Raw genomic sequence first — 118535 nt, 5'->3', positions numbered from 1 at the left:
TGGGTTTCCTTCATGCAATATCCTCATATTCTCGTGCACTGAATAATATATATGTCTATATACACACATATAGCATATATAGATATAGTGTCACACACATATATATAACATATGTATATGGTGTCTCACACACATACATGTATATGTAACATATATAGTGTGTGTATATATATATGTTTGTATATATATATAAAAATGCTATGTATGTGTGTATATATATATATATATAAATGCTAGGAAATAAATATCAGCGCTATAAACCTGTACCATACGTGAGCCCGCAAGGCAAATGCAAAATACTGAAAAGCAGCACTGAGTATCCATCTTGCTGAAATTGCAGGAGCAGGGTGTGCCCAAGCGCGTTGGCTGGCCCGGCTCTCTGCAGTCGAGGAATACGGTGAGCCCTGTTCCCCATGTTAGTCAGCAGAAAAAAAAAAAAAAAAAAAAACATGCTGCAGACAGGGTTAGTGGGCCAGTGGCATGGTTACCTGCTACGATGGAGAGCGACGAAGTTTCCTGTGGGAGGATGCCCGCTCCAGAGGTTTTTATAGGGGCACGCACCTGGAAGGGATTGCCCTGTGCAGGCGGGGGGAGATGGTGGGCTATTTACAGCAACATTACCAGACACCTACTGCCTCACGCTAAACTCTTTTCCAGTTGCAGCATGAAATGTGAATGCTCCCGGACTTTGCTCTCTGAAGCTTTCCAGCCTCAGGAACGAAACCTCAGCCTGCTGCTCTTGTTGGTGTTACGATCTGCAGTCCTGACCCAAGTGAGCTGCTGAACGTGGGCAAAGTAGCGCAGCAGTAGCAGTGGCTGCTTGGCAGTAGCCCAAGCGCGGAGAAAAGTTCACGGGGCCATAAGGCTGCTCCTGCCAAGGGCTCTGTGTTCCCGTGTGGTCTGCGTAAGCCAAATGTGTATTCCTTTATATGCTTCAAGAATGGGAGGGTTATGTGCATTTACCACTCCGCTGCACTTCTGCCCTCCCCTCTTCTTGGAATAGATTTATTAGGAAGAAATGGAATTGGAGTAAAAAAGTTTGAGAGGAGCTGTGGAACTCGCAAGGCTGGAAGACAGCCCCTGGATGAACGACTGAGGGTGGGCAGCAGGAATAAGAGAGGTGGGTGGCAAAGCAAATTGAGCTCAGTATGCAAGGATTTGCATCTTCGTGTGAACAGCTGGTAAATTTGGGTAAAGTTCTCCTCGGGAATGACCCAGAATGAGCCTTTCCCTCCATGGGGCTGTGCGTTTCCCACCTCAGCCACTGGATGTCTCCAGCAGTCACACCAAGTGTGTGAAACACTTCGATGCTCACTCCAATGCTCTCTGGTTCTTTTTCTCTGAAATCTAATATTTGAAACATTTTTGTTTTGATCCCTAAGACTGAGCATTAACTGTATTAGACTGTAACTCTGTAAGGTATTGAGTCTATCTAACTGCTGTGTCTGTTCATCGAGCATCTCATGCAGTCCCCTGACTTGACAAGCCGTGGAAACAAGTAGTCCTGAGCTAGGAACTGGAAGGAAAAACACAGGTACATCGCTGTCCGAGTGACCAATACACCTTCTGTGGTGCTACAAGTACAACATAATGCATAGGGACAGGCTCAAACTTGGTGTCACTGAGAAAAGAGATCTTAGTGTCACTGGAGACTGCTATATAAAAATACCCTTCCAAAGTATATCAGTAATCAAAAAGGTAAAGGGACTGCTGGAATTTTATAAGGATGGAAAAAAAAAAAAAATATATATATATATATATATATATATATATATATATATATATATATATATATATATATATATATTTATGCCCCTGTAGGAATTCAGGGTCTCCCTCACTTTGAGGATTTGCTGGAGGGCCTTGGAGGCCACCTGAATGACTGAAGAACAAAGGGCCCCCAGCTCTAGGGCAGATTCTCCTCACCTTTGTTGCTGTAGGCATCTGCTGAGCTTTTCTGGATGTGGATGGCATGTTTGCATTCTCCAAATGGCAGGGGCTTCTTAGCTGCTGTCAGCAGCTAGCTAACTGTCTGCGGCGTGGTGCTGACAGGGCCGGTGCTGTTTGCTGAAGGGCAGCCGTCTGGAAGGTGGTGTTGGTTCCAGGTTAGCATCTCTGGTGGGCTGCTGCTCCCACTCCTGAAGCCGAGGGACAAAGCCCCAGCCCGAAGTCACCAGCACCCAGAGGTAGCAGTGGCCTTCCCGACCCACAGCAGCCAGCAGAGCAGAGCAGTGCAGGAAGGGGTCCTCAAACCAAATGCAGCCTTTCCTTTATTTTTAAAGGAAAGACATCTTCTAAGCTTGGCACAGGCTGCCTTTTACTCACCTATCTGAGGTGGATGGCTTCCTCCATGGAGAGAGGTGGATGTGGGGTCTCCAGAGGCTCTCCATGTTTTGATTCTTGAGCACAGCAGAGGTCTGAAGAGTGTGATCTCAGATGTTTGCCTGAATGCTTCACCTGGGTATAAACTGTTACAAACCCTGCCACCTTTTGCCTCACATGATGTGCTGTATATCTAAATAAAGCACTCAAGAATAAACTGCTTTGGGAACTTGCTCCTCTGTGGTTCGGCTAGTTTTTCCCATGGTAGTGGTCATAAATGATCATACGGTCTACATACTGCATAATAAAAGTGCTGATTTTATTGGGAGGGCAGAACTGGTCGCAGATGTAAAGCAGGATACACAGGGGGGGGGAAAAAATGTTTGTATATGAGGTGTATTTGTGGTTTGTTTGTTTGCTTCATAGGATGACCAAACACAGGCTGATGGATCTATGATCCAGAGAAAATACCTGCTCATATTTATAGTTTTAAAAATCCCTCCTATTGTCTGTGTGGATATAAAATATGGAATGCTGTCCAAAACAACAGGACAGGAAGTTGTTGTCTTTTCTTCTTCTGTATCTGATTTAATGCTGCACACTAATTTCATCAGGGTTAATCTTATTTCCACATAAAATATAACGAGAGGCTTCAAGCAGCAAGCTAGGCCAAGCCTTGCCAGACAATTACTTAAAATTGCGCTCCCACTCAGGGGATCATTGTGCTGTGGTACCAGAAGTACCAAAGTTTGATTTTCCTCTAATTTCCTCATCCTGGAGGTTTTCATCCAGCTTCTGTAAGTCTCTCCTGTTGTGGCATAGGCCCATTAAGTGAGCTGCTACAGGTCATGCAGGTACAGTGCAGTTGCGCTCGGGGGTTGGTTAGTGAGGTTTGGTGTAAAATCAGCCACTTGTTTCTGCTCCTCTCAGCAGAGTCACTTTTCAGCTTTTCAAAACCCAGAGCTGTTTGCCTGCAGGTGATCATTTCAATTTGCTTCTCCTTGTTGATCTCAGTCCCTCAGTGTCTGGCTGCTCTGCTCTCAGCACAGGTCTGCCATGGTGCCTCTCTTCCTCGTTGCTTGTTGGCCCCACCTGTTTGAAGATCCCCACTCCCTGGGGATGGAGTTGTTGAAGCTGAACTGTCAGTTCAGGTCTGAACTCCCTCAAAGCTTGGGAAGAATTTTAACCCTTCACCAAGGAGCTCTTAGCACTGCTGTGGGGTTTTCTCTTACCTCCCCAGCCCCCTCTGCTATTTCTCAGCTGGTTGCTCAGAAGAGGATTCGGTACCATCTGCTATTTTTTTCCCTATGGCAAGGAAAGAGATCCTGAACTAATTCCATGGAGCTTTTTATAGAGCAAGGATTGTGATGGTCTTAATTTACCGAATGGGAAGTTTTACAGCAGGGCTGCCTTTATGCGATCTTTTTGGGGCTGGTTACTATATACGCAGAGGAGGAACTGACTTAATGTTGTAACATTAAAATTAAATTAATTGGGGGTTAAATTTGGCAAGTCCTTGTTCTTCATGTAAAGCTGCTGAAGTCAGGGAGAGTTTAGTTGTGGTAAAAGATGATTGAACGGCTGAGTAACAGGACCCAGCTGAAGAGTCTCCTTGCTTCCCTTCCACTTGTGAAAAGTGTGGTGCTTCCTTAGAAGAAAGACAAAAATGGATTTAAAGTAGTTTCAGGAAAACAACTAATGAGTAGCTCAAGCAAAATTGCGATTAAGCAATTAGTTTTGCAGCAGGAGTTAAGTACTTAGAAATTACGCTTTCCGCAGACCATTAGCGGGAGTAACTTGACCTTATTAAAAAGAATCAGAAGAGTCCCTGTTGACTTGGCAGCCACCTGAATGCAATGTTTTTTAATAAACCTAGCTACGATGAGCTCAACTGTACAGATTTAAAGGTCAATAGAAAGTCTGATTCACTAACTATTGTGCATGCAAATCAAAAATCAAATGCAAGTCAAAGCAGGGCTATACCCTAGTTAGTCCTCCAACCTGGTGATGATACTGAAACTGAAGTGAAAACGTCAGAATGTGACCATAAGGTAAATTTCTGTCATTGAAGTCAGTGGGATTTTTGCCTTGAACCATGATGTCGTGGTTCCGCTCGAGTGGGCAGCCGAGCTCCACCACAGCCGCTCTCTCACTCCCCCTCCTCAAAGAGGAATGGGGAGAAAATATGTGAAAAGGGCTCAAGGATTGAGATAAGGACGAGAAAATCACGCAATAATTATTGTAACGGGCAAAACAGACTCGGCATAAGGAGATAGTAAGATTTATTGCCTACAACTAACAAGCGAGAGAAGTGAGAAAACAAAGGAAAAAAAAAAACCAAAAGCACCTTCCCCCCCCATCCACCCTTTTCCACCTCCTCCCCCCGAGCGGCGCAGGGGAACGGGGAATGGGGGTTATGGTCAGTCTACAGCACTTCTTCTCTGCCGCTCCTTCTCGGTCACTCTCGTCCCCTGTGCTGTGGGGTCCCACCCACGGGATGCAGTCCTTGATGAACTGATCCAGCGTGGGCTTCCCACAGGCAGCAGCTCTTCCAGAACTGCTCCAGATATGGGTCCGTACCACGGGGTCCATCCCTCAGGAGAAAACTGCTCCAACCTGGCTCCCCTACGGGCAGCAGCTCCTGCCAGATCACCTGCTCCTGCGTGGTCTCCTCTCCACGGGCTACAGGTCCGGCCCGGAATCTGCTCCGGCAGGGGTCTTCCACAGGCGGCAGCCTCCGTCGGTGCAGGGCCACCTGCTCCACCGTGGTCTCCTCCACGGGCTGCAGCGTGGAACCCTGCTCCACTGTGGTACTCCATGGGCTGCAGGGGGACATCCTGCTTCACCATGGTCCTCACCACAGGCCGCAGGGGACTTCTGCTCCGGCGCCTGGAGCACCTCTCCCCCTCCTTCTACACTGACCTTGGTGCAAGGCTGTTCTCCCACTCCCTTGACTCTCCCGGCTGCTGTGTGGCGCAGCGTTTTTTCCCTGTCTTAAATATGCTCTCACAGAGGCGCAAAACAACATCGCTTATTGGCTCGGATCTGGAAAACAATGGGGCCCTTCCCAAACATGGGGCAGCTTCTAGATCTTTCTCACAGAAACCACCCCTATGGCTCCCTGCTACCAAAACCTTGCCACGTAAACCCACTACACATGACAAATTAGAAGACTTCATTTCCTTGGGCATAGCTGTAAGACGTTTTTTGTGTATTTGGTATGATGTTTTGTGGTTTGTTTGTTTGTTTTTTCCATTTATATAATGAATTTTGGTAAAAAAAAAAAAAAAAAGAGGTAGCTTGAAGCCTTCAGCTTCACTTGGACTTGATAGACATCTGTGCACTGCAGTATGCAATATGTTTTAAAGCTCAGCAGCCTTGTCCAAGAACTGCAGGATGTAATCCTGAGTGACTGTTAATATTTATTTTTTTCAAACCCATTAAGCTCCCACGTCTGTCATTGCATCTTTGTAATCACTGTCCATAGATGTAAATGGGCTCTGCATTCAGTGCTGGCTGGCCTACTACGTGCACCTGCTTCATGGGAAAACCCATGCTGATTGTCTCCTAAGGAGAAATAAGGTGTTGACTTTGCACTATAAAAGTCTAAAAGGATGAAAACGTGGATATTTAGCCATCAGCTTTCTTCCTAAAACAATCAGAATTCAAAGCTAAGCCCTTCCTACCTCGCTAAAGGGGGAGCTCCTGGCACCAGGGCTCTTGTGATTTCTTCAGGACTTCCAAAACAGTCTTCAGAAAATAGGTGTCATTCTACAGGAGCACAATGTGGGCTTTGTTGCCTTTTGTGGACATAAAGCAAAGTCTGGCTGTTTGAAGGGAAGGGAGAGTTTGGGCATGGTTTTTTGTGTTGATTTTTTTTTTTTTTTAATCAGAGGGACCCTTGAATCTGGACACATTTCCTCAGCTTGTCCCATCACATTGGTGTGTGCAGAGGAGGTGCGAGGCGAGACGTCCCAGCAGCACAGCTTTGGGGCTTGGCAAACCTTTTGTTGTCTGCTGCTCCTGCAGTAATGCTGCATGTGCATAACGTGATAGGAATGGCCTGGAGAAAGCCAAATTACGTTATCTGGAAAGTACCAGTAATACTTAAAGCTATGAAATATTTGCCTGGCAGCTTCTGCAAGGTTATTCAGAAAAGATATTTTGGGATGACTATTGCTGCAAGTCTAAAACTGCTCCTCACCAGCAGCGCCAAAAAGAGCCTTCTAGCCCAAACCACTCCATGACTCTATTTCACTTAAAACCAAAATAGATCAGGATCTCTTAGTATTTGAGCCTACCTGGGGGGAAAACAGACATTTTTAAAAGCTGTTTGTGGAGCATGATGGCAGTGTTTCAGTGCAGAGGCCTGAGGAGGGATGGTCATGTTGTGTAAGGAGCTGCCAGGTGCCACACACGTTGTTAGCAGCTGTTACCTGGCTACAGCATTGCTCAAAATCTGTGCAGAGGAAAAGGATCCAGGGGTGTTGGTCGATGCTCGCCTGAACATGAGCTGGCAGTGTGCCCAGGTGGCCAAGGAGGCCAGCAGCATCCTGGCTTGTATCAGGAATAGCATAGCCAGCAGGGCCAGTGAGGTGATCGTCCCCCTGTACTCAGCTTTGGTGAGACCGCACCTCAAGTACTGTGTTCAGTTTAGGGCCTCTCACTACAAGAAGGACATCAAGAGGTGTCCAGAGAAGAGCTACAAAGCTGGCGAAGGGCCTGGAGCACAAGTCCTGTGAGGAGCGGCTGAGGGAGCTGGGGGTGTTTGGTCCAGAGAAGAGGAGGCTCAGGGGAGACCTTACTGCTCTCCGTAGGTACCTGAAAGGAAGGTGTGGGGAGCTGGGGGCCGGCCTCTCCTCACAGATAATAGGACTCAAGGGAATGGCCTCAAGTTGTGCTGGGGAGGTTTAGGTTAGAAATTAGAAGAAACTCCTTCTCAGAAAGAGCAGTCAGGCATTGAAACGTGTTGCCCAGGGAGGTGGTGGAGTCACCATCCCTGGGGGTGTTCAAGGAAAGGTTGGACGTGGTGTTTAGGGACATAGTTTAGTGGGTGACATTGGTGGTAGGGGGGTGGTTGGACCAGATGGTCTTGGAGGTCTTTTCCAACCTTAATGATTCTATGAATAGAGCATGGGCTTATCCAGGGCTACAGCAACAGCGATGAGAGGAGGTGCCACCCAGTGCTGCAAACCAACGTGCTCCTATGTCCCATCCTCACACTGCCCCTGCCCCAGAGCTTGCCCCTGCATGTGAGCTGCCTGCCTTTGTGCCCTGGCACAGCCAAAAAGTTCCCCTGCAGTAATCCACACACAAGTTATGAAGTTTGATTGGAAGACTGATAGTTTTGTGTCGGTTTTAATTGCCGCCTATTCTGTAGTTAATCTCTTCTGAAGACTGAGTAGCAGTTGCACCATCTCAGCTGAGTTTTTCCCTGCAACAATTGCCAACTACAAGGACTTTAAAAGCAGACAAATGAACTGAGCTTTGTGTTGCTGGACTTGTCTATAATGATGTGTCTCCTTCAACCCACGCCCAGGATCGAACATTTCAGCCACTCCAGGCAGTTGTCGCCCTTCAGCAGCTCCACCTTCAGCAAAGCCTGGCCAAAACATGATGTTGCCCACATGGAAAAAAAAGGAGCAGCAACAATGAATAAGCAGCTTTTTTTCTGAGTAAAGGAAGTGCTTACAGCAGTAATTAATATGGCCCAGCTTTGGGAAGCACTCCCACCCTAGGCGAGCCATGTGTAAACCCTTCAGTCTTCTTTCTATGACTTGAAGGGGGAGGGATCCTTTAAAAAAATCCCACTATAGCTGCAAAAAATTTCTGAGACACCCAATTAAGGAATTTTTGTCTAAAGGAGTTGCTACTTGTTCATTCCCTGTGCCAGTGATAACTTGTGGTTTGGTTTAACTGAACCAAGTACAAGGGAAAAACAACCTGCTGTAAACAGAAACCATATATATGTGCAGGGTGGTTTTGTGGTTGTAGCCTCCTGGTTTGCACTAAAACTGCTTTTTTTTTTTTTTTTTCTTTTTTTTTTTAATGATGCTTCTGAATTTTGATGTCACAGAGCCCCTTGCTTAAATATGGTGTGTTGCGATTGAAAGGTGGTGGAATTTATTCCTTTAACTTAAATTATTATTTTTCATGATACAAAAGCTAGGTTCACTTTTATCTGCAAGCAGGAAAATACTTGTCGTGTCTGCTGCCTGTCACGGTGTGAACTGTTAATTGAAAGCTTCCATTTTTGAAACAGCTGGGATGGGGCTCAGGGGTCTCAAATAACAGGTTTGCCCAAACCAGTCTGACTTTAGTTGTTGTCTTTACAACCCTGTATTGCTCACATGGTTGTGCTTGGAACTGACAACGGAAAGTTTTCATCATCTCAGCACTGAGATCAGCTTTTATCCCCTCTACTCCTTGCCTGACATGAAATGGCAGCGCGGCATTAAGGGGTTGCTGGAAGTGAGTTTGTCATCCTCACACCTGCTCGGTGAGACAAAATAAGAGATCAGAGCTATGTGAGTTAGTCTCTCACAATGGAAAGACAAACTCACAAGCAAGAGTATATGAGAGCACTTGCATGCAAAGATAACTGTGTATTTGCCAAGTAAATCTCATCATTAAGTTGGCTAAGATGCCATAAGGAGAAATTACCTATGGCAAGACATTCATGCTCTCCCCCCTCTCCTAGGGGGATCTTCATTATGTTGGTTAGTATCACCCCAGTACAGGGCAGGATCCTTCTCATTGCCTGCTCTCCCTGCCCTGTTACTGCTGTGCACAGGAGCCAAAGTTTGCTCTCACACAAAAAGCCCAACAGAAAGAGACGAGTTCTTGAATGACAAATTGTATTGGAGTTACTCAGTTATCGGGGCATGTGGTGCTGCTCTGTAAAGTCTATGCTGGTATCAAAACAGAATCTCAAAACACTGAATATATCACAAAGTAAAAGACACAAATCTCTCCTGTTTGACCTGTTTGACTGAAAAGGAGACCTGAGATATCTCTCTCCAGCTAAATATGAATGTTAAATCCTGGGTTCCTGTTGTTGCAGTTGATAACACTACCTTATCAGGATTACTAGGACAAGGAACCGTACCATGGAAAATGGAAATTTCAGCATCAATATGCTTTTTAAGGCAGAAAGTGGTATTTACAGCACAAAATCATCGTGGAGAGACAGGTGTCACAAAATACTTCTGCACAAAATCAGTACTTCAGTACAGGACAAGAGTCCCTCTTCCCATCCCAGAGACATTTGGGCTGCCCTGACACAAAGTATGCTGACCCACAGCCTCCTGCAGCAGTGGCTGGCACCCAGGTGGGGCACCCAGCAGCCTTACACCAGGTACCATATTTAGGCCACTCAGTTCTTCCAGGGACAAGATTCAATTTCAGCTGAGAACACTTAAGTCTGGAGGGGTTTAGCTTCGCTCTAGTCTTCATGGACTCATGAAGATACATTCTGCATAACCAATTCAGCTAGGAACCATTCCTAAAACCATGATTCAGTTGCCTAAAAGCAGATGTCTGATGCTATTTTTAGGTGTCGTGGAGTTACCCTGGTTGGCATCCTGTTGCTGCACCAAACAGAACATGGGCTTCCTTGCCCTTGCATCATATCTGCCACCCAGTGCAGATGTCTCATCAGCCCTGGAGTATCAAATAGCACCAAGGAGCCAATGTTAGGAGAACTGACGACCATCCGCGCTGGTAGGGCATCTGAGTCATCCTCCAGGCTCCCTTGACTGTGTCAACCAATGTCCACTAATCATAAAAACAGCTATGATTTAAGAGAGATTTAAGGTAATTTTTAGGGAAGGTAGCCTAACCACCTGCAGTAGACGTCACAGACAAGATCATGAGAGCTGTGGCACTGAAAACTCCTTTTTACCCACAGCTAGAAGATTTATGGGTGCAGCTGCCTCTGTACCATCTTTCCGTATCTCCCAAAAGAGTGGTCCAGCTTTCATGTTGATTATTTTTATTTTTCATGTTGGTTATTTTTAAGTCAGCTTTTCACACTCTGTCCTGTAGTAACTGAACCCCCTTGGTATGAAGAGGCTTGAGCATCCCCTGTGAGCTGCCTTCAACCAGGCGGCAGCAGCAATGACATGAAGAGGGTTAGATTTAAACTTAGGTCTTCGAGCATGAAATAGAAAAGAAAAAAAAAATAAAGCATTTTTTTTAGGAAAACCGCTGGGCCATGTTTTTGGACAGAAGCATTTGTATTTGATTAATTGTAACTATGGGCAGCAACTGATGAGACAGAGACATGTTTACACATGGAAAGTGAGTTACAGGGTAGATTTTGCAGGAGTCAAGTGGTGGTTTGAAGTACAATTTACAGGTTGTATGGTTTGGATTTAGCTGCCCAAGTGGGACTTAAATGGCTACTTGTGATTTAGACATTTCTTCTGTCTCCCTTGGGGGAAATAACAGGTAAAATTGGGTGGAAAGCATGTTCTCTCAATCATTAAGTTAAAAAGGATTTTCTTTCTAGCATGAAAGCATGCTCTTGCCTCCAGTGTTCTCTTTGTGAAGATACCTGGGTAAACTTTGGAAGAGCTACAGAAAAAGCTGCATAATAAGTGTCATTGTTTTTAATTATGACTACTAGCTAGTAGCTGTATTTATCATTCATGTAACAGTCTAACCATTACATGGCAAAATTTCCTAGAAGCCACAGAAAATTGGGCTGCAACTGCCTGTAGAAGGACACTCTTCCAGCCCAAGGCAGAAGCAACCATACCTAAACCATTCCTGGCAGAGGTTTGTCTAACCTGCCCTTCAGGACCACCAATGGGATTCATTCCTCATTTTACTGGGGTCCACAATAAAAAGTGGATTACAGGTGTAGGACCTGGGTCCAAGGGTCAGATCAGATTTGCAAGGTGTCATACACCCTCTGGATGAAGCTCTACATCAGAAGATCACTCAAGTGTAGCACCATAATTAAGGGTATTCCAAATCTCATTAAATGCAATAGGATTAAATTGGAAAATATATGCAAACACCCTGCTGAATGACAGCAACTGCAGATGTGTTTGATCACGAGCTGGGATAACTCACCACCTTACCACATCACTGGGTGCCTTGCCGGACCCAAACTTACAGGGCAAGTCATTCCAACACTTTATAAGCCAACAAATTTCACAGTGGACAGTAAGTGTTGAGTGTCCTCTGCACTAAACTGTGCTTCTTAGCAATATTACATGTAAAATGTTCATTTAAATGGGACAAATAATATTGGTAAACAGATATGCTACTCTTGTTTCATCTCCCTCTGTGTTTCAAAACTGTAACCTATTTCTAAACTAAGAAGTGTTTATGTCACCCACTGTTGCAGACATTCATGCTGACCAAGGACAACATGGAGGGAAACTTTGCTTTGGCATGTAGTGTTTTTTTCCAAACTGCAGCACTCTGAAGACCGGAAAAGAATGTGCTCACTCCTCAACTTGGAATGAGCCCCTGCAAACAGTACTATATCCAGAAAAGTTTTATAGACTCAGAATTATCTCCAGCATCTGTGCAGGGAACATGAGAAAGGACATTCTCCGTGGTTTAAGAAGTTAGTTAGGTTATAGAAGTTAATAAGGGTTAGGTTGCCTCTACTCCCTCTCATCAATTCCCCTAGGCACATTCAAGTTATTCCATCATTTCAAGCCCTCCCCTTCAACGCCAAACTGCAAAGTGCCCTTTTCTAAAGGCTACCATGTAACAGGTTGGATCTGTTGTAGTACACTTGTAAAAGAAAAAAATGGCTCCTCTAAGAGCATTCTCTGGCCACTGAGACCCCTTCTCCATATCTCTGGTTTATGTCATCTGCCCAGAAAAATGTTTCCCTGCTGCTCTACTGACAGGAGAATTTGGAACCAGATAGTCACTGCCTTAGTTCTTGGTGATAAAATGCAATGAAAAGCAATGCTGGCACAACTGTTTTGAGCATTGTAGCACAGCTCTCTTCAGCCATCTGCTACCTGCAACCAGGATGGCAATCAGTAAGGCTACCAGAGTCAACTGGAAGTAGCAAAAGCAGCACAAAGCCCTTTTCGAAATACACCACTTTCAATTTTTTCTTTAATGATTGATGAAATAAAAATAAAAATAAAACTGACCCCTCTGTTGAAGGGGTCAGTTTCTGCAAACATACTTCTTAAGTCACAGAGTTTTAAAGGTTTACTTCCGCACTTCTAATTTAACATCTGCCTGTACTGCTCTGAATAAAGAAAATTTGCTTCAATGCTCAGAAACTTCCTTGAACCAGGTTCTTTGATTTGTTGGTCTTAAATTACAGCTAACAGAACATTAAAATTCTCATTTGCTATGAAGCAATAGTTAATAAACAGCAGAGGAAAAACATGCATACAGCTAAGTTGGTAGCTTGTAATATCTTTTTATTTAAAATTACCAGTAGTGACATATTACTTAGGAGGATGCCTTGCCAGTGTTTCCTAATCACTCTTCCTAACAGTAACAGATATCCTGGATGGCCCAACAAATTGTAAGTCAATCTTCAAGTTCAGTGCAAGGCAATATCCTGAAAGAAAAATGACTTGGGCACTTTGTGATCAGCAACTTGAATTACAGCCTTAATACTCTGAGCATCACACTGTTTCATTTAAGAAGCATGACCACATGTTTGTGAAGTGAGGACTGGTTTTTGATTTCATTTGCAGAAGCCAAGTTAGAAATCGTAAAGATAGCATGAGAGCAACAGTCTGCCTCAGCCAGAAGGGGAAAAATCAGAAACTACCTGATAAATGTAAGAGGGAAATAACAATATTTTTATCATAAAACATAATAGTGATATATAATACTTATTTATATGATATATTGTTATATATATTATGAGGTATTTTATGCTATCTGTAATGCTGATTATAACATTTGGCCGATGGGCCATTTAAGAAGAAAGTTTCTGTGCTTGTTCCATTTCTCCAGTCTCTGAATACCAATGCAGTATTCAATTTTTTCATTACGAGTACCAATTATTACCAATTTATTGGAAGCATTTAAATGTCTGGTGTCACCTGTCTCCAGAAAGGTCACTTCATTGCAACTTGGGCTCAGCAGAACTGATCAAAGGCAGCACAGAAGTGGGCCGGGAACTGCCCAGGTTTATGTGCCCACTAGTGACAGAAGGGATGACATGAGGACCCTCACGTGCCCCAGCCTTGCTTCCAGAGCTGAACTTGGCTTATCACATGGGGTTAAACCAAAGGGTGCCCAGCATGTGCCAGGAGAACCTGCTCTGGTTATTACCCTGAAAAAACAGTGACAGGAGTCCAGGCCTTTCGGCAAAGCAAAAATCCTTTCTCTGACATCCCTCCGCAGACAAGTTGGGGTCGGACAGGGAGATACCTGGGTGGGTTTTGAGTAGCCTAGCACAAATTTAGCAGCCATTGAGCAGCTGCCAAAGCACAGAAGCAGGATAAGCAAGTTTTCCTGACCCTGGTCTCAGAGCCCATCACCCAAGCCAGACAAGATCTTTCTGGCCTGCAGTTTTCAAGGCCTAATTAGCTCAGGCCTAGTCCTAACTGAACCCTGAGACCCTCCCATGTCCAACAGTGCAGCTTCAACCACATCTCCCCTACCATTTCCCACAACCATTTACCGCCCTGTGCCAGCACGCAGGCTCCAGCCCTGCCAAGAGTCCTGCAGCTGACTCATTTAAATCAAATCAGTGGGATATTCGTGCACTGGGAATGAAGCCTGGGTTTTGAGGGCCTCATTTGTCTTCTGCAGGAGTGCTGAAGCACCCCTTCTCCGAGCAGGTTTAGGAGTACCTGGATCCAGGTTATTCATATTAGGGAGCAATAGAGATATAGAGATTTGTTCTCCTTCACCCATTTTCCTCATCCTCCCCGTTAGCCTGCTGTATTTCCAGAATATCCCCCCTCACTTGTTGGCTACAAAAGTCCACTGGTGTATTTCTGCTCCAGAAAATACTTCATTCAAATAAATAGATTTTCTAATCTTGTCCTCTCCCTGCTTTAAAGACCTGAATTTAGACCTCAGACCAAGTGCCTTGTTAGTTATTATGGTTATTACTGCATTTTTAGTTCAACAGGGCAGTAAATAATTCAAGTTGCCTTTCCTGCCAGACTGCTGGACCAAGGCTTCTCATACAACCCATGGAGAGATGCAGTCACAACACCTAACCCAAGCACCTATGTCGGGCAGTTTGAGAGTGCAGCCACCGTGATCAGTTCCCTACACTGAGCAGGAAGTTGGTATGGAAAGTCACAACCAAAAATCAGCCAAAATTTAACTTAAACATGTAAGAGATGCCCGAGTGCACTACTTGCTGCTTGTACAATGCAGCATGGCCTTAGCAGATGAGAGACTGGCCCTTCCAAGCCTGATGAATTGATACCTAAGCAATTGCTTTATTTATTTTTATCTTTCTACTCAGTTACTTTCTCTTATTGACTTAAGTATACTGTTGACTCAGTCATATCCATTTGCCTGTAAAGCACTTAGTATAGTGATCTTTCCATGGTTTGTAGTATCAGTAACAAGTGGTACTCTGAATACCCTCCACTTGGCTCTGGTTTTATTTTTTTTCCATTTCTGTCCCCACAAGTACTTTCAGAAGGCACTGTGTACAGCAGTCTGGATGTGAAACAAGGGCTGGAGACCACCAACATATTAGGTGCTGAAACCACTCCAACAAAACTTGATCAAACTACTCACAGTGCATCATCTTTGAACAAAAAGCAGATAACAGACCAATATGCTATTGTTCTTAGGCACTGGACAGTAAAAATATATATATATATATATATATGTATGTATATATATCAATTATGCTATTATACCATAATAGCAATCCCAACAATAATTCACACCTGCAGCTGCTACCTCAAGGAAGCTTTACAGGCTCCCTTGGGCTCCACCTGCACAGGAGCTTGTGGTGGTGCAGCACAGGGTATCTACCTACCCCCAGTTCTGGGCAGCTGTTTAGGTAAAAATCAGGTACTCCACCTCACCCCCTTAGATAGGGTAAAAGCTCCAGTTTCACTTCTGATACCTGGTAGCCAAAAATGAACATATAGAAACTGTACTGAGCACATTCATTGAGTTGTTGCTGTGTTTTTCCCCTGCTCCAGAAAACATTAGGACAAGTGTCACTGTGATGAGAGGGTTCTTTGTGCCAGGAAGGCAGGCAGGGTGTCTTTTCGTCCCATGCAGTTGCAGATGTCCCATCAGGATGGGGATTTCATCGCCCCCTTCAGAAAGAGGGAAGGAGAATAGAGAGGTGATAAATCCATTGAACGCCAGAATTTACTGTACAGGCGGCATACTCTTTCTGATTCAAAGCAGGCCAGTGTAATAGGACCCAATCATGTCAGAATGGAAACACAGTCCTGCTAGAAAGAAAAAAAAAAAAGTTACTATAAAAACTGGGTCTACTGAGTCAATGGTTTTATTTCACTAGTGCAGCACCACAAATTTTAATTTAGTAAAGTTCATGGTGTCATAGATGTGGCTTATCACTTGAGCATGTGTAGCTGTAAGCATCAAATAACACATGGCATGCTGAAGTGATGGAAGTGCTTAAGAGCTTATTTTTGACCTTGATCTCCAGAAGCAAACTCCTTGAGATCTGATGTGGATGTGATCTAGTTGTAAGAAATACTTTATTCAGGTCAGTATAACCTGGAAAGCAGCTGTTTACTAGCTGCAGGTGTTGTTAGGGGACAGGTGTTGTTAGGGGGCACTCCACATATATGATTACTTCTAATTTTAAAAGAACATGGGAATGTTTATTTCTGTCAGAGGTTGAAACACTTTACAAGCTTACATCTACCATTATTACTGCCTTCCTGAGCAGCTTTTTGTAAAATCTTTTGACTTTACTGTACAGAAGGATCCTGAAACACTGGAGTTAATCTTCATTGTGCTAATGCACTTAAGGTGTATCACCCTCCTGGAATAGCCCCAATATCCCAGTCAAACTTTCTCTCTATACATATGTCTAAGAGAAGTTAAGTTTAGGTTGAAATATGTATACTCATAAGTGTGTACATGGACTCTACATACATATGTACATGCAGACACACATTTCTTTAAAACAAACCAACAAACACAAACTTTGAAAAGCAATTGTCATACATCCAAAACATGCAGTGATTTTCAAATGCAGGTGAATATTCAAGCTCACTTCAGGATGCCCCAAACTGATGTAGATCTCTAAGTCTGTAGCTGGATCCCCACGGCACCGGGAAATATGCAAAAGGCCATCTGATTCAGCCTGAGACCATCAGGCCAACACTCCTCTAATTCTTCTCTCCACACCTCAGAGGAAAGAGGAAATACTCTGGCATGGTCCTTCCTTGGGAAACTGAAACCTGAAGTTAGGAGCACAAGTTACAGCACTGCTGTAGCCTGCACTGTGGATCAGTTGGGACGGTGCCAGGACATCGTCTGTGATATCTGTCATAGTGTCAGAGGTGCTAACATCCAATTACAGGAAAAAATGAGCTTTGCAACCAAGGGAAAAGCAAATGCTACCCTCCTGTTATCCTGACAGACTTTTGTTCCTGGGAGAGGGGTTCTTTTTGTCAACTATGATATAAATGAAATTACTGTGAGATGTGTTTCCATTAAACTGGAAAATAGGTGTTCTTTTAATGTGCAGATATTCTTCCAAAGTACAAGGGGCATTATGCACAGAAAGATTTTGCTAATGGATGAGAATGGGGAAATTAAAGTGCCTAGCACTATCGAAAGCTAAAACTGTCTTGTTCAACATTTGTGAATCACTAAGTTTTGGCACCAGAATTTATTGTCATGTGAGAGGTCAGACTGCTCCCACTGCTCCCATGACCCCACAGCAAGCAGATGCAGAAAACAAAGGGGGCATAAAACTTGACCTACAGAGACAAAAATATATATACACTTTTCTCTAGCTTTTTGTCCATTCAGTTCCCTGAATTCAGCAAGACTTTGTACAGGAATGTCTTAAAGCAAAACAGTGATATAGCTTAGTGATATGGTTTAGTGGAGGACTGATAGTGTTAGATCAGAGGTTGGACTAGGTGATCTTGGAGGTCTCTTCCAACCTAGATGATTCTGTGATTCTGTGATTTAAGAAATACATAAGAAAGTGGGAGGAGACCCCGGCAGACATTTAGACAGGCAGGCAAGCTGAAGGATTATCACCTCACATTTCCACCTTCCAGTGTGACATGGACATCTCGTCTCAGCTGAAACACATGCTTTCTGCTTCTGGAAGTCAGAAGAAAATAGAAGGAAAATGAACTTTTGAAGGATGGTTTAATCAGTGGGAGTCCAGCCCTGCTCTGTCAGATCTCTACAGAAGCAAAAAGTTTTATACATGCCTTACTGTGATTAAGAAACAGCTCGATTGCAGGGGCCATCTGGAAGCCCTCTGACCCTATTCAGACTCAGCACACAGCAAAGAACTTTTTCCAGATACATTAGAAAGGAAAAAAGAAAGAAAGGGCAGGTGCCGGACTGATCATTAAAATTACCTGCCAAGTGACAAAGGCCTGTCCAGGCTCCACGCCTACCAGTAACAGCACTTGGGGCTGATGTGGACATGACGGCGGGTGCTCAATTGCCCAGGGAAGGAGAGTGCAGCCAGGGAACTGTGTCTACGGGACATGATCCAGGCGGGATTCTGTGGATCCCTCTCTGAGGCCTGGGGACAGCTCTGAGCGAGGTCACCTCACTCCTTCAAGGCCACACCCAGCTCTGTTTTTCTTCCCCTTCCTGCAATTTCTTGATCATATTCTGGCATTATTTTGAAGTCAACCATTATACTGGGCCAGGCACCCTCAAATTACAGTTTGGGACATAGGGACAATAGTGTGGGAGGCTCCTCTGCAGTTCGACATTGCAAGCGGTTAGGGAAGTGGGCCTTGAGGGCACAGAAGAGCTTTGTGCTACACCTAGACTGCTCTTACCTCAAATACGGCCTCAGATATGGTCTCAAATCAAGACAGCAAGCTCCTTGCTCTGCCTAGCCCTGGCTCCTCCAAGCTCAAGCTGTTGCATGACTGCCTACTGACACTGTATATTCAGCATGGTCTGAGGGGTACCTCTAAAAAAAAAACATGTTCCCTGGGGACATTACTTTATCTTCTGAATTACATTGCATCTTCTGAATGCTGAAAGCTAGGACACATGCAGCCCTGCCAAGATGCAGGCATTTTCTGAGGTTACTTGCAAACTTTGAAGTGCATGAGAGGATGCTCCGTGGTTGTGTTTACACACGTTTTACCTAAGCCTCACACTTAGATGCCTTTTGTAAATGTTTTGTCTCTTGCACAAAGACTTATATATATATTTATATATATACATGTATATACTGGTGACAGATTGATCCCAAAGGACCGGGATGTGAGAGAGAGAGGTATTTCTGCCCTATAGACACACCTTTAAGCTCATTATGCTAAGCACTGTTGGCTAACTACCCATTGCAGCAAGGGTTCAATTTGGATTTCAAAACCTATTCCAGAAACAAATGAAGAAACAGCTCAAGATGAGCTCCATGCCCCAGTGTTTTACTGTTTTTATCTACTAGCCTAAAAGTGTTTTTTGATGGGTTTATCTGAAATGGAGGCACTATATACATACCTTTGTCTGCTTTTGCAGTTCCTCTGCTCTTCCCCTCTAAATGCTGTTGTGATGGGTTTTTCTGCCATCCAGAGAATATCCAAAGAATAATTTTCTAAAATGGGCAGCTGACCGGTGAGAGATCCAGCAACCCTCAAAGCCGTCATGTGAGATTTTTCACAGCATTCCAGAGAGGGCACCGAAATCAGCAAGATCACAGGCTTTCCAGGCATGGATTCCCAGTCACCCCACCTGTAACTATTAACACAAACATTACTTCACAGTGAACAAACTCGCCCGATCCCCTTGCAGAGACGTGGCATGAGGCTCCCGCAACATTTAATACTATTTAAGCTCTGAAAATAGGGCTTTAACAAGGCTTATAGGCTGAGTTTGTGCTAGACTTTCCAAAGGGAAGTTAATCTCATCCCACAGGCTTAACATGTATGAACTTGAAAGCAAGTGTTGTATGAGAAAAAAAACGTGTTTTATATGTGCATAACTGTATGTGCATATATCTGTGTGTATCCCCATGTGATGAAAATTCACCCCATGAAGTTTTTGGCCAAAATTTAAATAGTATAAATATAAGCATGAGAAGGGCTGTTTGTTTTTGTTTGTTTGTTTGTTTCCTGCTAGATTTTGTTGTCTTCAATAAGCAGGACATTAGCACTCTAAACGAGGAATGGGAAGCTCTGTGACTGCAAACATAGTGCCCATTGATGGGTATGTATTGCAAGTCTCCATCTGTACCACACTGCACAGGGTAGAAAACATTACCAATGATTTCTGTAGTCCTGTGATGCTTGGGATGATCTAACCACTCCTTTTACTTGGAAAATCCTTTCAGCAGTTCTCTGCAGATTATTGAGAGACCTACTGTCATATAAAAGGTGTAATAAATGTACATGTTTCTTCCAAAGATGTGGTCTTATTTTTACTGCTCCTTTTAAATTGGCAAAAATGAGCAGAAAAGAGAAGACCTTTTAAATTAATATTTCTGTGATTTTCTTCCTTTGTTTTTATGAGCAGTTGAACACCTAAATAGTAACATTTATTAGTTACAGAAGCATGGCTACCACTTTGGTGGCTTCTGCGTTCCTATTGCTAAACCATTACCCAGTGATATGTGCAAGTAGTTGCCAAACTCTCTGCCTTGAGAGACAGTCTCTGTACGAGAAAACTCTGTACAAGAGACTGCTAACCTAATTAATACATGAGTAAACCTCCTTCAAGATAACAAAAACCTAACTGGCATTGGCTGATTTATGGCTCCCCGAGAAGAACAGGAAGAAAGAAAGAGGGGAAGATGTGGGAAGTTTCCTTGGAAAGGTAGAGAAAGAGATGTAGCTGCTAGAGGAGAAAAAGCAGTATTTGAGATAAAGATATATTTGAAGTATTACCAGACTCAAACAATAATGTAGAAAACTTATAAAAGGTACCCAGAACAGCTGCCTTTAATAATAACAAATAATAATAAGTGCATGAGCTTAAAGGAGCAAATCTTCACAAAACTGTGAAATCTCCATCTTCAGGTTCCCCAGAGTCTTAGGTTGTTTGGCCAACGGGCTGGTGAGACCTCAGCAAGATCTACAAGTCATCACTAGATTCCACACAGTTGTTGGTGTATCCAGGAAAGCAGGCTGTTAGAAGAGAGACTTGGTTGCTCACTGTTTAACTGCCATCAGTTTCCTTGAAACAGTTTTGAGGGATGACGTTGCAGCATTTCTGCCCTCCTCTGCCCCCCCAAGACGCGGAGGTGGGTCTGCAAGAGTCAAAGAATGGTATAGTCACAGAAAACAAATTATTCTCTACAGTCCTCCAGTGAAACAAATCAGAAAGAGGACAGACAGAGGGGCAGAGAGAGGTCAGCCCTGGAAAGAGAAGGCCCCAACATGGCATGTGACGTCCTTCAACTTCTTCTTGATCAGTTTATCTGAGAACCCTGCTTGGTACCCACTCAGCACAATCTGCTCAGCCCAAGCCACTTGGTGCGCCCACCATCTGGACCAGCCTGCAAAAAGTTTGCCTGCCCTGCCAAAAGAAAGTAAAAATGTTCTTAGGAGTAGCTGAATAAACACAGTACATAACTGTAACCGCAGGTCAGCATTGCACATTATTAGACATTATTTGGTATTACACAGGCAAGCCCTGTTAATGGACTTGGTGGATACAAATACTTTATCATACAAACCTGGAAATAAATACGTATTAACTTGCACTGTGTGTGCAACTAGAAAATGAGCAATCTGTTTCCAAAGAAGATAGCAAGCTGCACATTTCCTCTTGGCACAGGCTGAGAGAACAAACATCATGTTAATGATATTCTTTAATATAGGTATAAGCTTACTGGTGGGAGAGGGCTGGAAGGACTTAACAGATTACCTAGTGTGTTTGTACTGGCACAGCCTTTTCCTTCCCCTATCTGGGGCTGTGCTTCTGCAAACACGATAAGTGCTGTCATCATGTAGTCTTGTTCTCTACAGCTACTAGTGTGAATGCCATACATGAACAGAATAGAAATGATCTCATCAGTAATTATGTCCATTCTCGTAAACAAAAGGCTTGTTTGTACTTGTGCTTTGGTTCAAAAGACAAGTGTCATGGTGTGGACAGCAAGCGTGGCATTCATCCCTTTTTCTCTATAAAAAACAAGGTAACTACATCCTCATCCCACATCCCAAGGTATGGCTGGGAGAAGGTTAGTTGGCATCAGCTAAAACTGAAACAGGGATCACACCAACAGTTAAATGGTATGGATGATCATCAGCCTAAGGGTATGCCCTGGTACTGTCTTATTCACTGATAAAGATACAGCCCAGGATATAGGGAGGTATTTTAACAGAGCTATTGCATGGATTCCTGTGATTAAAATTCTCTGTGCTATATTGACACCATGTGCTATGGTCAGAGTCAAAACACTTAATTATTCATCTGTTTCATTTAAAAGGAGAAGCAATTCTGTGGTGACTTTATTTGGGAAATGGTATGTTTATGACTCTACAGCTAAATGTACTTACAGCACATGTTCTCATTATCCACTGCAAAAATAGCAAGTGGATTTGATCAGTGCAGGAGTGAACAAGCATGCCATAGTACAGCATGGTTTGAAGTCAGTGTGGAGCTTCAAATTTTCCTTCAGTTTAAGATGTGTGCTTTGACACCAAACGATCCTGCTACTGGTAGAGAGGATTATACTCTGTCCTGGTAAGGAGTTGATCAGCATTTGTGATCTTCTGCCCAAGGAAGAAGGAGACAGCTCCTGTCAGTCTTCATAACACAGGAAATTCACAATGGATGCAACTAGAATGCACACAGGGTTGATGCATGACACTATTCTCTGATATAAAAGGCCACAGTCCCACTGCTTTTCTCCTGGGGTCCTCTCTGCATTCTTGTTTGCACTGTACCGAGGTGATTCTCTGCACTCACCTCTCCCCAGTGCCACACGTATCTGTGCAGCAAATCCTGATGGGCCTTTGTTGCCCAGGAAAGTCACAATAAGGGGCATGCAAATACTTTCCAGAGAGAAGTGCTGAGCCCAGTCTGACTATGGGAAAGAGTGAATGGTACAAAGGAAGCAGTCATGGAATGTGCCACATCTGATACGCTGTTATGTTTAGCACTGGGTGAAAACAAGCATTTGTATTTAGGATTTATATGTGTAGTCTGCAGGATATTCACAGCTAATAACGTCACAGCTCTCTGACAAGAGCTCTTGCACTGTGGAAAGTGCAATTTTGGTCGTCTTTGAAAAACACAGATGTCAGCAGCACACCGCAGCGAAGGAGAGGGATGGCCAAGGCAGGTCAACCTGATTACCACAAACAAGATCTGGTAATGTGCTGTAGAAGTGATATTAACAATTAAAATTTACAAACTTAGTGCTGGAAATAGTAGGTTTTGAAATATTCAGAGCTGAAATGGGCCAATGCTGCACTTGCAGGGATAGGACTACATGACCTACCTGGCTTCTGACTCTGTGGATCTAGGAAAATGCCCTACCACCTACAACATGCTTAACTGCTGTGATGTCAAAGCACTTTCTGAGATGTATTTTTTCTGCATCTTCTTCTGTTGGATTCCACTAAAACAGACTGAAAGAAAAATATTAAAAAATTAATAGATTGGTGCATTGATGCAAAATTGATGCAAAAGCACTAGTTTTTTTCAGCTCTTCTCTGACAACTCAACTGACCAATCTCACCAATTGACTGACCTCCCTCTGTGCTGACACAAATTCATACTCATCTTCTGGTTCAGACAGGGTACAGACTATGTGGGGGTCTGTCATCTCAGCCCAGCATCTGGATGGGACCAAGATCTCAAAGAAAACCTAGCGTTCAAGAGAATGACAAGTTTACAAGCACAGTCTGCCACGACTGGATCCTAAAACTGATTTTGCCACGGTACAACTGAACTGACTCTGACCCTGATCCAAACTGAGGACTAAGAGATCTCCCTTAATCTGGACGCGATTAATTTCTTCAGGAGCAAAATTGTAAACTCACTGCCCAGAAAACTTTCAGTCATTTATTTCAGAAAGCGAGGGGGAAAAAAATCCCCCTTTGGAGTGTATAAAATTGGAATGACTGAAAGCAGCAATTAAACCACAAAACAAATAGCACCATAAATTCCAACCTGCAGATGGTCTTTCCCCAGGTCCCCTTTTCAGCACCCTTTCATTAGTTCTGCTCCTGTCCATCATCCTATCAAGCACAAGGCCAAAACCTTGCTGCGTGCACTGGACCAAGCTGGCTTTTGCATGATGCGGTTTGCCAAGCCTGCCTCCTTCTGATTTTATCTACGGCTTGCCTCTTGACTCCAGGCACAGTGTGCCTGATGTCACTGCTCAGACATCCTCTGATTTGCTGCCATTGGCAAGACTTACAAATTCCCCATGGCAATGTGTTCTCTTAACTTCTAAGGGTAATGTTACTATCCTTAGCATTTTCCCAGAAGGCTAAAGTGCAGTGAACTTTTTTGGGGAATTAATTGGGATTAATTGCACAACAGACATGTGAGGAACCTGTGATCTTGGACACAATCTCCAAAGTAAACGACTGGGCTTTGCGTACTAACGTAACCAGGTGATCAAGGCAAGGCCGCACATCCAAAAGTTCAGAGGTTAAAACTGGGATGACTGGTCCCTCATAAATAAAAGTCGTGTGATGCTACAGGATCTTCGACATGCTCACTGTGGACGAAGTCCCATGTTTCATCTTCCTTCTAAACATTCATGTCATATAATCTATTGATTTACAAGTGCTGAGTAAAACAAGTGCCAGACACGTCTGGGGCTAAACGCTGTCACATGGACTCCAGTAATTTGTTGCCCCCACAGCATCCCGTGGAAGATTTTCCACTTGGCACTAAGTGAGTTCTTGTAAAAGGAAGGCAGATTTTGTGACAGGCATCCCATAACTTAAAGTAGATGTCAGAATACCTGACGTGATTAACCTCACATAGCAATAAGCTCAGAAAAGAAATAGGTCAGGGCACATTCAGTGGTGTATCAGGGAAACTGTTTTGAGGCTCAGCTTTATCTAAAATCTCCACTAACTTGGGAGATGCGGCCAACAATACCTCTGTGGTTTATGTCAGTGGTTAATAGGAAATGCTAAAGTATAGTAAAATGGCCTAAAACAAATATGAGGAAAAATTAATCCCAAAAGGATACTCTCAGGCATAAGGATATTGGAAATTCTCTAATGCCAGCAATCACATGGGAACTGGCAGTGGGCAGTTTCCTAGGAAGTTTGTGCCATTTTGAACTTTGTAAACAGGTATACATGTATGGTGTCTCTGAACCGACAAGAGATTAGCAGGTCTTGAAGCCTATGCTGGTAGATTAACACACAACCTGTGACCCAATACAAGAAGAAACCACAATGTAATTGATGGGTTACATGGCTGCAGATGTAAGGGGAGAAAATTTCATGGTGAGAGTAACCAAGCATTGGGACAGTTTGGCCAGGGAGGTTGAGCAGGCTCCATCCCTGTGTTTTTTTTGAGATCTGACTAGACAAAGTCCTGAGCAACCCGGCCTGGTCTCACAGCTGGCCTGCTCTGAGCAGGAGGTTGGAGTAGAGCCCTCCTGGGTCACTTCCAGCCCGAGTGATGCTGTGTTTCATGGCTCTAAGAGAGTGCTGAAGCAGGCAGACTTCGATCATACTCTACGTGCTCGTCTGCGCCCTGCCCTCTCCTCTTCTAACTTCTTGCTAGTCATGTAAGCATTCCCCCAGCAGGGAATTCACCAGTTCACTGTGTTTTGCATACTTCATTTGCCACTAGACATGTGGTGGACAGGCTTGCAAGCATTTCAAGTGCAGCATCATGAGACCCCAGACTTATTTTACCTGCAGTCTTTCACCACTGTGAAGTCTATCACTGGAGCAAGCTCTCTTTTATCCTTGTTGCTGTCTCCACACAGAAGAAATCTACTACAGGCTCTAAGAATTTATCTTTAATTAGCAGCCTAAGACTTGTTACATATAGTTAGATCATGACTGAACTGTCGTTTGGGCATACTGCAAGCCAGAAGGACCTTAGAAGTACCAGATTTTTTAAAAATTATGTCTGGGGCCATCCATAGCTTCATCTGTCAATCAGTTTTCAGATATTTACAGGCATGTTTCCTTGCTTGATAATGCTTTTAGTGCACATGTGGGTATGTATGAATGTGGATGCTTATACTCAGAAGTATGCAGTTGGTAGCAAAGTAGATTCTGTTCCATATGTAAATTTATGACAATGTGTAAGCTAAACAAGAAAAATAAGGATATATTAACATTTAGATCTTTTGCTTTAACTTCAGTCCCTAGATACTACTAAAGCAAATACACTCTTAAATCTCAAGTACTCTTAAATCTATTTAAAAGTGCTTAATATCCAGAAGGTATTTTCTAAGTTGTATTAAACCAAACTGTTTTTCCTTCTACCCCTGTAGCAGATTTTGTGAAAAGCAGCATATGTTGACTTTAGGAAAATTTGATGCTCTTTCTTTCTATCAGACTAGAAAGTCATAATATAAACTCCCAGCAGCATGCATGTGAAGCCAGAAAATACTTTTCAGTGATATGAGTGATATTCTAACAGAACAGAGGAATAAAACAAACAGGGTTTTGTGGTTTCTTATCTGGAATGCACTACATTTAGAAATATCCTGGACTGTGGAGTAGATAACATAGTTCTTAAAAGCACAGGTGACATGATACTTAGATACTGAGAGGGACTGCTAGAGTACTTCAGAGATCAGGGTTAGAAGGCAAAGTTTTTCATAAATGAAATAAATTACCTGGAGAAATGATAGGGAAGATACGATAGACACTTGTAGAGTGTTCAGGATTACAGGGCAGTTGCCTGTGCTCTGACAATTTATGAATAAAAAAATGGACTTCATTTTCTCATCCGTGGGATTTTGTGTGAGTTAAAGGTAGAGAGGTGCAATGTCATTTTCTGCATCTTAGATTTATCTAAATGCAGATAAATTTAATGCAGATCAATTTAATAATGGAAATGAAAATGGCCTAGGAACAATGGCAATTGAGAAGCAAAATGTACTGAGTTCTCATGTTTAGGGGCTGTTACATGTTGTTTGTAATTATAAATAGCAATAATCTCCAGATAAGTAATGCACTTGGGTGACCGATGACGTATCTGCAGAAGGTATCAGTTTTTTGGACTGAGAATTAAATGTTAAAGGGCCTCATATCTTAACACAATGTTCTTAGTTTGAATAAAGGTAATCCTAGCAGTGACAGTAGTGCTGGTTACCACCCCTAAACATGCTCATATGTCTGGTGAAGAAGCAATAGATAGAAATGGAGTGAAACTTCAGAGTGAAAGCATATATGGAACTGAGTTTAGCATTCACAGATTATACGAGCATGCCAAAAGTATTAATTCTTCTGGTGCAGCAATGGGAGCAGAAAGCTTTGTTCCACTGGCTCCCAGCCGGGTCACTTCACTGACAGCCAAGGGGAGAGAATAGCCACAACTCTCTCCTGCCAGTAGCCCCCAGCACAACGTAGTAATGAATTGTAGCAGCTGCTCCTTGGAAATGAAGTGGTTGCATTTATCAAAAACAATGAGGGAATACAAAATCCCTGTCAAAGACAGGGAGAAATGCATAGCATCCAAAAGTCACCATCCAGAGGCACGCATTATGATGACACCTTCCTTAATTAAAGCATGGAACTTCCATTAAGCACCACGACTGCAAAGCCAAAAATCTTTCCAAAGAGTCTTGTGCAGTTTGAAAGGGAGAGAAAGGTTTTGTGCATTGCACTTTTGTTACCTGGCATTATCTGTGCTCTTGGAGTTTGTGACCAAAGTAACATTACAAAAGAAACTGGTTCCCTTTGCATGTCATGGTTTCATAAAATGAGATCACAGCAAAAACTAGAACAATAAAACAGTGACATTGTTATCACTGTCAAATGAACAAGCCATCCAGTAAAAACAACAGATTATGAGATGGAATTACAGTGGTGGAAAAAGGTTGGAGTTCAGCTGGAAGTAATTCACCTTCTGATTAGTGTCAGCTCCCAAGTGCAGCTCTAACCATGAAGCCGGCTGGCTGACCTTGCTGACTGACATCAGCGTCTACAGCATCTGAACATCTGTCTTGGTCTTTCATCTTCCCAGGGAAAGTCACCCAGTACAAGAGGCCAAGTTCTCTGGATTCTGCAAAGAAATGAGGTCACACAGGCCACTCTAAAATCTTTTTTTGGGTTCACATTATAATGGTTCTTCTTACTGTACACCCAGTAATTTAGAATGAGAACAGAAGATTTAAAAAATATACATATAGCTTCAGCCTAAACCAAACCAAGCCAATAAAATCATTTTGGTGGTCCAAACCAAACCATAAAAAACAGGAGCTTGAGAAAAGACACAAATGGTCTGTTTCTGAGGGCATGCACACACACCATGCCCTCCAAGCTTTAGTTATTTTGTACTGAAAACATACAAACAAACAAACAAAAATTATACACTTTTTCTAGACAAGTCTATTCAGAAAAAGTGGGAGATCATCTCTGTTGTTCCTATTGCATATAAATCTGAGTCTCTGGCATGAAAAGCTGTATTTACAGTCCAAGGAAAAGAGCAGGGACTGATGCACTAGCAAAAATTAGACTGTGGATAATGTCATTCTTTGATAAAGAGCCACTTGAAATTCAGATGGCTTTGGCATATCAAATCTGTCAGAGGTGCCTACAGCAGTGTACAGGTTTTTATAACACACAACATACGTTCTCTGCGAAGCATGTCAAATCACATATCTTTCATAATTGTCATATTTGGTGATAAATTTAGATTATTATGTATCATATATTATTTTGAGAATAAACTTCTATTTCCAGGACTGATGTAAAGTTAAAGTTATGAAATGATGCAAACCAGGTTTTCTTAGATGTTTAATTAAAAACTTTATTTCAGATGCTCAGAAAATGTTTATAATCAACATTTTCAAATGTGGGAGCTTACAGTTAGACTCTTAATTCATATTTAAGCATGCAAAGAAAAATAGTCTGATTTTAAAGACCCGTGGCAGTGAATACTTTTGGTTCTCAGAGGGGCTTCTCAGCACACTTCAAAATTAACCACAGTGTACTTACATGGCCTCCTAAAACCACTGAAACCTGATTTTTAGTAGCTAGATATGACGGAGTTGCATTATGTCACAAAACTAAAAAAAAAAATAAAATCTTAAATTCCTTATATTTGAATGTAATTCTAATTACCATATTTCATTACATATCCAGAAGTTCATAATACCAGAGTGTATCCATCATGAAAATATATCCATGAATTTCAATCTAATATATATACTTCTAATTAAAGTTCCTAGCCTTCGAAATATTAGCAGTATGTGTGTCACAGTAAAGGAACCTTATCTTCCAGAAGAAAAGCAATTCCAGGAAAAGTCTGGCAAAACCCAGTTAGGTTGACTGTATTTCCATGGACCAGAGGCTACAGCAGCATCTCTCCTTCCTCAGTACATTCACACGCTCATTTTGATTTCTTGAGACTCTACCGGTTGCTAGCTAGCCTGCCTCTGTGTTTATGCAGAGAAAAAAAAAAGCAAAAATCAGATCAAGAAAAAAGTAAAACAAAATGCCAAAAAATATAAACTATACTAGAGAACACAAGCACCCACTAACTGCAGCAAGGAAAGCAATGAAGAAGAAAAACAAACAAACAAACAAACATACAAAAAATAGAAAATGGAAGCACCTTTCCTCAGCTCTTTTTCTTGCATTCCTTTGATGTGGATTGAGAGTTGAACCATCACTGCTTCAGAATAGAGCTTCCCAAACCCTTTTTTTTTGTTAAGTATCTCATTTATGAACTTTCCCCTGGTGCTAAGTGTCAGTGGGAACAGCATGATCCCCAACCAAGGTGAGTAACTTCAGTGCTACTTGAAGGCATGGTGTTTCCCCTAGTCTGCTGGAGGCCCTGACTGCAATGCGAGCTGTGGCCCAAGCAGCAGCTGCCTCAGCACCGCCTGTGCTTTGCTGGGCACTTCTGCCAGTGTCCCCAGTGGCAGAAGACCCTTGCAGGCTGTGCCAGAGGCGTTCCTTCAGTTTTATGCTTCCACATCTTGCTCTTGCTTTGCATTTTAAGCACTTCTCGAGTAGAAGTTTAGGCAACGAAGGCTCCCTGCCTTTCCCAGCTTGATGACAGCTGAACCTCTCATAGGGCCTGAAGGTTTCGATTGGTGTTGGGTGAAATCCAGCCAGCAGTGTGACAGTGACACAATGAGCATGCCGGGCAGAGCACATTTTGTCTTCCAGAACGTGAATGTGGAAAAAGCCCTGTTCCGTTTGGGATGGCACCTTGAATCAGTGAGCAATATGCTGGGTGTCCTAACTTACCTGCATTTTATACACCAATAATGGCAGAAAACAGATCGATAGTCTCTGACTTGACAGAAAATATGAGAAAACATTTTGGAGCATTTCTGGGAGCTGGGGGTCTGCCTCTTCTCACAGGTAACTAGTGACAGGACTAGAGGGAACGGCCTCAAGTTGTGCCAGGGGAGGTTCAGGTTGGCAATGAGGAGACATTTCTGCTCAGAAAGAGCAGTCAGGCACTGGGACGGGTTGCCCAGGGAGGTGGTGGAGTCACCGTCCCTGGGGGTGTGCAAGGCAAGGTTGGACGTGGTGCTTGGGGACATGGTCTAGTGGGTGACACTGGTGGTAGGGGCGTGGTTGGACCAGGTGATCCTGGAGGGCTTTCCCAACCTTAATGATTCTATGGCTTACGAAACATCCAACATATAAATACTGCCAACATTATGTTAGAATATCCATGCTTATCGCCCATTACCCAAAAGCTGTGTTTATGGTACGTGATTAGTTTGGTTTGTTTTGGTTTGGTTTGGTTTTAGTCACAGAACAAAGCACAGCCCTGGGGCAGGCTCCGTGCCGGTACCAGAGCTGCAGGGCGGGGCCTTGCCCAGGTGCGGGCCAATCGAGCAGCGCAGAGCCGCGCATCTGGCCGGCGATGGGTCCGAGCGGCTGTCACTCACCCAGATTCCGGGAGTGGGGGGCGGGATCACTCAGGGGAGAGCCTCGCGTGCGCATGCGCAGCCGCCGCCTGACACCGTTGGGCTGAGGTGTGCGGCCGTTGGGCTGAGGTAACGGCCCGGGGCCGGCGGCTGAGGGGCCGGAGCTCCCCCTTCTCTCCCCTCCTCCGGCTCGGGCGCCTCTCCGTGTGTAGTGAGCCTCTGCCTGCACCCCGGGGCCGCCGCCCCTCAGGGGCTATGAGCGGGCACGCAGAGGTATGGCCGGCCTCCTTCCTCCTCATCTTCCTCCGCTCCGGCGGCGGTGGGTCCGGTTTGCGGCCCTTTGAAAGGAGGGGAGAAAGCTGGGGTTGGCGTTGGCAGCGGTTGAGCTGTCCGTAGTGCAAGAGCTGTGAGGGCGTGCGGCGGCTTGGGGATTTGTCATCGTTTTTTTCAAGTTGCCTTCCCTTAACTGCTCGGTGTTGGCTTGAGAAGAAACTCTGAGCAATTCCTGGCAAGATGTGGTTCATGGTTTTTAGTTTAGCAGGTGCTTGCAGGAGAGAAAGTATTTAAGACAACACTGCATTTGCTACACGGCATCTTTGCATTCATACAGGCATTGGAAAATGCTTTTACACTTGTACTGAAGTCCAAAATTTTATTTATTCATTTTTAAGTGTTGCTGACTTTGAAACCAAAAAAATGAGGTGCTGTCCTCTGTAGTAGGCCAGCAAAGCACTTGTAAGGTCTGGTCTCAGCTCCTTAGGCACAGCCTTACTGTGTATTGTTGGAAAAGTCACCTCGTCTGCACATGTTTGAGTTCCCCATGGGGGTGGTGGCATCTCCATACTTCAAGGAGGCAATGTAATTTCATTAGGAAGGCTGCAGAGTGCTCCATATGATTTAACAGCTGTAGCTGAAGGCATAGCAACAACCTATTTTAGTTTATATTATTTTACACTTAGAAATTTGCAGTCCATGGCAACTACATTTCCATCCTTAAGAGCCTCATAAGCTCTGAGATGTGTGCTGCTACCTCTGCCTTTGTAGGTGAAATTTGAAGTATGGGTGGTGACCAGCCAAATTCTCCCTGACTTGGCATGTTCCTTGAGATGTGGTGATGCGGAACAGACCTTCCATCCCAGCACTGGGTTGTTTTCCTTTGCTTTCAAGAGCTTTGGCATATATGGTGGCACACACGCACTCCAGTTCCCTTTTATTCAGCTCAACATCAGCTGGCCTCGTGTCTCCTTCAGCTTTTCCAAGTATCTGTCATGACTGGGGGGTCTTCTGCCAATGTTATGCTGATTTTGTCTTGCAACTGTGCTGTCTGATCTTTTTCTGGGGAAAATTCATCCTGTGACAATAGGAATGCCACCACTCTGGTGAGTGGTTACTGCCGTGTAATTTGGAAATACTTGCTGAGATGTGTCTTTGGGTTTTGTACTTCTGTGGATTTGGCTGCTAGTCAGTGTAGTGTAAGTGCCTAGGTTCACCTTTGAATGTCAATTCTAAAAACATATTAAATACTGTGATATTCATCGCCAGTTATTATGAATACTTAATGAAAAAGTCACTCCTGTGTTATTTTCTTATAGTTACCTGTAATATGTAAAACTAGTGTATTCAAAACTATTTTTCATAATACTCTTTCAGTCTTTTCCCTGTGTAATCATGTTTGTACATGGATGCTACATCTACAGGAAACAGTTGCTGCCTGGGTGGAGTTCTCTTAGCCCTATATATCCTGTTAATCCCGTTTATTTTTAGGTCTTGTAGAAAAGTTTGCATTTCTTATTGTGGAAGACTTAATATTCAAATCAATTACGGCAGTTAGCTCTCAAATAGGCATATAGAGAATGTAAGAAGTAGCTCACTTTGTGCCTTGAAGCATCATTTGAAGCTAGGGATGCTTCATTTTCTAATGGAGAAAATAAGGAGTGATAAGGTAACTTGCTCATTATCGCATGGAAGATCTTTGAGCCAGAGGTAATTACTCACTTAGTACTCTTAAACAAGGGGAATAGAATGGGACTTGTAATTTTTTTTCCTCATCATAATGTGCAGCTTGGAAAATTTTATCTTCTTCTTACTGTTTTTTTTCTGTTTCATTTCTAGGTTCAAGTGAAAATACCTTTTGGGAACAAATACCTTGATGCCATCTTTTCTGTTCCAAAGAAGAAGTTAAGATACGGAGTGATTCTTACCCATGGAGCCGGAGGAGATATGAATTTCCCTCACTTAGTTTCTTTGGCAACCTATCTTGCATCCTATGGAATTCTGTGCCTGCGGTTTACTTGTAAAGGCCTTAACATTGCTTATAGGACTAAAGCTTACAAAGCAGTTGTGGTAAGAAGTGACCAGATTTTGCCAAAGCTTATATCCATGGATGTGCAGGATTTGACGTATATATTTATCTTCTGTCTGCTTCTGGATTTCTTATATTACCAGCAGAGATTAGTCAAGCTTCAATGAGAAAATTGGAAGTGATGGGTAGCTAAATGGAGTGGTGTCCATACGCAAAAAGAGCACGAACAATTCTTCTATAGGCAATAGCTAGAACGGTTGCTGTAAATGGGTCGCTTTGAATTCAGGGAGAGAAAGAAAAGCTTGAGAAAAGGATTTGAAGAGAGCATGGATGTTCTGCCAGGAAATTTATAGCTGGGAAAATGCAAAGAATTCAGTTGGGGTGGAAATGAGAGGTTGGTGTTCTGGGAAGGCTTGGTGAGGAAAAGGGGAATAAGGGATGTGGCTTCAGGAGGGGTTTTCAGAGGAAGGAAGCTTAGGTGGGAATTGTGCTGAATATCAAGGTTTGGGGCCAAGAGAACAAGACCTTAGGTAGAGTGCAGGAGACTGGGATGCAGGAAGATCTAAGGCAAAAGAGATTGGGTGTAGTATAGGAGAGCCCTAGAATATAAATAGGCTTTGATTTCAAAATCACTTTGTTATATGCTTGTGTTTATCTATTTCTGCTGATACAGTATTTAAAATGTTCTTCTATACCTAGATTTTGTTAAAATGAACAATGTTTTGCTATAATAATGCCATCTTAGACTCTTTTTGTTCTGGAGTGTGCAGGAAGGAATCAAAATGGAAAAGGTAGCATGAGCACTTTGCATCAGGCTGAGGTCTTAAAGAATTCATATGCACGATACTGTGGTTTTATTATATGTATGTTACCTTTAAGTCAGTCTTTGGTAGCTTTAATGTGGGTCTATTCTCCAATCTTTTTTGAAGAAACGCAGTGTTGTCAGTGAGCTTACATTAATGTGCTGTGGTGTAAAGGTGATTTAAAGGCCGCTATTAAGATAGCATCTAATTAGTTACCTCCTAAGAACTGAAAAAGTTGTTGCTGAATTTTATTTGTTCTGTCAGACATAACTGGCTGTGTCTTAAAGTTTTTCTTTTTGTTGGAATGCATGACCTCAAATCTCAGTGAAGGATATTTGTACTAATTTATTCAGTATTTTGATAGGCTGAGTGTGTGCATGGTCTGTTACTGTAACTAAGTTGATACACATAATTAGTTAATATTTTAGTAAATTGATGGTGTGTCTGAAATTTTAGATGTGATGAGAACTAATGTGAAATTGTTTCTTTATTACATTTTTGCTGCAAAATAAGATGAGCTGATTTGTGTGGGGAAAAAAAGCAACTCTTATGTATGTGGTCTTTGTTTAATCTGCAGTGATGAAAGAGCTTCCCATGTTGTGGTTAGCAGCTCCGAAAAAAAATCCTAAGCCTCTCAGCTGTCACAATTCTGGCTTGTAATGTTTCTCTCTTCTCTTATTTCTTTAGGAATACTTAAAGCTTTCTGATGATTATAAACTTTCAGGTGTCTTCCTCGCAGGTACAGTTTTTATTATTTATAGTTTTCCCTCTCATTCTGGCTGTAATTTTAGCAATCTCCAATTACTCTGTTTTTTACAGTCTGTCCTGCTTTGGTAAGAAGTGAAAGACTAGATGTGGATGACAGGTTTCAGTTGGTGGTATGCACTAAAAGCTTGCTGTCCTGTGTGGGAACAAGCTGAAAAAATCCCACTGGTCATTACTGCTTCATGACAGCAATTCAGCTGTAGGCTAGGAGGGTCTTCTTTCCAGAGTGTTGAATGCTCTCTAATCTTTATAAATTGACTAGAAGCCCACGGATTGCAGTGAGAACATAGGTGCTGAGCTCATTTGCAGATCTGCATTTGTGTGTCTTAACCTGGAGCTGAATCCAACAAGCTGTGTAGCTAGGGGATGAGCCAGGTAGGCGTATAGCTCAGCTCTGCTTCTTGCATTTCAAGTCAGAATATCTAGCCTGATGTGTTCACAGAATTATTTTGGAAGCATCTGGATCTATTCGTTGTCCTCTTGGTGCTGTAGATCTTTTAGAAGGATGAAAGAAAGAGCAACAGACCATGATTTAGCTCTGACTTGGGGAGAAAACCTGCCTGGCTTGTGACAGGGCACAAGTTCTCTGATAGTCCTTGTGTACCTTTTAACTAAAAGTCTTGAATTCTGGTTTCTGGTAAACAGCCATTTTGCCAAAGCAGGATTTGGTACATAAACCTAGTGGCAGATAGAAAATCAGTTACATTCTGTGAGAAGGGAAATACATGGGGGTAACTAGGAACAACTTGATACTGGAAACTTAAAAATGTTGTCCGACTAAGCGAAACCAGATCTGCCCTGAGGCAAGTTAATCCCACTGGAATCAACTACTTCTAACACTCAATTACAGAGCATTGTCAGCTCATATGCTGCTTCTTTGAGGAGGCGTTTTGATATCCCCTTGCTGTTACTAACCGACCTCATGCTGCATGTTCACTCTATTTTTTTTCCCTTTCTATTTTTAAGCTGAAAATTTATGTGTACATAAACACTTGCTGGATTTGTTTGGGGAGTAAGGAGCTTAAAATGTTGGTTTTTACTATGAGCAGATTAAGGCTGCATGAAAGAACAAACACAAGTTAATTGCATTATTTCAGACTTTAAGGATCTGTTTGGAATTGCAGGGATCTGTAGTGCAGGACCTGTCCTCTCTCTCCCTCACTCAACCCCTTCAATAGGATGAGCTCTTGGTCCTTCCAGTATTGCAAAGGATCCTTTTCAGTTTCTCTTTTTTCTTTTTCTTTTTTTTTAACTGGCTTTGTGGAAACATACTATAACCATACAATTACCTTAGCAGAAAAATGAATAAAAGTATACCTAGCATTTTGTACTACATATACACTTAAAAACAAGCCATATGAATGTATTTAGGAGTTGAGCACGCTAAGAATGCAGGTGAGGTGATTGTGGATATACTTTTTTCCTTTATTTTAACATGGGAGAAAGGCCGTTCCATGGGCTCACGAGCTGCTGCCTCTGTGATACGTCAGCTCAGCCAAGATGATGACAATGATGACTTCATTCAAGGTCTAGTGTGTTTATCTTACCCGCTGCATCGACCAAAACTGCAGTCCAAGCTCCGGGATGAAGATTTATTATTTATCAGGTGTCCGGTGCTGTTTGTCTCAGGATCAGCAGATGAGATGTGTGAAAAAGTGAGTATCTTCGTAAATCCTTCTGTCAAAGGGCAGCATGGAGGAATAGGAATGAGTCTGAGTGGTGTTTGTACTGGTATCCACAGCAGTGACTTTGATTAACAGCGTTCTCTAAATAGGAATGTAAATATAAATACAAATATAAATCTTCTGAAGGAAGATTTGGGTAGGAAATTTCATCAGATTTAGGGAATCCTGGGTTGATTTCTTATGCTTTTTCACATGCCTGGATACTGTTTGGTCAACTGCTCTGGGAAACTTATCTTTTGGCAAATAAATAATCCAGCTTTTAATTTTATTTTTTTTTTGGTCCTTTGATAGCAAAGATTTTATGAATTAAGTGACATGTTGAAGGAGCAAGTTATTTGGTCTTCTGTTTTCACCAGCTCAAGTTAGAAAACCTAAGCACTGCTATGCTACTAGTCCACATTTGTCAAATTTTCATAACATTCTTCTAGCAAAGCAGTTCTACCAGAAGTTAAGCTTTTTTGATAGCAGCATTTTTGTTGACATGAAGAACAGGTGTGCAGTGATCAGAATACAATGTTTTTCTACTGTTTTCTTGCAAAGCAGTTATCTGTTGTTCTTGAACTGTTTGGCTTCAGTTTGGGATGGTATGTATGCAGTTACCATTTTCCATGCTTGGACAGTTTCTAAGGAGTCAGAACACTTTCACAAGGAGTTGTCACTGAAATTAGTGTGGTTAGCAACCGGCAAATACCTGGAGTGCCTTCCTAAAGGGGGAAGATCCTTAAGCCCTTCTGAGCTGGTTCCACTTTGGAGACAGCTGAACAGAGCACTAGTCTCCAGAGGGTTGTGCTGATACTCTGGCACTGTAGACACATCTGAGTATAGTTCTGCCATTTCAGTGCTGTACCCCCTCTTGCAGTAGGAGCGCGTTCTGTCTGAGTGTGGGCAAGGCGCCTTCACAAGGTTATGAAGTTCTACATTTCTACTTTTAGGTGTATGAGTGAGTGACTGTTACTGAGGGCTAGTGTTTAAGTAAATTATATTACTGAATACAGTATTATTGCAGCTTTTCAGTTACTGTCTCTTTAATGTAAATGCCAATCCATTTTTGTTTTGAAACGTTTCCTATTATGTGTTACATAGGCAAAGTGAGAGACATCTGTGTGTTAGACAATTTGTAGCAGCTAATTATCTAACTTTCCCATTTTTATTTTCTCTGTAGCAATTGTTAGAAGGTGTGGCAAGCAAAATGAAAGCCCCTAAAAAAATCCATTGGATTGATAAAGCAAACCATGGGATGGCAGTTAAAGGACGAGCAGAAGATGATGTCATGGAAGAAATAAACGCACAAGTTTTTTCTTGGCTTAGAGAGAATATTGAACTGGAGCACAAATGACTTGCAGTGAGTGGTTAAGTAGTATCTTCAATCAGCTTTTTCTTAAGTGCAACAAATCAGTTTGTGGCATACATTTTTGAAAACAAGTATTTTATAAGTCTAAGGGTAAATGTAAATAAAACTTTTTTTTTTTTTTAATGAAAGGAAAAAAATATGCAAAACAATAAAAACATTTTAAAAGAAAAATGGGAAACATCAAATATTCAGTGTCTGAGCAGCATTGTTTTTAGTATTTCCATGCAAAATTTATACACAACACTTAATGCTCTGCATTACCAAGTAAATGGTTTTTGACTTTTTTTTTCAGTATATTCAAATATTTGGACTCCAAATCTTCAGATGTGTTTTTATTTTTGAGTCTATTACTGATACTATCCTTGTTTGAACTTAAAACATACTGATCTGTAAAACTCTGTGAGCATATCTCCCAGGGCTGGACAGCGAGGGTTTTACTGTTCTGTCTTGGTGCCCTGTTGGGGCATTCTGCTGTGCTACGTGAACTGTGATGGGAGTAGATTGGATAAGATTGGACCAGATGACCTTGAAGGCCTTCTGCAACCTTAATAATTCTAAGATTCTAAAATACTTAATAGGTGCCTGCAGGTGTTGTCTTCCCCATTATGGACTGAGAGACCTGTGGGTATAACCAGGTTGTAGCAGCAGCCTAATTGCCTTCAGCCGATGATCAGCATGTATTGGCTGTGTGAATACCTGAGTTGAAACTGCCGGTTGGTCCTGAGACAAACACCTTGATGTTGTCTTCTGAGACACTGGGTTCATCTCCACTGCCAAGTTTCCTACAGCCTCCTCTGGTTGTTCTGCATCATTACAGCTTGCAGCTCACTGCTGCAGTGTGATCAGTTCCCCGTTCTAGCCTGGAGGTGGTTCTGGGGAGTGACTGCTGTATGTGGCAACACAGAGCTGCTTAAATGCACTGAGTCAGCTGTGGTGAGCTCAGAGGATTTCTCTGAGGATTTGGTCAGGTGACTGCATCTGCTAGCTTTGTTTTGGTGCTGTACTGTAAAAGATCAGGTGATTACTGTAAAAAAACAATTATTCATGACTAGTTTATTGCAGTTAAATTATACAGCTTATCAAGTGATTGAACAAACTACTCTAAGCTTGCTTTTACTATAGCAAAAAATAATCAATAGACAGGTGAAAATTAAAAATCAGATATAATATTCTGTCATTTCTTACAAGGCACCTCAAGAATGCTGATTGCCCATCAGTAGCATTGTTTAATAAGCATGGGATGTATCTAGATGCTCACAGCCAATTTCAAAAGGCACATAAAATCTGTGTGGCTATTTTCTTTAAGTTCACTGTTTTACAGAGAAAATAAATCCTCACTTTTGACTGGGGAGGTGTGTTCAAACTTTAGAATGTGATGAATTTAGACTTGACATCTACCAGTGTAGCATTTTGTGATGATGATGATGATATGCTCAGAAAGTAGCAGCTGAGTTACTTAACACCAGTGGAAAATAGGTATTTTAAGAGCAGATCAAATTGTAGAAGAATGATTGGTTTATTATCAATAGTCACTGCTCAGTGCCACTTAATTCTTTTTATATTTCTGAAAGGACTGAGTTTCACAGAGAAAGCATCTGTGAAAAATCAGTTTTTATCTAAGATAAGTGTCCAATAGAGTTGTATAATTCCTTCAGGTTAAAGAATACAAACCCCACATCATTGTCTTTGAGAATATTGACTGTCTCAGAAGGAACAAAATTATGGTCTGAGAATGATTGCTTTTGACAGGCATGCCAGGGAGCAGGTATACGATTCTTATCTGGCTGTTTTTGCTGAACATGCTAGACTCAGTATCCCAGGCACCTAGTCTGAGTAAAAAGTACCTGCATTTGAAAAGCATCTCAGGACAGTACCAAGTAACTGATAGAAGCGTGTTTTTTATTTAAAAAAAAAAAAAAGAAAAAGTTATAAAATGTGTGTTGAACAAGGCTCTGTGACTGCTCCATGATAAAAAGGAAACAGGCAATAGTTGGTTGTCTTCTGTATGTAGATCATGATAGAGTAAACTTCAAAATAACCGTTTAATTTTTAATTCAAGGTTTCCTTCTGTCCTGAAGAAGTGATTCTGAATGTAGGTAAATATCCAAAAAAAATGATTTTATTTCTTTCTGTCAAAGTTCATCTTTGGTCTGTAATAGAGAAAGAAGAAACATTTTTCAGTTAACTGGAAACTCAATTTTCAATAGTCTAGTCCTGCAAACACAACAATAAATGTTTTTAAGCCACTAATAGTCTGGTGACAGAGTATGTGGTATTGAGCAACAGTTGTTCCAATTTGGTTGAATACAAACTGCAGACACTGAGCACTTTACATTTAACACCATATATATTGTACCTTTTTTCTGTGGCAAGTACATGGAAAGAGGTCATCATCAGGCTGCTGGACTTTCTCCATGCCTTCTCTGATTTTTGGCTCATTCACTTGCAAACTGGCATATTCCTAGTTTTAAAAAACGAAAGGTGTTGTTAATTCATAAGCTCTTTATGTTGTAAATCCTGCAACAACTCAGCTGAATAATTGTAAAAACTCCAGGACTACAGTTTTCTACTCTGTCCACGCTGTGCCACAGAAAGGGTAAACAGATACCCAACTGTTGACAGGAGCCCCTTCGGGTGCCTCACTGGAGTTTCAATATCCTGGTGCTAATGCAGAGATATTTTCAGCTGTGGTTCACAGGGTGCGTGTCTGATGGGGAGTTCTTTGATCATTGTGAGCAACGTATTCTTGCAGATTAAGTCAAGATCTATGGGATCTGATTGCTTCTCTCAAACTGCCCTCAGAGTCTTACGCGGTTTCACAGGAAACAAAAGCATGCGGTGTTTATAAACCAACTGAATTTCCTAATTGCTGTCACTTGCTTTGTGGCTTCAAGTGCCGGATTGGCCAATTTCCAGCAGCTGTGTTGTCCTGAATTCTCTCTATGGGATTTCTATTTTTGTGGGAGTAGAAGTTAAAAATACACTAACCTGGAAAAGTTTGAAGTAGTAACAAAAAATGTGATCTCCCATGAGATTGTTTCTTGCAAATTCTTGTCCAGATTTTGCAATATTTTTGGCCTGCAAAAGAAAGAGTTTGTTTGTTTGTTTTAAATTCTCTAAAAATGGTAGTTATTTCAGGATGCTACTATTGATTCTAGGGTGCTGATAGTTTAAGATAGTTCATTTATTTTTATCTAGTGTTTACATGTCCCCACACTGAACTGTCCATAAAACAGTAACATAAATCTCTTACTGATACATGGAAGGGATTAGGAATTTAAGCATTATTAATTGTAAAAGTAAGGCATTCTTATCAAAAGAGTCTCCAAAATTCCTATTAATTCTCAAGCAAAGGGCAGCATTATGTATTCTTAAAAACTGCTTCTATTTATGCACTTGATGATGCTCATTCTGAAGTCCTTTCAGAAGGAAATAACAGATTTTGTTTTAAAGAAATGTATTTTTTGCTCAAGACAAAGCTATTTGTCAAGAAACATTGCCAAGTACTTCTAAACGCGTATTTACCTCTTCATCGTGCTCTTTGGCCCACTGTAGTTTTTCTAGGAGATCGCTCAGATCACTTTTGAATGGAATATAGTGTTTCCATGGCTGCAGCTCATTATAAAAATGCTCATAGTAGATGGAGTCTTGCTTTAGCACAACGCTGTTTCCTGCTAGTAGATAAGGTAATCTATATGCTGCCACTGTGCCATCAATGTTAATTTGATATTTATACTGGGGAAGAAAATGACCAGAGGTTATTAACAAACAAGACCCAAGTAGCCTGGTTAGCTCGTGTTATTCTGAGGGCACCGGTATTACTGACTTGCTGGTATTGAGAAATGTCGGATTGGCTAGGCAAGCATCAATTTTTAAGTAGCTTTTGTTATTTAGTTTGGAATTCATCGCAGTGCGGGGTACACAGGTGCCCTCTTCATCAGTTAAGCTCTCCGGACATTCTTAGACGCTCATCCTGGGATGTGAGGGTTGATGTGCCACTTCATCCACTGACTTCCCACTATGTTAGTTATGTTAGTAGTCCTGATCACTGAACCAGGAAAAAGAAATAAAAAGGAACTTGGAGTTATTAGATTACACCAGGTTCTGTGGAACCTTTAGATGTAAATCAGACATCTTTATTCTCAATCTAAGAGCTACACAGCAGTTAGTCCCAGCGGAGAGAAGCCTACTTATGCTTGTCGTTGCTGTGCTGGAAAACCAAAATCACTTCATTATAAATAATATATACAGAGTTATTTGGTAATGGAAAACACTGAGAACCTAGTTCTACAAAATATAAATGACTAGTGGCTTACCTTAAAAAAATCAAAAAACGAAATGTGCTTAACAATGGGGCCATAGAGGCTTTCATCGTGTTTAAAAAAAAAAAGTTTGTGAAAGCAGCATCTATGATCTCCGGATATTTTCTACTGAGCTTTACAAGTTCAAGCCTCTCTTTGCGGCTGTCACGTCCTCTCCAGAATGCCGTGGTATTCTTGTCTTCCCATGATGGGCCGGTGTTTGCTTGAACTGACATCATATCCAGACTAACCCTGCAGGAGAAAGTAGTGATTTATTTGTGATGTCCACTGGATTTTTTTTTACATGTGATTTGGATTTATTTAAGTGTGATTACTTGAAATAATTTATAGTACTAATAGGAAAATACCAAAGATGAGGGTGAGTCATGATTATACCTGTATATGTATTTTATCAGTATTTTTACAGTGATAAAAAGAGATAGGGAACGTCAAATCCACAGACCTGTGGCAAGAGAGAACTGTGTGTGGAAAGAGGATCTGTCGGTTGTTGTGTAAAAAGCAGCTAAAAGTGGGTATGGTTGCCATGGGTGATGCAGGGTACAGGAATAATTGAAAATGGTGATGAGGCAGCCACAAATAGTCCAAAGCAAGGTTGGAATGTAAAAGGCTTAACAGAGCATAATTTACTTCCACAGAAACCTGCTAAATTAAAGCACAGAAGCTGTGGGCAAGCAGAGCAAATTTAGGAAAAGTCTTGATAATAAAAGCTAGAAACGTGAATGTAATGCAGTGAAATGATATATGGGTTCAAAATGAATAATGAAGATATCTTAGAAGCTGTATTTGTATTGTTCCAAGACAGCAGCAGGGCTGTTACCGCAGCCAGGTACCAGTAATCAAGAGATGGTAGGTCCTCAGCTGAGCACTCTGGCTTCAAAGGCCTTTAAATGTTCTAGGAAACATGGGAAGAGAGAGTCCTGGCCAGCTGTCAGCAAGTTCATTGTGATGAAGCAGAGCACACAAACAAAACACCTACTCTTGTAGTGTTTAACTCCGTGTGCTTTTTTCAGTGACCTGACTGCATTTAGATAAATTCTGATTTTTGAAATAGAATAGTGGAGTATGTTTTCATACATGTAACTTGTAGAATGTACAAATTGGTTCATGCTATGATGCCAATTAAATAATTATTGCCTATCTATACTGTATCAATGTCTCAATGAATAAATAAAAGTTAATGTACTGATAACGTAAGTACCTTTTTGGAAGAACACTTACTATGAACTTTGTGAAAAAAATAAAAAATCTCTTACCGTCCCATAGTCTCCAGAACCGAGTCTGTTAAGTCATATGTTGGCATGACGATGTCTTTTGATTCACTGGACCCACACCATGAGAAGATAGGGTGCAGGTTCTGCGGAGGTTTCTTTTTCTCCAGAGGCCAGTCCCCCAAGTTAACAAAAAATTCTACATCTGGCATTTTCACCTAAACAGAAGCAAAGGAGGCACAAACGCTTTTCAATATGAAGCAGCATTCTTTTGGTGGAAACTTGCAATTTGAGAACATCACCAAGAGCGAAAAAAAAAGCCTATTCTGTAGTAATAGTCGATGTACCTGTAATACGTAAAGTTAGAAACATTAAAAATACTCAGACCACAGAGACTGTGGTCTGTAAGATTATTTATTTATAAGAATGTCACAAAATCACCTAGGAGGTCTCCCTCCCAGTTTAGAAAACAGTTGCTTGTTATGCTTTAGATGATTGGCCATGCAGTCCTTGTTCCAGGCTAGCACTGGGACCTAAGTAAGCAACCGTATAACTCCAAGGTAAATTGGACCACCTTGTTGACTGTATTAAAATTACCTTCTCTGAAGAAAGAACACTTCTGAATATAGTAATAATTCCCAAATTAAAATATGCATATACATGTAAAAATATGTAAAGCCTATTCTGACTCCCCACCATATTTAAGCACTTCTCTCAAACCCCCTTACTCTTCAAGTATGAATGGCTGGGCAGTCTAACATTCTCCAGGATTCTTCTGTGGCCCAAACAGGTTTTCATTAAGTTTCTAATTTAATTTATGGACAAAGAAATTAATCATTTGCTGACTACCAAACGCTTTCCTAAATGCTTGAAGATATTTTTCTCTAACCTGATGATTTAGGAAAACCTTTGGCAGAGACACCCAGAAATTCTAAAGACAGAGACCCAGAGCAGTACTTTTGGTCTTCAGTATGCACGCAGACAGAAAAGGTTTCACTGCGTCCCTTCCTCTCAGAGGGGGTTTGGCTACACCTTCTGATCTTCAGCGCTTAACTTTATTAGTAGAGTGCCATCTAATGGTTATAATGGACATAGGAAAGCTATACATTGTATTTTATCTACATCTGAAGTGACAGCCAACCCAACAGATCTATTGTCTCTCAATAACACTAACAGAAATTCCTGTGAGGATTCTTAATGGGGATGAGGCTAATTGTGTTTTCTAAAACTGCAAACAGATTCTGCCTTTGTAGCTTAATCTAAATCCCTCTGATAGATGTTTTTCTGTTCTTTCTTGTCCAATTCTGCTGAAAGGCTTACTTCCAACTTCCATAGAGCAACCTTTAATATAATTGAAGCTACATTTATGTCTTCCCTTAGACTTCATTACTTGACATAACCCCCACTTGACTGTATGCCTGGCCTCTCCTAACATTTTCCCATGTAATGTCAATAATTGAACAATCCTTTTTGAAGCATGATGCCCAAAGCTAGACACAATAGCATAACTGAGACATTACTAATCCTGGGTATAGTGGAAAAGTAACTTTACATTTCTTTCATGTGTTTATTCTGTTAATGTTTTTTTTTTGTTTGTTTCTTTTTTCCAACAGCATGCCACCATTGACTCCTTTTAAATTTGTGATGCTATAACCTTCACACTTTCTGCAGAAATAGCCACCCACTCCCTATTTTAGATAAGTACTGTAACTATATGATTCATTTTGTGTAGTATCCTTTGTCACGTTATCCTTTTCTTTCCATACAATAATTACTTGGTAATTATAATCCTGATACTGTTCTGCGAGAGGCTTTTGGGTTCTTTCATTTTTGTTGTCTGAAAGTTCAGTAGGCATATTCTGTAGTCCATCACTGAGTTAAAAACATAACTAGGTTACCAAATGGTAACCTAGAGCTTAACATAACTAGGTTACCAAATGGTAACCTGAGCCCAAGACAAAGAATACATTTGTTATGCCTTTCACCTCTCCAGAAATATTGGCAACTACTCTTTTAGCAAGGTTTGCCAAGCAGTTTACAGCAGTTCCTTCTTCACTAAAACTAGACTAGAAATTTTATTCTAGACAAAGTGCTCTTATTTTGGTTGTGAGAAACTTATGAGTCCTACCCTCAAAAGCCTGATTCCTGAAGCCTATTATCTTGTTATAGAAGGAACCTTGCTATATAACTTGATTTTTGGATGATAAACCCATGGTATTTCATACCAATTGACTTATCTTTCAGATGCATACAAAAATGTGTTTATTATTTTCGAACAGATTTGCAATGATTCTTTTTAAGTGATTAACTCCCTACTTTAGTAGCTCCTCTCTCTTCTTTCTTTCAAAGATAAGTGCTTTGTCTTTTTACAGTAAAAAATAGATATTGCCTAACTTGGATATCTTAATATTTCTGCTGCTACTCTCTTTACATAACAATCACACTTCTATGTGCTGAAACTTCAGCTCTGCTATATTCTGTCACTATGTGCATAACGTCTTCTTTTTTCCAGAGGTTCCCTAGAAGTCTGTGCAGTGCTTTTTGCTTGTACATCCAGACAGTTCCCTCAAAAGCCACCTGTTGGGCTTTTGGCACTTTCTCAACCCTTTGCATCTTGTTTTCAACATTTGGAATTTAATGAAGAAAGATACAAATTCCCCATTTTCTTTCAGCAGAGACAGAATTGCCTATTAGGTGCTATAGGATGATTTATTTAGCCTTCAGGAAAAACAAAAACAAAACTACACTCTGTCCAACTCTATCAAGCTCTCCTACAAAGGCCTGGTAAACAATGACACTCCATACACGCATCAGATAGCATTCCAGAACATCCCAGCTTCGAACAAGAACAATCCACCTCATCTTTCCATTATGAATGAAAGAACAAGAAAAGGTTTTTAACAGAAATAGCAACAAATACACTGAGGCATATTTGTTAAGCCCAGGCTTCTATAAGTTAGGACACACAGAATAAATGGCTACACAGATGTACTCACTTTTCTTGTCAAAGAAAGAAGTATAGCGTCCATGAAAATTCTGAAGCCAACGTGTTCCCCATACGTCTTTATATAAACCTGAAAATAACCCAAATAGTTTACTGGTCTGGTGTTTTCATAACAAAGAACGACTGGCACAATTTTGAGTTTTTTAATAACTCAGTAACTAGTCAGACTGTATGGCTTTATCTATAGATTTATGAATCAGTTGGGAAGCTTTAGAAATCTCTCGTTCATGATAGGAAAGGGGTGGTAGGAGACAAGCTTTACTTGCGTTTGTAGACATTTTAGATCTGTCTCATGGAAACAGAAATTGGTTGGCCTCTATTGTGTTCCATTGTTCCCACTTCCATATGACTCTACTGAAGTCTGTACAGTTTTATTGCAGAGAATTATTGTTCTGATCCTCAGTGGAGCTAAGTGGTATTTCTTCACCTCAGCCTTAGGCACAATGTAGTTCCACTGATGCATGTCACAATTAGAAGATCGTGACACTTCACAGCAATACTGCTCAGAGAACAGAAAACTGAGCAAGCATTTTGGAGGCTGGATTCTGTTCCCAACACTCATATTGATTGCTTGGAAAGTAATGTGCCTTCACTGTGCTGCAATTGCTTCGGTTGTAACATGGACAAAAAGCAGTTTACAAAGCAAGACAGATATTACTGAGCTCATACACAAACTGCAAAGTATTCAATTTCAAGGACAGAAGCCAGACAAAGAAGTTTCTCAAAGAACAGACAACAAGAAGCCTCTCAGCTGGAATAGCCAAGAGGCCAAATTCTATTGCTCGTCACCAAATCTCCATAAGGACTTCAGATCAACCCATACTGTACCTCATTATCTTTGATGGTGTAATGACACAAACTCTGCCTTTGTCCAAACCTCTGTGGGATTTCTTTCGCAATCTTATCTGGATCAACAATGGGAAAATTTGCTAGGTCTCTCTGAATCTGTGGAATGACCTGAGGGCAGTTCATCTCTTCCAGCCACGCGCTGCTCTCCTCCTGAGGGCAGTCACAGTTTTCATGGTAAACCGGTCCTATTAGGAATGCAATCATTATTTTAATGAGCCACACTATTAAGCCACTGAGATCAGAAAAGAAGGTCAAGCACTGAGCATTCACTGTCTAGGGCCTGGTGGTATTTTGTTTGTTTTTTGAGTCCAGTGGCATCACGCCAAGCTACATCAACTTCTGTGCAAGCCCTTTGCTTGCTTGGCATTAGCTTCATAGCACTTCACTCCTCTTTACTCTATTGAATAGCACCTGCAGGACACTTACAAATAGTCTGTAATTCCATGGGATTTGGAGGTCCTCAGCATTTCCAGAGAAGTACTGAGGTCCTGCTACTATGATCCTATGCTACTCCCTGAAAATACTGTAGGATGTGCTTTCTGACAAAAAGCTATGAGTTTTGTGCATAGTGCTGCTTCTTACCTTTTAAAATATACGGAGACTTTGCGACGTGTTTGTCTCTGGTTTTGATTTCTATCTTCAGGCTTTTGTAGCTTGCATACATCCTGTATCTCACAATGAAGGAACCATCTTTCCTGTCTAATACTTGCACACCAACCCGAGTGAACTGTTCATCAGGAGCAGTGATCTTCACCTGGAATGTATTTTCACCCGGTGATGAAGTGAACCTACCCAGAGAATAAGTGGGAGCTGACTTAAAAAGTAAACACACAAACGTTTTCTTAGTTTTATCCATTCATTTGAAATGGAACAGATTTCCAGTGACTTCACCAAGCCATGCTAGGTCTTTATGAGCACATCCTAATGTTCACAAGGCAGGCGTGATGCTCCCAAACAGAAATTTGTCAGGTTACCTAAAATGTCTCATGCTCTTAAAACCACTAAGTATGAAGGCATTTCCACTCAGATATTCATGAACACACCTTGAAAATTACTTGGTGTCCTATATGTTGAACAATGTTTTAGTCTTTGTTTTGACTATTTGGGAGCAGAGCACATTCAAAAATCCAGTGGGGCTCTTGGTTATTTACACTTGGAGCTCCCAGGTGTAGTGATGGGGAGGTAGAAAGCATGCAAGTAACTGGATGGTGGTGGATATATATATTAAAAAAACAACAACAACAAAACATAATAAGCTTCATCTGACAAGCTTAATAATAATGTTATTTTACATATACGGAAGCGAAATATTTCCAGTTGACTTTATTTCCCAGGTACTATTTAGGGCAGTGAAGAATGAAGTTAAACTTCTAATAATGTTTGCAGTCCTTAATCTTTATGGTATCTCATACAGAGAAAAAAAAAAAAAAAAAAAAAAAAAAAGGGTTATTACAAATGCTTGTGTTTTGGTAGGGAAAAATATTATAGTAGGATTGTGTAATTCAATGTATACTTGTCCAGACATACTGGAGAGCTGTCAGAAAATACAGGAAATATTTACTGCCCAAGATAAGCTGAACTGGCACCTGCCAGACTTGCATGTGCCACAGCGCATCTAATCTGGACAACCTGGTTGGAGCACTGCAAGCACATCCTAACTAGTTGTAAGGTCAGAATTTCTTTCCTGGAGAAAACTTCAGAAGAGGTGTGGAGAACCCTGGTGCACCCTAACAGTGGGTTGAGATGTGGCTGAGGCATCTACCTGGACCTAGGAAGTGGGAAATGCTCCCTAACCCTGGAGAAATCACCACAGGCTATGAATAATGGATAACACGGAGTCCATTCCTGTAAGGATACCTGAATAGAGCCACGCAAACCTGATTAGGGAAGAAATGAGAAGGCAAGCTGATGAAATCGAAAGCCATGAGTTTCTTGTAAAAACTAAGTTTACCTATTTAATTCCTACAAAGTTTACCTAAAAGTCTACAGAGTACACACTAATTGACTCTACTGATCTGGTGCCTACCTGCTTGAAATGCTGATATTCCTGACAGCAGAAACAAGTGGGACACTCAAACAGATATATCATAAATTAGTTACTGTTGAGTACTTGACAAAGCCAAAAAAAATCATACAGTGTTGATTAGACCAATTAGACACTTTACTGTTTGTCGTTTTCGGATTCTTTATTTTCTCCTCTCATCCCACTGCACAGTATGTGATACCTCTAAGGAGACTAACTGGCTTCTTCGCAAGTTAGTCTCTTCAGAGACTAACGCACGGAGACCACCACCACCCCCTTTCCCCGTCCCCCTCGCCCTGCCAAGTGCCGGAGGGGGCCGCCGCCGTCCTTACCTGCGGCCCTGCGCGTCCAGAGCCAGCACGAAGAAGTAGCGGGCGGGCAGGACGGCGGCCGCCCGCAGCCCGGGCCCCCACACGGCGCTGAGCTCCGCGCTCACCCGGCCCCCGCCGCCCGCCGCGCCGCCCGCCGCGGCGACCCCCAGCGCGAAGCCGAGCAGCCACAGGCTACGCATTGACGGCGCCTCCCCCCGCGGGGGGACACCGCCCGGCAAGGCGGCGGCGGCTCAGCCGCGACCGGGACAAAGCCGCCGGGACCTGCCTCGGCCCCTCACGGCGCCATCCCCGCAGCGACCGCGGCGAGCGGAGCGCAGCGAGCACCGGCGGCTGCCCGAGGGGCGGGTGGTGCCGCACTTCCCGCGGCCGCGGCGCTGCTGGGAGATGTAGTCCCCTCAGCAATGGCCGTTGCTGGCCGTTGGCGGCCGTTGCTGGCCGTTGGCGGCCGTTGCTGGCCGTTGGCGGCCGTTGCTGGCCGTTGGCGGCCGTTGCTGGCCGTTGGCGGCCGTTGCTGGCCGTTGGCGGCCGTTGCTGGCCGTTGGCGGCCGTTGCCCCAAAGACCCCCAGCCCCCGGGACCACCTCAGTGGAAAGAAGCTCGGCAAAGCCGGCTTGGTCCGTGTATTTTTTTTATTATTATTTTTTATTTTTTATCATGCAGCCATGTCACGAATCGAAGTCCCCTCAGTGCTTGGCACCGCCCATGTAACAGCGGTGTGGGAAATGAGTTTACGGTCAAGAAAATATGTGTGTAAAATCCTCCCCACACAGAGTCCTGTGACTGAGGTCATGGTCCTGAATCTCTCCAGAAGCATCACCATTTGGGATGCCACCTTCATCACCGCAATCCTGAGGGAGGCTCCATGCCCACTGCGATAACCAGTTAACCAGACCTTTTATACATTCAGGTCTTCATCCATAAAATAGTCCAAACCCCCAGACCTAGTGAACAGATAAAAAGGGTAAAAAGACACAAGGTTTACTGAAGCAGTTCACACATAAATATGCTGATTTTGCTTCTACTAACTATCCAGCATTTCCTATTTCAGCAGTCGCTCCAGAAAACTCTGGAATTTCTAGGTTATCAAGAAGCTAGCAAGACAAGGCAATTTAAGGTGGACAAATGGCAATTATGCATCTATGTGTTTCTACATTTTTTTTTTTCTCTACAAGGTTTGAATTTGGCTATAAAGTTCTGCTTTTATGAATGATTATATATGTATGTATATAAATCTGTTTTGTTGTTTGTTTTTTAAAAGTGGGGTGAAATTGTGGAAACTAGAGTGAATCACCTTTTCTGAATGGGGATATAATGCACAGCAGAGGTGGAAAAAAGTCCAGATTAACAAGTTGTTTTTGCAGCTCTGAGCAAATCCTGGAGCCTCTCTTGCATCAGAAACCTACAGGATTGTCTTCAAGGAAGTTCAAAGACCCACCAAAGACCCTGAACTGCAGAGAAGAAATAGGAAATGCTCTGGCTTGATGAGCTGGCACACTACACAAGGTGTGCGTTGGTGGGATGGCACTGCAGAGCCGCGAGTGCTGGTGAGGCACCAAATGTCCAGGCATGGGACCTGTGTACATCCAGTGTGGATAAGGACAGTCATGCTAGGGAAAGTCCTCAGCAGCTGCCCTGTGCTTCATAACGCAGTAATGAGGCACAGGCAGTGCAGCAGGTGCGTCTGGAACAAATGAGATCCTGGTGGCTCCTGCATGACCACTTGGGTTTCATCAGCATTGTGGGTGTAGTGTGTACTGCTAATTACATCCTCCTAGGAGGTGGACCCACAGGTTTGCTAAGAGCTAAATGGAGAGGACTTCTCATATTCCCCTCGTATGATAGCACCAGTAGTTTTCTTATGAAAATTTCTTAAGAAACATTGAATGAGGAAGATCTGGATTTCCAAATTAGGAAGACAACGTGGAAAATACCAGAATATTTATCCTATCAATCAGAGATTTTTTATTTTTTTTTTAAGACTTGAGGGACAGAGGTTTAAAATGAACTCTCAGTTTCTTGAAATTGATCATGGCTATTGCCAGACTGAAAGCAGTGCAACTCCTATCGCACAGAAGAGCAAATGCAGACATTGGCACTGTTCTTAAATGCATATGTACACATACTCAAATGCTTCTCTTTCTTGTACAGCTATGGAAACCTTCTCAAAATTAAAGCTTCTTTCTGCGAGAACTTCAATTCCATGAGATACTTCCAATTTTCCTCTTTATTGTTTTTCTCTCTTTAAGGCAAACAATACAGAAACATTGAGTATCATCATCAAGGAATCTTGAATTTTGAAGAGATTTTGCATTTTGAAATACTGCAAATGTATTTATAAAAAGCACACAGAAATCAATTCCTTTGAGAAAATCACAGGCTGAGCAAGGGCCAAATGGGCCCATAAATTTAGTCTTTTCCAAGGAGCAACCTCATCACAAAATGCCTTACAAATTGTTAAGTTCCAACTTTTAAAAATTTATTTTTTGTCTCCTGCTGTTCTTATTGGCATGATTTTTCAGGACTGCATTCCACTAGTATGGAAGATAGAAGACTTCCAATTTCCAATCTAAAAAATTATGCAGGCCATATTTTATATCTGTGATCCTTTAGCTCCTCTCTCTCCCCCATCTTTACTTTCTGGATGTATTTTACAGGATGAAATCACACTCCTTCTCAGCTTATGCTTTGCTGTTTGAAACAAGCTAGTCTCCTTTAATAGAACTTTAAAGATATTTTTGCTTAAAAATAAACTTCATAGCTGTAGAAATCCAAGCGTGTACTATCTCTTCCTAGTAGGGGAGCACTGACACATGAAGGAAAATGCAACAGCAATGAAATAAAGGTGACACATTTCAACCGTCCTGTCTTTTTCCTCCAGTTTTCCTTCCCCCACATAAATACAGCTTGGGGAGTCTGTGTACAGATTTGGCACTATTTGTCAGCACCCAAACAAGCTGTAAAATAAATCATGTAACCTAATTTTAGTTCTGGCTGGCAAAGCCAACATTGTTGCTATCCCAATGCTTGTAATTTGGCTCAGTGAAAAATGCTTTGGAGGCAGAATTGTTTAATTACTTCAAAGGCTGTTGGCCGACTAAGGCTCAACAGGCTTCCAGCTGGCAAAGGCAGGAGGGGTTCTGTTCTCCATCCGAGAGGAAGGTTGCTTTAGGATGAAGCCACACAAAATCCTGAACTTGATATAGGGCTTGTCGTATTTATAGGCATGGGATGGCAAACTTTGACCTGCCAATGAGCCCTACAGAGCTTTTGCCGCTTTGCTCAACCCAATCACTGAAAACTACCAACCAACTCCAGTGTTTGAGGAGATTTTCTGAGGAGTTTTGAGGAGATTTAAACTCTTATTGCCATTATTTGAAGCACTGTTCACAGAAACTTGCTCGGATTAGGGCATGTGTTTGAGGGCACAGGTTTGAGGGCACTACGTTGTACTAGTGCTGAATCTTTTCTCAGCAACACACTTCAAGTTTTTCACTTTTTTTTTTTTTTTTTTAATTCTGGAATAACCACAGTGAGCCATATAAATGATTATTTAATGTTATAAATCGCATTATTTTAATATAAATAAATTTTAATTAATTGTGGCTGTGCCCAAAGCGCCCCACTCATGTCTTCAGTCACCATACTTGCTGACGTTGAAAACATCACTGCAAGGATGAGGCAAGAAAACATTTCCTGCACCTCTACACGCTGTTTTCTGAAATAACCTTTTGTCTCCTCACGCAGTTTTCCTGAAGCATCGTCGCTGCGCTTGTGCCGCGGCCCCACGGACACCGAGAGAGCCCTGGCACCCTGCGCCAGGTCCGTGAGCGCTTGTGAGAGCGCTCCCCTCCCACACAGCCCCGCCCCTCCACACGGCAGCCACCACGCAGGTAACCCCCTCCCCCCCCGCGCTCTTTCCCCGTTGCCTCTCCCGCCCGCCTCCCCCACATCCCCCCGCAAAGCCCGGCCCGCCGGACGAGACCATGAGGGAGCAGCGGGGGGGGGGACACTGAGCAGCAACCGCGTCAGGCGCCCCCCTCCCTCCGCCCGCCATCGCGCGCCGCGTCCGTTTCCGGCGCGCGCTCGTTCCCGCTCCGCCGCCGCGGGGAGGCGCGCAGGTAACGGGCAGGGGCCGGGGGCGGCGGAGCGGAGCCCTCAACACCCCCCCCACAGCCCCCCGCGGCCGTTACCTCCGGAGCCCCCTCCCCGGCCTGTGAGGGGCCTTGGTGGATGGTGGCCGGACCCCGGGGCTGCTGCCGGGCGTTGCTCTCTCTCTCTTTTTTTTTTTTTTTTTTTTTTTTTTCCCCCCCCACCCGTTTTGTAGAATAAGAGTCACGCAAAGATATGAGGGAGCCCCTGACCGCCTCTTAAGGAAGGCGGTGGAGCGGACTGAAGGTGGCTTTGCCGATTTGCTGTGAGCAGGGATAAGGGTTACTGCCATTTTCTGCCCGCTTGAACTTTGCCTGCGGCAGAAGTGTGCAGGTTGCTTCAAAATTAAGCGATTTAGTGGTCTGTTATTTTCTATAAGTTATTTTATGCTTTATCTGCGCAAGGTATTGTGACCTTAAGGGGGCAGGAGTAATCAACCACAATTATGTAAGTGTAGGGAGCCGTTACAATCCGTGTTGAGCTCCTGTGCAGGTTTATGAGGGTATTTACTCATGATGTTCCCATTGCAGTATCGCTGTGGTGGTTGGCACTTCAGAAATGATAAAAAGTGCTGTTTATAGAATTCTAGAGACGCTTAGATGTGTGTTTTGATATATTTTGAAAGGTCTTTCAATGTATTAGTATGCAGGCTCAGAAATGTGTATTTCTTCGTGTGTATTTTTAGGTTGACTAAGGCACCAGTACTAACATCTCGTTTCCTTTCAGGTACCTCATCAATAACTTGCAGTGGCAATGGAGGCAATGATGCAAACTGTGTGCTAATCACCACATAAACCAAAATATTCATAGCTGTGCAATACTCTTTCAATACAATTCAATGCCTAACATTTCGGAAGAGGAAAAGGAGAATGGTTCTGGAAACAATGGAAACACTGGAAAGAAACCTGGAAAAGAATCCCCAGAAGCTTCTCTTCATGATCCCGTAAAGCCATACTGCATGTCAGATACCTCCACTGCATCGCTGGTGTCTAGGGGAGATGGGCATTACCCATGGGGATGTCCTGTGACTCATACACGAGAGAAATTTTATACCATTTGCTCAGACTATGCTTTTTTAAACAGAGTAACATCTATTTGTAAAAGCCCAAGTGCTTCAGTTAGTGCCTGCCTGTCAAGCAGTGCTGCCTTAAACGTTGGAAATAACACACCTAGCTTGCTGGGTGTTCAAACTGGTGCTTCAGACATAATCTACGGTGAAGATTCTAACTTGGAAGACTTGTCTGGCAGTCTTGGAAAGCTGCCACTGGCATGGGAAATAGACAAGTCAGAATTCAACAGCGTGACCACAAACCATAAGAACAAAGCAGGTGAGGTGGTAGACGTTGGATTGTTGTGTTAGAGAAAGGATTCATTTCAGAGCTTGGTTTTGGAGAGGGAAGGTCAGCAACTCACATTACTTGAGTGCTGTAGGAGAGCCTGCACATCATTTCAAACAACTTGCTCATCAGCAAAGGAGAGAGTGAGGTAGGAGGAACGAAAGCCAAATGTAGCTGCCTGGATAAGTGGCTCTAAAACAAGGCTTGCTTGTACTTTACTGTGTAGGTTGTTTTTTTTTTTGTTTTTTTTTTTTTTTTTTTTTGTTTTTTTTTTTTTGTTTGTTTTTTTTGTTTTGTTTTGTTTTGGTGGCTTTTAAAAACTTCTGTAGTAGAACCCGGTGCGTTATGCAATGATTACTTCTACCTGTTAAGTACAGTTTTGTCACTTGCAGAAGTGTTTGAGGATGCTTCATAGATATGTTTTGAAAATAAAGGTATGCTTTATTCATTACAAGAAGTAAATGAAATTATTAATTATCTAGGAGAGCAGTTGGTTTCTCTAATGAAGTTGTGTATATTTTCATTTGCTGTATGTTTACGCTATTAGGGGGCCCATTTCGTTATAGTTGGCTTTGCTGCCTCCTATGTGCTTTCTCAGACTGCTGCTGTGAATCACGCTCACATACACACATGGTTTCGTTTTGTAATTCTTTGCTTATCTACATCTGCTTATAGCTTCTTTTTTTTTTTTTTTTTTTTTTTTTTTTTCCCTTAATGTGTTGGCTAGCTGGTCAAATTGCAGTTTTATATGTCTTATTGTGAGACCAGTTTAGCAAAACTTAAATAGGAATTTGGAAAATTGCCATTGTTTTTTCATGTGTACAGGTAGTGTCCTTAAATATAAGAAGCAATGATAACATCTTCCAGGATGGTCAGTTTCTCTAAAATGTATTATATTTTATTTGGATATGAAGACTTCATAATTGAACAAATATTTCTGCTCTAACACATGACTGAACTCTTTTTGTTTTTTCACTGCCTCAGTGGCTTTAGGGGTGTATTAGTCTTACTGAATGGGTGTATAAGTTTTAATCAGAAAGTAGCTGGTCACACAGCTTGGCTTTGAAAAGCAAATGTTCAATTGTATTTTTCTGTGCATTTAGTGTTCTGTGATGGGAGGTTCATGTTGATCTCTCTAGTTTGGCAACATATTTTCAGCCTTTTAGGATCTTCACAGAATGTGTTTATGGGACAGCTGATAAAACTCATTAGGAAGTTTTCAGATTGACTGCTTTCTCTGAACAGTTGAGCAGATCATCATTAATTCTTCCCAGAGAAACATGCCATTGTTTATGTACCTAACGGGTGCTTTGGGATTTTACAAATCCCTAATAACCAAATAACCAATAACCAAAATGGTTATTTTATCCATCAATTAATGTTTAGTCCCAGTTTGCATGTACTAACACAGCCATCATCTGTTATTTGAGGTGCATGCTATTACTAAAAATATGTATGGAGAAAGATGTAAAAGGTAAACAGGATTCCTCATTTATTTATTTCTGAAATCTGCTTTGCAGGCAACATGAAGAAACAAGCGACAAAGAAAAAATCTGTGGAAAAAAAAAGCAAACAATACAGGGAGTGTCCTCAGCGCTCTGCTCTTGAGGATGTGAAGGAGAGGAAAGTGTTGGACCTCCGGAGATGGTAGTATTTACGAAATGCATTTAAGGTTATCCCTGTAAAATTTATAGGTAGACACCATTGCTGGTTCTTTTATTTAAGACTCCCGAGTTATATCTTAATCATTTTTAATAGATCTACTCTATGGGCTTGCTAAACATACGCACACTAAATCTCTTACTTTCTAAAGTAAAGAAAGAAGAAGAGCTTCCCTCCCATCCTGTGAAATTCTAAACACATTTTTGTTTTTAAATAACTTCTTTCAATATGGAAAAAAATTATGTGAGGGTTCAGTGTTTAGAAAAGTTGCAAGCTCACAAGCACAGTCATGCAAAAATTAAGTGTCGAGCTGATACATATATTACTCCTGATTTTTGTTTTAAGTTGGAAATACTAGATCAGAACCTGTCAGTTCTCTCAATGTATATCATATGAACATAGTTCACTTAGTTTAATGAACTCCTCTGGTTCTTATTGTATGTCTATGACGTTAGGAAGTTAGACTAGAGAATCTGAAACCCGGACAGCATTCTTTGTTAGATTGTCACAAACTCAGTTTACTAGAAGATCATATGTTAGAAGAGACAGGATCAAACTATGTTGTATTAGTATAGAACCGTTTTTCCTACAGGATCGTTTGTACAGAACTCCTATGGTGCTGTTAGAAATTTGACCTGTTTGTATGATAGTGAGTAGTAATATCTGACAAGCATAAAGAAATATATTAGTATGTTTGCTCCTTTTTGTCTGTTTGTTTTAAGTATGCATTCTTTTATACAATCAGAGTGAAACCTTGTAGTAGAGCTTGGCACCTCAGGGGCATGACACAAAGAAAAGAAGTTCAGGTTGCTCAAGTAACCAAGTAAAGAATTCTTACTGATGTGTTTGTTGTTCTTGTGTTTTAGGTATTGTATTAGCCGACCTCAGTATAAAACTTCTTGTGGAATTTCTTCATTAGTATCTTGCTGGAATTTCTTATATAGTACGCTGGGAGCTGGCAGGTAAGTCACACTTACTTTTTTCCTCTAAATAGTCTAAAATGTGGTGTTAATTTCTTTATTATACATCTTTATTTCCAGTTTGCCACCTATTACTCAAGAAGAAGCTTTACACATACTGGGTTTTCAACCCCCATTTGAAGACATTAGGTTTGGTCCATTTACTGGAAATACAACTTTAATGAGGTATGGTTGATTCTTTTGATGCAGCCAAATAGTTAATATATGCAAAACTGTCATGATAAAAAACTAGATCATACAATCTCTAAAGACGCGGTAGTAATTCATCTATTTAAAAAAAAAAAAATAGTCATCTTAAGTTTTAAAATAGCAGAGCGTATCTGGGTGCTCTGACAGTATCCAGTGCAACTTTTCAAAGGGTTTTTACACTAGCTGTTATGTATGGTGCAGGTGTTGTTAGATCATGAGAACATGAAATTGTATTAATTTTTTTGTTTCAATTTGATTAATGGTTGTATAATACTCCAATGAATCCATCTTGTGGTTAGGAAATTTGTTCTTTACCTTCATTTTGTTCTTTACCCTCATTTTCTTGTCTTTGTTAAATGCCTGTTACTGTCATTAAAATAGCCTGAAATGGCTCTTCATACATCAGTAGTTTTGTGTAAAAAAAAAAAAAAAAAAAAAAAAAAATATATATATATATATATATAAATGAGATAATGAGTTCATTGAGCAAAGGAGCTATTTAGACCCATATTCACCCAGACATCTCATCCTGGAATTACAGAAGGCTTGAACTTTCAAATTATTTCCTTTCTGCTCTGCTGCTTCCTGATTTTGAGGAGTGAGGTCTAAAATCTTTGTCCATTCCATGTTTTACTAAACTCAGAGAACTTTTAGAATTAAACAGAGCCTCGAGGTTTGAACATCTTAAAAAGGCTTTGGTGTGTTACCCATTTATGAGATTCAAAAATCTTGCAGTTTTGTACTAGCCTTGTGAATCACATGTGATCTAGTTAGTATTTTTTGAATGTAACATATATGTTTTGGCACAGAATGTGGGCACTGGATTGAAAATGTGGGAGCAGTCTGTTCTTAAATAGTAGCATACTGTCTAGATCATTGAAGACTGTCATGAAAACTTCCTTCTGTGCCTTAGAAGACTCAGATACAGATTTTGCACCTCCTAGGAGTATGTCAGCCGTTATAGAACAAGTTGACAGAATATTCTGTCTCTTTATGCCAACAGTCTGTATAGCAAAAAGTAATACCTGGCATCCTTCTTTCTGTTCCATGCTGAGTGCCCTATGTGCTGCAGAAAAGTTACCCTCATTTATCTATTTGTTTTTCTTGCTGGTCAAATCATTTTAAGCATTTGGCAGACTGGAAAACAGGAGGACTGAGAGACAAACCCATCATAACATAGTTTTATGACTGAGGTGCTATCTTTGGGGAGGTGAATTTGAATCTTGTAATGCTGTGAAGTAAATATCTGAGACAAAATCCTCTTGTCAGATCTACTGTCACTTTCTGCTGTGAGGAGTTCTGGTACTAGACTGCTGTAATGCTTTGGGAATGTAAAATTTGTATGACAGAAGCCCAACATGCTATGCAGAATGTCCCAATGAAGTCTCCTGCCTTCTAATGTCTTAGAAAATTCCTGTTGTACACCTTACAAATCATGGCTAAAGCTTAGCACTTAATAATTTGAGAGCCTTTCTAAAGGCTGAGTAATTGAAAGTTAGATGTGACTGAATTCTACAGAATAGGACCAACATTTCTAAATCTAGCCCTTTGTTTATTATGGTTCTGTATCAGGTCTGGAAAAGCAAAGTGAAAGGAAAGGTTACGAATATTTATTTACGTTCATAGAATGATCCGTTTGTATTATGTACCCTGGTCATCTGCAGTTTGTATACTAGTGTGGCAGGTGCTTAGTAATACACTGAGGCTTGTTTTCTAAACTGCCCAGCAGAGAGAAGTGTGAGAAAAGAAAATTGCATTTAATAACTACTGAGTTACTACAATCTTTAAGCTTATTGTTTCAGATGGTTTAGGCAAATAAATGATCACTTCCATATCAAGGGATGCTCATATGTTCTGTATAAACCTCATGGGAAGAACAAGACAGCTGGAGAAACTGGTAAGCAGCTAATCTTAAAACATTCATCTTACAGTATATAAAGTGAAAAGTCCCACAATGTGCAGCATTTGACAGGACAAATTGTTAGTATTGTTTCCAGTTTCAGATAAGGTATCAAATAACTCCAAATTGCCTGATTTTTTCTAATTTTACTTTTTCCCTTATTTTGCTAATACTTTCATCTGTAATCTTTAAAAAATAAGATGCATTCTCTGATTCTGTGTGGTTTCAATCACAAAGATGGAATTTTAAGGTATCCAGTTTTCCTAGAAGAGGTATTTGCTGTAATGCCAGGGGAGCAACACGTTTTTATTTCAACGTTTTGGAAATCTCTGTATAAAAATTTAGAATATACAGCACCAAAGTATTATTGTAATACCTTTATTAAATGTTTTGTACTTCTAAAAATACATATTTAAGTTAGTGCACTCATTTGTTATACCTGCCATTAGCTAACATTTGACTCTAAATGTTAGGTAATTACTTCTAAGTTGCTGCTCAAGCTGCATTTTTATGCGTGCTTTTAAGTGTGCTATCTAAAGAGAAGTTAGGGTTTTATATACAATTTATTAGCCTTTGGCTCAGTTTGGCTGTTTGTCTTCTAACTGGAAGGGTAGTTTAAAAGGATAAAACCACGATGAAAAAAGTTATGGGGCAGATTATTAAAATGAGAATCCCAGCAAACTGTTCTTCACTTATCAGTTGTTGTGTGTTCAGCTATTTTTTGAAATTCTTAAATGGAATACCATGTTTCAGCATTTTTTCTCACATTCCTTGAAACTGAGCCTTGTAGTTATGTTACAGAATATGGTATCCTCAGTATGGGAGGTGATTCCGAGACTCTTAAGAAGCTCATGACACCTAAGTGTTTGAAAGCTTTCAGGTGTTTCAGTAGTGTCATTGCTATCTGACTTCGTCTGACTAGAGCAGTGGGATTGCCTTAAGTTTTAATGTGTATTTCCTAAGTTGAGATACTTTTGCTTTTTTTTTTTTTTTTTTTTTGAGAAAAAAGTAATTTTTAATATGTTTTTGGTCTAAATATAATGCATACTGTATATTCCATTTCTCTAGAAAAGACTGTGGGACAGATCTGAACTTTTTTTTTCTACTAGGCAGGACACAAACTAGGTTACAAGTTTTAAATGAGCACTGTATTTTGTGTGCGCTGTTAGATCACATCCTCTAATTGGAAAACAAGCGAACAAAAAAAAAAAATAACAACAAAAAGCAGATGTAACTATTTTATATTAGGAAATAAGTCTCTTTTTCTAAATATGATATGGAGGATCCAAAGCACTGTGGACTGTAACATTAACTTTCTTTTGTAGCCTTGGGAGCCCTTGCAAAGCTAACACGTGGACTGAAAGAGGAATCAATGGCCTACATCTACCATTGCCAGAACCATTATTTTTGTCCAATTGGATTTGAAGCAACCCCAGTAAAAGCTAGTAAAGCGTATAGGTAAGATGATATGCTTATGCTTATCTTAGGGGAGAAATGTACAAAAAAGAATTTCCTGTGAAGTTGATAGCATTTTTTTTCCCTAAAATAACATTTCATTGTATGTTGTAAAAGCATTTATGTTTGAAATAGCAAAACACTGCTGTAGTTTGAAAGGATTGACTTAACAAAACTAAACACAACTGAACAAGCTAGATTGAGAGAATTTAAACAGAAAACCATACTGGTACTAAGAAGATGCTAAAAGATGTGTAGGTAAGGTAGTTATCTGCCTGAAGGGCAAATAAAGAAAGCTAGCCTGAAAAATACAACCTTGTATACTGAAAAAAGTAAGGTGACTGCAGTTGAGTTTGTGTGTGACTTGCTCTATAAATGAGAAGCAAAAAGCCTAGCAGTGATATTAATCCATTGTGAAGTAAATACGAAATCTGTAACTGCAGAAACAAATGTTTGTGGATGGGGAAAACAGGATCTTGTAGTACAGCCAGCAGTATGGTGATCATGTACTTTTTTTTTTTTTTTTTTCAGTGTTGACTAAGAAAGATGATGATGATAAAACGGGAATTTAAGGTTTAGGAAAATAAAGCTAACTGAACAATTTGTTACCAAGAATCTTGAAAAGAGGGAGAGGGAGAAGCTTGAAGGGATCTCTGGACTGTCATAGGATGTTTGGCTCTTTTAAACAACTCTTCCAATGAGGAAGTAGTTTTGAAAGACCAGGAGAAACTTGATTTGCCAATTGTTTTAGAATGAAAATATGACAACTTGAATAATTTCAGATTTGTCAGGGTGACAGGGTTACGCAGGATAAAATAATGGGATAGTTGATACAGGTTTAAAACAAGGGTAATATCGTTGGTATTCATACTGAGTTTAGGGGATATCCTTGATTTAAAAAACAAAAACAAGCACAGATTGTCTCAAGATTTTGAACGTTTTCAGCCTTAGCAAATTTTATCTGAGATTTTGTAAGGCGTTTTACTTGCTGCTGTATGATACGCTGAGTGTAGTTTTATAGTGGTTTAACCCAGCTGGCAGCTAAACACCACATAGCCGTTCACTCACCCTCCCCCCCCTCCCTCTCTGGGATGGGGGAGAGAAACGGGAAAGTAAAACCCGTGAGCTGAGATAAAGACAGTTTATTAAGACAGGAAAATAATAATAACAATAATAATAACAACAACAACAATGATGATAATAGTACTACTACTACTAAGTTTTGCATCGTTCACAGAATCATATACAATTAAATTGTTTTTCCTGTCTCAAAGTGCTTGCAAGCACAGTATGTGCTGCAGGTTTGTGTTGCAGTCTCAAGGTTCACCTGTTGGTCAATATTTAGTAGTAGTATCAATAAGCATAAGAAAATCTCTGACAAAATTAGCAGATACTGATAGCATGGAGTACTAAGCAATGAAGAGAATAGTTGCTGATGCAAGACGAGCCTCATTCTTGCATTTTGCTTACCAAGCAGCCTGTGTTTTGCTGTGTTGAAAGCTGTAGTATCACGTCAAGGAATGAAGAATGCTAGCTTGGCTTCTAAAGTTCACAGTGGTATTTGTGTGGAGGCAATAAAGCATAATCATATGAATCTCATTTGTTCCCAGCATGAGGCTGTGACCAAGGGGTTAATGAAAACTTTTAGTATATGAACAAAAGAATACAGAAGGTGTGGGTTTTTTAATTATGATTCCATTCATTGACATTGGCATGCCATTTGAGTGACAAGAGTTAAGAAAACGTGTCCCAAATAGAAGTCCAACACATCAATCTGCTTAAGTTTACCAAAAGGTTTATGACTTGCTTACTCCATCACTTACTAAGAATGTTCACTGGGAGAGAAAAGGAGTTTAAAAAAAAAACAAACAAGTGTACTAGATTGAAAGTGCAGTTAGAGAAGAAGTGTGGTTCAATGTGTAGGAGCTTACGATGCCTTATATATCTAGTTTGAATTTATATTGGTTAGAAATGAACAAGAGAAATGATTTGGAGATGTACTGTGATGTTATTTTTAAGTCAGTATTGGATTTTTTTTTTCCCCCCTAAAAAAAGGTTTTATCTCCTAAAAACGTAACATGAAATAATGAGTTCAAGGAGCTTATATATTCTTTTAGGCTTGAGTTCAAACTAGTGAAGCATCCTGTTCTCTTTGTATCTTCTGATATCTTACTGGGAATAATTATGTTTAGACTCCAGAAGCACAGTCAATAGATTCTGTAGCAGTTCTTGCTTACCTGTTTTTGCATTCTAGTTGTAAGAAGTTTTTATTTGAAAATAAAACTAAGAACATTTAAGGTTAAAAAGAAATGGGTAGATAGGCTGCTAGGCTGAGCTTAGTAGACAGTTCTTAGGTCACCCACAGACTTCCTGTATGATCTTAGGTTGCTGGATTTGGACTCGGGAGACCTGGGTTCAGTTCCCAGTTCAACCACAGACTTCCAGTGTGACTTTAGGTAAGTCAATTAATCTATCCTGTGTCTTGGTTTCCTGCCTGTAGAATGATGGCATACATTGATATTTTACAGGGAATTTTAAGAGCAAGTAAACGAATTGTTGCAAGCGGTAAGGCCATATGTATGCTGCCTAATGACTACTGCAGAAAATTCTTAGGTTTTGTCATGGTTGAAAATAAATTAGTTTTTCACAGGATAATTACACACGGGAAGTCACAGAACAAGCCTCCGTATCTCATCAGTCTGCCCTTAGGTCTGTCACGAATTTTTCCTGAACCAGCTACTACAGGCTTTAAGTATCTTGAAATTAACTAACTTGAATCAGTATCAGTTGAGGGTTTTGTTTTTTACTGTGTTGGATGCTTAGGAGGAAGCGGTTGAAGTTACCAGTTATTTTCATCCAGGTTACCCTGTGGCTTTTAGTAATAACTATTAAGCGGGGTGTAGTTTGCAAAGAGTGGAAGGAGCTCTTCCGTAGCTCTGGTAGAAGTCAGAACTCGGGAAGAAGAAGTTTGTTCTCCCTCATGTGGCTTTCCACAACTCTTATTTGCATTTTTTTTGCATATGTTTTATATTACATTAGACCGGCTAACTGAGTAACACTGTTTTTGAAGAAGATTTGTCTTTCTCCCAAATAATAAGCAATAGCTCTTCTGTCTTGCTTTCAAGCTTTGTGAAACAGAAAGCTTCCCTGTAGGCAATTGAAAATGCTAGAGGAGCTGTTTTTAGTTTGGGTGAGAAAAAAAAAACACAGATAATCCTTAAAAAAAAAAAAAAAGAAAAAAAAAAGAGTACATGTATGTATAGAATGTTAATCTCTTTTTTCTTTAGTATGCACAATAAATCTTACTGGGATTGTATCCTCTATTGAACAGAGGTCGTGTCTTGCAGCAAGAAGTAGAATATTGGATCTTAATTGGAGAGCCAAGCAGAAAACATCCAACGATACACTGTAAAAGGTATGTTACTTGGTAGGAATTCTAAATGTTCTTTCTTTAAGAACAATTTGTATGTATCTGTTCAGAGCTACTGACTGACTTATTTGTTCAAAAGAACAAATATACTGTAGTTTTAAGAGAAACAGGTGCTTTAATAAGAAACTTCTTTTTGACCTCAAGGCTAGCTTGGCAGTTTTAGATCATGTGGCAGGACACGTGTTGGTTGCTGAAAGCCAAAGCCTGTTTCTCTTGAGTGTGACAGAGCTTGTATTAGTCAGGCAGAAAAGACACGCAGGGTGCCTGCAATCATGCCAATTGTGATTTATAGGCCATGTGAACCTTGGATGAGTTTATGCTGCAACTGATGAAGTACTTGGCTACATGTTGGGGGTGCACTGGATATCTCAACATCTCCTAGCGTAGGTGTTGGTACAACCTGTAATCTGCTGCATTGTTCCCTTATATTCATGATGAAGTCTGTTTCCTAAGAAGTTGATGACTAAATTAGACACAAACGCATAGCTAGAGGGTTCTAGATAAAATTCTCATTGATTATATTTGTCATGATAAATTAATTGAACAGTTTTCTCAGCTTTACTTGACATGCTGGTTCATAATGCTTAATACTAATTCCTGGAAGGAGGGACCAGTACAAAAGAATTCTGTTGCTCAGGAAACCAGTTCCAGTTTTACCAAATAAATTCTTCGCTATGCACAGAAGTTAATGCTGGAGTGATTTTTTGTAGTTTTTGCTCCATTGGGAAAAGAGCTGTTTGGAGAAAGAAGAAGCACACAAAACTTGCTTCGTTTCCTCTTTATTTTCCCAGTTGTGTTGCAAAAAATTTTTGAAAGTGCTTATCTGATCTGGTTTCATAGTCAGTCAGATCGATTCCAGTACCTAAAACTTAATTTTCTTTGGTGATGTGACTATATTCACAGCTGTAAATACCTGCATATTTTGGACTCCTGAGATTGAGTGCAACAAAACATATTATGCACTGGTTGCTGTGTTGAAAAACAAAATACTATGCATCCTGCTGACAGATATTTGTCCTGTGGTGTATGAGCTACAGATGGCACAGCAAAAGCTTTTTGAATACATAATACAAAGTCTGTAATATTATTTTTGATCATGGAGACATTTGTCTTCCTGCTTTAGTCCCACCAGGAGCTCGCAAAAAGTTCTGTGTTTCAGGTAGGAGGGGAAAAAGGTTGGGGTGAAAATCTATTTTCTGAACTTGGAAGGTTATGTTAAACAAGTATTTAGACATTGAAAGAACTGGAAAGGCGATGTGAAGGCTTACAGATGTGTAGAATGTGGGGATATTTGTTTCAGTTAGACTAGAAGGAGCTATGAAAGCTTGAAGATCTGAGTAAATGGGGTAGTTTATTACAAATGAGACTTGAATAGAATGGAACCTGAGTTACGGTGAGAGCTGTGTGGTGAACACAGTGGATGAGCAAAACATGGGTTCAAATGAAATACTACAAAACAGCAAGAGGATTAAATACAGTAAAAGGAACGTTTCTCCTTGCCTAAAATGCTTTGTTTCTCCCTTTAACAAACTGGTGATTTGCTAAGCAATGCAACTAATGACTCACGATATTCTTACTCATTTTGGAAGCTGTTTGCCAAGAGCAGCAATAATCACCTGAAAGCTTTGATTAAAAGTGGCGCTTTTATATCTAGCTTGATATCCAATACTGAGACATTTTTTAAATCTTTATACAGTTGTTTATCTTTAAATCACTGTTAAAGACTCAGATCTCTGTTTACATGCGTGTACAGCAGTCTTAGTGGTGGTGAGGCTTCATATTGTTAGCCAAGTAGTAATAATCTTATTCTGCAGGTGGACAGATATTGTCACTGACCTAAATACCCAAAATCCAGAATATCTAGATATTCGACACCTAGAGAGAGGATTGCAGCATCGAAAAACAAAGAAGGTAAGGTAAAGTTAACCAAGGTGGGAAGAAAATTTGTGGTAGAGTTTGGGAAACCTATTCATACTTAAGCAGTGTAAGATAACTTTACAGAAAAAAAAAAAAAAAAAAAAGTGTTAACTATTGCAGAAAGCAAGTCAAATGTGGATACTCAAATACCAGTCATTTATATTTACTTGCAGGACAAGATAGGATATAGCAGTAGCATGGCATATGCTAGGGTAAACCAGGATGTCTTTAAATACCATATATTTGGTCACAGTATTTAACCTTGTTGGCTTAAAATACAGCTTCAGCAAGTATAGAAATATTCTACAGACAAATTATGGACTCATCTTCTTGATGCACGACTTTCCAGCTGTGTGTAATCTGGAAAGAAAATACGGTAGGGTAGGATCAAATCTAGAAGAATGCATGTGCATCTGTTCTTTTTATTTACTGGTAATACATACAGCTGTCTTTCCAATAGCTGGGGCCATATCTTGTGGGTAAGGGTTGCATTTAACTTCCAGATTAAAAGTCTATGAGAAATCCAGATCTTCAGTCTATGAGGCTGAAGAGATGATTTCAAATGTGGAGACACTATGGAAGATCGTGTCAGTAACACGAGAAGGGACCGGAGCAAATAATTTGCATGATAGCTGGAGAATGAAAGACTAGCAGAAGATAGGTTATACTAGCCCATGAAAGATAAAATAAATAACTTAAAAAGATGAGAAAGACAGTAGTGGAATCTAGAAATTGATCAAAATTGATTGAATAGAAGTTTCTTGTTTGTTTGTGGGTACGGTGGTGTTGTGGTTGTAGTGTTTTTTTTTTTTTTTTTTTTTTTTTCCTGTTTTAAGAATTCTGTTACCCTGAAGGAACTTTATTTCAAATATCTGCTTATGTTACAGAAGTGTCTATCTGCATTTAATGAATAACCTTTTTACTTCGATTAGGTTGGAGGAAATCTTCATTGCATCATTGCCTTTCAGAGACTTAACTGGCAAAGATTTGGTCCTTGGAATTTTCCATTTGGAAATGTCAGACAGGATAAACAATCCCAAACACAAGGACAAGGTATTGCCAAATCTGAGAGTGAAGACAATATCTCTAAAAAGCAGCACGGACGACTGGGTCGGTCTTTCAGTGCTGGTTTCCATCAAGAATCTACGTGGAAAAAATCTAATCTTCATGAGAGAAGGAACAGTGGGTATCAGAGCTATAATGATTATGATGGAAATGATTAAAATTAACTTCAGATAGTAGAGTTGATATATCAAAGTTAGTTTTAATCAAGACATGGTAGGGATTTATTAGTCCTAGGTTATGTACGAATAAAAATTATTGTTTAAAATACACCTTCATAATTATTGAATAAATCTGGTTATATGGTTGCAATGGATGAGATCTGATACATAAACTGACACATAAGCACAGATTGTTGTACTTTTGTAATCAAAAGCAAATATGACAGAAAAAACAATCACTTCTTTTGAAATAATTGTACTATATCCTGAGCTGTGAAAACAAAAGAGCAGATTGAAATTAGTCAATGTAATAATCAGACTTAATTGAAAATACTTAATACTCAAAAGCATGAAAATGTAATATGACTTCATAAAAAAGGGTTATTCTGCATATGGTGTAAGGATAAAAGTAAATAGTTGCCTTTCTTTTCAACAGTCCATTTTATTAAGGCTGCTGATATCCAGTGCAAAGAAAAATCACACAGGTTGGAAAAAAAAACTTGTCAGATTTACAAAGTGAATGTATGTTCTCAGTCTAGTTCCCAGTAGAGTTCTGTCAGATAATCATATTCTGTCAAGTAGGTCCCAGTTCCTTTTCCCTTATCTGGATGCCTGTTTTAGACTGAGGGGAATCACTGGTGGCAGGGATGGGACATTCTTTGCTGCTTTTGCTCTGTGGGTACAGTAGCTGATTTCTTATCCTGGGAGCTCGAGAGCACTGACTTGCTTAACACAAGCTTGGGAAATTCGGTTTTATAAAGCTGCCTTACCCATTAGCCCAACGAGCTGGCTGAACACAGCATTCTCTTGGCAGTTCTTTTCCTTGTTCAATCTTAAAACTGTTGTTTTTGTGCTGCTCTTTTAATTTCGTATGATGGTAATGCAAGTGCCGAAAACTGCTGGCAGCCCTTATGATATACTGGGGGTCCTGGTGGACAGCAGGGTGATAATGAGCCAGCACTGTGCCCTTGTGGCCAAGAAGGCCAGTGGCACCATGGGGTGTATCAGAAGGGGTGTGGTTAGTAGGTCGGGAGGTTCTCCTCCCTCTTTACTCTGCCCTGGTGAGACCACATCTGGAATATTGCGTCCAGTTCTGGGACCCTCAGTTCAGGAAGGACAGGGAACTGCTTGAGAGAGTCCAGTGCAGAGCCAAGAGGGTGATTGAGGGAGTGGAGCATCGCCCTTACGAGGAAAGGCTGAGGGAGCCGGGAGCTTGGAGGAGACTGAGGGGTGACCTTATTTATGTTTATAAATATGTAAAGAGCGAGTGTCAGGAGGATGGAGCCAGCCTCTTCTCAGTGATACCCAATGATAGCACAAGGGGCAATGGGTGCAAATTGGAACATGGGAGATTCTGCTTAAATATGAGACAAAACTTCACAGTGAGGGTGGCAGAGCACTGGAACAGGTTGCCCAGGGGGTTGTGGGGTCTCCTTCTCTGGAGACTCTCAAAACCTGCCTGGACGCGTTCCTGTGTGACCTGATCTCGGTGGTCCTGCTCCAGGAGGGGGATTGGACTGGATGATCTTTCAAGGTCCCTTCCGATCCCTAATGTTCTGCAATACCTCTAGAGGGCCAGCAAACGATTCAAGTTTTTCCAGGTGTCCATGTGCAGTCCCTTTGTTTTTTTCCCTCCCCGATTTGGAGTTTCTTCAGGTGTTTGCCCAGACCCATCTCAGCCCGTGTACCTCTGTGCGGGTGGCTGTCTGTACCTGCACAAGGATTTGTTTCTTTAACTCAAACTGATTTCTCATGGAACGCAGGGTTTTTGTAGGTCGCTGCTTTTGTTAAACCAAAAACGGGGTACTTTCAGACTTTTGCTCATTCAATAAAATTTGTTTTCTACTTTGTCTTTTGGTTCTTTCTGGAGTGGTGGCCCTATAGTCACTAGAAGATTTCTTCAGGAAAATGGGAAAAAGGGGTATTCGCAATCCCTGCTTAGCAAACCCGCGGGTTTTGAACATGGTACTTTTCAGACGAGCTATTTTAAATATTTATTTCTGCAAGCTGAGGACTTGCATCTCTTGCTTTTAAACGTGGAGGCCCAGCACCCCCTCCTGTCGCCCGCCCCTTGCCCACCAGGGGGCCCCCGCCGCCTCCGCCATTTTGTGCTCCGCCCCGCGCCGCCCCTCCCATCATGGCGCCAGGCCCCGCCCCGCGAACCACACTTCCCGCCGGGCAGCGCGGTGGGCGCGCATGCGCAACTCGCGCCGCGAGGAGGGTTCTCGGCATAACGAGGCCACCTCCCCCCTCAGGTGAGCCTTGCGCGCGCCCCTAACGGTCGTCCCCGCCCCAACGGTCATCGCCTCGCAGGGGGCGCTGAGGGGCCGGGGAGCGGCCGGCTGAGGGGGTGGCGGCGTTCGCCAGTACCCCAGAGGGGTCCTCGGGACCCTGACGGGCTTCGGCGGGGCGGTTTCGGGGGAAGGGTCGCCGGCTGGGGGCGGCGTACCCCCCGTAGCAGACCGTGGTACAGGGGGCATCAGCTGGTAGCGCTTCTCCTCGACCACAGCGATTAAATGCTGCTTATTCGCCAGTATTTGGCAGGCAAAGGCAGGAAAGAACCCCCCCCCTTGCCCAACAGATTTCGTAACCTAGTTCAGCAAGGGCGGTGTTTTACATAACTCAGTTTATACTCATCATTTCTTAGTTGTTTTGTTTTCTTTCTCTTTGTTTTATTTTTATTTCTTTATTTATTTCTTCTCTTTATAACCCTGATACACCTCTTGAAAGGAATATGAAAGATCATCTGCCTTCAGCAGTTTTTGAGATGCGGGTGGTTTTCTACAACCGTGAACTCTGAGGCATTTCTCCTTAGAAAGAGCAGTCAGGCACCTGGACGGGTTGCCCAGGGAGGTGGTGGAGTCACCGTCCCTGGGGGTGTGCAAGGGGAGGGGTTGGACGTGGTGCCTGGGGACATGGTTTGGTGGGTGACGTTGGTGGTAGGGGGGTGGCTGAACCAAATGATCTTGGAGGGCTTTTCCAGCCTTAATGATTCTGTGATTCTGTGACCAAAATTTGACCTGTTACGAAGGGAATACATTTTACCATGTTTCTCACTTTGTAGCACAACAAATCAGACTTCTGTTATTTTAAATCTCACATTTGAATGTGAGATAATTTCAGCAGAGACCTTAGCTTGCAATTATGTGACTGGCAGGTTGCTTCAGTAGATGATTTTTAATAAAGCCCCACTTTAGTCGTGATGCTCTTGATGTGGGATTTTTGTTTTTATTTCTTTATTATTTCTATTTACAACATTAGTGGTCTGGGTTTTCATTAATAAAGCGTAAATGGTTCAGACAACCTTTCGATTATACTTTTATTTATTCCTCATAGATTCTTCTCTCTTAAAGTAGCTAAGAAAGAACAATGGGAGTTCAAGGACTTTGGAAACTGCTTGAATGCACTGGAAGACCTATAAACCCAGAAACACTAGAAGGAAAAATTCTTGCTGTTGGTATCCTTTGAAAGTAAGGCTAAGGAGCCAAATTTGTGAGCACTATGGCACTTACTTCTACGTGGTCTATTGTGTTTAGCTTTTTAAAATTTTCATATTAAATTGTGACAATATTTTGATGAGTAGTTTTTATGTTTTATAATATGTGGATACTAAGACCTTTATGCTTGTTTATATTTTTTTTAAAAGTAAGACTTTTCAACAAGTCTTTTACGCAAATGCAGGATGTTTTTTAATAAATAAATGTGCCACTAGTTAGGACTAGAAGATGAACAAAATTAAAATCCTTTTGTGTAAGCTTCCCTTGATTAAATGCTGAAAAAATGTTAGAAACATGCAGATGAAGTAACCTTTCATTTATTTGTAAACATAACTGAGGAGATACTACTTGCTGTGGAGGAGTTTCAACTTTGCTCTTTGTCCAGGTGGCAGAGGCAAGAATTTATTTTTTTCCAAAGTTCACAAATATTTGGATAACCACGGCTTCAATAGGCCAAGCCTGGAACAGCAAGCAAAAGCCACTCAGTCAATATGTGGGCTTTACAGAAACTGTTAATCTGATATATGTGTAGGATTGCACATTATTTCTTCTTAACCATTTTTTAAGATATTAGTATTTGGTTAAACCAAGCAATAAAGGGAGCCAGAGATCGTCATGGTAATTCCATACAAAATGCTCACCTACTCACTCTGTTTAATCGGCTCTGCAAGTTACTGTTTTTCCGAATTCGGCCTGTCTTTGTTTTTGATGGAGAGGCACCGCTTCTGAAGAGACAGACCTTGGTATGTACCTGTGCTGGGTCATTGCAATGCAAAGTAGGATGTGTGTCTGTTGCTAATGAGTAGAATGTTCAAATCCCTTGAGTTCTGCTTATGCTTCTGAGCCATGAGGATGGAAAGGCTTGAATTACACTGCTGTGCAGATGTTCTTTGCAGTCCCAGTTTTGGTCATCTCTTGGAGCTTGCCGCTCGTTCCCTTTTGATAGATACTTATTCAGGTTTGATTTGCGTAGAAACCAGATTGCAGAGAAGTAGATCATGGCATAAAGCCTGCGTCTTGCTTCAGAATGGACCTGACCTTAAAAGCATTTACACCCAGAAGCTGAAAACGACTCCTGAGTCCCACAGAGGACACCAACCCAGAAGGATTTATAGGATCTGAAGGCTGTGTCTCCACTGGTGTAGAGTGAGTTAGGAGTTGCTCTTAGGCTTAGCGTGCAAAATTTGTAGAGTAATTTGCTTGATGTGTGTCTGTGGCATTGAGCAAAATTCTGTTAATTTCATGTTCACAGGCTAAGCGAAGATACAGGAAGGATGTGGCTGTGCGTGATTCCAGGACAACTACAGAGAAACTCTTGAAAACGTTTTTGAAGAGACAAGCTATCAAAACTGCTCTTACAGGCAAAAGGTAGGAATAAAAATTCCCAGAATGGTTTGGGCTGGAAGGGGCCTTAAAGATCATCTAATTCCAACCCTCTTGCCATGGGCAGGGACACTTCCCACCAGACCAGGTTGCCCAAAGCCCCATCCAGCCTGGCCTTGACCTCCAGGGATGGAGCATCCACAGCTTCTCTGGGCAGCCTGTGCCAGTGCCTTGCCACCTTCATAGTAAGGAATTTCTTCCATCTATGTAATCTAAATCTACCCTCTTTTAGTTTAAAGCCATTCCCCCTTGTCCCTTCACTACACTCCCTGACAAAGAGTCCCTCCCCAGCTTTCTTATAGCCCCCTTTCTATACCTTTCCAAGGTATAGAAAGGTATTTCCAAGGTACAAAGTTCCAAGGTATATTTCTATACCTTTCCATGTGCCTTAGCTTAGTTTGCGGGAGAATCTGCTCCATGATCTTGCTGGGCACAAAGGAGAGACCAGCTGGCCTGTAGTTCCATGGGTATTCCTTTTTTTCCTTTTAAAAATGGGGTTATGTTTCCCTCTGCCAGTCGTTTTTTCCTCTTGTTTAGAAGTGGCTGGTAAATTTTATGTATCTATTAATTGCTTGTTTTTTTTTTGTTTTTTTTTTCCTCTAAGCAGTGAAGTTTTGCCCAGTATAACACAAGTTCGGAGAGAAGAAATTGATGATATATATGTATTGCCTTCTTTAGAGAATGAAGAGAAGAACAGGTAGGTAGAATTAAGAAAAATAGATAAAACGGTTAAAAGAAACTGAGATAAGAGTATAGAAGTGTTGCTGAAAGACCTTTGACCCATGTGATTCCATAATATATAAAGAATATTTATGTTTTATTTCAGTTTCTTTTTGGACAAATAGGATTTTAACTCTGGATTCAGAAGCCTTCTAATTATTTATTAGAAAATAACTAACAGAACAAGCTTTCAGCCCGCAGATTAGTTTTCTTCTCGGAATTCATGTTTAGGGCTGAAAGTGCTATCTCACTTTCAGTGACTACTTCTATGTGACTAAATGAACCCAACTGTTCAAGTTGGGGTAGCTCGTGTGTGGCAGCCGGGTTCTGGTCTGTGTCCCCTCATTTAGTAGTGTAGATGTGTTGAGCAAAATTAGACTTTGTATGTACTTGTCAAATTTGTGACATCTTAAATAAGTCTAAGTGGAAACTTATCCATTAGATTACTCTTTGCACAGTTTGTGTATTCCTTATATACTTTCATATAATTTAAATGCTGACCAAATAAGAATCAGTTAATTATTTAAATCCAGACTAACATAATTTTTGCTTTTTAACTGAGAGAAGTCTGCCTTCTTGCCTTCTGTTTGTATCTTTTTGCATTTTATTTATATTTATATTTGTTTGCATGTGTATAGTTTGCTGTTGTGTGTGAATTTTTCTATGTATCAGTGAAGGGAAGACTAATGGCCTCTTATAGGTATTTCATTTACCTAGGGAAATATCTACATTTCTTTTGTGATTTTTAGCTCAGAGGAGGAAGACGAAAAAGAATGGGAAGTGAGAATGAGCCAAAAAAAGATATTGCAGGTAAATGCATTCTAATTCCTTTGTTATTGACAGCTATCCTGTATTTACATGCTCTGTTTAAAAAAAAAAAAAAAAAAAAAAAAAAAGTGTTTGGGTTTGGAGGCCTTATTAAAGCATTACTGATAAAGCACACGAGTTAATTCTAAGGATGCCTTGTTTTCCTGCTAATCAGAAAATGCAAATGAAATTTGCTTCTCTAGAATACAGCAGAATAGGATTTTTAATGTGTTTTCTGGGTATGTGAAGAAGAATTTTTTTTTGTAATGACAAAAATGGAATGTGTACATTTCATGAAATGTGTGCAAATGAAATAAGACGGAATACTTAGCAGAATTTGCATACTTCTCCTGGTATGAATTGATGTTGAAACACTGGTCTTTGAGTTTTCACAGATAAATTCTGTATTCATTTCTGATGCATTGATCTCAGGGGAAGAGGTGAAAAGAAATATATCATTTAAGCAGAATGCATAATCATCAGTGACATTATTTTTTCTTTCATCCAAATAGAAAACAAAAATAAAAAATTCTTTTGTGAACACGCTTAATGTTTGAAGTAGTTTGCAAAAAAGAAAACCTCTTTGGAATGATAAAATCAGACTTGCTGAGGCTGTAATACTTGTTTATGTGATTCATACTAAATATCTTCTTATAAAAAGAACAAAGCCAAGCTTTTAAGTTGTAACCTATGGAGTGTATGTCAATAATTAGGTAAGTATTTGGTGTTCTAGTTTTTTCTTTACTTTTTTTTTTTTTTTCCCCACGGTATAGGAAATAGCAGCAAAGGTCTTATAGTGTTTTTTTTTTTTTCATTTTGAAATAATAATGGAAATATTTCATTGTTATTTATGGGTGTTAATTCAAAATAAATGTGTTTCTTTTTCCATTTTTATAGGAAGAATTATTTGAAAACCCTCATTCTGTAGATATTGAATCAGAAGATTTTAACAAGCTGCCTCCAGAAATAAAACATGAGATCTTGACTGATATGAAAGAATTTACAAAACGTAAAAGAACATTGTTTGAAGCAATGCCGGAGGTAATACTTTTTAGAGTATTTTTAGAATAGTTTTAAGTCATTAGAATGGAGCTATTGCCATTAATGCAGATGAAGACTGCATAAGGGTATCACAACTGCAGAGCTTTATTCCCAAGCCTATTTAATGAGAGATGTTATGTTGAGGGGGAAAGAAAAACAACGAGGTAATAACTCCTAACATATCCTTCCCATGTGTGCATTCAGTGTCCTATCTCTTGATTTCTACTAAAATTGGCAGAGCTAATTCAGTTTGGCAAGAATGAATAAATCATGCTGTGCCTCATGCCTCAGCAGCATTACTCCCAACGTTCCAAGTGCAAGAACAAATTACTAATGTGGATAAATCAAGCAGAATGAACACAGTTTGAATTCCAAACCCTCAGGTTGTTAGGGAAGCTGGCAGCTGGGAAAAGACCTTCATAGCTGTAACTCAGACAGATGTGATACTAAAGCCGTTCAGAAACAGAGAACCCTACAGTGCTTACTTCTAGATCAGCTATTCAGAGCACAGTTAAATGTTTTTAAAGTCCAGTATCTGTCAGATGAAATGATAGCTTGTGCCTAAGTGTACGCTAAGGAGCATCTAGTGGTGGGCAACATCTTAAAACCAACCACGTATGGATTCTGTGAAAATTGTGTTGCTTTTAAGATGGGGACCAGGCCCATTAGCCAGCTAACATTTGTTGGTCACACCACTTAGGTCTTATTTTGTTTAGCCAGTATTCAAAACTATTTACCTTTTAGACTTCTAATGTGTGTTATGATGCTAATAGCACTGTTGCTTGAGAGTGCAGCAGTCGACAAAAGACAAATGTTATCTGCATAAAGCAAATAGGAAAATATTTCTATTAAAAGACTCTCCTGAGCATGGTAAGTGCGCTTGCATAAAGATACAGCTGGTGGCATTATATTTAAATTTACTTGGATTATTATTATTATTTTTAAGGAGTCCAGTGACTTTTCCCAGTACCAGCTTAGGGGTTTGCTTAAGAAAAGCAACCTCAATCGGTGCATAGAAATTGTAGAAAAAGAATTGAATCAACAGCACTCTGGTCAAATCCAAGAACAGTATGAAAATGAAGGTGGTTTTGTGAAAGAAGTGGAATCTAGAAGGGTAATTTCTGAAGACACTTCTCACTATATCTTAATAAAAGGTATGTCAGGTCTTCATTTTATAAAATCTCTTATTTCCTGTGTGCAGTCTGCAGCCGTTAATTTTAAGAAAAACGCTGAATATTGTTTACATGTGTATGTATGAAACTTGCAGTACTGTTAGCTATAACTGTGATTTGAATTGTGATAATTGTGATCAGCAAATGTAGAAAATTAGTTTATTAACTTTCAAATTAACTTTTTCCTTATGGTTTATTAACTTTCAAATGAACTTTTTCCTTATGTAAGATGGAATGCAGTCTTTTATGAAAATGTTTCTTTTCAGGTATACAAGCAAAAGAAGCTACTAGTAGAGACTTGGAAACTACTGCAGGACCCTCATCAAAAAAGCCTGAATTTACAAAGTTGAATAAAATTAATGAATCTCCTGCAAATGCAGAAGTAGTTGCATCTGACAAGTTGCAGACAGAGAAAGATAAAAATGTAGTAACAGCACCACCCTCTCCCCGGACTTTGCTTGCTATCCAGGCAGCTATGGCAGAAAGCAGCTCAGAAGAAGAACTGGGGTACAAAGATGAAGGACGCTTGAATGTTGTCCCGTCTATAACAGAGGAAGGCAGTGTGTCTCCAAGAACATTACGGGCAATTCAGCGAGCTTTGAATGATGATGATGATGAAGAGGAGGAAGTTGTTACTGTTAGAACTGATAGAGCGCTGACAGAAAGGTCAGAAGTGAAGGATTTTCTGCTTAGTAGCTCCGATGAGGAAGATCAGGTCCCTGAAGTACGGGAGGATAAAGAAACATCTACGTCTGCAATTCATTCATCAACCCAAGTGATTATGCAAGATGCTGAATTTGGACAAAAGAGTCAGGAGTTGGAAAAAAATCAAATTACACACAAGGGCACCAGTATATCCACAGCTGAAAATTATTCTTGTGTTGATGATGCTAGAAAAGAAAAAGAAGACAAAGAAGAAAATGATTCAAAAATGGACTTAAATTCTTTGGAAAACATGGATACAAACTTGTGCATTCAGAAGCCAAGCTATTCCCCTGCAGAAAATAGTATAGGGTCTTTGATTCACAATGAAACAGCAGACCTTTCTGAAACTGAGGAAAACTTGAAAACTTCTAAAAATATAGAGGAAGTATTTTTACAAACTGGAGAGAATGTTTCTGAGGTACAAAAGGAAATTCATTTTTTTCCAGCAGCAGAAGGTCCTAAGGAGGAAAGAGAAGGGATATCACAGTCTGAAGACAGCGATTCTGATGGTATGTGTTTTTTAATCATATACAAAGATAAGAAAATATGACCTTGTTTTATTTGAAGTCAATTTAACCTTCTCTTTTAACAAATGGTTTAAAACACATCCATTCCTGCATACATATGGATTGGAGAAAAAAAATCTGAGCTATATTTTTCCCTTGGTCTTATGCTGTTTTGTTGAAACGTGGGTATATAATATGGAGAAGGAGGACAGCATGCTGTTCTGTACCTTGAACGTAATGAACTGGTATACGGAATGGTCAACTATTTGGTTTCCATAGTTTTGCAATCCTTATTTCTGTTTATTGCATTTAGCAAAACAAAACCAAGGAGTTTTTCCTTTTATAGGAAGCTTTATTGAAGTGGATGCTGAAATCAGTAATGAGGGTGATTCACCTACTAAATATGATGAGAGACTGGGTGAAAAACCAGCACTTTCAGAAATGGAGGACAGACAAGATGTTGTCACACAGGACTTGCAGAAGGAGTCTGATGGAGTGCAGCTGACAAACAGTCAGAATGCTGAACAAGAAAATGATGGTAAAGATGCAGCAGATGAGTGGCAAGACATCAGTTTGGTAACTCCTTGTTATTTGTTTCGAGCTGGCAATGAATTGCTCTGTACCCAAATACTTTTTAAGGAAAACCATTGGGCAACTCTTCGCTGTTTCATTGCTTTCATATATTCATTTTAATTTTATGGGGGCTGATTTTTCCTTAAAGATTACAGTTAACCATAATCTCTCTGAAATCGGAGGGAAACTCTAAGGTTTCAGGCACTCTGATAAGAAGCCTTATCTATGGTCTTGTAACTTACTGCATTAGAGAAACTGACAACTTCCTAGTGTGAATTAATGGAGCATATGTTATTAAAATAATGATAACTGTGGGCTTAGGTGTCCTTAGGCAAAGTACGTAGTAAAGTACTAAATTGTTGAAATGACCAAAATCTTGTTTTGTTTTTCAGGAAGAACTAGAAGAATTAGAAGATGACCTTTCTGTTGAGCAGGATGTGCTTCAGGCTCAAAAACAGCAGCAGGAGCGTGTTGCTTCTTCTGTAACAGGACAGATGTTCTTGGAAAGCCAGGTAGTATTTGTTGAATCATTTTGATATGATGCATCAAAAAGATTCCCAGTTGATTATTTTCTTAAAAGCTGTGTGTTGTTTCTTTAGTTATGGGTCACCTTTTCTTCCTCTTAGAAGCTTGTTTTCTTCTGTCTGCTTGATTTTAAATATTGAAAATGCGGAGATTAAACTTCAATTCCAACAATTTTAAATAAATACTATAACACCATAAAATAATATTAAAGTTATGAGTAAATCAATATATTTTTAAATATCAGCTTTTTAAGGTTGTGCCAGATTGATCTTTTTAAGGAATCTCACCAGTAATACCTGTGTAAACTTGTAACCTCTGTTAGAATATTAACATAGAAAAGACAATCCAGTCTACTGGAAGAACTACTTGAAATACAGTGTAAGTTAATGCAGCTGCAATTCAGTTGACTAGTATTAGTCTACTGGTCTACTACATCCTTTGTATGAGATATTTAACTGAGGTTAAACAATGTATTCCGTAAAAGCAGATTGTGTAAAATGTATCAAAATACATGTGTATCAAACCACCCTCCAGAGGATGACTAGTCTGCCTGCTGTTAGTTAGCAGATGGACATATTTCTCATAGGCCTTCCAGCTATTTTCTGAGCTAAGGTGATGACTAATTTTATTTTATTTTATTTTTACCTCCATCTTTCTTCTTGGAGTCCACGTAACTGCTAATGTGTGGACTTTTCTCCATGGCAAAGTAGGGGCTGTGGAAAGTACAACACTTGAGCTTGTTTGTGTAATTAATACAGGAGATTCTCAAACTCTTCAGCAATAGTGTGATCAAGTGGTGCACTATCTTCCTCAGATGAGTAAGTGGGATTTCTGCTTCGACTTAGCCGTACATAGTGCTCTTTTGTTGAAATTAAGATTTGCTGCGAAATACTAAATACCTCCCAAGTGTGAATCTAGCAGTTTTGAGTCATGTAGAAAAACATTAAAATTTCATTTTTCAGATGAAATATTAACTGCTTTGCCTCCTTACAGGAGCTCCTCCGTCTGTTTGGCATTCCATACATTGAAGCTCCAATGGAAGCGGAGGCACAGTGTGCAATACTGGACCTCACTGACCAGACCTCTGGGACAATCACTGATGATAGTGATGTTTGGTTATTTGGTGCACGGCATGTTTATAAAAATTTCTTCAGTCAAAACAAATATGTGGAATATTATCAGTACATTGATTTTCAGAACCAGCTAGGTAAGGCTCAGCAATTCATCTGTTAGATACAGTCTTTGATAGGACAGCTTTGCCACGTATCTTTTTGAAGTTGAATTCCCAATGTTGAAATTCCTACATAACAGATGTATAAAATGCCTGTTCTTTGGAAAGGCTCTAAAGAAATTCAATTGGGTTGCTGTTTTTAATTCATGATGCAAATTCAGTTGACCCCTCTGAATTTGCAGCTGCCTGGTACACCTGCATTCAATACAGTGAGTTAGTGTGATGATCAGTCAAGGCTGGAGGCGTGAACTACAGTGCCAGGTTCTGAGTAAATGTCAGTATGACTTTTCTCATGTGGGAAAATTGTATTCTGATGTCATTGGATTTGTAATATTCTGCAAAGGGAAGTTTATTTTGGGTATACTGACATGTAACGATTAAAAAAGGCTCCAGTGTAATTATATGCTCTGTAAAAAGTTTTTTTTTTTTTTTTTTTAGTTAGTATCGACAGTTTTTTCTTCTGATTGTACTTGTACCTATCTGATCAAATTGCTGCTAATTATATTGAACTGTTAAGCTTCGGTGTTGCACAAAGTATATTGAGGAAAATATGAGCCAACTTTTGCATTTTTTTTTATGTCTTGTTTAAGCAGAACTCAGTTAAATTCAGCTTTGACATTTTTGGGATATGGTCTTTGAAATAATATTTTAATGCCTTCAGCATGTAAAATTCCTCATTTTTTATGTGGTGAAAAATGTTTTTGATTTATTTTCCCAGCAAACTGAATGAAACTTTCCCTACTTATTTTAGGAATGGCACTGTAGTTTACTTGGAAAGAAGTTCTGCAGAAGCACACATGATATTTAGCTGCTACTAATGTAATAAACCAGAGATGTTATTTATTGAAAAATAGTCATCATCTGTCTTCATGTCACATTCCTCTGCAGTCTTTTGCTATTATTCCTTTTCTATGCATTAAAGAGTTCTTGCCTGACACTTAGTGAGTATCCTGACTGGCATTCTGATGGGGGCTTAGACACACGTTCCTTCTTTTCTCCACAGCAATATTTATTTTTGATGTAAACTCCTGAAGCTAGTCACTGAGAATCAGTCTGGTTGCCTCAGATCTTATAATGTACCAAGAAGAAGAGGTCAACTGAGTTCTTCCTTCTTTCTAGGTGTTTCTGAGGCTCTTTTGGTCTATTGGAGTAACTGCAGTAGCACAGAGCAAATGACTTCCAGTTTGGGAGCACTTTCAAGAAGCAGAGGTGTTAATATTGTAGACTAGAATTCAAAACTGAGGATTTAAATGTTTTTATTGCTGATTCAGGAGTTGCTAAATTCAGGTCAGCACTAGATGAGAACAGGACAGTAACTGGAGAAATATATGTAAAATATTACCCCTTAGCTCTTGAATACCATAGGGGAAATCTGGATTTCTGCACTGTAATGCATTGATTTTGGCAAGATGTGCTAAACTATGCAAATACAACTATGGTGCCTGAGCTCGCAGTAGCATATTGACACTGCTCCAGAATATAATTTAGCAAATCCTGATGTTAATGCATCTGTATTTCTTTTGTTGTTCGTCTTACAAATTAAAAAAAAAAAATCTGGAAGAGAATGGATGCAGCATGCACTAATTATATTTGGTTTACTGTCTTTCACAGGGTTGGATCGAAACAAGTTAATTAATTTGGCGTACTTGCTTGGAAGTGACTACACTGAGGGCATCCCAAATGTTGGCTTTGTAACAGCGATGGAGATCTTAAATGAATTTCCTGGGCGTGGATTGGAACCTCTCCTAAAATTCGCGTATGCTTTGTTTTATTTTTTTCATGTCTTTCTAGAAAATTAATGTTAGTAAATACACTTTTCTGCTGCTTAAGCATTCAGCAAATTTAAATTTAAGCATTAAGCATTCAGCATCATTAAGGATGCTAAGTTAACTATAAAATATGTGACTCCTTGTATCGGTATTTGAAATGGCAGGTAAATAAAATATATTGATACAGCAGTTACCACGAGACTAATGAAGATAATAGAACAGCTTTAGTACTGCGCAACTGCCTCTGAGTTCATTGCAGAGCTGGATCCCTAGTGGAGTGGAGGTTGTTTCTCCCTGAGTATGTGAGAAGGTGCTGTAGCTTGCTCATAGAGAAAAGAGACTTGATGAGTGAGGAATGGATGACCTGGAAAGAGACAGACAGGTAGGCTGTGGGGAAGAACAAGGTTTGAAGACTGACAAGCCAACTGTATTGGCAATCATGAAGATGATTAGAAGTCCTTTTTATTTTTATTTTTTCCAAAAAAATCCAAAAATGATTGTAACATGTGGTATGTCCTTCCCAAATAAGGCTGAATTTAAGCCCTTCTGTTTAGCTGCTTAGGGGGAATCCAGGTGATGTTTGCTACGTTGGCTGGCAGCGGCTCTATTGGCTGTATATGTTTTGTCCTTTCTGCTTTCAGATATATATCCCTTTGGCCGTTTTTATTTGAAAATTACCTACCTCATGTCACGTAGTAACTGAAGTAGGGAGTCTGGTTAAAGCCATTTAAGTTAGCGTGGATGCTCTTGACATTCCAAGTTACATTTTATGGGGACAAATGAATGTTTTCCTCTGTTTTTCAGTGAATGGTGGCAGGAGGCTCAGAAAAATAAAAAAATGAGATCTAATCCACATGATACCAAAGTCAAGAAGAAGTTGCGGGATCTGCAGCTTTCTTCAGGTTTCCCGAATCCAGCAGTGGCAGAAGCATACCTGAAGCCTGTGGTGGATGAAAGAAGGGGTTCATTCACCTGGGGGAAGCCTGATGTAGAGCAGATCAGAGAATATCCTTTTACTATAAGACAAGAATTGTTAGCTAAAAGTATCCAGATTAAAGTTCATAGGGATAGGTAGTGACTCGTTAGCAGTGTGCCAAATTCTTAACATCTCATTGGTGTGATGGGCCTCCTTGCCCCAGCTGAGTGTGCTCTCCTACACTGATACCAGCTTTGGAATTGAAAAGAATGTAGCTATTCATGTATGGCATTTGAGGCTTCACTGCCCTCCTGCTTCACTTTGAATCCGGTCTCATAGCTGGGCTGAGCAGCTTGTTGTGACATTACACTTCTGTAACTGTTCCGTCTTTCACACGTGAGTTTCAAAACCTAGTTATTTATTGCATTCCTTGCAGTAATGTCTATTTCTTGCACTGGTCGCGGCTTGAGCTGCAGTGAATTGTTGAAAAGTAGATGGCAGTGCGTGCAGAACTAATAATGTTTTAAACAGTAAATGAAAATTTCAGGGTGTGCAAATGTACAAGTAGTTTATTTACAGGTATTGTATTTTATGGCAGTACTGCATAGTCAAAATGAGCTTTTTCTTCCTGGAGGCACACTTTTGGTAGTGCTAATAAACACTGTAACAAACAGAGATGTAATGGCATGATGAACACACATTGCATAATATTAGAATCATCCACATAAGTTGGGCTTAATAACTTGACGCATTTTCTTTGCTTTTGTAGTAGTAAAAATGTTGACATAGAGTAGCCTTCCTCCAGACATGGGTTAATCGAGGAATTTTTATTTTGTGTTTACAAAATAGCAGCAATAACCATTTTTAATGTTTCTTAACTTTCTGCACATTCTGCAAAGATCACTTTGGCTGGACTAGGACAAAGATAGATGAAGTCCTTTTGCCTGTGATGAAACAGCTGAACTTGCAGCAGGTAAAGTATAGAACTCTGTATAGCTTAAGCCTAGTTGGAAAATTGTAAGAGATGCATTTTAAAATGAACAGCGAGGCTTTAATCTATAAAATACATTTCTTGGAAGCTGGAATTTGACCATATTTTTAATATATATAAATATAGATTATATATATATAAACCAGTAAACAGGTCTCTAGACTTTGTTTCTTTATGATTTGGGTGTACTGTGAGGCACTCTATGTAATTTCAGAGGTTGTAATTGTAGTAGTTGGTTTACAAATCGGTAATCTATCAAGCAGCTTCTTCAAGTCCAAGTTGCTGTTTGCTGTTTGCTCCAGATATAGCTGGAACTACAAGTACCTCAAGTACCTTTTGTGCTTTTAAAAGACTGTGTGTTGTCTCTTAAAATGATTTATAAAAATGCCCCTAAGACTTTGGTAAAGTGAAATGGACCATTGGGTACCATACCAATCCTTTAAGGAGAAATACAGACTAAACCATTGACCAAGAGCCCAGTTATAATATTACTCAACTTTACAAATAAATGTACTGTCAGTTTTCATACAACTTAAAAGTGATGCGTACTGTGCAACTCTAAAAGTTATTTGCAGAACCGATGAACTAAGCTAGGATTCTTTCCTCCTTTTGCTACCAACAAGATGTAGCCTACACAAGTCCCCTAGGCTGTCTCTAGTCAGAGGCTTGAAAGGTACCACAACACTGTCATTAGATCCATACACTTTTAGGTTGACTGGAACAACCTTTGGAAGTGTCTGTCTCCTTAGCTGACTTTAGGGACTGGTAGAGGACTGGTATAGTCTATACAGCAAGCCTGGCTGTAGCTGAGAAACCAGATCCATTGTGTGCAACTGCTTCTAGTTCTACTCTCAATCTCTCTACTGTAGCAGCATGTGTCAGAATGAGTTCAAGTCCAATGGCAGCATTTTGTTGTACTGACATATGCAGATGTGAAGTGTTAGCAGTATTTGTTAGTAAATGTTGTGTTGTTTTAACAGCTTGCATTTAAGGATGTGTTTGCAAGGATGTACTTAACACTGCAAAGATTCTCTGCATTAGGGTTGAAAATAGCAATGTGTATCTAACCATAATCACATACACAATGTTAATAAAAATTTCACTGGAGTTTGCCCATAGTTCCTATGAAGGTTCTTATTGCATAATTTATTATAAAAGTACAAGTATTACTATAATAATACATCTTACCCACATGCATTACTGATTTCATTAGTCATTTGTCCTGCTTTAATTTATGATGCTTTATAGTATATCTTAGATAACAACTGAATTCCTGTCACAAAACATCCAAAGCTACTTCACTGCTTTATTTTTGTTAGACTCAGCTTCGGATTGATTCGTTCTTCAGACAAGCACAGCGTGAAAAACAAGCTATTAAAAGTCAGAGACTACGCAGAGCTGTGACTTGTCTGAAGAGAAAGGAAAAAGAAGAAGAAGCTGATGAAATTCGGGAAGCTACTGCTGTTATGGAGAAAGAACTTAAACAGCATGAGAAAAGGAAAGGGGGAAGTACTTCAGGCTGCTCAAATCATCAAGCCATGGCAACAGAAATCCAAAGTGGAAAGAGAAGGAAGCGTTCAGACTTTAGAAAGGAACCTTTATATGGAGGCGGTTTTGTTGGGAATTTGCATCTCTCAGAAACTTCTAGTGACTCCTCAGCAGAGGAATTGGAAAGCAGAGATTTAGATGAGAGCAAAAGGAGGAAAATTACCTCTGAAGTAGAGACAACAGACCATAAAGAGAAAAAGGGGTACAGTAGCTCAAGTGGTGAGGATGAAGAACTGGGAAACCCGATCATGGTGACTGCCAAATCTGTGTTTGAGGGCAGAAAACAGAAACCACGGAATAAGAGAGGAAAAACAAAGAAAAAGCCTTAAAGAAAAAAAGTCTTAAAGATAGACTGTGTATGTGTTTTTTATGACTTAAACTCTGTAAGTATTCTAATGAATTTGTATGTAAAAAAATAAATTATTCATCTGCAATTGTCATGCATTGTTTTGTGTCTGGAATTCAAATAGGAGGGATTTTAAACAATGGGAAAAAGAATTCTTTCAGCACAATCACTCAAGCTGGACCTGATACGTTTTTTCTGTTCTGAGGTTATAAAATTAAGCTAAAAAATAATATCTATTCCTATATCTAAGCCCTCATAATATGTCATGGAAAATAGTACAGTAAATTCTTATGATCCATAATTATAACAATAATTGCTTATATTCTGAATGTAAATGACATGCTTTGAAACTTGGAGTTACATGGGGATGTCCAAAGACAGAATTTGTTTCCAAAAGTGATGCTCAGAGGTAGCATGGAGGTTTTTAAGTCCTTTAGATTTCACCTTAGAGCATTCATCACTGGGCATAATCTGTGAAATGATCTCTCTTTCATTTTGCTTTCCTGCTTAACCCCTTTGTCTTATCAGTTGCTCTTTCTGTTGGTCTGCTGTGTCACTGTCTGAATGAAAGCCAGATTTTTTTCTTTGTTCACTTTGCGTCTCCATGCAGCTGGATTCTGCCAGTCTGCCCCAACACTGCCAACTTTCCTTCCCTTCCCACCCTCACTTCAGTTTCATCAGTGAGGAGGTTTGTAATAACAGTGCGGGGGCTGCTTCCTGGGAAACATTCATCTTGCTTGTTCTTCAAGAATCCGGCATACAGATCCACTGGCTGCAGCACTCACGTTGGATTCATTTGTGAGAGAAACAATTTGTTAGGCTCAGAATATCTCTTTTATCCAAAATATCCCTTTTGATAGCACTTTTGTAAAAAAAAGATCACATTTGAAGTGATTTCTTTGTCTGGACAACTGATTTACAGCATTGTTTCACAGATCACTCAGGCATTGCTGAATGTTACTTTAAAAGGTAGAGCAGGCCTTGGTGGTTTGTTTGATAGCTTCTAAATGTGGAAGAGCTCCCATTATTTTCTTTTGGTGAGTGTGATAAAATACAGAGACCTTCAGTTCTCTAAGTCTTGTTCAGTATTCTTATACAATAATTATTTTTCAATGGCACCTAGAAAACCCAGTTGGAGTCCAATTTTACTAAAAAAAAATGGGTAAAGTAAGAGAGCTCCTGTCCTGTATTGATATGACAATCTAAAATAAGAGAGGTCTTAAGGACACCTCTGTTCTAGTGGCAGTAACTGGCTGCAATCTGTTGAGCAAATCTACATCTTGTATATACAAGAGAGGAGTGATGCATGTGTATTTATGTACATTTACAGCTGTCTATACATCAAATATTTGGCTTTAAAGTGGACTACAACTTTTCAGGTTTTGTACCTTGTTGCAGTTTCAGATTCTTTTGAGAGTGCTTGGTTATGTATCCACAGATTCCCACCCGGCTGGTTGGTAAGTTGCCCTTTTGTGCTTTGAAGAAGCCTTTGTCTCTGAAGAATTACTTTTTGCTCTTCAGTTACTTTATAGTGGCAATGAGAGGTTACCAACACTGTGCAACTGTCTTGTTTTCACCAAAAAAAAAAAAAAAAATCAAGTGGAAGTTGGCTACTTTATTGGTTGGAGCTCCCTTGACTAGATACCTGTTGCTGTTATGAAATCTTCTGTCCCCTTACGTCAGAGAGCCATGGTGCCCTGTGCCCACTTTGTGTTCCTGCTGCAGCTGTCAGGATTTATTACTGCTACTGGTGTGGGGATGTTGGCAATATGTACCACACGCTTTAGAGCTTTTCTATCAGGGACTGCCTGGCAGCTAACTGGGAAGGAAACTACCTGGCAAGTAAGGATTTTTGGTTTTTGGTTTGTTTTGAGTGCCATCATTGGAAAGCTAGTGGGAGAGATTCAGGTAATGTTGACTGAAATACAGTAGATGTGACTTGCCTTGTTCTTTTGGCTCTAAATTACTTTGTAACATTTTACCTTTGTATAAGTCAGTAACTGAGCTCTTCTGTACCTGTGGGCTTTTAGTTGCTGGCAGTACTCCTGAATTAATATGCTAAGGCAGACAGGTTGTGTACTTGAGTGTACCTTAAAGGGTAATTTTAGAAAGGAAAAAAAAAAACCTCCTATAGAACCCATCAAAAACAAAGGTGTTCCTTTAAAGGTGATTTTATACTGTTACATTGCTTGTACTTCAGAATACAAAGGGACTGATTATTAACCCATTATTTTTATCTTATAATGGGAAGAAAATTTGATTTTATATAGTTCCAAGGTAGATGACAAGCTGATGAATGTCTGTAACATTTACTGCTTTATGTCCCACTGGTTTCTAATGCTATTTGCTATTCGTAATATGGATACAAGGATTTTGAATTCTACCGAATTTGTCTTTTTCCCACATGATATTGTTGCTATTGTTAAGTTCATAGATGGACTTAAAACAAGCATACTCTATTGTATTTACATGCCATAGTAACGTGTAGAAACCAGATAAGTTATTTTTTCACCTTCAGATAGGTTAATGGCTGTTGGCACTACAGTGATAAGGTGAAACCTGGATGCCTTTTGTAGGGTAAAGTCAACAGAGTATCGTGTGTCCTCCCTAACAAGACAGGGTTGTTCTCTACTGTTCACTTTCATCCCGTGATTTGAGAGGTAGGTCTATCTAAGGCTTTGCACTGTGAGGAAGTGTCCTTGATATTCAGCCTATGTTTTTATATTCAGCCTATGTTTTTACTATTTTATTTTATATATATATATATATATATATATATAAATTTTTATTTATTTTTTATTTATTCTGTATATAATCATTGACCGTTTGCCTTATTTACTTGTATCTTTGCACTATTAACTGTATTCTCCCTGTAATCAGTCCTGCAAAAATCAGTCAAATTTCCATATTACAGTGTAGGACTTAAAATTTTTCAGAGCACCTTTTTTTTGATCTTGTTTTTTTTTTTTTTTTTTTTTTTTTCTGTAAACTGTGTTTTTGTGGTAGTAAAATGTCAAGAATTTGAGGCTTTTTTTTTTTTTTTGCTGTTCTGCAGATGCTGAAAATTATGTTGTTCTTTTTTGCTATCATAATGTATTACAACTTCTTAAGTTTTGCCTTGTTACATTCTTTCCCTATTATTTTTTTTTCTACTGAGTATGTAAGTCTTGTGTCTATTTATACACAGGCACATATGCATTCTGTTTTGCATGTTGCTAACAGCTCCTGCTTCCTACTTATTTTCATGTGCCACTTTTATTAACTGGTTGTTTCCTTCCCTTCCAGGCTAGTTAATTCAAGATCAGTGTAATTTTTCTTCTTCAGGTATTTGTTGCTACCTTCCCATTCAAACAATTATAAGCTTACTAACTTGACTTAATTTAGTTCTAATGTTAAAATCTCATAAAAACAGTTTTATCAAAGCATGCAATCCCCCTCTGAATTTACTCACTTTTTCCCCGTCTCTAAGGGGAGAGCAGTTAAACTTGTTTGTAACTTCTGGCTCTTTTATGCTTTGAATACAGATATTTATGTTTCTATATGTTAATATAAGCAAATTATAGCATAACAAATATAAACTGTGTGTGTGAAGTGGTATGTGGGAAAAAAAATTAAAATATTTTAATTCATTTTTACCAGGTACGCAGGCTTCTGTTTTTCTGTCCCATGTCTTGTGGCATATTATGGATTTGACATCATCACAACATAATCTACATAATGAACTAATAAGAAAAACAGAAGGACAAGCAGGTAAAGTCATTATTACTTCACTATATTTTCTTGGTATACTTAGCTAAGTAGAAGGAACAAGGCATCTTGCTGACAAGCTATCTTCTCATTCATTTTTCCTGAAGAATTGTGTTTATGGCACTTGTACAGAAAATGCAATAGATAGCGCTGTTGTAGTATTCTAGCTATGTAGTAAATATCTGCTGTGCCAGCATACTTTGGTCCTGGCAGTTTCTATCAGTGACTGGCAACTTGCCCCAGCTATTTGCCCATGACAAGTTCCAGGGAATGAAGCTGTGGCTATGATCAGGCTATTCAGAAGAGGTTTGTTTGTGGAGTGGCAGTTAGGTGGAATCAGTTATTACATGTTCAGTTTCCATCTTGACAGCCCCAAGGCTAATCTTCAAATAACTTCAGGGACAGTTAGCAGCTTTTTTCTGAAGTGAGTTCATGGCTGCATATTTTGAAGATGCTGAAGCACCACGAGTAATCGCATCCTTAGGGGTGACCAGGATTAGAAAACATTTAGGACAAGAGTGTATTGTTTTGGGATGGGATCTAGTTATGCTACAGCTGAATGCCAAAGAAGGGTTTATTTGTTCTTTTTTTTTTTTTTTTTTTTTGTAATTATTATTAAGATCTCAGCTGTTTCCTGGTCAAGTAGAGCTAAGCTTTTGGGGCTCAGCTATTCAGCGAAGCAAGGTGGTCCTGGGGGCCTTAAGAGACAGTGCTGTAGTGATGACTCTCACTATTTCATCTGTGACCCCCCTCATCTCCCCTGCCAACAAAAAAGTTGTTCTTTTTAAATCCGAGTGATCTGGCTTTTGCTCTTTGGTCTTCAAATATTAAGAACGAGTAGTAAATTTTTTGAAAAGCGTTGATTCCTTGAAAGAGGACTTCTATTAGTATATATTTAATTTCCTTCAGGCAGAGAAAAAAATTTTGGGCATAACTGCGATGCTTAGAACTAGTTATTTGCTTACTGAAATTAAAGTTGGTTTGTTTTTTGAAGAGCAACACATGAATTCTAGTTTACCTAGACGTATTTACTTTTGAATAATAAAAGTACTAAAAAATGAATATATTCTGAATTGAATAGAATTAAACACAAAAATACATGTTAAGATATTTCTGTATTTCATAATGGTTAATGTGCCTGTAAAATAGGGAAAACTAAGCTTTGAAAAATGAAAACATTGATCCTGTTGACTTGTAAACAAAATTAAATCAATTTTTTATCAGAGCAGTATGTCATTGGAGACCTGAGAAGATAATGCAAATAAAGGTGAAACTCATGCTTCTAAAGAAAAAATGTAGGGAAGGAACATCATCCTAATTTGAAATTCTTATAATGTTAAGAGGCAAATTTGAATTTAATACGTATACTCTGAATAAGCCCACTGTATTTAGAAAGTGTAACTGTCATGTGCTGTAAGTCTTGAAATGATTTAAAAAAATAGTAGAAGAGAGTTGATTGAATTGATTTGCAATTAAAAAAAAAAATGCTCTAAAAATGTTACTTTTTCCAGAACAACTCTTTCACGTACACTGGCAAGGGAAGTCCTTTCTTCCAGAAAGTTTCTATTGTTGTCTGCAGGGCTTTCTGTTTACTTTTTCCTGAGTCTTTACACATCTTATGACTGAAGTGCTAAGAAAAATAAGTCCCCCTGATTGTGACATTCTCTGGAAAGCTGACATCACACAAGAAGGTGGCTGATAGGGTTTGGTATGGATTGCAGTTACACAAAGCCTTGTTCAAGTGCCTTACTCTGGATAATTTTTTAATGCAATTCCCCTTGCTATTATGTTATCCTGACTTGAACGAAATGCTCAAGCTGATTCTATGCAATGATGCATGATTGCTGGGGGAATAAATATCTAAAGGTATAAATATTTAAGGCCAAACTATTAAAGACTGAAATATTGATGACTGCCATTACGTATTCTATAGTACACAAGAGGCCGAGTTAAAGTTGCACAGGTATTGCTATGCTTCTGCATGCTTGGCTTTCAGAATTGTAGTATTGATACTTCCTTCATGCAGGATTTAGGACAGTGAGAAGTGAGTCTGCATGTCATTTCTTAAGCTGTTGAACTATTAAAATAACTTGACTTAGGGGATATCAGATCAATGAATGCAAAATCAGTTGGTAGTGCAGAATCTTTAGATCAAACGCAGAAATGTATTCTGTTCAGCCATCAGTAACATCAGTATTGCTATCAGTGTTGATAGCAATAGCGGGTTGTTCTCTTCTTTGTTTAACAAAAGTTCAAAAGTTGAAGAAAATGAGGAGACATCAGTGGAAAATGGGACATTTTTTCAGTTTCACAGTTTAATCTGACACCAGGCTTTGGCATATTCCATTCCAGGTGTTGGAGGGAAATGTGTTGAACCTGCTGCATGGACACTTACCTGTTCAGTCATTCAGCCTGTGCCTTCCTTGTTTTCCTTCTTTTCTTCTTCCACATTCTCCATTTCCATTTTATTAACTTAACCTATCCAGTCTTAATCTGTTTTTTTTTTTTTTTTTTTTTTTTTTTTTTTGTGATTCTTGTTCACTTTCTCTGCATGTTCAGAGTCTGAGCTCTTTGTATTTGCTATATCCCTACCCCCTTTTTATTCACTGCCCTTCCCAGCCATCTTCTGTTATCTCAATTGGCTTGTCACAAGTTCTTTAGGTTACAATTCCTTATTCCTGCACATGGTTCCTATTACTACCAGTTCCCAATTTACAGATAGGTCCTCACCCAGTCTGATCTTTCCTGGTGCCTTTATCCAGTCTGTTCTCCATCACACCTACATCATTAGATGCCTCTTTTCTCTTCATTCCTCTCACAATTTCTCTTGAGATCACTAGCTTTTACTCTCCTTGGCTAAACTTTTCTGAGATCAGATTCTACCATTGCCTCCTTCATTTCTTGGGAACCTGAATTACTTTGCAACAGTTGTATTATTCGCATTCACCCCAGAATAATTTTATATCTGAGACAAAAGGAGGAGAGAGAGTTTGCAAGGCGTACTTGTCCTTGATACTTCGTCTCACTTCACTTGGCTGGGGCCCAGTTTTTAATCCATAAATATCTGAGAAAATGCTGACCTGGTAACCTTCACATATCTTCCAGCGTTTTATAAAAGACATGCTCCGTCTCCTCCCCCTGCTTGACAGATGTCCTCATTGATGGCAATTCCTGCCATCAGTTCAAGTCTCTGGGTAAAGTCCAGAAAGATGCCTTAAATGGGACATGGTTGGAATTGAGGCAAGTGAGAAGCAGCTTAACCCTGTAACTTAGAAGTTAAGATATTCAGCTGGGAAGAGGGAGTGACTTAGTGTCTTGTTCCCACTTCCTGGGTTACTTCTAAGGACACTTTCTCTTCCACTTTTGCTGACCATTTTCCACTGACTTCAAAGACTTTGCTATGAAATAGGAAAAACATCCTGAGAGCAGAGCATAGAGCCCAAGCCTGCTTTTTCACAGCTGAGTGTCCAGTTTGTAGCTGGGCTTTTTCTTGTTTGTGGTCCTTCTGTCCATGAATCTTGCAGTCTTCTTTTCATTATGGCCCACCTTTAATGGTGGTGGAAGGAAGGGGATCCATCTGATTCTGCAGGGTAGCCAGGTGTGAATTTGAATCCTTCTGAAGAAGGCCCAAAACTCAATTTCTCTCTTTTTTTTTTTTTTTTTTTTTTTGAGTGCTTCAAATGCTAAACCATTCTTTATATAGAGGACTTTGCAATTAACAGTGCTGGTTAAAAAGTCAGCCTATTTACATTATGTTTAAGGACTTTCTTACTACTACCTACCTTCCCTTCTTTCATCCCCCTCTTTTTTAGCTTTAAACTATATATCTGTATTGAACAAACAAACAAAATCTCTAATTCTAATATCAAAAAACATTTATATATATACACACACGTGTGTGTATGTGTGTATATATATATGTATATATATATGTGTAGTATGTTTGGAAGTAACACCATTAGTTAACTTTTTTTTTATGAGCCAGCAGAGTGCCCTGGCAGCCATGAGGGCCAGCCACATCCTGGGGTGCATCAAACACGGCATTGCTAGCCTGTCAAGGGAAGGGATTGTCCCTCTCTGCTCTGTGCTGGTGTGGTCTCACCTCAAGTTCAGTGTGCAGTTTTGTGTGCTCCAGTATAAGAAAGACATAAAATTGTTAGAGAGTGTCCAAAGGAGGTCTACAAAGATGGTGAAGGGTCTAGAGGGCAAGGTATATGAAGAGCAGCTGAAATCCCTTGGTTTGTTCAGCCCAGAGCAGAGCAGGCTGAGGGGAGGCCTCATGGCGGCCTGCAGCTCCCTCACGAGGGGAGCAGAGGGACAGGCGCTGAGCTCTGCTCTCTGGGGACAGCGACAGGACCCGAGGGAACGGCATGGAGCTGGGGCAGGGGAGGGTCGGGATGTATATCAGAAAAGGTTCTTCACCAAGAGGGTGGTTGGGCACTGAAACAGGCTTCCCAGGACAGTGGTCACAGCACCAAGCCTGGTGGAGTTCAGTTTGGACAATGCTTTCAGACACATGGTCTGATTTTTTTGGGTGGCCCTTTGGGGACTCATGAGTTGGACTCAATGATTCTTGTGGGTCCCTTCCAACTTGGGATATTCAATGATTCTATGATGTTAAAAATACCTTTTCAATGAATTCACACTTTTGCTGTCTTCCAGAAACTTGTCTATAAGCTCTTTTGTCTGAAAGTAACAGCATTCACATAGTACAGTAAACACAAGCTATAGTAATTCGATTTAAAACTTCTCTGTTCCTTTTCTTTTCCCCCAGCAAGTAAACCCGCTTATAATGAAGGCATTAGTAAACTTTAACAGAAACTTTCATGTCTGTGGGTAGAACAGAAGTTGGTGGCAACGCTCAAGTAATCAAAGCATGAATCAACTGTTTAGAAAAATCTGTAATATATTCTTCCCTCTCAGCCATATGCCCATCTTTGGTTTTCACATCTTTCCCCTTAATAGTAGTTGTGTTTCAACAATAAATAAAATATTTCTCAACTACCTCACAAAAATGTCATATGTTTTCATGCATTGATATTTTTAGGTTACTTTCAGCTCTTTCTTCAAAGAAATTTTTTAGAAACCCAGAGTTATTGCTGGGGAAAATTGGCAGGTATTTTGCTGGAGTCCTTTCTCTTCCACTGTCCATGGTATATGGAGTCTTCTGGCATGTTTTTGGAAGAAAATAGGAACTCCAACTGCACAAAGCCATTTTGAAAAGGCAAGGTAAGAGATGTGGAAGGTTAGGTTAGACAACAGTTTATGGTATCTAAATTACTCATCCAGATCCTTCCTACCTATTAGGAAATTGTCAGCCTTTTATAATATATGTTAAACCATGCAACTTAAGAAAACAGCCTGCTTCTGTAGTCAAAGGGAAATCATTTACTTATCTTTATCAAGTAAATAGCTGCTGACCATAGACCTGAAGATGTTTTTGATGATGGACGAACACGGTTAAGTAATAAGGGAAGTACTCAGCACATTTGAATTCATTATGTGTTCATGAGTCTGCCTACAGTACTTCTATTTGCAGCCTTCTAATGGCTTTAGATGTCCTGTGACTTACATGAGGCTGGGATATCAGTGGTGTAAATTTCATGTTGAAAAGGCACCTCTCAAACCTGGATAAATACATAGACTAGCTCCTAGAGAGTATACCCCTCTCCTGTTCTTGTCTCCATGTACAAAGTGCGTTTTCTCTCTTGGCTGAGATGAGGCTGCCCGTGGGTGGCAGTTTTGTATTTCTGCATTTCAAAGTATGAAGTTTCAAGCATTATATTACACTGACGTAATACCTCAGATTAATCGATATAATATACCTTGTCATTGCCATCACTTCAGCAGGTTGAGCATGGAATGAACGTACTGGAATACCTATACTCAGTTACCCGATCATTGCTGTCTTTGTAAGTAGGGATGAAAACAGGAAAAAAATAATAATGTAGTTTAGATAAGTGAATCTTCTGGAACAGTACTTTGCTTTATGTTCTTAGAAAGGTCAAGGTTACATCTGACTTAAGAAGGGCATGGTTAAATTTCCCTCCTGTCTCTTTCCTTTAAGGGTCCTTAGGCTTAAATGGAATGGAGTGAAATAGATGGAAGGAAATGAAGATACTTAAGTGCTGTCACCTGGAATTTGGGGACTGTTCTGTGATTCAGGACTGTGTATGTTTCCATGGAGCTATCTGTAATGTTTATGAGACCAGGGCTTTGATCCTGAGATATCAGTAGCTCAGTAAAAAATAGGAGGCTTCAGAGCCCCTTAGATGTGGGAGCTAGTGTACATTTGGGGTAAAGTTCTTCTGAGCCATTGGAAATACCAAGATGAATTCACAGGGCTACATTTTGAGGTTTCCCATCATTATAATGAGGTTACTCTTCTCCAGTCATCTCTTACAGTTGTGGAACTAGTTGCAGTTCTGCTCTTACTGATCTTTCTGTGGGTGTCTTCTTGGCACTGGGATATATAGATAGCTATTTTATATTTTTATATATTCATGTAACATATATGTGCACACACACATGTAATGTATATGCTATATATATGAAATACATCTGGAATTTTTACTTTGGATGTCTCCAGCTGTGTGTGTCCATGCTGGAGAGTTCTGAGGAAGCCTGGCTACCATGAATTCCTGGTACTTTGTACCAGGTATGTCAGTGCAGGTATCCTCCTGTGTTCATCAAACTCAGAGACAATTGCTGAGAAGTCTTAGAGTAACCATGTATGTGGTTAATCACAGCTGTTGATACAAGGTTGTCAAGATACTTGTTAAATACAGTTCAAAATGCTAAATCTTAAATCTGATCTCTACAGGTGAGAGCATATTGCTTCTGAAGAGGGGGAGAATGTGTTGCTGTAGGGCTGAACTTTGTCAGGTCAAGTTCATGCTGAAGGCTTGGATTTCATCCCTTTTGCCAGTTGGAGAGGATCCATCAAAGCAGGAGAGAAGCAGAAGATGGTTGGGTCTTATTTCCTTTGCATACACACTTACCACCTTGGGCTGTGACACCATTTAACCTTAAGAAAGTATATAGGGTCAGGCCAGCACTTAAAATAAACTAATCTATGATTTTTCCCCTCTGTAAATTGTTTTTGGTAACTCACTGGAAGAAACTATTCGTTTACAGATTAATGCTGTCCTAATCCATTAACAAAGTACTCAGAGGATGTTTTGATGCTCTGTGCGCTATTTGTGAGTGAGTTGGAGAATTGAGATATTGACTGCTAGTATAGTCTTCACAGCTTCCATATGGAAATGTCATTTTACTTCCATTTGTTTTAAAGCCACATTGTAATTCAGATATCTAGACAAATGGTATCAATATATATTTAATTCTAATTCGGCCCCTTTGTCTTTGCTGCTTTTCCTGCATTTTAAGTACCATTTAATGGTGTTGCCTTTGCTTCCTTTTTATTCAGTGCAGAATGCATTAAATTAAGTATCATTCTTTATGCGGAGATTTAACGTATGCTAATAATTGATGGAGGGTACCATTTGTAAACTGAATTTTAAGATTACTGTTTCCTAATGGAGCCGTGTACTACCCAAGTACAATTTTTATGTAAAAGTGGTGTAAACAGAATAGATGATTACGTACCATATTTCTAAACAAGTACTATTTCTACTCATTCCAAGTAAACAGTGTTCAGATAAAGTTAGCCTAAGGCCCATTCTTGTAATTTCCTTCATTGATAAAGAAAAAGATACTGTAATTTGCAGCTTGTTTCATTCTGACCTAGACTACATTTTTGTTGTCTCTCTCTGCATTCCCTTCCCCGCTTCTCCATCTCAGTTTCAGCAAAAATCATGTCCTTTTCTTTCTTTAGTTTTTCTGCAAGTATGAAACATTTTGTCTGACATTTGAATGTGTCAGCAAAATTCTCTGGTTCCCTGCATGAGATTCTGAGGCTTGTCACGCATTTCTGTAACCAACCTGCCACTAACTTCAGAACTCCCGTCTTCCACATGATTTATTATGTCTCTTTGGAAAACTGTGTTCGCATTTCGGTTATAATAATGATGATTGCTTTGCCTTTGAGAATGATGTTTACACTGTTTTCTTAATGGTGTCTTTGATGTAGCGCAAGATTGTATGTCAACAGTGTGAGATTCTCCTTCTGCCCTCATATCAACTGAAAATCAAGGGTGTTCAAAGAACATGCTCCAAAGACATTAGACTTCTATGATAAACATACCTGAAATATTTTCAAGGACTCTCTAAGTCATTAACCTATTAGGCAGAAAGTCTTATGAAACTATGAAGTTCAGATCCTGTTTCAAGAAGGATTTGGGGCATCTATAGACAGGAATTTCTTTGTGAACAAGAACAATTGAACAATTCAAGGCCAGAGGTGTGCTATCTGTTTCATTAACAAAAATTATCTGAGTCTCCCTGTGTTAAATGAATAGGGTCAAACTGTCTCTTCTAAATGTAAATAGGTGGAATTCCAGTGGTTTCTGTGCTTATATTCATAAGCAAAGAGATGAATAGACTGAAGAAAATCATTCTATGTTTATACAGTGCCTCTATAAACACCGTGCCTCTCCAAATCACAATGGAAGAGTGAGGGCAACCCACTCAAATCCAGGTAAATGAAGAAGGAAGGAACCAGTCCTAGCTGACTTTTATATTCCAATATTTTGTTATGGGTGCTCGAGTAATATTGCTGGAAATTGGGAGCTGGGTCAGAAAAGGCTCCTTTTCTCATCTGACCTTTTCCACTGATGACTCAGCTCTTGCAATCTTTAAATATCATTAAAATCATTGAGTCATTACTCCAGTTACCTTCCTGAACAAGTGAATAAGGACTAACACAGATGAACAATTCCAGGAGAGTAACTTCCTATCTGCTATTTACAACTAGTACCAAGTTTGGTCAAAGTAGAACCAGCAGAACGTTCTCAATGTTTACAGGTATTAAAAGACTTCATTGTACTTGGATTCTGCCTACACTGATAACAATTTTCTTCTTTCACAAAACATGTTCTGCTAGTTTGTTATTTTTCTGTTATGACTGCTCTGCAAGCAGTTATACAAAAAATGCAGAAAATAGAAGAATGCTTTTTGGAGTGTGAAGGGAGACTTATGTGAAAGTAACCAAATCCAACTAAAGATTTTGTAATTAGTCTCCTGGTCCTGATTAAATTTCTCATGAGGGCCTGTCTTCCGTATGTCTCTGATGAAACAAATACTCTTTTTGATTTTCCAGAATAGTATTGTGGAATTATTCAGGTTGGAAAAGGCCTCTAAGATCATCTAGTCCAACCTTTAACGTAGTACTAAAGTCTACCATTAAACGATGCCACTAAGTTCTAAATCTAAGTTTCTAAATCTAAGTTTCTTGAAAACCTCCAGCGGTGGTGACTCAACCACTTCCCCGGGCAGCCTATTCCAATGCCTAACAGCCCTTTCCGTGGAGAAATTTCTCCTAATATCCAACCCTAACCTCCCCTGGTGCCACTTGAAAACATTGCCTCTCATTTTATCACATGGTGCTTGAGAGAAGATCCCAGTTCCCACCTCTCTACAACTTCATTTAAGGTAGCTGTAGAGTACAATAATGTTTCCCCTGAGACTTCTCTTTTCCAAGCTATACAACCCCAGCTCCCAGCCACTCCTCATAAGACTTGTTCTGTAGGCACTTCACCAGCTTCATTGCCCTTCTTTAGACACACTCCAGCACCTCGATGTGCTTCTCATAGTGAGGGGCCCAAAACTAAGCACAGTATTTGAGGTAAGGCCCTACCAGAGCTGACTACAAGGGGACAAACATTTCCCTTGTCATCGAATCATAGAATGGCTCAGGTTGGAAGGGACGTTAAAGATCATCTAGTTCCATACCCCCTGCCATAAGCAGGGATGCCATCCACTAGATCGGGTTGCTCAGAGCCTCTTTTAACCTGGCTTTGAACATCTCTAGGGGTGTGGCATCCACAACTTCTCTGGGGAACCTGTTCCAGCGCCTCACCACTCTCACAGTGAAGAATTTCCTCCTAACCTTTAATCTAAATCTCCCTACTTTTAGTTTAAAAACGTTCCCCTTTTTCCTGTCACTATATGATTGAGCAAAGAGTTGCTCTCCATTTTTTTTTATTTTAAGTCCCCTTTAAGTACTGAAAAGCTGCAAAGAGGTCACCCCGGAGCCTTTTCTTCTGTAGGTTGCATGTCACTAGCTCTCTCAGCCTTTCTTCATAGGAGAGGTGCTCCAGGCTCTTGATCATCTTTGTGGCCCTCCTCTGGGCCCATTCTAACAGCTCCACATCCTTCTTGTGCTGGGGCCTCCAGACCTGGACACATTATTCCCAAATGAGGCCTCACAAGGGCAGAGTAGAGGAGAACAATCACTTCCCTCACCCTGCTGACCACTCCTCTGTTGCTGCAGCCCAGAATACAGTTGGCCTTCCAGGCTGCAAGCATGCACTTCAACTCAAGTCGAGCTTTTCATCCACCAGAACCCCCAAGTCCTTCTCTGCAGGGCTGCTCTCAATGAGTTCTTCTCCAGTCTGTGCTCGTGTCTGGGATTGCCCTTGCCCAGGTGCAGCACCCTGCATTTAGACTTGTTGAGCCTCATTAGGTTCACGTGGGCCCAATTCTCAAGCTTGCCCAGGTCCCTTTGGATGGCGTCCCTTCCTTCTTCATCAACCACACCACTCAGCTTGGTTTCATCTGCGAACTTGCTGAGGGTGCACTCAATGCCACTGTCTACATCATTGATAAAAATATTAAACAGTACTGGTCCCAGGACAGACACCTGAGGGACACCGCTCATCACCAGCCTCCACTTGGACATAGAGTCATTGATCACCACTCTCTGTGTGTGATTTTCAAGCCAATTCCTTACCCACTGAATGGTCCACCCATGAAATCCATATCTCTCCAATCTGGAGACCAGGATGTCATGTGAAACCATGTCAAAGGCCTTAGAGAAATCCGGGTAGATGACATCGGTTGGTCGATAGTCCTACTGGCCATGTTATTTCTGATACAAGCCAGGATGCTGTTGGCCTTCTTGGCTACCTGAGCACACTGCTGGCTCATACTCATCTGACTATTGACCAATATACCCAGGTTCCTTTCTGCTGGGCAGCTTTACAGCCTGCATCATTGCCTGGGGTTGTTGTGCCCCAAGTGCAGGACCTTGTACTAGGCCTTGTTGAACCTCATGAAGTTGACCTCAGCCAATCAGTCCAGCCCATCCACATTCCTCTTCAGAGCCTTCTTACCCTCAAGCATATCAACCCTTGTGCCTAACTTGGTGTCGTGTGCAAGCTTACTGAGGGTGCACTCAATCCCCTTGTCCAGATCATTGATAAAGATACTGCAGAGAACTGGTTCAAATATGAGCCCGGGGGACACCACTGGTGACCGGCTTCCAACTGCATTTAACTCCATTCACCACGACTCCTTGGGCCTGGCTATCCAGCCAGTTTTTAACCCAATGAAGCATACACCAGTCCAAGCCATGAGCAGCCAGTTTCTCAAGGAGAATGCTGTGTGAAACGGTGTCAAAAGCCATATTGAAGTCTAGGTAGACCACATCCACAGCCTTTCCCTCATCCACTGAGATGTCATCTTGTCACAGAAGGAGATTAGGTTCAACAAGCAGGACCTGCTTTTGATAAACCCATGCTGACTGAGCCTGATCGCCTGCTTGCCCTGGAAGTGCTGTGTAATGGCACTCAGGATCATCTGCTCCATGAGCTTCCCTGACACTGAGGTCAGACAAACAAGGCCTGTAGTTTCCTGGGTCCTCATTTTCCAGCCCTTCTTGTAATATCTTCCTGAAGGGAAGGAAAAAAAAAAAAAGGGAGGGGGAATACAGGAGGAGGAATTGTAACTGTTACATAAACTTCTCCAGATATCTCACCTGTGGAAATACCAAAGGAATAAGATGACCAAAGATTTAAGTGATGCTATTAATTTGTGGATTTGGGAGTCTTCTTTTGGGAGTGTGGACAGCTTATCCTGGGTAGGGAGCAGTGGCTTACAAACTCTTAATAGTGTAAGTGCTGTGGAAACCTTAAGTAGAAAGATTACTGACAGTATAAAAAAAAAATAAACGGGAAATATTTATTGAACACTGGAGGGGTAGCTGTAATAATTCTAAAGTTTTATAGATCTTTTGGCAGGAGCTTTGTAAGTTGAGGCTTAATAAGTTAGGGTTTCTCAATAAAACTGAATCCAAAACAGATGTAAATGGAAGAAGAATAAAAAAAATAAATAAATAAAAAATTGAGAGGTAAGAGAAGAAATAGCTTTTTACTTTCATAGCTAGTGCTGATCACAGAACAAGATCAGACTGCTCTAAGCAGTCAGAGAAGATTAAAAGCAGTCTAGATCTAGTATGCCTGGACACAGGATGGTAAATTAAATACACTTATGATATTTGTAATAAGAAAACCTCATATTATTTTTTCATAAGAAAAGATGAATTTGGCCCCAGAGCAGCATTTCTCTGGCACTTCACTCATGTTTGTATAGTTTCCTGCTGGCAGGCACAATGACATATGCACTTTCTCTCAACATTAAAGGCTTGCAGAAGATGTAATGTGCTGGCCACATACTACTTAGTTCCTGACATCTTAAAATATCATAGTTTCAATGTTAAGGCTATTTATGTTACCTTTATAAAATTATATTGTATAACATTCTTTCTAGTAGTATATATATAATCTTATTTTTAATTTTGCTGTATCCCATGACTAGTATTTTTTCCCAGTCATTTATCGGAATACCATTGCTTTATTTATTTATTAAAAAACAAAAACAAACAAACAAAGACACACAAGAAAACCCAAAACTTCCAGGAAAGAGGGTGAGAGAGAGAGTTGTCTCTCTTCAATGGTTATGGCAATAAAAATACCAAAACATATGGCAGAGCAAATGACAGCACTGGATTATGTCTCATGACTACAGTGATTTGAGGGGGAAGAAAATGAGTGGAATCATCTGTAGTGCCAACAGCTGCCATCCATGCCATACTGAGTGGTTTCTATAAATTTACTGATGGATGGTAGACCAAGGTTTTTTATGCTGATGATAAATCAGATGTTTTAATTTTAATAGCCAGTGGGTCTGCTGTTTCTGTGCTACGTTATCCAGATGTTGATATCTGTGATTTGAATGGTAACTGGGGGCTTGATAAAGGAACTCTGGTTTGGAAAAGATGGTAACCCAGTTGTCAAATCTCTAGCATGCTTTCTAGGAGGTGCAGCTTGTAAACATGTTTTGCTTTAGCTAATTTGCCAAGAGATCGTATTTGGCTGTGAAAGCAAATTTACTATGAAAACTTGGAATGATTCTATAGTTTGTTAAGAAAATGCTTTGGAGAGCTTCATTTACATGTTATTTACAACATTGTGGTGGTGTGGCTTTGTGGGATGATGGCAAAACTGAAGCTGGCTTGGTATTTAGCTAAAAACGAATGAATCCTCTCCTGTAAAAGATTTGTCCTGGATTATGTTAGCTATCATAAATATCCTTCACATAGCAACAAGGATGGCATTCAGGATATCAAGCCAACTGGAAAGAATCCCTTTTACAAGGCTCCGTTTTGGGTGGGTGGATAAGCTTTCCTGACAACAGTAGTGCTTTTTCTCCTGTCTGTCATAATTTGTGTTGCTAGGATCTTGTGACAGACTTTTAAATGATATTGTGGTTCCTTTTGTTTACTGTTAAAAAGAACCATAATGTGGGGAAAATGAACAATAAATGGATATGGATAATAATAATAATAATAATAATAATAATAATAATAATAATAATAATAATAATAATAATAATAATAATAATAATAATAATAATAATAATAATAATAAAGTGCAGGCGCATGAGACCATGAGAATAAATATTCAGGTGGCTGGCTGTTCTTAAAATGGAAAAAAGTTAAAAGAATTTCTGTTGGATTGCTGAATTGGAAAGCAATATATGGTAACATTCCACTTCTTTTCTTCACTTTTTCTGAACTTGGCTTCTTCAGCAAAACAGGAAAAGATTGCTTTATGTAGTCATAAACTGTAAACTTCAATTGGAATTCAGGAGACTTCCCATGTATCATGTTAAACATTAATGGTACAATGCATTTTTATTCACGAACATAATTCAAATTCCTGCTTCCAGATCAGCTTTTAAATATAAATTGGTAGTTTCATTATCAGCCCTCTCAGTCCATTTGACCTTTTGTATTTGTGCTTTCAGGGGAAAAAGAAGATGAACAGATAGTTGCAGAAATCATGAGAAGACGTTTTTTTCCTACTGTTATAACTCATAAGGCCTGGGAAGGCTTTCACTTTGCTGGCCATGAGATAAGGATTACAGAAGCCACTGACTGTTACGGGGCAGTTGTCTGGCCATCGGTACAAAATTTACATTGTATTGTTATTTTTCAGTTTTGGAGTATTCTAGTACTTTTTATTTATTTATTTATTTATTTTTCATGATAAATGTTTTGTTGCATGTCGTGAAACCAAGGAAAAGTTTCTAGGCTTTCTCTGTCTCCATTCTGCAGCCCCCAAACCCGAATTTAGCCTTGTTTCCCATGTATTCTTGGTTTTCTGTGTATTCTTGATTCTCAAAGCTTAAATGATTATTTCTTGGTTGTGCCCCTGTCACATTAGATGTGTGCTCTGATGTCCCTTCCCTCTTCTGCCAAAAACTTTTGATCCCTCTGGCCAATTAGAAGCAAACTTTGAAGGAAATATGGTGGTCCTGAGATAATTACATTTCTGAACATTTCTTAAATATTTGGCTATATAGCAAGCAGATCTAGGTTGCAGAAACAGTTGTGATGTGAGCTCACAAGGTATTAACACTCACACAAGCTATTCGACCTACTCACATGAAAAACAAATTTACCCTGTGAATAGGCGGCCATGGGAAGAGATTCACTCAGAGCTTCCATTTTCATAAACAGCAAGACATCTGTGTGGGAGTGAACCCTTGTCTTCAGGAAATATCACTCATGGCTCTTGATATCATAGAATCGTAGAATGATTTAGTTTGGAGGGGACCTTAAAGATATAAGAACTATCAACATATCTACCACAGAAAGAACATTCTCTAAGGTTTTGAACAGGTGCAATACAGCTAATAGTCTTTGAATAGCTAATTTAAAAGAATTAAGAGTGAAAAAAAACTGCTGCAGCCAGGGAGGTGCCATGATACACTATTGACACTTGTAGTAGTCAGAGAACTCTGAAATGGGAAGGATCTCTGGGAGCTCCTGTAAGATGGAGGGGACTAAAACCCAAGAGGCTTCATTGTTGTCCCTACAGTATCAGCCTGTGACACTGTACTATTTTTGAGAAGTATGGCCATAATTCAGCCAAAGAGTTAGCATAACCTGCTGCTTTGAATTCCAAACACTTTTCCTTCTCTTAGCAGAACTGGACAAGTCATTTACACAGTATCTCTTAGCAGCCTCAGTGCATGTCTTCAAGGCAAGGTTGGCTGACTGTCAAACATTCTCATTCAGTACAGCATCTCAAGGGCTGTACTGAAAAGCATGAAAAGCATGTTTTATGTTTATTTTTATTTTATTTTATTTTTTTTTTCTGTGAAAGTTTAGTTAGTTTTGCTGTGGAAGGAAGGCAATTCCTCTCTGTCTCTTCAAATTCTCCCTTCCTCTTCCACCCTGAACTATTTGAAATCTGAAAAATGTCAACCAGATGTGTCAAGAAGGCAGAAACTTTAAAGAAAATAAAGCTTCTGCATGATTCATGGAAAGGAAGTTGGGTTACATAGGTTCTGTAACAGCAGAATATGGCAAGACACTGAGAGAAAAAATGGTATTCCTAATATATGGAACTAACAAGAAATCTTAATAGGATGTGTTTTAGAAAGTCAGGCAATCGTCAGATACAATTTGTAGGAACCTTGTGCTCACAAGCTTATTTCTATTTCACAGCTTTGCTGATTACGAGATATCTGCAAGTTCATATAAAAGACATTGATTTTTGGTCTGAGTTGAGGCGGAAAGCAAAAAGTTTGAATTTCTAACACTTACTGAATCAATATTCCTTCTGCTGCTTTCCTTCTATTTCTTATTCTGTTAAAGAATAAGAAATATTCTGTTTAAGAGCTTAATTTTGGAGTGCCAAACTGAACCACTTATAGTTGTCTTCCCAAGTGGTCATCTGTACTGCCAGATGATGTGGCAACCAAAACACATATTTGTCAATGGAGACTATGAAATTTTCCAAGTGTGGGAAACAATAAGTGGGAGAAGCTGGAAACTATCTTTGTGAGAGGAATGAAAGTAGTGATTGGTATTTCTACACTGGTCAGTGTGAGACAGGACAGAAAAGCTGGAGAAGATTCTTAATCACAGTTTATGAATGCATATGTAAGGAATCAGTTGTAGAGTGCTAAGTGGTTTTGTTTGCTAGAAAGATTTGTTATGCTTAACAAAGCACACATTAAAACTGAACTGAAAGCATAGGGGTAAATCTATTGGCCCCTTTTGAATCATTATGGTAATTAATTATTGTTAGTAATAATTACCTATTGGAAAAGTCTATCAAGACTTGTGGATTTTCTCTCACAAGCAGTACTTATATCAAGAAGTCTTTGTGAAGGACACGTTTTAACTCAACCAGAAGTAAGTGCAGTTATAAGCAGGAATTGCTGACTGGAATTTTACAGCTCATGTTATGCAGCGTGACAGATTAGATAATTGCAGTCATTCCTTCTGGCTGTAATGCTTTGCAAGCCTATATTGAAGCATGTAGCAGCATTTATTTTGTCAGCCTATAGAGCTCAAAGATCATAGTGAGTCGTGATCCTTTCAGGACAAGGTTTGAATGAATATTGCTCATTTGAGAAGGCATGAAATTACAAAACATTTTTTGCATGCTTATAAATTACTGTGCATATTTAGTGAAGGTTTTTATTTCATTTATTTGTTCAGTATATTCATGGATTCCCTCCCCTGCAGGCTCTTGTTCTGTGTTATTTTTTGGAAACCAATTCTAAACAATACAATTTGGTTGACAAAAATGTGATTGAAATTGGAGCTGGAACTGGGTTGGTCTCCATAGTAGCCAGTTTATTGGGTGAGTATATACCATTGCTCCTGTGCTCTTGGAAACACCTCTAATATGAATACTGGAGGGCTCAGTTCCTCTAAAACACAACTGCTTGAAATCTAAGAGAAAGAAAAAGTGAATTCCAGCAGGGTTGCTTGGAAACCTGTTCTGTTATTTTCGGCTGTAAAACTGTAAATTCATGGGTGCAGTAAAGGCAGGTCCCTGTAGATGATGTTGCCATTAGCAATGTCAAGCAGGGGACCAAAATAAGAAATTAGTGACCTGACAAGATGTCAGAAGCAACAGGATGAAGCCAGATGCAGGCATGACCAATGCATCACCTTCCATTGATCGAACATCTCTTTGATGCCAGCTCACTTCCTTTGCATTTGTGTTCAGCATTGCCTTTGAGCAACTGATCCTTGAGTTTTCTGCTACAGACACTGTTGCATTTTCTCTCATAGCAGCCTGATCTTTGTGTAGAGTAATCCAAATCAGCAAGTCCTGCATTTTAACTGAATTTTAGCTTTCAATAGTCTGAGAAAGCTTCTTTTTTTGTTGAAGGGAAAGAACCTGAGGCAATACCTAGATCTCATGTTCATTCTGGAGTTAGTAACTGGCAATCTTCAATCCCTAATCTCTCACCGTACTTCTAACCAAAATGATATCAAGACACAGATAGTATTTGATTTCTCCACAACCATGCCCAGCTGCATTTAGATGGCAAACTGTAGAGTATAACTACTGTAAACCAAATATTTATTTTAAGCATGATGTCTAAGAGCTACTGGGAGCTGTTACAGTGTTCTGTTTCCCCCAGTGAGAGCTACCAACTAAAATCAGTTCCTCGTGCTGTGTGTTTTGAGAATGGGCTTTTACTCAATATTGGAGTATATTCAAAGATTACATTTGTTTTCTCCGTTTCACAGGTGCACTTGTGACTGCCACTGATTTGCCAGAACTGCTGGGAAACCTTCAGCACAACGTTCTCCAAAATACAAAACTGAAAAGCAAGCACCGGCCTTGTGTGAAGGAGTTGTCTTGGGGCATTGATCTGGAAAAGAACTTTCCCAGAGCTTCGTGTCACTTTGACTACATTATGGCTGCTGATGTAGTTTACCATCATCCCTTCCTGGATGAGCTCCTGCTAACTTTTGATCACTTGTGCAAGAATGACACTGTTATTCTGTGGGCTATGAAATTTAGGTTGGACAAGGAGAACCAATTTGTGGGCAGATTTCAGACACTATTTGACTTAGAGGTGCTTTCTAATTTCCCTAGTTTGAACATCACGTTGTATAAGGCAATGAGGAAAGGCAGGATGAAAGTCAGACCTTCCAAACTGTCTGTCTGAAAAAGAGTTGCATGGGGGCAACAGTATCAGCTCTTCTGTAGCTTGTTCTCTTTTCAATAATTTCCATGTTAGCAGCTGCCAGTACCTGCATGAATTATATTTTTAGAGAAAGTTAAAATATCAGATTTCATCCCTAAAGAATTGCTAAATTCATCTTGTTGTTAGTTTTATACACAGAAGAAATGTATTTCTGATGCTTTCTTGACTTTTATGTGCTAAATTGTCAGCAGTAATAACTGCCACAAGTCTCAGTATTATATCTGTGGGACGTGTAATGAATATTTCCAATGTCTTTCAATTGCAGCTTTGAACGGTGTCTTACAAGATCAACCAATCATTTGAAGATTTACCACAGTCTCAAGTTTTGTATTTAAAAGTTGTGGTGTTAAATCTCATCTTTCCTCATGCCCACTACAGTGTGTAAATCCTTCCTTTAAAGAGCCTTTACAGGAGATTAAGTTAACTGAAAGGAAAAATGGGAGAAATACTGTCATAATAAAATGAGAGAATATATTGGTTACTCTGATTTAATGATTATGCTTTCCTCCCCTTCCACTTTATATTTAGATTCAGGGATTATTCAACAGACAGCTGCACACATGAGGCAATAGGGAGTTAAATGTTTTGTTGCTTGCAAAAAGGTATCGAATAAGAATAGTATGTCGTATCCACAGCTCCCCTTTGCAAACACCTGAAATTCTTGGAGGTCTGCCCCTCCGAAAATAGACCATTATCTGGAGCTCAGGGAACAATGGAAAAACGACAGTGGCCATCAAGAGAAGTGTTTTGCAGTGCCGGCTGGTGGTGAGTAGAGGTAGAAAACCAAACCAGCCTGACATGGTGTGGCTGAGACATAGGCAGACTCAGGGTTTCTGTCAGGTCAAACAAAATATTTTCTCCTCACCACTCAGTACAGTGTGTTCCTGATTTTAGAGGTCAGATTAACATACTTGAAGGCAGTCAGATAGTTTTCTTTTGGGAAGATTAATAAAATGATTCTTTGGACATCATAAAATTTCAGATTCAGTTTGTAATTGTCTGTGAAAAAACTTCAAGTCCCCTGTTGTCTAGAGAGGCAAGCCCAGCTTGTGTGGTAATGTCCATGCAGAGCTTTACCACCTCTGCTGCAACAAGCAATTCTTTCAGCAGTATGAGGGCTCTGTGTGCAGTCAGCCTACTTTTTTAACTCCCCTTGTACTTCCTCCTGAGGTGTTTTGATATTAAATGTGAGCATTTTTTAATGGTGGCTTCCAGAACATACTAGTGTTTGTAACTCTTCCCATGACTGATACTTGTCATTTATTTACTTTGAAGCCTGGAGAAAAGTACTGAGCAGAACTGTGATAGATGAGTGACAACTGGAATGTGCTCTTACTCCCAGCCTAATATTTGGATTTCGGGGACAAAGGTTCCCACTGTTGAACATAAGGTGGCACAAAAAGGAGACTCTGAGCTTCCAAGATAGGTCCAGTGGGAGCTGAGGATCCTATATCTGAAAGGAGGTGAAGAGAAAGTGGTGGGAGGGATCTGGAGGTGGAGGACTGAAAAGAAAAGGTAGCTGTAGGAAGAAGGTGAGATGCACAAAGAGAAAGAGAAGAGGTTGCAACAGTGAGACTGACTTCAAAAAGTTTGGGCCCACTGACTCTAAGGGGGCATCCTCTGTGAGCCAGCAGAGGATGACTCTGTGATAGTGCTGGAGCAATCAGTGTGTCTGAGCACAGGACAGCAGACCGAGAAGAAAGGAAGCAGAGAACATTGACTTTCTGGCTCTTCTTCTTGGAGACCATGTTTGAGAATTTGGCTTGGAAATTGTTAATGGAAATTTTGCAGTCCCTTTCTGTTAATTTCATATGACAAGGTTTGTAGGTAGATGCAGAATTTTTGTTAGATTAACCAGTATAGCTAGAAAATTAGATGACATATGCTGGTATAAGGTATTGCCTCTACTTACAAATGTTATTCTGCTTATGTCCTTAGTACATTTCAGCTGTAGAAAAACACAATTACAGTAGATAAATAATATTTTTCATACTTTGGTTAACACCAATAGTTCAGAGTTTACATGAATAGTGAGCAAACATGGATCTGCCTTTTCATGATTTCTTCTCCACCCCCTTCCCTCCCAATTCATTTGCAACCATCAAATCCACTGCAATTGAAACTATAATCCTTGCATCCCAAAAGGCATCTCTGTTTACAAATATTTCATAGATAAATGGTTTGGCACTAGGATTGAATGGATAGAGTAAGAAGGCTCTGCATGCACCAAAATCCACCAGTGAAAATAGCTTGTGAACTACAAAGCAATGCAGACCAAGAGGAAAAGAGAGATTCCAGCAAAGTAGTAAAGAGATCACTTTTTAAAGAGCTGTTCTGCCAATGAGCCCTTCTCTTTGGTCTGCAGGTTGTTCCCTGCTGAGCTCCTGCTGAAGCCAACAGGAGCTGTGTTTGAAAAGCAGATTCAGAACTGGGCTCTTTAGGCCCAACAGCGTGGTGATATTTAGTGTAACCTAACGCTACTTCTCTTTCTCACAAGTCTGTCTAGCAACGCTGCATGAGGCTTCCTGGGAAAGCTTTAGAGCCTGGCTGCTCTATTGTGTGGAAGCCTTTTGTCCTCCGTTATGATGGGCAGGTTATTAGCCATGACCAATGGGTGGTAGAGGTTATACGTGGCATTTGCCTGGGGAGATATTTTCTGCTTTTTGAGAACAGGGCTCTCAGTTGAATGTCAAGTATTACAGATTCCTAAAGTCAGTCACAATTTTAATAATCATTTTCTCTTTGTTCTAATATTTCAAATGAATCAAGTTGTTATTCAGTTCATTATGTTGCTAATGCACATGGTATTTGCATCCGTAATTTCTGAAAGACTGATGAAAAAACAAGTCGTTTAAATTTGTGAGTCAAAGCTCCACCTATGAGGAATGCTAGAGAGGCTGCATAAACTTACACTTTTGCAGTATATTACAGAATGTTGTTTTAATTATGTAAATTGAAGATATAAATTGGGATTCACTGGATGGGTTCAATCAATTCCTCAGATTTTCCATACTCCAACCTAGCAGTATCTTATGGAGCAACAATACCAATAATGCATTTAAACTACTTTTCATCCACTTGATAGCATTTGTTAAGTTTTCCATAAGTTATATGCTAACTCTACAAATTTCACATACCGGTGTTTTTATTTACACACTGACAAACAGACATTAAAGGGATTTATTTTTCTGCTCTTGTTATATAACAACTCCATCAAGGTCTTTTACAGATTACTGCCTTTTGCTTCTCAACATTAAAGTAGCAAACATCTTCAACATTGTATTTTTTCCATACTTTTTTTTTTTTTTTTCCCATGAGTTTTTCTGTCTGTCTTGTTGAATTGTGATGTTTCGACTCTGAGTTGCATTTTTATTATTAAACCCACTAATCTGGGCTTCCGCCTTTTATGATAGCTGTAAGAAAAAGCTATAGACACTGAAAAAAACACAACAACAACACAACAACAAAAAACATTAGAAAAAGCACTCCAGTGACAGTGTAGATAGGCAGGGCAAACCCTTTTCATTTTGAAGCAGTGAGAGGCCCAGCCTAAGAAATACAACTACCAAGTAATATTCAAACAATTACCCATGGGTTAACTGGCAATTGACTGATGAACTGTTTGCAGTTCATCAGTTGTACAGTTGTACAATAACTGTTGTACAATCACTGGTCAGTGTTAGGTGAGCAGAGAAGCCTGTGGCTTCCATGGGTGTCCTCCTTAATGGTGGTCAGCATTAAAGATCAATCGGGTATGTCAGCAGATGTGACATAATCATCTGAAATACTGCATTGGGTAACCAAACAATGCAGGATCCTGAAAACTGGATGGGTTTAGAAGACCCAGATTCAGCTGACACCCTTCAAACTTTGGAGGCTTGAAAGTCATGGGATTTTTTTCCACTCATAGCCACTGATATTACCCTGGTAACTATTAGGTGATCTGAAATAAGTTCAGTGAGAAAGAAAGATAGAGGCTGTCAAGATGTCATTGCTCCATAGATGTACTTCAGAAACTGATACGTTCATTCTTATAATAGCTCTGTGACGTAAGGGAAATACTGCTACACAGGTGTAGAGCAAAGAGAGGAGTGAGCTAAATGTCAAGTGATTTAACCACTGTCACAGTGAAGAGCAGAGTACAAAAGTTTTTTTTTTTTTTTTCACAGTGAAAATATTTCTTTTGCTTTTTTTCTTGTTAGAATTTACTCACATGAAAGTGAATTTAAATTCATTTTATTATTTCTTAACAAATTATATCCATGCCACTCTGTAAATAAATAATAAAAAACCCTGTGAGTATAAACACTCAGCAAAAGGCTAATATAAAATTTCAGATTCCCCTTTCATGTACTTATGCCACCCAACAATACCAAACACAGACTGCAGTGGTTACAGTGGAATTCCAGAATTATTTGGGTTGGATTATTCCTTCCTTCCTTCCTTCCTTCCTTCCTTCCTTCCTTCCTTCCTTCCTTCCTTCCTTCCTTCCTTCCTTCCTTCCTTCCTTCCTTCCTTCCTTCCTTCCTTCCTTCCTTCCTTCCTTCCTTCCTTCCTTCCTTCCTTCCTTCCATACTTTCCTCCTTACCTCTTTTTTTTTTTTTTTTTTTTTTTTTTTTTTTTTTTTCATATATGTAACTGGAATTACTCCTACTGAAGCTGGTAGTTGTCTCCGATCATTTTGCAGTGTACCTCTGGCTTCTTCTCTATAACATTCTTTTTAGGTAGTACAGGATAGCCATTAGACCCACCCCTAATTTTCCCTTCAGGCTGAACAAACCCAGGTCTCTCAGCCTAGCAGGGTGTTGTGTCTCTTCCTTGCGTACACTGAGACTATCCCCTTGTCCTCTCTTCATGCCCTTCCTCACCATTTGACCACCACACTACATTTGTGCTGTTTATCTGGGAGAAAAGGCTCTAAAATATGCCAGCATGACTCAATTACTGTCTCTGGGGAAGAATAGTAATTGGAAATTAAGAGACAAGTGAATCAAGACAAGGGATCCTGCATACTGTTTGGAGCTACCCAGACATAAGGTCTGAGCACACTGAAATTCTGTGCTCTCATGGTCTGAGAGGTCCGTAACTACAGGGCTCTTCTACAGATCATTACTCTCTGATTGTTAAAGGTGATTAATCTCTAGTGTTAGATTATTGCATTATTGGATTACCCAAATTATATATATCAATTTATTATTATTATTATTATTATTATTATTATTATTATTATTATTATTATTATTATTATTATTATTATTATTATTATTATTATTCAGCTATTGGTCATCTGTCCTTTGTGCAACTGACTCTGCTCACATTTCTTTCAGTTTGGAAGACAGTTCATGAAAACATACAAGGCTGTTGCTCTCTTTATGCCTGTGATTATTACACCCATGTGTGCAGCAGTGACTGTTTCTTCCTGATACGTTCAGCCTTTGCAGTGGAATAAAATGATCTTTAGATATTGGCTGTTTTCCTGCCAGCAGCCCATCAGCTTATAGTAGCGTTAGCACTCTTGTATTAATTGGAAGAAGTATATGGACAACATCTGGGTTACTGAATGGATTTCTGGACACTGGATTAGACCATCTTTATTAGGAACACATGATTTCTCATGATTTCTTTTACTGATCTCTCAAAAGAAAAATATTAGCAATGTTCCCCAAGTGGGGAACAATAGTGAGCAATCACAGAAAATGCTCCTGATGCCCTGAGAGTGAAATCCTGCTGCTGTAAAAAGTGAGAAAATTGCATGGTTCCATGCCAGTTTATTGAATCTTGGACAGTGCTGCTTTGATTTACAACTTGAGGACACAGAAGGAGGTAGATGGCAAATCTGATTTAGAGGACCACAGTGACTGTAATCTTAAGGAACAATTTCTTGTCCATTTCTGCCTGATATAGATGCCTTTAAAATATTCTAAAGTACATGCCACAAGGACAGCCTGCTCCCTTCCAGACTGGGGTCCTTCATCAAAGGAAGTAAGCTTCTGGGAAGTGTTTTAGTCTGAATTAAGATGAAAAGCCTCACAGGTTCACTTAGTCATTTGGGATTTGTGTGACAACAGTGAATGTCTGAGGAGCCCTATCCTGTCTTCCATGATGGCTGGTACCCAGTACTGTAGCACAGGTGGCTGAAAAACTTTGGACATGGTGTACTCTTTAACTTTTGAAATATTTTTCTCCTAGCAGCGCAATAGGTAAATGAGTAGTTTAATTCAAAGTGCATTCACTGAAACTGAGACATTCTGCAAAAGTGGTGTTCTTTATGGCAAGCCAGCTTTGTCAGAAGATTCCCAGCTAATTCTAATTAGGAAAATGCAGTGTGAAGAAATGTGTTGGACAAGCTGTTCAAAAGGATGCAGAAATAAGTAATTATATAGAAATTATGGCCGAATGATGTAAAATAGCTCAGCAGTATTCACTACTTGTTTTCAGCCTAGTGTCCATTTTTCAGTGAACTCTTAATAGGTAGTCCTTTTAGTAGCCATAGCAGTTGAATAATACAAGTAGGAAAAAAATCATATAAGAAAAAGTGTCTGACACAATCTGTGAAGAGAAATCTGCCTTTTAATGAGTTTTAATGATCCTTTTAAGGATCCCCATTTTTAATCTCAACACTACCTATACGGAAAAGGTATAGGTTATCTTTGAATTATCTGCAATTTTGTCAGGAAGAACAACAATCTGGTACATCTGTAATTGTTGGTCTCACATCAACACCAAACACAGAAATTCTGTTTCTACCCTTTCCCCTCAAATGAACTTGGTCCTCATTTTTTTTTTAATTTTTATTATTTTTTTTTTATTTTTTAATATATACATGTTTTTCCTCACAGGCTGTAGTGGTTGGGGACTCCTGGGTCTTTGGGGTCTGCCCTATGACTCTTTTGTTTCTGGATATGGAGAAGTTCAGCCTCAAAAACAAAATGGAAATCATTCCCTCCTAGCTCCAGGTTGAGAAGAGAACTTGAACTTGAGTCTCCATCTTCTCAAATAAGTGCTGCGGCTGCTAGGCACTTAAAATTGTGCACCACCACTTCCAGTCTGAATCAAGAGACATTTTCCGTTACTTTCAGTGGGAGAAGGAAATACCTAATTTAAGCAGACTAGATCATTGCTGAGGTGTGGAAGTTTTGTGTAATATAAATGAAGAGATGGAGGCATAGATGTTAAGTGCTTCTGAAGATTCAGCAGATCGCTGGAGGCATTGCCTTTCTGTTAATTTTCTGGGGTGTCTCAGTAATAATACTGAAGGGGCTGGATTTATGCTTGCTCCTTCAGGCAAGCACCTAATATTTCAGGGAGGTAATGTTTAAGTCAAGCATTTAAAATAGGAGAACTGAACTTCTTATATACCTAAGTGTTTCTGTTAGATCTCTCTTAGTCCTTAGAAGAATTTACTGCATAGGTCAATTTTGATAATTAGCATTTATTTCCAGAGGATTTATCTCCAGGCAGTGTAGCACTTCTCAGACAAGCCTCTGGTATCAGAGAGAGTTCAGTCTGCTGGGGTCGGCTGGCCAAGTACCAGATCACCACGGGAGGTGCAAATTCCTTATGCTTATGAGGATCATCCCTTGAAGCTGTGGCTGTTCTAGAAAGATGCAAATACCAACAACTCTGTTGTTAAAGCATCCTTGAAACCTGACGTACATTTGGCAGCTGATGCTCCTGATATCAACACAGCTCTGTTTTTTTTCCTAGCATACAGACAAGTGTTTTGACTACTAAGCAATGTTTGTGAGACTTTCACTGCACAACATATAGGCTTTGGTTATATGGCAATTGCTGATTAACTTAGTATCACATGCAGGGGTGCAAGCTCCATTAGATGCAGACAGTAACTTCAGTCTGCATATTTTCTCCTACTGTGATTCCTAAGAAATTTTGTTATCTGGATACTTCAGATCTTCAAAGGGAAGTGTGAAGCTAACCACTTCTTTTTTTTCAAGTGACGCATTTAATTTTCACATGACAGAGGTGTGTACTACCCAGAAAACTTTCACTGTTTATATCTCCAGACATCCTTATTTCACTTCAGACGTCCTGATCCTTTGACCATCTTTTTTTTTTTTAATTATTTTTTTTTCCCAGTTTTTATTGTTTTCAGGTTTCCTTATCTTTGTCTTCCTGAAATGATGAAGTTCCCACAGGCACTCAAACTGGTGTGTTGCCTGAGCAACAAGTAATCTCAATCCAAGTAAGCACTTTAGCATATCAAGAGCTGTTAACACTGTCTTTTCTTTCTGACAACAGAATCCTATGTGATACACTTTTCAGAGTGCAATGCCTAAGAACGAATTATCACAGACAAAAGCTACACTTGGTGTAGTATCTCAGGGTTACACAGTGCCATTTGTGTCTCTGCTGAATCCAAAACTCTATTCCACACTCTCATTTTACCCTAGGGATTCTTCTGAGAACTCTATACAACAGGAGGGCAATGCCTGCCTTGGTGTGCAAGAAGTCTCACTTGATCTTGTCTGTTTGGACTTCATGTCTCTCTCTTCTGCTGCTCCTTGCCATCCAGGTTGACAGTGGCAGGTGCCTCTCTCTTCAGCCAGAAATTTACTTCCAACCCACTAATGGCCTCTGCTCTCCTGTGAAATACAATCCTCATGTGAATGTGCTGAAGCGTGGGGAAGTAAGAAATGGGAATCGGGCCATCTTTTGCACGTTCAGGGCCACCTTGTGTCAACAGAGATCCACAGCAACACCGCGGTGTGTGTAGTCCTTCCCTCTCAGAAGGCAGGCTTCTCTGGCCATGCAGGGAACCAATGCACGTAGTGGGCTCTGTCAGGGTTTGGGCAACTTTAGTACCTGCCTTTTGGGAATTTGCAGGCTGCTACCTGGAACTTTGTGATATTGCTGAAACTTCCCAGTTTGATGCTGCCTCTGTTACATTTGTCCTTCAGTGCTTAATTCAGCCAGGAACTCCCTCATGTCTCAGGTGTGTGCGTAGTTGAACCTACAGGCTTTGTGGTGTGTGTGCACCTATGTGACTCTAAATGGCAGGGGCTGTTAACAGAATAGGGTTTTTCATACAGCAGTCTATATAACGGACTACACAGTTATATTCCTTCTCCCACAAAAAACTCTTCAATACATCATGGAAAAGATTCACCACCTGAGCAAAGCTGTTGCACTCATCAGAATCTGAAACACAAAACAATTTTTAAATTGTAGTATCATAAAGCATCTGAAGATGCTTAGTGTAGACATTTCTGCTTTATTCTTCTGCCATGTATTAGCTGCACATTCTTCAACTTGAATTTTGCTTTTCACTATTTTACAGTTTAATGATTTTTGACAATTTTTGATGCTTTTCGTCTTTGATAAGGGACATGAAATCTGTCACTAAACTCTAAGGGAAGATATGCTGCTGGAAGAATTTATGGATAGATAAATATACCTTGTTTAATTAAAGGCATACCTGCTAAAGAAATGGCTAGATATTTTTTCTTTTTACTTATTTCTTGCTACTTAATTCGGGACAACATATTCAGTCTTCAGCTTTGACCCAAGAGTAGATGGATTCAATTTCTGTCTTCATTTCCAGACCCATCTGTCACACGTAGATAATAATACGGGGCAGTTTTTCCCTTTCCCAGTTTAGAAACGTGAAAAGCTCACAGTGGCCACAGGAGGTCACTGTAGCTCTACAAAAAGGAGAGAGCTATTACCGACCGACAACGAAAGGGTTTGGAGATCGAGTGTTCTGGGATTTTGTATGTTTACGGTGTGAAATCAGTGGGATAAAAACAATAAAATCCTACTGCAAAACGTGACACATTTTGGCACTTAAAAATATACTGTGCATATTTTAGAGTTTATTTTGAGCAAACAGTGTAGGAGTCCACTTCCCTTTGTGCTGTAGCGATTTCAAGTGCTCAGTGTGCAAGAGGAGGGTCTGTGCTAGTGTCTATTCCCGCTCCTTTGCATAGAGAAGGAAATTTCATATTAATAAATATTTCCACCTCATTGCAACTGCTGTCTGAAGCCTCTACTTCTATTAGCTGGCCACCTTTCTCTTTGGAAGACCTATGTTTTAAGATGTAGGAAATGTAGATTACAGTTTTTTGGAGGGAATTCCCTGAAATTTCACATTTGTCCTTCTCTGTCCTCTGCAGACAGTAAAGTGCAGTATGTACCCTTCAGCAGGCATCTGACATGCTCAGCTCACAACAAGCCCTGCTGCACCCAGGCTCCTGGGGCAAGACACAATAGCAGCTTTTGTTACTCTTGATCACCGATGCATAAGGAACACAGTAACTGGCTATAGCTATGCTGTCACTGAGCTGCCTTAACTTAACCTTATTACCTGCTGCAAGTATAACAGGGGCACCTGGGAAGGCTGCAAAACCTATCTGAAAAGGTGGTTAGACTTTCTGGCCTTCATCCTGCCCTGAGCACCCTGCTGCAGCAGCAGTCCTGCCATCAGCAGTTGAGCCAGCCAGCTTAGAGCCAGCTCAGGAATGCTGAAATTTTGGCGGTGATACACAAAGCGCTTTCCTGCAGCAAAGCACTTTAGCATATGCTCGTGCTCAGGCATAGCTGTGTCCCTGACTTCAAATGGTGCATAAGAAGTGGAGAATGTAAAAACTTTTTATAAGACGCAGAATCTGTTAAGTTCTTGTACCAGAGTGCTTATGAAACATCCTGTTTCTTGTACTCTAATAGATGTTCCTTGGAGCTCTTTCACAGGAAGGCACAGATTTGCCTCAAAAAAAGCCTTCAACTAAAGACTTATAGCATATGAAGAGTACAAGTGAGGAAAATGTAGAGGGACCTGCCTACATGTACATCTACTGATCTACATTTGCTAAAACATCTGCCTACCTAAGCTACAAGCCTGGTCGCCTCAGCATCCTTTTGTAGTTTAGCTCCAAGGGGATTCTCTTCTTCTGTCTCCTTTGAACTGTGCATAAGAAGGCAGGAGTGAGTGATGGCTGACACCTTGCTGGTACAGAAGTACTCACCTTTAGGAGACAGTTGTCCCCAGTGATGAGCACCATGAGCTGTGCAATCAGCAGTATGAGGGAGGTGGCTTGCAGCAATCTGCCTCATCCACTGGGAACTGGCTTGTAAATTAGGTGTGTGGGCAAACCAATGGAAGGAAAGGTCATAAAATGGTGCATTTCAGAGAGAAGCCACAGTCCCTCATCTTTTCCTGAGGGAGATCATAGCAATCCAGCTTAATAAAGAGAAATAACAATAATACAAGTGTGGCAAATATGCTTGGAAGATGAGCATATTGTGGGTTAAGGTAGAAGACAACTAAATCCTACAGTGGAAACCT

General features: G+C 40.1%; 5 protein-coding genes across 8 annotated transcripts; 4 read left to right on the top strand and 1 right to left on the bottom strand.

Annotated features, from left to right (window-relative positions):
• Positions 1-30539: 30539 nt before the first annotated feature.
• Positions 30540-37443, top strand: TEX30 (testis expressed 30). Its single transcript, XM_032196782.1, has 5 exons — positions 30540-30715; positions 32555-32785; positions 34235-34286; positions 35759-35967; positions 37160-37443. Exons 1-5 carry the CDS (start codon positions 30698-30700, stop codon positions 37331-37333), a joined length of 684 nt encoding a protein of 227 aa, XP_032052673.1. The 5' UTR covers positions 30540-30697; the 3' UTR covers positions 37334-37443.
• An 852-nt stretch (positions 37444-38295) lies between these two features.
• POGLUT2 (protein O-glucosyltransferase 2) lies at positions 38296-49280 on the bottom strand. The gene is given in 11 exon segments (XM_032207948.1): positions 38296-39498; positions 39705-39809; positions 40337-40426; positions 40874-41083; positions 41665-41738; positions 41741-41901; positions 42924-43096; positions 45875-45952; positions 46711-46916; positions 47314-47519; positions 49087-49280. Coding segments are annotated over 11 exon segments (1500 nt in total). The 5' UTR covers positions 49266-49280; the 3' UTR covers positions 38296-39480.
• Positions 49281-52953: 3673 nt separating this feature from the next.
• On the top strand, positions 52954-68555 carry BIVM (basic, immunoglobulin-like variable motif containing). Of its 4 annotated transcripts, none has more exons than XM_032207946.1 (11): positions 52954-52975; positions 53961-54562; positions 56092-56218; positions 57100-57195; positions 57274-57378; positions 59205-59299; positions 60628-60760; positions 63142-63213; positions 64089-64172; positions 66002-66098; positions 67037-68555. In XM_032207946.1, the coding sequence occupies exons 2-11, from the start codon at positions 54073-54075 to the stop codon at positions 67325-67327; spliced, it is 1590 nt and encodes a 529-aa protein (XP_032063837.1). In that variant the 5' UTR covers positions 52954-52975; positions 53961-54072; the 3' UTR covers positions 67328-68555. The 4 variants fall into 4 exon arrangements, with proteins under 4 accessions (XP_032063837.1, XP_032063835.1, XP_032063838.1 ...); XM_032207944.1 differs by lacking the exon at positions 52954-52975 and adding an exon at positions 53149-53203; XM_032207945.1 differs by lacking the exon at positions 52954-52975 and adding an exon at positions 53417-53480.
• Positions 68556-69530: 975 nt separating this feature from the next.
• Positions 69531-85876, top strand: LOC116498374 (DNA repair protein complementing XP-G cells homolog). The gene is made up of 17 exons (XM_032202653.1): positions 69531-69582; positions 70664-70784; positions 71392-71567; positions 72077-72192; positions 72815-72904; positions 73677-73737; positions 74632-74775; positions 75722-75929; positions 76214-77161; positions 77505-77734; positions 78124-78243; positions 79250-79463; positions 81099-81243; positions 82061-82261; positions 83061-83145; positions 84483-85030; positions 85807-85876. The coding sequence occupies exons 2-17, from the start codon at positions 70697-70699 to the stop codon at positions 85874-85876; spliced, it is 3444 nt and encodes a 1147-aa protein (XP_032058544.1). The 5' UTR covers positions 69531-69582; positions 70664-70696.
• A 2864-nt stretch (positions 85877-88740) lies between these two features.
• On the top strand, positions 88741-107253 carry LOC116498270 (protein-lysine methyltransferase METTL21E-like). The gene is made up of 4 exons (XM_032202546.1): positions 88741-88807; positions 103013-103170; positions 105750-105867; positions 106770-107253. The coding sequence occupies exons 1-4, from the start codon at positions 88741-88743 to the stop codon at positions 107192-107194; spliced, it is 768 nt and encodes a 255-aa protein (XP_032058437.1). The 3' UTR covers positions 107195-107253.
• Positions 107254-118535: the final 11282 nt, after the last annotated feature.

Source organism: Aythya fuligula, chromosome 1 (assembly GCF_009819795.1).
Source record: "Aythya fuligula isolate bAytFul2 chromosome 1, bAytFul2.pri, whole genome shotgun sequence".
In the NCBI taxonomy this organism is placed as follows: domain Eukaryota; kingdom Metazoa; phylum Chordata; class Aves; order Anseriformes; family Anatidae; genus Aythya; species Aythya fuligula.
This window is presented reverse-complemented; position numbering and strand designations above follow the sequence as displayed.

Bases quoted from the DNA above. Each gene is read 5' to 3' on its own strand.
- TEX30 (XM_032196782.1), top strand. The intron at 32,786-34,234 runs GTAAGAAGTGAC...TTATTTCTTTAG, and splicing joins AAGCTTACAAAGCAGTTGTG to GAATACTTAAAGCTTTCTGA. The intron at 35,968-37,159 runs GTGAGTATCTTC...TTTTCTCTGTAG, and splicing joins CAGATGAGATGTGTGAAAAA to CAATTGTTAGAAGGTGTGGC.
- BIVM (XM_032207946.1), top strand. From the start codon at position 54,073: ATGCCTAACATTTCGGAAGAGGAAAAGGAGAATGGTTCTGGAAACAAT. The intron at 56,219-57,099 runs GTAGTATTTACG...CTTGTGTTTTAG, and splicing joins GTGTTGGACCTCCGGAGATG to GTATTGTATTAGCCGACCTC. The intron at 57,379-59,204 runs GTATGGTTGATT...TTATTGTTTCAG, and splicing joins GGAAATACAACTTTAATGAG to ATGGTTTAGGCAAATAAATG.
- LOC116498374 (XM_032202653.1), top strand. From the start codon at position 70,697: ATGGGAGTTCAAGGACTTTGGAAACTGCTTGAATGCACTGGAAGACCT. The intron at 72,193-72,814 runs GTAGGAATAAAA...TCCTCTAAGCAG, and splicing joins ACTGCTCTTACAGGCAAAAG to TGAAGTTTTGCCCAGTATAA. The intron at 75,930-76,213 runs GTATGTCAGGTC...GTTTCTTTTCAG, and splicing joins TCACTATATCTTAATAAAAG to GTATACAAGCAAAAGAAGCT.
- LOC116498270 (XM_032202546.1), top strand. From the start codon at position 88,741: ATGGATTTGACATCATCACAACATAATCTACATAATGAACTAATAAGA. The intron at 103,171-105,749 runs GTACAAAATTTA...CCTCCCCTGCAG, and splicing joins GGGCAGTTGTCTGGCCATCG to GCTCTTGTTCTGTGTTATTT. The intron at 105,868-106,769 runs GTGAGTATATAC...TCCGTTTCACAG, and splicing joins CATAGTAGCCAGTTTATTGG to GTGCACTTGTGACTGCCACT.